Source organism: Poecilia reticulata, chromosome 3 (genome assembly GCF_904066995.2).
Source record: "Poecilia reticulata chromosome 3, P_reticulata-male-v2, whole genome shotgun sequence".
Classification (NCBI taxonomy): domain Eukaryota; kingdom Metazoa; phylum Chordata; class Actinopteri; order Cyprinodontiformes; family Poeciliidae; genus Poecilia; species Poecilia reticulata.
In genome coordinates this window covers 14,004,759-14,148,937 of record NC_088832.1, presented here as the reverse complement: position 1 = coordinate 14,148,937, position 144,179 = coordinate 14,004,759, and the positions used below count along the sequence as shown (strand labels likewise).

The window sequence follows — 144,179 nt, the reverse complement described above, 5'->3', positions numbered from 1 at the left end:
ATGTTTTAATGCAATATTTTATATATAAAAAAGTTATTTATTATAAATGCTTAATGTTTATTTGCACAATCCAGCTGAAGCATTAAAATTTTCAATTATTTCTACTCAAGAACATTTTAAAATTCACCTTGCCTCTAATGTTCTATCTTGCCATTGTTCTGCCCATTGCTGCAATTTATTTTGCCACTATGCCATGGAATGACTCCTGCTAAACATTAATAGCTTTATTAAAATAAACCATGCTATTTTGATTCAAAATATTAATTACATTTTGTTCACTGCCAGTGCAGATTGGCCATTTATGAGACAAACGACACAAATGTTTTGCCTTCTTTCCAACGAGCTGACAGACACAAAATTCAGATATCATTAAACACTGTAAAAATCTACTGTGTACACATCCATTATAAAAACATAAGAAATTTAAAAACATAAGCATTTTATTAGATGAGTCTTGTTGACTATATAAATCATCTCCGTTATATAATAATTACCTTTTAAGCAAAACCTCTCTAGTCTCTCATGAACACAATTATAAAAGGTCAGCTAGACTACTTTACATTATGGCTCGCCATTTAGCTTCATCATTAAGCGAGAGATAACTGGACAATCTCATGTGTGTTTACTAAGTCAAATCAACATATTCTTCTGTGTTCCCTGGATGTTTTCGAAGAAAAGCTTCACAGGAAACCAGTTCCAACAAGAAAGGACATGTCATCCTGAGCCATTTTATTGAGGGCAAAGATCCCATTGGTTCTCACAGCAGTGAGAACCAATTTCAATACCTCAAAAAGGTCTTTGGTTGTAAATTATGCTGCTCACAACGGGAAAAAAAATTCCCAAGGTATACTTAGGAATAACAACAACCAATGAACCATCCATTTAGATAAATTGACTTACTAGTAAATTCCTCCCCACATAATTGTACTGGAACACTTATTGTTACACTGACTTGTTGAATAGGATTTAGCTTTGCCTCTGGAGATACCACTGATTTAAATGAACCCTGTTGAGTGCCTGTCTTCATTTGTTTTTAGACAGAGGTTGTTCTGATGCCAGGCCATTTTAACTTTCTTTTTTTCATAACATTCTGTGAACTAATGGCAGCTTAGTTTATTCAGATGTAGAGCTTCAGTGGGACTGATTTTACTGCTCAAGGCTAGCATGCAGGCTAAATAATTCATGAACTTAATTTGCAGCTCGGAAATGTTCACACACACTAATACCATCAGCCTTGTTTGGAGACATGAGACAGGATGCTTTTATTAAATCCACTCGAACTTTTTTTAGTTTCTTTCTTTACCTTTTTTTCCTGTTGTTTCACTTTGCAATGCCTGTTGCAAACTGATCTTTACTGGTTGATGTTTTCAACATGCAGACAAACATCAAAAGCGCTATAGGACTTTCTATAGTATAGGACTATAGAAAGTCCTATACAAAATTATAGGACTTTCTATAGTTTAGTTACAAAATAAAATTAAATCAAATTTTTTGTAATTTTCTAACCTGGGAAGTGATTTTTGTGAATATTTTGCTGGATGCAGAGATTAAGAGACAGACACAAAAGACAGAAAGAGGTTTGTAATATGCTTTATGTTGGTGTAAAAATGACAGTGAAAAGGGCTTCCCACAAATCATGCCACATGTACAGATCCAATAGTTTTTTAGCAACAAAGTAGACGTTTAAAATCTCAACCTCCACCTATCTTTTGACAAACTTACTCAGGTCATGGGGCATCAGCTTAAGCAAATGCAGAGCTCTTCCTAGCTACCAATTTCAGCTCATCAAGGGGAAACAAAATTCTCAATGGTTCTGCCTCTAGGCCTCCTCGCAGTTGGACATTTTGTAAACACTTCCCTAGAAAGGCCTCGAGAAGGCATTCTTACCAGATGCCACACACTGCCTCAAAAGATTCCAGAAAATTGGTTCCAGAACCCATGCTGTTTACACAAGTAGCCAAGCTATATCTAGCTGATGTCTCTTAACCTCCCGGACAAGCTCTTTCATCACCAGCAAGATAATGGCTCGCTTGTTTTGGCAACCAGGAATTAAACCTCCAAGGCTTCTGCCTCTGACTGCTGCTTCATCCAAAAGACATGTGTACCGGTTAGCTTAGATGTAAAGTGAAACCACAGTTTTAACAGTAACATCTATTGACACTATAGCTGAAGCAGCACCTTATTGATTTCATTTGAACAGGTCTAAGTTACTGTAACAGAGTGGATTCTTGTAGATTAAATTCAGTGTTTTACACCAGATGCATGGCGATGAACACAATCTTTGTTGTCGCTACAGAGGTTTAAAAAATTCCTGGTCTTTACCATTTTTTTTAAACTGCAGGCAAATTCCACCAGTGAGGTACAGAGTGTCACTGTGACTTGTAGTACAACCTCTGAACTTGTGTGGAAGGAAAAGAATACAAAGTTTTGGAATTATTTTTGAACAATAAATTCTTAAAAATATCAGACTTATCAGATCTGCCATTTGTTTCAGTTACTTCTGCAACAATTTTGTTTCACTTTGCAATTACACACTTTGTTTTAGTCTGGTCTTAATAAATCCTGGTATAAATAGTCATAGTACTTTTAATTCTTGACTATGATGTAATCAAAAAGCAAGCTCGTAGGGTACGGTTTTGCAAGACACTATGTATAGTTGCACGTCTGGAGTTCTTCAATCCTCATTATTATTACCATTGCTGCTGTGTTGGACTTAAGTAACCATGTGTGAGGAACCGCTTTGTCGAAGCTGAGTGCAGAAGAAACGCACCATGTGCTCTGAACTGCAGATTTCCCTCAGAATGCTTCAGTGTTCCACCGTTGTACGTTCCGGTCAGCCAGCTAACAAGAAAATCATATAATTTCTTTCAAGGCCACTTTCTATTTGTTGAGCAGTTGTCGTCATGCTTCACTGATTGGCATAACTATTTTAAAGTGATGATATCAGTGCTGTTGCTGGCTAAGAGGAAATTCATTAATCGCCAAACCATCTCATTTGTATTCTACTATGGGCAGCCCTTTTGCACGTTGCACAGCTGCACCCACGAGCTGTAAAATAACTGGTGCACTTAAAAATGCCCACACACTCCACCCTGGTGCACTTTACTGGGTTAAAAAGAGCCCTTTTAGTGTCGTCACACTGCATTTTTCAGCGTTTAATGTTAGTTTATTTATTGAAGAAATGCTGGTCGTCACTGAAGAATGCATTATTTTATTTCAAATAAAATGGTTACAGTTATCTGACTCTTAAATAGCTCAGCAATATATAAAAGTGTCTCAGGAAAAAATTGCTCAAAAAGACAGGAAGATGCTGTTGAAAATGGCTGAGAGTGATCAAAAAGGCCTTTTTATATATGAGCTCCTGCAAGAGCAAAAAAGAAAGGTAAATAATTATTTATACAGAGAACTGTAGGCCAGGTTAGTTACTAAATTATGACGTTTTTCAACATTTTCAAAACACATCTTGCTGATAATTACCAAAATGTACATACTTGCATGTAAAGTGCATCTGAACCCAATATTATTTCAACCTTCAGCTCTAACGCAGACCAAGAATTGTCTGGCAAAACTGTTGGATACAAGAATTTTAAAATAAAAAGAAATATGCAGACAGAAATAGAACTCGTTAGGTTTAGCAGAAGTACTTTGATTGACAGATTGACAGGAGATTTACATGTAAAACTAATGAAAACAATGACCATGTTTGACTGATAAAGACTAGAATTGGAAAACTGTAAATGCTGAATTTTATCATTGGACAAAAGGTTCTTAAAAAAGGAATAGTTCTTACTATTCCTTTTTGAATGGAACAACAAAAGAGTAATTTTCTGTGAGTGAGTGAATGGTATTAATGTAAAAAAAATCCATTGAATTAGTTCTACAACAAGAAAGCAGAAAGTATCCTGAATTAATTTAGTTCGTGTGCAAAGTAATTTTGATTTTATCATCAAACTGCCACTCAAATAAAGGCAGAACAAACAACACTATAGAACTGTCTGAGTCTCAAAGACGTCCTCGTGAAGTTCATGTCATCCATCCATCCATCCATCCATCCATCCATCCATCCATCCATCCATCCATCCATCCATCCATCCATCCATCCATCCATCCATCCATCCATCCATCCATCCATCCATCCATCCTCTTTACACCCTTGTCCCTTGGTAGGGTCGGGAGGGTTGCTGGTGCCCATCTCCAGCTAACGTTCCGGGCGAGAGGCGGGGTGTTCATGTTGTTAAAAGTTTATTAAATGGGCTTCATGGCAGTTTTTAGTGCAGGAGGACAATTTACTATTCAAAATTATAGATACAAAACGTGATTCGATGCAATAAAGTGTGATAAGCATACTTTTCAATAGCGCGGTGTCAACTAAAGTATTTAATTCCAGTAAATATCTTTTGAATGCCTTGTGGATGAGTTTGTCGAATTGTTTGTTGCTATGAGGTAATGCAGTAAAGGGAATTATTACAAAACAAAATCATTATAGCAATTTGGTGAACAAGATGCTGTTTTGCTGATGTTTTTTAGTTTTGCTATCAAAAAAGGAACAATATTGTAAGAGGCTTTCAAACATAGTGCTGCCTTGTAATGAGGACCATATAATATTCATTACACTCATGTTCCCTGTGTCCTTGTGACGCTTAAAGGTTCACTTAACATTTGCTCATGCAACACAAGTCCTGTTTAATCCAGCTCTTGTCTGTGATGTCCTAAATTACAGAACAAATCCTGTGTGCGTTTTATGTGATGCTTTGAGTAAGGGAACTAACATTTGTAGCACACATGGCCACAAACAGCCTAAGCAAGAGAACATGTGTAAGAATGATGGAAAAACTCTGAACCAGAGTGGGTTTACTTCTTTCTGTTGTTGTTGGGTTGTTTCATTAGACTCATAATTAGCTGTGTGATCAGACATATGTACATCTGTGACAAAATCTGGACAATGCCAAAACATACATCTCTTTAAGCTTGATAAATTTGAAATGCACTGAATAAAATACCGCAGTGTCTATCGATATTTATATTAGCTTATGACTATAATTTCTAGGCTTCCAATTAAATACCAGGGAAGCTTGATTTATAAATGAATATACATTTTTGGACAGAATAAAATGTCCAAAAATGTACAGTTACGGTTTATTTAGGAAGAGACAAACTGTAATATTCTGGATAATAGGAATTAGTTTTTTCTCAGTATATTGCAGTCAGTTTTATTAGATACCTTTTATATCTGACCCTGACAATTAGGAAAGTAAGTACATTTAACATCTGTAGTCATCTGTTATATAAAGATAACCTTTAGCTTTCACACACCAATTGATGGGGACCAAAAACGGTAATGAAAAGGTATTTAATATAGATATGCTTTAATACTTTATGCTTTAATGCCTCTTCATTGATTTGACAGCAAGATTTTTCCATAGTCATTGCATTGGGTAGTCGTAGTAAAAGTTTATATTCTTGCCGTAGGATAATTTCAAACAATATTTGCTCTCCACTCTTCAAAATGCTGTTCAAATAATGCAAATTTGGATTGTTTTGAAAGAACATGGCTGCAGGAAAACAACTATTCTGTCAAACTTGTCCATATTATAAGCCAGAGCAGTAATTTAATGCTTACAACACTTGGAACTGTGACAAACAAGGTTAGATGACCCATATTTTTCTTGGCACCAGCTACTGTATGGAGGCTGGTGAGGAAGATACAAATCTACAAAGCTCCAATGATTTTATTACTTCAATATATTTTAAGGATTTACGTTTACCTCTTTAGTCCATTCATACTGCAATCCTGGTGTTACTGTGACATTTGTATAATTTTTTTTGTATTTCTTTGTATTGCTGTAAATTGTGCAATGTTGCATTTACCAAAACTTCATTTTTTTGTGCCAAGTTGTTTCAGCAAATCAATTCACTTTATATGCAAAAATAACATGCTAAAAGCATTTATAAAAATACAATATGTAAGACCAAAATATTACATTAGATCTTAAAAAAACATTTTAATACAGAAATGTGGCCTACTACCTGCTATAAAAGTGCTATTTTCAAAAGGTGCCTTTAATCTGACAATCCAGCTTCTCCAGAATGCATATTCTAATTTATTAAATATCTCTGTATACGTTGACATACTGTCCTAACCCAAAGGGTACGTACAAATAAATTCCTGAAAACTTTAGCTAGCAATGTAATGATGACTGAGATTAGATTAATGGCGAAAAGCCATTAGAGACAAAATCTGCCTACTTCAACACTTTATCTGTGTGCTGTACTGTTACGGGCCAATAGTTTAAATGAAATACAATCTGCAATACATCAACTGTAACTTTCTTGGAATGATTTAATTTGAGCATTTTATTAGAGTGCAGAAACTCTTTAAAAAATATATTTAAATGTTAGAGCTTCCAGACAATTATTTGGCATAATCAATTTCTGCATTAATGGACACAAACAGTGCATTAACATTTCTATTTCTTTTTTTAAGGAATACACTAAAACTTTCATAAGCTTGTGGTAATGCTTTGCCAAAACCTTCCAGGGAACGCACTGTAGTTTGAGTTTTATGTCATAACTGAATGCTTGGAAGGAGCTGACTTCCTTTCAGTGGCGAAAGGGAAAAAGCATTCATTACCTTTATTTCAACGCAGATGCAATGATGAACCTATTGTCTCAGAGGCAAGTCATTTAACCTCCCCTTGCCCTTTCCCCGTAGTTTGTCATTGCACACTCATGAGACGGCTGCATTAGAGGATAGCTCGAGGGATGAATGTCAAATGAAAGTCAATGGACAGAAATGAATAAAGATAACAGTTCAAGATGAGTTTTCTACAATAGAGTTTGTGATTAGAAGGAATTATGAATCACATGACAATTGTGGACATAATCACATGGAAAATACAGGGAATGATGATGAAGAGAAAGGAGAGAGAAGACAAAAGACAAAAGAATGGAACATTTGCAGAGGAAAACTTTCTAGCTCATTATGACGTACCCTAAATGAGCAGATATTCTGAGCGCATAGCAGTAAACATTTAAAGGCTTTCACTCCATTGTTACATTATGACACTTTCATTCCCAGTTATCAGCTTTGATTAAGATGATGTTGAATTATGCTATCATGACAACAGGAAAAATTATATTCTTTACAAATGAAAGCAAGTTGAAACCCTAAGCAGGAAAGGTGAACCCAGAGGAAAGGTAGAGGATAATGTACTCTATGTAAAAAGAATATCTATATTGTTGAGTACATGTTGAGCTGTGGTGTTCTTTTACAACAGATATATTTTTATTGCAGAAAAAAAATCACACCAGCCGAGCTTGATCAAATGATCAAATTGTGTATGCTATAGTGTCAAGTGATTAGTAAACCAATGTTGGAGTATTAATATTCCTGTAATGTTACACCAAAACACAATAGCTTGATGGGGTTGGATTTTGTGTGTGTGTGTGTGCGTGTGCATGCGTGTGCGTGTGTGTGAGCAAAATATCACCTTTAAAAGAGGTGTTTTCTTTTAGATATAAATTTCTTGGTTATTTTCCTTTTTTCTTTAAGTCAAGTTGGTTTTTATCATTTAAATTGTACAACTTACCATGCTGTTTCAAGAAGGGCAGCATCAGCAACAAACAATTATCAGTCCACTCAGTGAAGAGAAGCTGTAGGAGAATGAACACATTAATCATTGTTATCCTGTCTCCAACTAGTATCAGTTCACAAGAGCATGTGGGCTGAATTAATGTGAGTAGTGCTGTGGGTGTACTGTATTTGTGGGAAGAGATCCACAATGTATTAAATAAGCAGTTTCAGAAGAGAAGAGGTGCAACTTTCTCGGCGTGCATTTAAAGATTATTTTGTTTATTCAGTATGTTATTTTGATAACTAGGCTTAACTTTAAAAAATGAGAAAAAGATAGTTTTGGGAGGTTGTTAAATGAAAACAAACTTGTGAATTATTCATCATCATCACAGCAATGATGCAATAGGATCATGCAAAGGAAAATACCCTTGGTTAGAATCTCAGCCCCCTCACATCTCACATCCTGGTGTATCAGAAAACTGGAATGGGATCAGTAGCTACCCAAAAGAGTTGAGGAGAAGCCTGAGGCTATACTTTTAAGAGAAACCAAAGTGTTGTCTGAAACCACTCCAACAGGCACAGCCTTTGATATTTAATGTTTTGAGTTTCTTTATTTTTCTATCATCCATCTTGCATCATTGTTATTTTTTTTCTCATAGAATTCTGATTTTTACAAAAAAAATTTATGCCTGGTGATGTCTTACTTCTGGATTACTCAGACCTCAGACTTGGCAGTATCAGACTTAGCAAGCAAGTGCATAAATCAGCAATTTCATCACAATCATAACCAAATTTTACAAAAAGGTCATCTCAAATTTTGCCATCATGTATTGTGTCAAAGAAATGACAAACATTTCTAGCACATCTTGATGTTTGATCACTTGAGTTTTGGTATGTGAATTGTCTTATCATAAATATTAAGAAGAAGATGTAGAAGTGAACATCCATCCATTATGTATACCTGCTTATCTTTTCAGAGTTGTGAGGGGGATAGTGCACATATTGGTTATTGGGAGAGAGATAGGCTTTTATCAAAAGCATACTTATGACATGCCTTTGTAAAAAACATGTCAGACTTAAACAGTAAGGTGTAAATACTAATCTTCAGATATGTTTTCTGATGTTTGGATGCGTAGTGATACACTTAATCCCTCTGTCCTTTGAAGCATTTTAGTCTTTAAAGATATTTGTACACCTGTAATTTCACTCTGATCAAATAAAAGAGCACCGAGTGAACTATTTACCACATTTCTGGAAAACTAACAAATACCACTCACCAAAACGATTTTAATCTCCAAATGTGGATTTCTTCTGTAGCTCAGTCATGAACAGTGGTTTAAAAAAATCCACCTTTCGGAAACAATGTTTTTATGTAAGAAAAAAAAATTGATAGGACACAAATAGAAACTATCCATTAGTTGTACTCAAGAAAAGTTGATATTGTTCGTAATTTGTCACGGGAAGCATGGGAACTATAAACTATATAAATACAAAAGACAAATTGTTATTAATGGGAGCAGGGGCGCTGCCAGGAATGTGCAACTACACATAAAGCAATCCAGACTTCTCAAAAATGCTATGTAGTTGCATTTTATTCAAGCTGCAGTACATAACTTTAATAAAAAATATATTTTCTCCATATTTGTTAAGCCCGAGGTACCCACGGGTGGGTACAACTGCCACGTGACCTCAGCTCGCTCTGTAAACAAAGGCTCCGCGTGCCTTTAAATTTTTTTTTTTTTATTATCCGCTAAAAGAGGCTTTAATCTTTCAAAAACTATTCCGCATAAAGGTTTTGCCCAAAATGTTAAGATTTTAGAGCTATTTAAAAACAGCTGATGAGATTTAAAGGTCCTCGGGCGATGACGCAACTGCCTGGAAAACACCCGATCAGCTGATCATCACGGCCATTTTATGGCTTCACGTGAGAGTGGAAAGACTCTCAGAGTATGGCACAAGATGTCGGCTACGCAAAATCATGACGTATTTTCCGGAACCCCATCTAAATGAATGCGTAATTCATGCGCTCTCCATGCGCTCTCCGTGCGTAAGTAGGTGTGGTATACGGGAGTCTGAGCACGTGGAGTTATCTCGGTTCCGTGAGTTCAGTTTTGATTTATTTATGATAAATCGATCATAGCAGCAGAAACTTGACGATTTAGAGGCTTTTGAAGGCTTTTGAACAACAACGGTTTTTCGATTTGCTACGAGTGGAGCTAAATCTTGGAAAAATTCTCTCAATGGCGCGGAGGAAAATGTCCGATGTGGAGGCGCTGGAAGAACTATTTCGGAGCGATTTTGAGCTGGAAGATTCTTCTGATAGCTGGTGGGATTCGGACGAGGAGGAAAAGGAAGGGCAGGACACAGCAGACAGACTTGATCTCGGTGTTGTGTAAGTTTTCCGCCGCAATTTCACACAATATATTTGATGTTTTGGTTCTATTTATTTATTTATTTCAGTGATTATATGCTTGTAATAACGGCAGGAAGTAAAACCATGTGGTTATTTGTTTATTTATGTTTTACTAAAATATGTTTTATTTTACTAGTAAGGATTTCATGTTTACTTTGGTTCATTACTTTGTAATAAACCTCTAATTCTTCAAATACTTTATTTTTATTTATAGTCAAGTGGAAGCCGAACCATCAAGCTCAGGTGGAGCTGAACCTCCCACCTCTCATGATTCTTCATCTTCTTTGAGGTAAGATGTCCATTTTTTTGGTGGTGATGGTGGTGGTGGATTTTCAAAATTGTTTATTTGCTCTTTTAAATTATTCAAAAAGTATTTTTGACTGTTTTATCTTGTTTCAATAAAAGTTTTCTATTTGGAGTCAAAGAAAGAGCTTTCAGGTCATCATTATTATACATATTACACTGTGCACAATGGTACATTTTGCATATAAATGGGGTAAATGTCATGACCAATGGTTATATTATATGTAGAAAGTGTCATTAGATGGTAATAAGCTATTTAATTTTAACAAACCCCCAGTATTGATGTAAAAAACACATTTGGCACAGTTTGGTGACATTTTGGATAAATGTGCCAAAATGGCCTCTCCGCCTAAGAAATTTCTCACTAATACCATTCTAAAATAAATATGATTCATCTGATTGAGTCCAAATTTGGTATACTTTTACACAACATTTAGATTTAAAAGTCTGTACTACTTTTTTGTGCTACAAATACTATTTTGGTAGTGTTTTCAATGTTTATTTCAAAGAAAATTTTGGCGAGGTTAAAAAAAAAGCAAAATATTTTGTATTTTGTCCCTAATATTTCAGGCAGGGTCAAAGCTACAATGGTGCTGACACCAGAAAACCATTCTATGACATCTTACCTTTACAGAGGTACCAAAAGTTTCTTATTAGATCTAATAGCTGTGAGGCTATAAGTGATTTACTTTTGTGTGTTTTTGTCAGGCGGAAATGTATTTATACCCCCTTAGGGGATAAGAGGCTAAAGCTGTCACTATGTCGTAGCAGGTTGTTATGAAACAGATAATCTGTGAAAACAATCAATCTCCTCCATCTCCTTCCTGAATTACTATTACTGGTTAAAGTAATGCACCGTTCTGACCAAAACAACCAATCAGAACTAGTAGGACGCTCTTAGCGCTGTCAATTAGCCTCATTCACTCACTGCTAAATGTGCTATTGGTGAAGAAACAACTTATCATTATAAGAAGCCGTTTATCTGCCGTCAATGGTAGCTATGCTAACTGTATGCTGACTGTACCAGTTACTATGCTGCTAAGAAAAGTTATAGAATCAAGTTTTCAAAAACAAAATAGAGAGAGGAAGAGAGAAAAAGGCAAGAGTGTTAATTTATAACCCAGTTTTTCTTCAAGAGAGGTGAGTATACTGTGAGATGATCAACCATTTAGCATAGTTAGCTTAGCTACAAACTACTGTTTGCCTCTATTTCACTAGCATTTAATGAATTAAGGAACAAAATTACCAACATATTCATATATTTAACTTGCCCCTTGTACCTTTCACCACACTTAAAAGATGAGACAGCAGCAGCTCTGACCTGCCCTCTCCTAAGCTAAATAAAGCTGCTGTATTTTAAATATTTTTTCACATATTTTTTAAAATTGTCATTATGTTGTGACAGTATGGTATGAGAGGTGATCTGCGAAAAATCTATTTCCTCTGCCTTCTCCCAGTGCTAGAAACAACCAGTCAGAGGCAGGAGAGTTTTAGTGCTGTCAATCACAATCTCATGTGGTGCTGCTCATCCTTCCTCCTCCTCTATTTGTGCCGTGCTGCAGCTAGCAGCACAGAGCTGTGCAGATTAAAACTGTGAATGCTCAGTTTAGTTAGCATAGCTACCATTGACGGCAGATAAACGGTTTCTTGCTATGATAAGTTGTTTCTCCACCTTTAACATATTTAGCAGTGAGTGAATGAAGTTGATTGACAGTGCTAAGAGCGTCCTACTAGTTCTGATTGGTTGTTTTGGTCAGAATAGTAATTCAGGAAGGAGATGAAGGAGATTGATTGTTTTCACAGATTATCTGTCTCCTAACAAACTGCTACAACATTGTGACAGCTTTAACAAATATGGAAAAAACATTTTTTTTATTAAAGTTACATACTGCAGCTTGAATAAAATTCAACTACATAGCATTTTTTGAGAAGTCTGGATTGCTTTATGTGTATTTTGCACGTTGCTTTTGACTGTTGCTTGTTGGTAGACATATTTCAGTAATCTAAAACTAATAGAAAAAATGTAAGCAACCTACTTGCATGCTGGATGTGGACTGTTGTATGTTAAATTCATGAGCAGTAAATATTGTGCTATTTATCAGAATTGAATCAAAGAAAACAAGGCAGATGCAAGCCTTTAAAATTGTGACAATTTTTATGGGTCAAATAGACTCAAAAAATTGTAACAGCAGCTGCACAGGGGGGCCCAAACTAATTTTTTTTCAGGGGGCCCACGATTCCTGGCAGCGCCCCTGGATAGGTGTCACATAAAATGTGATGGAATATATGCTGTATACATGTATTTAATTGTATGAACCCACATTACCTTCAAGGTCTTTGCTGCTTTATGTAGTAGTCTGTATTCAAAAGCTCACAATGGCTCTAAGATACAGATTCAGCATTTATTGTGTCATTAAAATGTATATGCTATGGGCAAGGTCACTTGTTTTTAAATATTGCTTCAAAGAGGTCATGAAAAACCCTCAGTCAGGGTCATTAAAATTTAATCAAGTCCCAATTCTTACAGGCACCACAAAAATGTAATTAACCCCTACGTACAGCCACATAAATAGCCACAACACAAATGTGATACCGTTATGAATCTTTTCATTTGAGTTGTTTGCGATGGGAGATTCCTGCCTTAGGTAAGTTGTGGTCATGACCATGGGCTTGAGGTAAATACGTGTCCTAATATTCAGACTGTTATTGCCAGAATAAAATATGTTGGCCATTTTTATTGTTTATCAGACTCTTAATGAAAACGTCCACGATCAAATCAGCTCCAGATAATTACTATTGTATGTGTGTGTTATTTTTGTTTGTTTGTTTTCTTTTTTTTTTTTTTTCTTTTTCCTGCGACAGACTGGCGACCTGTCCAAGGTGTACCCCGCCTCTCGCCTGGAACGTTAGCTGGAGACAGGCACCAGCACCTCTCCCAACCCCATTAAGGGACAAGAGTGTTAGAAAATGAATGGATGGACGGACGGACGGACGGATGGACAGATGGATGTTTTCTTTTTTTACTGACATTTCTTTAATTTTGACCCAAAAAAAGATATTATAATAAACATTTGTGCAGATAGAGGATTTACTCATCACATTCACACTTCAGGTCAATCCGTCTAGTTTCAATTAGGTCTAAAAATGAAGAATGCTGTGGCAAGGTGTGGGAGGGAAACAAGTACTGCTCTGAAAGTCTTCTATGGCCTGCTGATCATGTTCACACTCATCATCTATGGAAACTCCTACCTCCAAAGCTTCACTCCCATATTCAAACATGTGCACTGAATAATTTCATGTTGAGATAGGATTGCTTGGATTTGTGAAACAATAACAACCTAAAATGTTGGGTTTTTTTCCCCTATAGATAATGAACTGTGGGGATAAGTCATCAGAAAGTGACTAAACCCCACATAATTTTGTTTACCTGTAGTTATTTTTATCACTCATTTCTTTCTCTATTTGTTGTTGTTTTGACCCCTATTAGGACTAGAATATAATAGACTAGGAAACCTGATTAAACAACAAAAACCAAAAAACAAACTCTCAGTGACTGCCTGCCCATAAATAGTATTTAAAGGAGTCACATGAAGAAATGTTCTTACAAGAAACTACTACTACCACTGGACAATTACTTTCCAGTGTTCAAAGCCAATAAATGTTTGGTACAAAATGTCCGGTGGCAACCAGCTATAAACTATATAAACTAACTATAAAAGTACAAAGTGGTGAAGGAGCAAAATGAACAACACCCAAAACTGAATCCCTTCCCCATGGAGTTTTAGAAAATCATCAGCATCATCAGCAGCCACTAATCTCTAAAACCCTAATCTCACAAATATACTTGATCTGAGAATAATCTTTAACTGCTACTGTTAAACCAGTGTTTTGAACCTCCTCAAATCTTCTTTTGTCCAGCTGCATTTTAGGAATTAGGACATTCAAAGATGATCCCTAAAACTAAGGCTGCTTCACTAACACTGAGTAGGTGCCTCTGTTAGATGCAAAACAACTTTGAGGTGTCAGACCTTAGAAAGGGGTCTCTAATAGACAATGTTGGCCCTGTGATTTGTGGGACAGGATCTGTTTTGTTTGGGTTTGATACCTACAAAAACAATCTGATTAGTGACAAGGGGACTTTCCCCATTGTCTTAAAATTATTAGGATTTGTTTGTTGTTGCATTTGTATTCTGTATGTTTTTATCTTGTAACTGACCCATGCCATTTTTGCCCAGTTCCTGTTACTGCATTTCTGCAGATGTTACTCTGTGTTCTTTTGTGAGCTCCTGAATGGGTCTTTGGTGTACTTTTAGAATAATGTGTCTAGGAGCAGCCTTGGAAGGTTCTCCACTGTTCCATTTCACCTCAAGTTTTGAATAAAAGTTCTCACTAATATATTTCTAAGACTTTTTTTCATAATCTGTTCTTGATTATTCTTTTAGATCAGCACATAATATGTTGCCTTAAGACTTTTTAGGCCACTTCAGATTGCCTGACTCTTTCAATTTAGGTGATCTATTGATTCCAATGGACTGGCAATGGTCAGACCTTGGTGTGACTAATGGAACAAATGGAAGAAAAAAACAAAAAAACATTGCTTGATCACAGTTTAGTCACGATTTACGAATGGAGGCAAACAATGCTTTAACACATAGGGCCAAGTCGGATTTTTAATTATTTTTTTTTAAATTACAGAATGGATTATAGAATAAATGTTAAAGAGAACCTTACGTCTGTCTTGGAACTACACTCTGTCATATTTCTTGAACTGATACCAATAACACTTATGTAACGTTTACCATGCTTTTATTGTTATGATTTGAACTAGAGGTGTTCCTCGAGACTTTGCAGTTTCGGCGACTAAAGTATTCTCCCTTTACTTGAGTGCAACTCCCTTTGGTACAAACATTTGATTTTAAATGTGTGACATTTTCCCTCTCACCTTTCAAAGCAACTTCTGGGAAAGCCAACAATAAAAGAAAATGACATAAATATTCACTGCTTGCACATACACTAATTTTGTTTAGCTTTGGGCTACTCATTTAAATCTATTAGATTATCCTAACACTGACTGATGCAGCAGTTTGTTTTGTTGCAGTGACTCACCAACTAGGGAATTCTCTTTCATGACTCAGGTGCAGGCGATGCTTCTAAGCACTCAGCGCCATGTCCTCTCATCGCTGTGTCTTACCCGTGTCCAACTGTGATATGTGGTTGGGCCTGTTAACCATGCTGCGCAGAAATGCTCTTTTGATGAAGGCAATGCCCTCATTAACCTTTTTTTTTCCCCCAAGGTGTGATGTTGTGATGTTTTCACCTGCAGGCCACCAGATGATGTTCAATCAGGTAGGTCCACCTTTTTTAGGAATTAGTCCTATTGTCTAATCTATGCATATCTTATCTGTGTTTTTTCTTTTAAATTTTGTCTATGTGTTTTGCATTTTTTGTCTTATGGGTTGCTTTACTTCGGATCATTGCTTATATGTTTTCCTTTATTTGGCTTGTTGTTTTTTTGGTTTTGTTTTTAATTGTCTCAAATTAGCAAATAAACTTTTCCTGCACCTTTTCAAACTTGATATGACAGTTTTGTTTTTATGTTTGATTATCATTTCAATCTGGAGAAATTCACACAGAGAAAAGACATAAGTTAGAAAGATTTATTAGACTGTGATCTTTTTGGCGCTCGGGCCCGGCTGAGGATGTTTGTGCTGAGCATCAAGCGATTTGATGATCGGCTCGGGCCGGAGCTCAGGGTAGTCTTCTCCCTCGGGCCCGGACACTGGTGGTGGAGAAGAGCCTAGAAAGGAGGGAGTTCGAAGATGCTCGTCAGGAGGAGGGTGGAGATGGAGGTGGGTCAAAGCGCGGATGAAAAGCTGAAGGGCCCAGCTGTGTTGGTACTTTTGAAGGAACTCCTGCGAGGTGATTGGGTGGAGAGGCTGCGCTCTGGTGCTTGTTGATTGAAGCGTAGGCGTGGTAATAGAAGAGGCTGGCGAGCCAATTGGAGTCTTCCCAGCTTGAGTTTACGCTTAAAGCTTCCATTATGGTTTTTTGTTTTGTTTTCTTCTTCTTTATTTTTTTTTCTGTCAGTTTAAATGTTCCAGTTAAAAAATATATTTCAATTTACCCAACATGAAAACAAGGAAACATTTAGTCTGATTTCATGTCAGTGCCAAATTGTCCCAGAAAAGCACATTCTTCCTTTTTATAGATTACATATATATCAGGTCTAATACATGCACACATCTGTGTTGGTATGCCAAGTAAAATCACAATAAAATGCGTTTAAAATTTTGGTTCTAAATTCATATTGTAAAAAACCTACAAAGCATAGTAATACTTTCACAAGTCACTTAAAACATAATGTGGGCATTTTAGAACGCAGTAGTTATGAACTGCTTTGGGGTACTTTCTGTACTTTCTGTTAAAAAAAAATGCTCAGATAAGCAAGTAAGACAAAATTGAGCTAACAAACCAGAAAAACTGCGTACTGACACTATCACAAGCCTGCCTATTTTTTTCTACGCAAGTGACTCAACACATTGATTTCATCAAAACAAGATGGCAAGCGAGTACATTCTGAGCCTGAATTGGTTCGCGGAGCGTCGCCAGACAAATTTGTCAGTGTGCAGGAATCTGTACATGCTCATGCAACCAAATCCAGGGGAAAGAGAGAGAGTGATGCGTGGCCTCGCTCAGTCTCTATTGATCTTCTCCCTAGATGAGGGCAAGGTGAAGGACACAGTCATCAAATGGATATCAGGAAGACGGCTGGAAGTGGTGGAGGATGATGACAGATAGGGGTAAAGTGTTGCAGGAGGTAAAGCAAGTGGTGATTGTGCAAAATAACAGAGGGAGATGTGAAACCGTGTATGCAGAGGGAAAATAGTCATCTTAAAATAAAACATCACAATCCTAGATGAAATGTGACAGGAAAGTGTTTTAGTTAAATGTCCATGTTCACCACTGGTTTAAGTTATAAAGGTTCCTAACTTTGTTTAAGCCCAAACAGGTATTATTAAACCCACCAACGAAAGTGGACTTTATTGATGGTAAAGGCTCATCTCTACACTCCAGAGTGTCGGGGCATCAATGAAAATACATCACAGAAAGGAAGCAGTCAACTTCAGCCTCCACATTGACAATAAATCTAAGGGCGAGGGGGCCTTGTAGGATATGTGAAAAAACCTTGTTCTCGCTGATGAGAAAGGTACGTGACGCAAAAAGACACTCCATCTAAAACAGGCTTCTGTCAATACAGAATTGGAAGAGATGGAGCAGCAGGAGAAGGGAGAGGAGGAGAGGATATGAGAAGAACAGATGAGCAGTTGTCTTCACAGCAGAATTATTTTCTGTAAAGACTTGGAGAACACAGTTGGGCCTAAAGAAGGGATTTAAAAAGGTATGGGGAGCTGTACAATTGAGAAACAGGTCAAGGTGTAGAAAAAGAAAATTTTAAGAAATGAGTAACTGCAGGAGAAATCACTCCTTCTATTGCAGATATAACAAGATAGAAAGGGTGCTGGGAATAACCTGTGCAATGAATTTCTTTTGGTTTGAGCTCTGCAGGCAATCCAAGACTTTCGTGACCTCTTCATGTCTTACCTGACTATTGTATTTGTTATAGTGTTTTAAGCCACTGCTACTAGCTGTTTCTCTTCGCCAAAGCCTGGCAAACATATCTCAAAAGCACACTGTTGATAAATTCTGTAATATTTACACTTTGCTCAGTAATTTGATAATTAAACAGCCATGGGTGAGGTTACAGAAAGATGAGTCTAGAAGCAAAGTAAATGTTACAATAAACATTCAGCAAGGCAAAATTGTCAGATTTTCTATTTTGAGAAAAAAAAATTAAATCTAATTAAATTTAAATGTTTTATGTAGCAAAAAATAAAGAAATGCAACAAAATACCATCAAATATATTTCTCTAATTAGTCCAAAGCACTCACTTGTCAATGCTTGTTAATTATAAGGATTGTGACCATTTTTACTTTCTTCTTATTTTTCTTATATTTTTGAAGCAGTATTGTTTGCAAGAAACACAAGTTCAAATGAAGCAGTGAGTTTTGGGTCAATATAGCAGTCACTAAATATTTGTTGTAGTCAAGATGTTTCTTTAAATATTTGCCCTGTGCACTACATTTTTTATCAAAAACTTTGTAGACCTTTTGCACCAAAATGCAACCAACATGTCAAAGGATAGTTTTATTGTGCCTGAGATATTTCAATAGTTATTGTAAATTATGATACTGTTTTACTCCAAATGCAAATCATCTGTTGATATGTGTTTTGTCTTATGACTTTTTTTAATACTGATCAACAGAAATAAAGGAACTACAACATATACACCAAACAGCAGGATTCTTATCTAAATTGTAAGTAGTTAAAATAATTACCTCAAAGGACATGGGAAGTTGTTTATAAATTAAACTTCAGTCAAAAACTCTCCAAAGTACTCCTTTTTGTGAACCTTTCCAGGAGAAAGATGGTGAGAAGCGGATTCTCCACCTTGGAGCCATTTTGCAGCAGTCGTGTCACAAAGCTCCCTGGGCATCCTGTGATTTGTAATTTGTAATTACAAGGATTGATTAAAATGACCCTAGTGGGTTACCGTTTATAAAAAAACCTGAAATCCAATTACTAAACTGTTGATGCCTTTACTGTCACATTGTGAATCTGCAATAAATATCTGGGAGAAGACACACAACAATTTATTCCAGAGGTAAGAGGTGAACAAAACATGGTTCATTTCTATGCATCTTCAAAATCATCATGTATGCACTCAAAATACACAGTAATAGTGCCTGGATCTTGATTTGTTGAGTTTGTTTTGGGTTTTGTTATTTGTGTTCCTTAGTTTCTTATATTTATTAATTATGCCCTGTTGATCCTTTAACTTTTTATCACATCCTGCACTACATGCAGTTTCAACAGCCTCTCAGTTTGGTGTCAGGCTGACTTGCCCTAATTTATATAATGAACCCTTTTCCTCTGTTAGTATAGCTAATACATCCACATTAAAATTTACATATCACCATTAAGGACTAAATTAATTGTGGAGCTTTTACGCCACAGATTTAATTTTCAAAAGATGTGTGTTTTGTTAGTTGATGCTATCTTTCTTAGTCTTGAGGAGTAATTAGATTATCACTCAACTGATGGGGTTCCATCACATTACTTCACATTTACTGAACCACAGCAAACACACACACACACACACATACAGTATGTTTTTCTATACTTACTGGGACTTTGCATTGACTTCAATTCATTTTATTATTAATTTCTATAGCCTTACCCTGAACCTTGACTCTAAACCTGAGATTTGTATGTATTAAACATACTATGTATTAGGAAAATGGACCTCACAATGTATGAAAAGCAATCCTTCCCATATCCCAACCCACATCACCACACATACACACACACACACACACACACACACACAAAGCCTCTACATTTTTCTTAAGTAAAAATTGCATTCAGAAGCTGCAGGACAAAATGACCAACAGCCAAATCAAGCCACATAAATCTTTATTTGTCTGTAAAAAGACTCATTAAGAGATCCGCAAGAGGTTATGTTGCCAACGCTGTTCAATTTATTTGATAATTATTTAAAATCTTACAAAGAAGCCCTTAGTTGTGCTCAGTTTGATGCTTTGAGCAAGCAGGAACAAAAGAATGCCAGAAACAGAAAAAGAACATTTATAACAGAGCGACATATTCTGTTAGTTTAAGACGACAGAACCATATGTTGATGAGTCACTCTAACCTCCAGGTTTATATGATATAAAGTTTAACAACTAGGTGAAACCATTAAATAAGGAATGATTGTAACTGTTATATATTTATATTTTCGACAGCATATTTTAAAAGTAAATCTAGTCAGAATCACAGAGCTAAAGACTCCTTTTGTGTCCACGAATGAAACAAAGATCTTCCACACACTGAACGTAGAGTTCTGTGCCAAGACAATGTCTGTGCCAAGACATTTCTGTCCTTTGTATTTTTCATATGTTTCAACCTAGAGATCAGTGATTTTCATCAGGTTCTCATGTGAGATCTTCCCCCGGTCAGTCAGTTTAGGTTATGAAGCCTAGGCGTAAATTCAACCTGTGAGACTATTCTCCTTAACCGGCATCATCTATCACCACGCCTTCGCTGCAGCCAACCAGGACCCTCCGCCGCTCCGCTTCGGTCCAATCATCCAGAAAGAGCTCCTTTAAAAGGCGAAGCAGCCACAGCTCCACCCACTTCAGTTGTGCTTGTGCTTCAAGATGGTTTCAGTCATGCTTCCACCCACCTCCTCCCCATCTCCACCATCAGCCTCCTGGACGCCTCGGGTCCTATCAAGACTCCCCTCCAAGCTCCACCGCCAGTGACTGGGCCCAGGGGGAAGACTTACCTGAGCTTTGCTCAAGCCGATCACCCAAACTCGCAGCGAGTCTCAGCTTGCACGTCTTCTGCGGGTGTCCGAGGGCCAAATTCTCGGTCTAATAAAAGTGAATAACTGCTGTTTCTCTCTCCGTGTCAGTCTCTACAGATTGAAATACCGCCAAAAAATTGCACTACTTTGTGCTGGTCTGTGAAAAAGTCTTGTTAAAATATCATTGTCATCATCATTATGATGATGATAACCATTTATTCCAGTCACATAAGAAGGTCCATGTGCTTTATGGAAAATATATTTCAGTTTGTTTTATAATGTGATAAGACGTGAAAAAGGATGAAGGGAGCTGAGAACTTTTGCATGGCACTTACTAAATATTTCTGCATTCAAAATTCTGCTTAAGAGAGAAACCATGTTGGAAATGTCAATCTCCCTTTTACATGATTGTATCAAAAGATTATCTAAAGCTGTCTAGGGAATATTCAGTAAAGATTTTACATTTACGTCAGGAAACACTGAGGTCACTGAGACGATAATGAAGAGCCATAATGCAAGAAGAAAGATCTTTGGTCAAAAGGCCGTTGCTTGGAGATAAAACTTTAAAGCAAGATTGTATTTGAAGCAAAGAAAAGAAGGAACACTCGTGATCAAGAAACTATAATCTGATCTCTTTAGAAGCAGAGGAGAATCAGGGATTGAACCACATTTTTCTTTGCCAAGCTTTAGGGTCTGATCCGAGTATGTAACTTATTCAGGACATCATCCCTGCTTCACAGCTGGCTTCCAAAACAATCTATCTTCAAACATCCGTCATTCTCTCACGCCTTTTCATGCTATTCTGCACAAACAAGTGAAAGGAAAAGCTGTGGAGGGGGGGAGTAACACATTAGAAAGAGAGATTAGGAAGATGTTATCTACATCTGTGCATAGCCCTATCCAAACTATTAATCAAAGTTTCATTTTCTCCTTCATCATGAGGACTGCTAAGTCCTTTAGGAGATGAGAGAATTACTACGTCCTTACCTCTGTAAGCTCTTCATTTCTGCAGATTTAAAGCGGCATTGTGTCAAAGCTCACAACGGGCCGGCAGCCTCACTTTGTTCTAAAAGCATTAGTCTCCTAATCTCTTCGTTTTTGTGTGTGGTAACAGGAACGTTGAAACAAAGCCACAATCGCTCAAAGTTGAAATGGTGAATAAATCAAATCTGCTCAAGCAGATTATACGTGTGGCAAGATTAGGGCAAACGACATATCAGTAAGGGTCCACTTTTGCTTGTTTCTCAAAAGCGTGTGACAGAGTTGTGTTTTATTGTAATTTTCTTTGAACTTCCCAAACAACGCTTGGTGTTCCTGGGCAGTGGGTGCTGTTGGTACAATGATAAACAGGTGCTGCTTCCATTCCCTTCCCACTTTTTACACAGAACAAATCCACAGAGGCTGTTTTCAGTTTAATTATTCAACCCATCTTAGCTGGAGTGAATCTATAAACCTGCTGTGTTATTTCTACAATGCAGCGCTTTTGTTAACGACGTTTGCACCATTCTGTGTGCTGAGCCGATAATTGCCAATAGCAGTAGTGCTGGTTGGGAGCACCTTGAAAGTGATTGTTTTAGTTACAAAGTGTGATATGACTCTGTTTACATGTCAGTTCCACAGACAAGGACAATTACTTCTATTGTCAGGGTCCATATGGGGCAGTTAGTCGACCAATTACAAACGAGCGCCTCTGTCCTAGATCTTGAAGGATAATAGAGACAGTAATTATGATGTGTTCATTTTAATGTGCTTTTATTGACAAGCATAGTAGAAGTCCAGCCTTTTCCCCCCACCCTCCCCACTCCCAATTGTAACTGCTTATGAAAGCAGCTTTGCAACTCAATTAGCTTTGACATTGTATTTGACTCTAACAGATCCAGGTAAAAGTCAAGGAATACTACGCAGTGTAACAGTTTTAAATAGACCACACTGAATAAAAGAATAATAGCATTTCTATGTTTGTGTTATTGATTGATGCTTCATATTGTTTTACATTTGTGAGACATTCATGAGCTTCGGTCAATGAAGAATTATAATATTAATCCAAGATCTGGAGCCAAGTGTCTTTTCATTTACCTTTTCCCCTCCTTGCTTATGCTTCCTATTAACCTCTTTATTGAGACTATTATTGATCTGAAACTCTCTTTATCACTGCACTTCACTCTGGACAGTAAGTCTTTAACTATCCTTTTATAATGCATTTTTTTCTTCTCTGTCCTTTTCTTGTCCTTTAGATCTTTTTAGTTTTATTACTCAGTCTTTATACTAGGGATGTCTTTCTCCTCTCACTTCCATCCTTTTTCTTTCCCCTCTCTTCCTCTGACACTTTAGGTCGTGGTCGGCCTTTATAACCATGTGCCTTAAATGCTGTTTAACCTTATCTCTGCCCATTTTATGGGTTCTTTATGAATGATGACATAAAACCCTCAGCACTCTTCCTGCAGCTCCTGCAACAAAGCAGCTCAGTTTTTTTTTTTCTGACTCTGCTTCCTCTTCTAAAAGGTGCACTTGGCATGCAGTACATCATGTAGCAACCCCACTTCTCAACACACAGGTACGCACATTACAGCCGAGTTGCTGACAAATAGAGACAAGGATGGCCAGTCACATGACTCAGCCAGCCCACGTCCCGTGTGCTCCCTCTCAAAGGACACTGACGTCATGTGCAGAACCAGAGCTGGTGCAATGACTGTGTCAATGTCACCTTATGTTCTGCTTAGCTGTTAGCATCGTGTGATACTGCTCTCACCGTCACTAGCCCCACCGCCCAGAGTGTGGCAAGGTGGAGGCAGCAGAGTGGGTGACAACTCATCCTAAACCACCACTGCTGGAGCTAACGGTGTGTATCTTAAAGTGGCATGAGTGTTGGTCTATTTGTGTGCGTCTATTCATATGTTGAGTGCTTGTGCGCCGTTGCCTCTGTGGGTGTCGTTTCTAATGTGTTTTCATTTAGTCTGGCAGTAAAGACATTGTCCATTAACCTCTTAATACAATTCTAATCTATTTTAACCCATTGGTAAAGGTGAGATCTAAAGAATAACCTAAATAATGTACAAATAATGTTGTTTAGCATGTGCTTCTTAATCCATTGTGTGAATGCCATCTATTTGGTACTGTCATATTAGAGAGCCTGTTCAAAATTCTTTAGCTGAAAGGAGAAGGATCTATGTATGTTCAGGGACAGCTATGACTTTATGGATATTATCAGTGTGTCTTAAATTAGAAAATCTACATATTTCCAGTTCATTTCTGGGAAAGACGCAAATTATGACTCATTACTCTCTGGGCTTCATACATTTTAGAGTATGGAAACACATGGACTGCATCCACAAAAGCATAAGGTCTATTGCAGCTTATGTTTTTAAGTCAAGAACATTATAAACATAAGCTCATTATGTATCAAAATATGATTTACCTATCATATCAAACATGTTTCTTTCTTAACTCACTGCTTTTAAGTTTGGGCAAAAACATGTAAAACTATGAAAATTCCTCTCTTTAAATAGAAAAGACTGACTACAGTTCTTCCACCAAAAACTTAAGTTTCAACCATTTTAGGTTAGTCTGATGCTTTTTGTTTGTTTTATGTTGATGTCAGCACTTCAGACTCATTGTGACTTTGTAACTCCATATACTTTACACTGACAACACACATTTTTTTGTTCTATAAATGCCTGGTGTGTCGAATCAGTTTGAAAAAAAAACAAATAAATAAATGAAATGGGCGAATCATCAGCCTGTAGCTTTTTAGTCACTTTGGGTTTGTTTTTTTATATTTGCACAGTTTTGTTTATTTTTCTATTTATTTTTGCTGTTGTATTATTGGAAATGACCAAAACGGTTTAATAAAAAAAATAAAAAAATAAATAATAATAATAATCATGTGCTTACATATAATTATTTAAATTTATTCTATGTATTTTTTTAAATTTTTTACTTCTAACACAGCAAGAGCCAACTGCTGATAAAAATAAAAATAAAGTGTTATATGCACTTCATTGACAAGAGCACATCTTACATCAAAAAGCAACCGATTTCCTTGCTAGCGTCACACTGTGGCATAACAATGCTTTTGGGAATATTGTTAAGTGATCATATGTTTGCTCAACTCCATGAGCACAGGCGAGAGAGGAAGAAATAAGTAGTGCCTGTACTAACACTTTACTGTTGTGGAAATACCAAATAGCATCAGCGAAAAACCTTCGAGCCACTGTCAAAATTATATTTCGCAGCGAGTCTTCATAGCGTGGTAGGGTGGTGTGAACAGCCTGTGGGCTGGACTCTCAGTGGTAGCTCTGCTTGGAACTTCGACAAATCGTCTCATCACAAAGTTGCAAAATTGCTACGGTGCAGATGCTGAATAAATAAGTACATCAACAGCATCAAAGTAAAAAATAAATAAATAAATGTTCTGGCACAGTGCCTAAGCTTCTTTTTCCTTGTGTCTCTTTATTTATGGATTGTCATATGCAGTTGCCAGGATACGACTCCTGTAGTACACGGTCCTAATTGTTTTGACTGAGTAACAAGCTGTTTATTATAGGCACCTTGTTCAGTGTTGTTATTCAAGTCATGCAAAAGCCCGGTGGATTAATTTGAGTGTGTATGTGTGTGTTTCGCTTGGGCTTTTTTTGTGGGTGGGGGTTTAAGGGGGGCCAAAGGGGTTTGTGATGTCGAGATGAATGCCAAACTATGGTGACAGAGAGCATTTATTCTAATTTATTCCAGTTTATGCCTCTTAACTTCTATCAGCCATTGTTGAATTTACAAAAGAATGTAGAATATATGTGTCTAAGTAGAGTAATTTTTTGGTATATATATATATATATATATATAATTTAACATTTATTTTTACACAATATTTAAGATGTCTGAAGTCTTAACATGCAAATTCTTACAAATATTCATGATGAAAGTTATGTTGGAGTTAATTCTGGCAATGCAATGTGCCAAATATTTAGTTATTTTACACAATCTGCAGGGCGAATCAGATGAAACCATTATATTTTTAACGTTTACATAATGTAGTTGAAGATATGGCAAGTATGTTACAGCAGCAGTCCTGGTAATTTGATATACTGCAATTGAAAGTGCTTGTCAATGACAACAAATGAACTCTTAACCACCATTATAATTAACAGCGGAGTGTAAAGTTTAAGTACAGTATTACTGCCGGAGATGAAACATGACAACCAGGCTACTCAAAAGGTTACTACCCAGGGAAAAGTCTTTCCTGTGAACTTTAAAGGAACCTTAGAGAAGAGATACCCTTTTCTATAAAGTCTAAATGCAAAAGGACTAGTGCCTTTCTCTGACATTCATTGGGGGTGAAATTGTAAATGGTCTGTACTTGTGTAATGCTTTATCAAGTCCAGACGACCCCAAAGCGCTTCACCCATTCACACACACATTTACACATTGATGACGGTAAGCTACTCCATTATACCTGGCCTAGGGCAGTCTGACAGAAGCAAGGCTGCCAGGCCCTGGCACCACCAGGTCCTCTGATGGTGGTCAGAGGCCCTGGTCTCTTTATTGACAGAAAGAGACCAGACCTCTTTCTCACCAGAGACAAGGTGAGTGAAGTGCCTTGGCCAAGGACACAACAACTAGTACAGATGGAGGACAGGTTTGACCTGCAACCTGTTACTTGTAGGAAGAACGTCCACCAACTGAGCCAGCGTTGTGAAGTTTGGTTCACCCTGGACATTTGGGTCCATAATCATTTTGTACTTTTTTGTATTTTGAAAACTTTAACATTAACATTGAAAACTGAGGACGTATAGTCTGAGCCTGTAGCTTTGTTTTTCAGGCCAGCCTAGTTCCTGGGGTGTCCACAATCAGTCCTCAATAGTCAGTATCCTGCATGTTTTAGTTCTCTCCCTGGTTCAACACACCTGGATCAAATGATGGCTCCTCTGCAGAACATTGACATGTTGAGGAGATGGTAACTACCACCAGGGAGAGAACCAAGACCTGCAGGATATGCTGGTGTCTAAGTATTGCATGATCTCCCAACAGATAGAAAATATTTATCATTCTGCACTCACTGCTTTTCAAATTGTTCCCATTTTTTTATTTACTCTTTGCAGAGTCATGGCCTGTACATGTTTTTAAGGTCTCTTTATTAGTTAATCAAGCTTAGTGTCACCAACAGCAACTGGATGTTTCTTGCCCTTTCAATTCGCATTGAATTAGACATAAAAAGATAGTTAGCTCTTCATTGTAACCACATTTTAAAAAATTATTTTTAACTAAATACAGATGGATTCAAGCATTCTTGTAAAGTCTGATGAAAATCAAGTGTCTTCATCAAGGTCTTAACTCAAGGCATGTAAAAGAATAAATCTCCAACAGGATTTACTTAACTTTTTATTGTCATATTAAATATATTTCTTTGACAAATTTATTAGCAGATTCATTTGTTAAAATTATAATCTTTTGACAGCCTTTATTTATAGTCTTTTTAATTAACCTACAGGCTACCAGTAATTATAGCAATAGTATCATCATTAAATTGCCATTATATTAATTTGCTTCTATTAAGCTCAGTTCAGATAATCACTAAAGAAAAAAAAAAAAAAAGAGCGACTTTTTATGGCCCTGCAACACTTGTAATAATGATCACGGTGTTTCTCAAACCCTGGAAATAACACAAGAGGTTTGCTTACAGAGGCAGATTATTATCTGGTCACAATTCAAAATTAATGACTGTGGGAGGGTCCGGTTCTGCATCCAAGATTTCCAAACTGCACTGATATTCATCCACAGGCACAACCAGATCATTTTAATAATGACCAAATCAGTCTGCCAGGAGAAGCACAGATTAGAAAAGAGTCACAAACAAATGGACATGTTCATAATCAGGAGTCTGTAATACAAACAAGACACAGCTGTTACTCATTGCAATAACAATAACACGGGTCACAAAAGTACGAACCCGATTCACCCTGCGCCTTTGGGTCTGTTTTGTGAAATAACTTCTGAATTCGCCAATTTGTTTTTCAAAGGTTTTTAATGTTCTAAGATCTAATTTTATATACAACTCCCTCCATACTTACTAGCTCTTTTGCAAAGGATGTGCTAAAAGCTCTAAAACAAATGTATCTTTAATTGCCGTGGTGTTACCCTGAAAGTTGTTGAAAAATTCTTCCATTTAGTTTGAGTAAATGGAATTGAGAGGATGAGAAACATGCACAAAAAGAAATGGTGTTGTATTTTTTTAAAATAAAATCACAAATACAACATTTTATGACAACAACTTATACAATATGTTTAAAGGTCAAGGGTCAGTAGCCTTCAGAATAGAAATAACCACCGTTAGACTGCACACCTGTAGACTCTACCTCACCCTTAAAATGAAAAGAAAAATAGGATTTATCATATTTATATCTTTAAAAAAAATGTTATTTTCCAATGTTAGAGAACTCCTATTTATGTTTTATCTAATTTATAATTTTAGAATAAAATAAATATAAATCCACATTGAAGGAAAAAATACACATATTAAAATCGAATTAGGGCAATCTATCACTTTAACTTCTAAACCAGTCTTCCCTGCTTACTCTTCATATAAATAGTATCTATTGCTCTGTCATTAATCAGTTATTAAGTGTCACAGTGGACAAGCTAAAAAGTTACAGGTTGCAAACCCCTGGCACAGGCCTTAAGCTTTCTCCCATAATATTTCACAAAGTTTGAGCATTCAGAATCAATTCTTCTCAGCAAAATTGCAGGTGTAAAGAGTTCAGAGCGCTGATCCTCTCTTATGCACTCCACTGTTTTTTGTAGGATTTAGGTAAAGGGGAACTAAGACAGATATCAAAGAAGATTCATTTTCTGTCTAGTGAACCATTCCTTCATTGATTTAATTGTATATCTTGGGTCATTGTTCCACTAAAATAAGTAATTATGACCTACTTTCAATTTCTTTAAAATGTGAAGTGTTCATGATACCATAACAAGCTTCCAAGGGGCTTTGGAAGAGACACAGTCTGTTATTAAAGATCCTCTGTCATAAGAGCATAATAGCAGGTTTGATTTGTTTTTTTATTCAACCCATGTTTCATACACACCCAGCTAGAGAGCCAGCTGCTGTAAAACCCAATGGTCTCATCTGATCAAAGCCCATAGTTTATGTTTGTAATGGTTGGAAATAAAATGTAACTCCTATGCTTTTCCCTAACATGCTAATGACTTTGGCATGCTGATAGCAACAACCTTAATAGGTTGTCATAAAAACTTTGTGACCCCTAAGCATCACTGTTTTCTGTGCCGATGTTACAAATAAATGTGAAACATCAGTAAAATGCAGAATGGAGGAGTTAGATGAATCCACACAAAACAAGGGAAAAGTCTAAAAATTAAAGGATTCATATTTTATATAATTCAAGAATGAGACACAATTTCACAATTTTCTTGTTATTGCTGACATGTGTTCAGAGATTAACAGTGCAGTTGTACCAACTCATCATTGTGTTTAACCATTGTTTTATCACGAGAGCAAGCACAGTGTAAAATGGTTTAATTGACATACAAAAAAAAGAGCCTTTTCCAGCCTCTGTGGAAAAAAAAAATCATTAAACCCAAAAGACAAACCAAAAGAATTGAAAAACACGAAGTTCAAATTGATGGTGTAATTGTAACAAATCTCCCAACATACTGTAATACAGTCTTGACTTTGTGGAAAAAGTAAAGTTGGAAGTAACTCAGCTAACGATGAAGAGGATTAGACAAAGAATGAGTGAAAAACTAGATTCTATGTACTACAAAGAACAGAGCAGACAAAGACAAAATCTAAGTAAATTAAATCTACCATGCATCAGGTTTTGTGCTAAGTAACTCAGTGCTGAAGCTTGTGAAAACATAATTAGCTATACAGGATAAAAAAAAAAGCCACCAACTGTTAGAGCTTACCAGAACTGCGAGAGAATTATAATGTTCTCTCTTCGACACTGAATGATGAAAAATGAACAAAAACTCATAGATAAAACGAAAGACATGAGCTGACAGGAGCTACATGTTCCTTATTTTTTGTCACACACAGTCAGGAATTAATTTTTTAAAACTCAAATGTGCCAAATGTCGATTATAGTCATATTTTGAATTTAGAAATCATTCTGCATCCACTTTATGATTTTTTTTCTACATACAACATTCAAGACGCATCTGCTTTAAATTTCTGCTGCTGTACTGAAGCTCTGGTCAAAATATTTGGAAATATTTCATTTTTATAATTTTGTTGCTGTTTTTCCTGTACTTTGCCGGTGCCCACCAAATGCACAAATCACAGAGGTAAAAAAAAATGCTTAAGGTGATGTTTTACAATGAATTGTTTTAGAACAAGCTACTGGAAATGTTTCCAGTAGCTTTGTTTTGCATATTTCAAAACAAGTGAAATATGCAAGTTATTTCACTTGTTTATTTGTGGTATATCCATTTTAAATTCGCCTCTAAATAAAACATCTTAACTTGAAGAATGTTGATTTCTTTTTTCCCTCTACTGAAGAAAATTATGATTCATAAAACATGACCCCATCAACAGTTTCTGCTACCTGCTTCACATCTCTTTAAGTTTAGCTCCTATCTAAGCTTGGGAAATTAACAAAGTGGATTATTTTAATTAAATAAAGTATTTTCCATTCTAAGGGTCACTGCAAATACTGGGACAAAACAAGGTAGATTATAATTGTGGAGCAATTATCATCTACATGGTAGATACATGGTAGATGTATTACATGGTTTTCAGTTTTTTTCTTTAGGTTCCCTAAAAAGCTATGGAGCAACTTCAGAAGTCTCTAAGTTGGAGTCCACCTGTGTGTATGTTTTTGTTTTCAGAATTTCTAATTTTATAATTAACTCACCGAAAATTATTCTGATGCTTAAGGTAATAAAACATTAGATCATAAAATTGTTTTGACTGGCCAGTGATCCTGGTTTTCTAAAGCCCTTCAGACTGGATGATGGGGCAACAAAGCCACTTCAGTCAGCATGCATACATTTCAGGATTCCTCTCTCATCTCGCTCTCAAAATTAAAACTCTAAGTAATGACATTCATTGCTGTGGGCTACTTAAAGACATTGAAGTCACAGAGGAGATTGAAACAACTTTACATACATTGTTGTGCCAATAGAAAATTACTTCCTGTTTATACTTGTCAGTCAATTTGAGCATGAAGGAGGCAAGTGTGAGTTTTGCATGCAAATATCTCTGCCTGGGCTCCAGGAAAGCATCCAGTTTATTTAGAATGCAACTCAGACTCAGTGGAATGTACACAAACATGAACTTATTGTTGATGAGCTGAGCACTGTCCTTCAATTGAATCCGAGCCAGCCAGCATGTGACAGGATTACCAACTTTGCCCTTTGCGAAGCTGTTCCCTTTTTATGTCTTTCTAAAATATTTTCATGAAGGCAGAGCAAATGTAAAAAAGGAAAAAAACAAGCCTGTTAAAAAGACAGTGATGAATGATTTTTTTTTTTTCCAGATTTAAAGAGACAAATTAAATCATCTGCACAATTGAACTGAAAATAATAAATACATAAGTATATATTTAAAACTGACACAATGTGCACACTCCTAAGGTATTACTTTGCTAAAGTAGTAGTTCAGTATCCCACATCTTGACAACATTTCTCTATTCTACGCTGCAGAAGTTCACCTTTCAGATTGCGAAGAGATCTCTTGTGAACAACTCTTCTCAGGTAAATGTTCCCTTTTTTCAGATATGCCCTTATTGTTTCCTATCAGAAACAAACTTTTGAGTTAAATATAATCTGCCATGTAAATCAATTATTTTCTGCTTATTTGTATAAACCAAGGAAATTTTGAACTGTTTATTTATTTGTTGTTATTTGCCTGGAATGTTCAGGCAAATGAAGAGGACATTCCAGAAGTAAAAAAAAATGCCTCTGGATCACTAGCGGTCACTAGTTTGACCGCTAGTGTTGGTCAAACACACTAGTGTCATGTATCTCATGTTTCAACAAGTTTTTGTCTTAGCCAGTACGGTTGTATATGACACTCCGCCCAAACTGACGCCACATCTATTGAGAAGTTAAGGTCCTGGAGTCGGGACTTGGCTTCTGTAGGGTTGAGTGTTGTAATCTTGATGGACAGAGATTAGTCCACAAGGGTTGAGAGATGTCATTTCAATTGATGGCAGAATCCACAAACCTACAGCAGCTTTATTATTTTTTACATTTGTCTGTCTCACTTTCTCTTTCAGATGACATATACATGATGTGTTTTGGTAGAAAAAGTTCAGGAATTATTTGTCTTTTTTTTTTTTTTTTTAACATCACACACCCCTGGGAATCTATAAAGGGCAAGTAAACTTTTAATATCCACAACAGTTTTCTTCCACTGATGCTTGAAATATTAAGAATCCAGTTACACAGACATTAATTTGTTTTTAGGGAATAAACCTGAACATTAAGTTTTTAATTAAAAAGACTAAAACTTTAATCAAATGTATCTTTGTTAAAGAGTTGTATTATAAAAATGCAATTGATTTGTCACAAATTTGTAAATGTATCCAGCTAAATGATTGTAGGATTGTTTATGAGTGAAATTTTTGCTTTGCAGCAATGAGTAAAAATTCTCTTTTTTTCTCTCTTTCTTTCCAAGGTCCGTAGACCTTTTGTTCATGACACATGGTTTCAGAGCCTTTGTTAAATTCAGCCTTGAGCCAGTGGCAACATAATTTTCAATAATACAGTTTTCAATGTATCTTTCCAATGACTAAATTTCTCCACGAACTTGTGATTCGTGATCATTTTATGATTGAAAAGAAATTACCTTGTTTTTATTTGTTTGGAAATGAGTTAAATACTGTTCATTGCTAGAGTGTTAATTTGGCACATGAAGACTGCAGATTTCTTGTTTATATTTTTCAAAGGCTTGCTTCAATGTTTTCCTCTTGCCACTTTTGAGTTTTCATTATGGTAGGGTTTGGTCTCTAGCGTTAAAATGTAACCTTATTTCATAGGAAGCCATGAGCACGCTGGAAAAATTATTTCTTCTAAAATTGCTCTACATTTTTCTCTTCTGTCTTAGCCATTATATCAGCTCCACTCCCTATTCTGAATGCTGAAATACATCCCCACACAATAATGCTGCCATCTTCAAATTTGACTGTAGGGATGCTATTAATGAGCTGATCCCCAGTGTCTGGTTTCTTGCACACATGCTGTTGGGAACTTTGGCTAAGTAGCTCAGTAATTGTTTCACCAGACCAGGGGACGTTACTTCTCACAGTCGATGAGTCATTAGTAATCCTGGCAAGTTGTCAGCACCGTTTCTTGTTACTGTGAATCCCAAATTTGATAGGATTTTTGAAAAATTCAAGCATGGGCTAAATAACTATTGTAATTGGAAGAGGTAGTTGACAAGTCGTGATTCTTGGTGCTACAGTTTAGATCGAAATCAAAAAAGAGCCCAACAGATGTGCATAGATGCTTGACTAAAACTGAATTGTCACACAGTTGTTGAAATTTGGTACAAGAGCTGAAAAAAAGGGAAAAGATTGATCAGTTTTTTTATTTCAACATTCACAGTGCAGTTCCAACATATAATTTTTGCTTCTTTAAATTCACTCAGATTTGTAGGATTAGTGACAACTATTAAAGCTCTGCACTGCAAATTGTGTATTGTGTATAGGTTATGCTATAATTTGTGAAACATGGAAATTTAAATGTGAGTCATATTTTTAAGTATCAACATGTAGTTTACTGCAGGAAGATCTTGTTTACTTTATAAACATCGTTTACTGTAAAGTTTCTGCAACAGTTCCTTGGAATCGCTTGAGTTCTATTTTACAAGATCTTTCAGGCTTCTTCTGCATTTGAGCATATTTTGCTTTAAGAAGCTTGTACCAAATGATGAATTTTAAAATCAATCGCAGCCATCCATCAATCTATTTAGTAGCTTTATTGTCTGTGATTAGGTCACAGCAGTAACAGATTCATGATGGAAATCCATGGAGTCTCACTGGCAACACTTTCTAACTTATTCTGAGGGATCAAGATGTTCCCAGGCCAGAAGGTTAGTCCTTCCAACGTGCCTGCTATGGGGTTTCCTCCTCCCAGAACTGAAAAACCTCCAAAGAGAGGTGCTCATGCTGATCAGATGCTCTTTTGATGTGGATATATAGGGACTTTACTCCAAGCCTCCCCTGGATGAAGGAACCGCTTCACTATATTTCCAAGGCTAAGCTCGGCCAGCCTACAGAGGACATTCATTTCGCCTGCTTGTATACAGGAACTCATATCAGTCGTAATTCATATCTCATCACAGTAGGTGAGGGTTGGAATCTAGACAGACAGTAAATTGATAACTTTGTTTTTTTTTTCTAAGATTTATTTTTTTTTATCATCACAACAGGCTGGAGCCCCGTCAGTCTGTCTCCTGTTCCATTCTACCATCACTCATAAAAGTCAGGATACTTGAAGTGCTTTATGTCACTCCAACATGTTTTAGTTGAGAACAATGGCCCGGCTACAAACCGAGCGTTTACTCCGAAGTAGAGCGGAGCTGAGCCGGGCTGCTGAAGTAGAGCCGGTGGAAAAAGGGGGCAATAGTAAAATCTACTTGCTACTCATTTGCTTCAGTGTCAAATGGAGGTCATGAGCAGAAGATTCAACCACGTCATCTGCAAAATATATGACCATGAGGTTCCCAAACCAGACAAATTCAGCTGCATGACTTTGAACCGCAAACAGGATCTGGACGGCGCTTACTGGAAATATATCGTAAAATATTTAAATTTATGTTATCTCCTCTGTTGATTTTAGTCTGTCCTTTACACCTAAAGTACATGTGGAAACGTAGAACTATACAAGACAAAGAAATATTGATTTTTAAGTTTGCTTTATGACAAAGAATAAAAACAACACCAAACAAAACTCTGCATAATACCAAACTTTTTCGAAGCGAAGGGTAATCCAGTGAGAGCCGAGATGAGCTAAAGAACATCCTTGCAGCAGGCCACTTCTGCCTTTGAAAGCGACATGGAGATTATAGCAATCCAAACACCTGCCCTCTCAATGTGGGGAGGGACCAACATAAATCAGCGGAGGTCTTTTTTTAAGATGCTTTTTTTTCCAGTTCTACAATAAACAACCATTTTTAATGGCGTGAAACCAAAGAGTGTGTATTTGTGCTCTCCAGTTTCTTTTGTTGTAAGCCCTCTAAACCTTCCGAAAATGTGGTGGTTGAAGAAGAGTTTTGCAGTGTAAACAAAAAAGGAGGGAGCAATGAATGACAGCTGGTGGGGGTCTGTCACAGCAGACTAAAGCTTGACCACTTGTGCGCTCAGGATTTATGTGGGTTCTTCTAGGATTCAAACCCCTCACCGAGCAGCTCCAGATAATCACATCAGGATGAGAAATTTCTAAAATGGGTTATGTTGATGTGTATGCAGTATTACATCACTGGCCAGATTTATAAATGCAGTGTGGCAATGGTTCGATAGTTGGCGTTTAAGTGGTTTGTAAATAATTTTTGAAACACATGATAGAATTTAGTAGACTTAGGCTTGGTTTTTGATGGACCAACGTGTTGTACTTTGAGCAATTATATTTTTCTGTTGCCTTCCTCAAATTCTTGAGGCTTGTCAGTCGTTGCTTTTTAAGATCAGTGGTGCACTGTATTTATATTAATTCATTTTTCTGCTATCTGTAAATCAACTTTCAGACAGCTGCCCCAAAGGGAAAACCTAAATATTTGTTTAAATTAATACAAGTTTCAGAAATAAAACCTTCTACTTTTTTCAGTGGCTGTATGGCCTAATCTAACTTTTTCTAAATATGTTGTAGGCCAGCGATTCTACATTAAACCATCCGGGAGCAAGCTGGGAGAAGGCTTAACGAATAAAGTGTTGGACTAAAAATTTCCCTGACTCATACCAATTGGAGCTGGCCTTTACTGAGAAGTTCTAGTGTTTGTAAGTGGTTGTGTCAAGAAAGGAAAAAGCAGATTGGAAAGTCAGTGGTTATGGCTGTTCACCTCTCTGGGCTTTGTTCTTCATCACCATTGTCGTATACAGTGCTAATGGTCCAGTCCGCATTATTCTCAGACATCAAAGACGAGACTCATTTTCTGACTCTTTAGCGGAAAACCTGATGAAACAGAAGCTGAAGAGGAACATGTGCCTTTTTTGAGTGAGAGAGGGAATGAGGTTGTTGAGGGATAATGTGTTTTTTGTTGCTAAGGAACTGTCTGCAAACCAGAAGGAGAGAAAATGATCAACATTAAAACACTATAGGATCTTGTACAATTGGAAATTATTCTTAGAGAACTTTGTAGAACTAAGTTATGCATGAATGAATGAAATAAAGGTTGCGATCACTTTGAAACATAAATTGTTAAAATGAAAAAGAGATTGCTGTTGGGTTCAGCTGAAAAAGAAAAAAAAAAACTTTTGTTTTGGTTATCATTTTGTCTTAGATACATTTGTAAAAATATTTGCATTGCCTTTAATCAATAACAAAAGGAAAATCATTCGTTTTAGTCTGGATTTCTTATTTATTATGTTATGTTTTTATCATCTAAAACTGTTTGAATTGCCTTGTTGCTGGAATGTGCTAGACAAATAAACTTGATGATGACAATGACTTATGATGATGATGATGATTATGATGAAGATGTCACTGATTGACTTTTATATTCTTTTCAGAACAAATGAGATCAGTCTGACTGAGTGCCATGCATATAAGGATGGCAGCATCAGGTGACATTGTAGAAATGAACACAGTTCTAAAACAACGTACGTCTGAAGATTCGGTGCAGACACACAAACTATTCTGTAGGCGAGCGACTGGACTTACATTTGAGCAGCCATATGAAGTTCAGTGAATAATAGAGCGACTTGTGTCCTTTTTGGTTAATCAAACACCAAATACTCTTTTCCAGTTTTTTTTTTATTTATTTATTTTTTTTGAGAATTTACAGCAGATAGTGACAGACCTTAGGAACTATGGCATTAACTGAGGATCCAAAATATCAACAAATTAGCAAAAATGAAAATATGCTGCATGGAAAGTTTGTTGTAATATATTGTGTGAAGGCAGGCATGATAGTACCACTCTGACTGCATATTCATTTTGTTCTGACGGGGGAAAAAGACTAGGACAGAATTTGAGTGGCTAATCTTGCACCAAGATTAGCCACATTATATATTATGGCAGTTCATAAAAAGTCATTCGACTTGTTTTTTTTTTTTGTTGTTTTTTTTTGTTTTTTTGAGACGGGAGATAGGGGGCGTCTGTTTCAGTGACATCAAAGCCAAAGCAAAGGAATATTCTTTCATTCTGGTCACCAGAGGGCCATCTCCTATAATTAAGAAATTAAAATGGATGGTTAACTCTGATTCAATTAATTACTGTTAACAATATCATTGTCTTTCTCTATTAATCTTTAAGGCAGTTCTATAGATAAAGTCTGCTATGATTTAGTAACTCCAAAAACATCAATAAAACATATCTGCCATATAAGGAACATTAATGAGGAAACAAGAGAAACCAAATATTTACATGCAATCTGAATCAGAAATATAAAACACACAGTACCTTTTATTTCTTTCATTGTTTGTAATTAAATCGGACAAAATGTTTAATTTCTTAGGTCAGCCAGGCTTGCCTAAATTATTCTTATTTGCAATATGATAGAATAATAGGGGACATATTTTCATGGGCTATTTTGTAACTATATTCCAACTCAAAAGATGACCTTATCCATTATCCATCCACAAAACTCTCCCAAATGTTTGTGGATATTTTGACTAGTTACTTGGAAAGAAGAGGAGGCTTACAACTCTTTTGCTCAAACACATCTTTTATGTTCTGTCCACAAATTTATGTGGAGCTGAGATAATGAGACTTATGACAGAAATCCCAAGACACTGATTTTGCTGACATCTTAGACTGGCTATTGCCTTCCTACACTCCTCTGCTCGGTTCAAATCCCACTTAACGCACAGTCAGTTTAAGATTGGGCTTAAAGCGCAACCGGAGAGAGACTTGGACTCTCTGCGGTGGAATTCCTACCAGGTCGATCAGCGAACAGAAGGAGAAGTTGTGAACGGTATTGATTTTCTTTGCTGTTTTACAATTGTAGTTTCAGCAATGGCAGCAAAGCTGTTCAGTCCGTGTTGGTCACGCTTCCAAATACTGAATTAACATTAGCAGCCGCCTCGATCAGATTGGCACTTCCCTTTTTTGAATTGACAGATAGTTGTTTACAGTGCAGGCGATTTCTGGTAAGCTTCATAGCGTCAATGTGGCACATTAGATACGTCATGGGCAAACATTAGCGGCTATAATTTCAACCTCAACAGAGTTCACGGTCCCAGGAAGAAATTGTTTCTTGATAGTCGAGAACCCAGGCCCTCTGTACTACACAAAGTGTAGAAAAGTGACTTGATTACTGATTATTCCTTAAAAATGTAACTTAGTTATTTAACTGACTACTAGGTCTTAAAAGCAATCAAGTTACATTACAAGTTACTTTATTAGCCCCAACACCGCATCATAAAAAGGACAATCAGGGCAAGACAACTGGATTCAAGGGCAGCACTTCTTCTATTTCTTTCTGTCTGACTAACTTCTTCAATTATTCTCCAGTTACTGGTTGTGTACTGAAAATCAGGTTTTGTTGTTTGGGTGGATGGGGTCCTTCTGCATTTTAGTCCCAGCTCTGCTTCAGTGGGACTTGCTCTGTCAGTGTGACTGTGCCATGCTGAGACTCCAGGTGCTTCTTCAAATTTGATGAAATATTTTTGAAGTCAGATAGTTTGATAGGTTGGAAGGCTATTATTGAAGGACAAAAAAAGATTCTGTGCAGGTTTTACAAATTGATTTCACACAGTAAAAAAAAAAAATAACAAAAAAATAATTGTAATAAAAAAAGGTTTACAATAAATATCAATCTATGTTAGCTGAAAAACCTTAAGACATAGTAAAATATAATACATTTGTTGAAAAGCTATTTTTTCACATAATAATGTAAATTGCCATTTTATTAAACTACAGAAAAATCACTCCTTTTTCTGTTTTCTGTATTTTTAAGAGTGCAACAATTGCTCTTTGTTACCAGCAAATAGGGAACAACAAACCTTAATATTGTCACGATTAGCTGACACAAACTAAAATAGATGCTTGTATTTCCAGCTAAAAAACTTTTATGTCTCTCCTCCCTCCATTGTTTGTGTTTATGGCCAACACCCCCCCCCCAAAAAAAACAAAAAAAAAAACACATATGATGCTGCCACTGATACTTCAAAGTTCTGATAATGTTCCCAAACTTACAAGCTTCCCCCCTCCAAATGCAATGATGGTCACTTTGATCAAACACTTCAGTTTTAGTTTCAGCAGCCCACAGGACACCCCTCTAAAATGAAGGTTTATCTCTCTGAGAGCCTTTGTAAGCTGGCAGTTAACTTTTTTTATGTTGCTTTTGGAGTAATGACTTCTTCCCCTCTGAGAGGCCTGTCAGATGTAGGTACAGGACATGTTTCACCGGGGAAAATAACACTTTTTTGTTTTGTTTTAAGGTTTTGGTTGTTTCACACCAAAACATTTCTTCTGTATCTCAGATACTGTTCATATCCATCCATCCATCCATCCATCCATCCATCCATCCATCCATCCATCCATCCATCCATCCATCCATCCATCCATCCATCCATCCATCCATCCATCCATCCATCCATCCATCCATCCATCCATCCATCCATCCATCCATCCAATCACAGGAGTTACAGAACCCCTTCTTCCAATAATACTGTGACGGTATATTTTGTATATTCTTAAACAGATGAATATGGCACATGCAGTATGCTTGTGGTGTTACCTGAAAACACACCCACAGTTGTGTGTCCATTTAACTCAAATGCCGTGAATGAACTTATCAACATCTTACAAACCCTGCCAAAGCTTTCCTAAATAGGCTGAAGGCATAATAATTTTACTGTATGCAAATCTCTAACTTTGAAGAAAGTAATACAATATTCTCTGAAAAAATATTTACTGTAATTTAGCAAAACATTATATAGAAAACATTATGATAATTCTAAGCCTGAAGGAGATTCCATGGTTATATCCGAGGTCATTGAGTTAGCTAAAGGAATCTCCAATAGGGCAGAGCACCAGGTGTGAATAAGATTCGCATCAGATGCTGAAGGCTCTGGACAAGGTTGGCTCTTGGCATGGACCACATAGGCGGCTGGTTACACAAAAGGGTAACCTGAGTTACAGCAACTCCAACACTAGCACACACAAAATGCTATATTTTTGAAGAACAAGTTGTCGATATGTGTTCCAGTTGTTGCCTTCTTGTAGTTGTGATGCCAACTTTGCAGTAAATTATTTTATAGCTGTACATTATTTATTGATTTAACTGTTATCTAAAATTATGACTGGCTCTTGACTGTATGATGTAGTACTCATGTCCCAGAATGTGGGTCTCCCGCTGTGAAAAAGAAGGGAAAAAAGAGCTACTAATGTTCAATTAAAGACCAATCTGTGCTATATTATTGAAAAACTGCTAAATATTCAGTGTAAAATCATTATGGGTCTTTCCAAAAGCCAATTAAAAAATGCAATGACTACATAATTCCTAAATGGTGGTTTAACTTCAGTTAAAAAGGCTGAATGTGGATGTTCAGTATTTGATGTGGCAGTCTTCCTAGAATTGCTTGTCTCGGTATTCTCAAATTATTAAAAACATATCTGAATACACACAGTTATAAATACACCGAGACCCTATCTACAGTACTCCTTAATAGAAAGGTTCCCTCTCTCTTTCCTTCAACCATTTTATTAAATTTGGTTACAATGACAAGCTGGGGAAAAAAGAATGATTGGGGTCAGCACTGTCGCCAACAGATTCGGTAATTATAATGCTGAAATTTTGTCCGCTGCCGTTTTCCAGCTTTAACAGACACAAACCGAATTTTAACACAGGCCTTGCAAATGGAATTACCCTTCCATTTAAGCAAACACCTACGTTGTCATGACAAACACAAATTGGGAGTTTTTTGCAAACCACAGGCAAAGACTCTCTAGCATGCATGGATGTTTGCACTGATGTCATGGTCCATAACTTTCAGGAGCAAAACTTAACAGTCTTCACATGCTCGGTTAAATGGTAGATCTTCTTTTTCGTGAACATCGTGAGCTGGCATTTTCACAAAGGTAAAAAGATGTGTTTTTTTCTTAGATGACACATTTGAAGATGATTGCAGGAACACTGTAGAAGTGCATATATAATTTAGTTGACATTCAGATTTTTTTTAATTATTATTATACTTACTAGCTGGAGTTTGAATTTTTCCCTAATTAAGATACTTGATCTGTAGGGCATAATGACACTATGTCTGAATAAATGTTTTAATTATTATCTAAAAAGTTAATGGTGACAGACAGATTTTACAATAAACATTTAAAACCTAAGGTACTGAAAATCTCTTTTAAACTCGCCACTAGATGGTGCTAATGTGTTTGTCACCCCATTCGTCTTAACACACAGGTGCCTCTTGTGACACTGACAAAAACTCATAAAATAGGGTTAACAGTTTTCGAAATCAAGCTTAAATAAAAGCAGATTCCAGTAAACAAATCAAATTAGCATATTGTCTGGAACTGTGAATCCGTGTATGCCATCAAGACGCAGTAAGGGAGACACAGTGCCTGTGGTTGCCATGGACAACACACTGTTTAAATAAAGGTGCAAGCGGAATAGTGTTATTTCCTACTCTGTTTTAGTTGCTTTTATTTGTGTGGATTTACACACTGCTAGAAATAATTAGTTGGAGAAATAGGAATGGGGAAAGCAAACAACACAAATTGAGAACACCTTATCACAACAAACTTGTATTAGTTTATAAATAAGAAACCCCAAAACAACATTTCAAAAACATGAAAAAAAAAATAATACAATGGATGGTGCCTATGGAAAATGCACACAGAGTGTAAAATCTGCAGTTTATGTTATGTTGTGTGTGTGTGTGCAACAAGACTTAAGTGTTCTCCGCAGGGTTTCTATATAGAGTCAGAACGTTGTTTCTGTCTGTTGTGTACATCTAATCATGATGAGCACGACCCTTATGCATAGTTCAAGGCCCTTGGAGTGTACAAAGTCTTGCATCAGTTCTGAGGGAATCAGTTGCTGCACTTTTGCAGTGATACACATTTGAGCACCGGCACCACACTGCTCTACAGGGATGGCTTGAAGTCTTTGTTTTGCCATCAACTCCTTTGATATTTCTTTGTGGGAAGGCACCTACTTGCAAAGGTGTTTGCAAGTAGGTGAAAGCGAAAAACACAAAGATGAGGAAAAGGAAAGAAAGGAAGACAAGACAGGAGGTTGGGTCAATCATGGTTAATGGGAACTAAAATAATAATAAAAAAAATCTTCCTTGTTTTGCCTCTGCTGTCCCAGGGCCACAATGGGCTGTACAGCACATGTGTTAGCCTGCTATTATTTATACTCTGCAGGAAACAATAGACGGTGACATCATGAATGAAAAGGAGATACAGTCTCATATCTCCCTGTTACTGTAAAAATAGAACATTGAACTCCACTAGCGAGACCACATTATAAACCTCAAGAGCTTGTAATTGCATCTAGTGACATTTAATCCTAATTCCTGCGCCAGAGGTGTGTTCTCTGCTACACCGTTTCAGTTTCAGTGTACAGTGGATGTTTTTCAGGGCACTTAAAATCAATATATATCTTGTATTAAAAATGTTTCAAATGTCTGTGTAAATTAAAATTGGTTTCTTGGGTTAGTGTGGCACTGAAAATACAATCGTAGCTCTGTGATCCAATCATGCAGTGTTTCAGCAAATCTTTTTTCAGCAACTCTTTGTTTCAATACCACTGCGATTTCTCTGTTTTCAATTTCACAAACATTTTACTTCAATCACTGTTCACACAAGGCTCTAAATTAATAAATAGCTTGTTAAAACAAAAAAAAAAAACTTATTTTCCTCAGGATTTCCAAAAAGTCTGTCTGAGAGTCAATATTTAATTTTTTGTCTGAGTCACAGTGGATTTTCCAAATCATTTGAAAAATGTGGGCTCCATATGTATTCATCCACCCCAACCTCCTCATTAATACTACAAAGTTGACTTGTTGATAGCCAATTCCACCTGAGCTGTAAATCATTGCAGTCCTTCCAAAGTCACCATAAGCCCCTTGTGTTCCTTGCCTTGCCTGTTAGTGCAGATGGACAGTCATATTGTGGTGATTTTCTAGTTGTGTCGTTCACTATCCATTTCCGATGGTAAATTATGCTTCTCCACATCAAAAACTCTCCCCTGTCTGCTGTGGTCCTAAGTCCTCTTGATGACTTAGGTTTATGTTCTTTAACAAAACCATCACAGAACAGCTATGCTAATATACAGACTCCATTTTACAATCTGAAATGTAGCTACACTGGATGTTATTTAGGGGTATCAGATTAAAGAGGGGTACAATTCTCCAATTTTTATTTATGAAAGCATTTGAAAACCATGTAAATTTCTCCCTCCAGTTCACAATTATGTCCTTCTTTACTATTTTTTAATTTAAAAAAATGCTTAGTGAGGCTCAAAATTTACCAGATACATTAACATTGTTGGAACAATTTTTTTATAATTTTGATTAAACAAAACAAAACCTTTATTGCTGTCCTTACTGACAGTAGTAGATATGACAGGAAATATTTTGGAATATTTATTCAATACAGAGAATACAAAAATTTTACATTTAGTTCATATTTTCAGTGTCTGCTTAATCTAATTGCAGGGTTGTGTGTGTGTGTGGGGGGGGGGGGGGCGTGAGGGGTCAGAAGTAAAAAGGTGGTAGATGCTGAACAGGTCCTGATGTAAATGCAACGTTGATGTTGTGAGTTAATGTGGGATCATGATGGATGCTGTTATCTCCCAATCACATAGTATTTACCCAAAGAGGTGAATGTTATGCTCAGTCATTCCCCATTAATCTCCACATGACTTAATTAGAAATATAAAGCCATGCTGAACTCGGTGTAACCTCCCTAACTTTTATAGAAAATAGGGAAGGTTAAACTCTATTTAGACGCTTGTCTGCAGTTTTACTCCCTGACATGCGAGAGGACCAGAGTGACCGTGGACCAGATGGACCCTGATGGGGATGGCTTGATCAAGTGGAGCGTTATCAGACCACCCACTCCAGCTGACATAAGCTGTGAGAGCTAAGCGTATTAGGAGGCAGGGGGTCCATGGGGACCATGGAGCCACTTCAGAGTAATATACTCATCAGGAGAGAGACAGATACACCTGTTCACTACAGGGTGACTGAAACAGAGGTCACAGAGAGGGAAAAAAGAGAAGGAGTGGCTGGTGGAGGGAATGAAGAAAATAGCTATTGAGGAGGTGGGGTGAAGTGGGAAGTGTAAAGAGAAAAAGACAGGCATGTTAAGCAACAGAGGGGTAGTCCGTGACCATCTCCTGAGTCAAAATTGCTATTGACAACTAAGCTGCTCCAGTTGAGGCCAAGTAAAGCAAAACAACACTGAAGGAGAATCTTCAAATCCAAAGAATGCAGCAGTTCTCCAAACTTTACATAGAGATGTTTTCAAGAATATCGGTTGGAAAGGATCTGTTGAGATGTTTCCACAACTTCATCATACTTTATAAATAACTATACTCAAAGTGTAATTCAACATTGACAAAACATGCATTGCCAGCCTAGAGTGAACTGCTGCAGAGAACAGAGGTGATAAAGGCCAGTTAAACCGAGATTGGATTGGAAATAGTAGGAAGGACAAATCTATTCCTTCCACATACAATAAACCCAGCGCAAGACAAATATAGACACTCTACTGGGTCAACTATATAAAATTGGTTGGTAATTTTCGACAGTCCTACAACACTCATTCTTACTGAATTGCCAGAAATAATGCAGTGACCCATGTGATTCTACCTCCTCTGTAGAAAATCACTTTGACCTACTTTGATGTAAAGTAGTCCATGTTCTTATTTTTGTCCTTTATCATATAAAAAGGAAGGAGCAGACAAGGTACTGAACCAGGTCTGGACAAAGCCTTGCATGGGATTGGATGTTTTTGTGCAATTCATGCAATAAAGTGGGAAACTGACCACAAATAGAAAGCAATTATGCTTAAACTGTCCTGAATCATGTTATGGGTGAACTAAATTTTAGGGGTCTTTTGTGATTTTTAACAAAGGTTTATTTTTTGAATCTTGGGGAAAAAAGATAGCTTTTCAGCCTGTTTACTTGTTCATAGCTTACAAGTTATTTTATTTTTAATTGATGCCAGAGTTATGATTTTTGTTTGGCTTTATTTACCCCCATAAAAGAAAAGCTCATTCATGGTATTTGTGGTGCAGACAAAGAGCAAAATATTAGAATGTATAAAGTTTTTCTTTTACATATTTTCCTCCAGCAAAATCTCCTAACCTAGAATCTAACACCTGTGTTAGATTTTTTGATAACTGATTTTGTTTTGTGTACAATTTTTATGAATCTTTTTAAAAAAAAAGTAAAACAAAAAATCATATATTCAATTTCACCTCATAAATGTTCTTTTTTCAGTTTTCCTTTTGTGTTGGCTGACTTTCTGCAGCTGTAAGTGCCTTGGGGTACACACAGACATTAGCCCTCCTTGGTCTATTAAACTTTCATAAAGGTAATTTCAAATCAATAATTTGAAATTTTGGTTTTCCTAAATGAGACAAATCAATTATTCAAATCAATAATTTTGACACAAATCCTGAATGAGTCATTTTCTTTTGTAATTTTCTTACATTGATTTCATGAGACTGAGGATACAGTTATCTTGTTCTCCAATAGTTATTCATATATAAATATATAAACATTTTCATTGGCTTCTCAATCATAATTATGCCTGGACATTGACATTCGTTAGAACAGATCTGAGAACTTAGAGTAGATCTGTTGGGTGGTCAATTCAGTCTTTTTCATTGTTGTGAGGTGAGACCTTTCAGTAAAAACAAGAAAAATAGACATAAATCTGCAGTGGGAGTAGAAAGGAAATGTATAGTCTCATTTTCACTTCTAAGGAGACGATTTTTATGTCAAGACTACGGATCTCCAAACTGCGCTTGATGGGCAAATTTTAATGGGTAACTGTTTGTTGGTGTCATTTGATGTTGGGCTAGCATTTAAAAGCAGGCCCATACCAAAGAGCTCAGTTGGTCTCATCTCCTCGTCTCAGCATGGTTCCTGGCTCTGCAAGGAGAAGTAATTATTTGCACCTCAGGGTGAATAAAAATCATTCCATCGGGCGAGCCTCACATTGCTCCACCAATATTCTGTGTCCAGCCTCAGCTGACCGAATGCGATTAAAATCTTTGTGGGCAAGACTTGATGCTTAGAAACTGTGGGGGATAATTACAATTAATGTGCCTTGCGTGTTCTCTTAGAAGACAGGAAAATTATTCTACTAAAAGCAATCCAGAGGCTTTATTATATGCATCAAATAGGACTTTTAGTTAAAAGATTTAGAGAAGCACTTTTCTGTGTTCATGTCTACCTACGGAAAAAAAAATGAAACCAATTAATCTCATCTTTGCTGCCACAAACAACAACCCATAAACATCTAAACATCTAGCGCAGCTGATAAAAGGCTTCTTTGATGAGAGGCAGAACCTGCTACAACGCAATCACTGACTGACTTCTTGGAATGTGCAAACCATTAATGTGGTTGGAAAAAAAAATATTCACAGGAAAACAGGTTCAAAGAGATTCAAATAGAGCTTGACCCTTAAGCTTGTCCTTTTCCTAAACTCTCTGATAGAAGCATACATTACCTGGAGCCTTTGTGAAGACAAATTAGAAATCAACATATTGACATTACACACTGTCCTGACACATACATTAGACAAAAACAGACACAGAGTGACACATTCGCAATGCACAGTACATTTGGGCAAGCATGTTGTCTGTCAAGCCATTTAAAGAAAAATTGTCTTGAGACTTCCTTTTGGCATGTGCAAACCCAGGACAGGATCTGTTTCTGTTGCAAACAGATACTGCACAGAGAGCATATACAGAAGTATACATTGATAGATCCCCATGGTGAAAACTGTTGTTAAATGGGTTAAAGCAGCGCTGGGAGTATTTCTGAATCGATCAGTGCATTGACATCTGGCCTGCCATCAAAACTCTCCTCACCTGACTGTGAAAGGGGTTACGGCACAAGCTCTTCTTTGTCGTCAGAGATGAAAAAGGCATAAATGTAAGTAATGTAAACTTTCACACAATGTAGCTTTTGTTTTTTTGCTTTTTCCTCTCTTTCAGTGGCTTTCTATGAGGACGGACTTTGTTAATGTCTGTGCTGTTTAGCCATTTGCATATAGGATGAATTTAAAATATTTCATGGCTTTCTAGGCAGTGACTTCTACCTTAAACTACGATTAAATAGCAATGAAATCAACAGGCAACACATCTACTTTTACTGAAATCAGATCATCTGAAGGTTAGCTGCAGCAAACGGCGTCTCAGAGCAGGGAGACTGTTGCTACTCAACGTATACTAGAAGCATCTGTTACCATCTCTGGGAACATAGAAGTCTGACACTAGACCATTTTAATTCAAGAACTTCAGGAACACTGTGACATGGTTTTGTACAGGGCAGACTTCTTGTCCATTCACCAGTGGAGCTAAAAACTGAGCAACACTGAATGTAAGTAAAGTGGAAGTGCCAAAGAATTGTGGAAAACATTGTGTGTGACTCATCTCAAACTAACAATCCTTTGTGTGAGAGTCTGCAGACTGCTGCTTTCCTCCTAACAAGCAATTTGCCGGAGTGAAGAGTGTCAGTCTTCACTTCATCAAGTAGCAGCAGCACATACCAAAAAGTTTAACTGTGTGCCATCACACAGTGAAAAGTAAGCTGCGACTCATAGGGAAAGTGAACGAAGACAACTCACAGTGTATGCTTTAGTATTTATTTCAGGGGTACCAGCTTTAGTGGGGAGCTTAGAGTGAGATTAAGGATTCGAGCGGCATCAGTATAAAAAAATTTGAATCAAGGTATGTCAGTTTTGCATTCAGTGTCACACAAAAGAAGATAAAGCTAGTGTTTGTCACATTTGACTTTTGGCATGACCCATGCTGTAAGAAACAGGAACAAAACTATCAGTTATACTTAAATTTCACTCAAAAAGACACATAAACACAGCAAGCAACTATTTATATAAGTATTTAGATATTGTGGTTACCATGGAATTATTACACTCAAACTCATATCTGATCAAACATTGGTACATTATTTCCAGTTTGATATCCTTGAAGAACTGTATTGGTACTGTGATGAAGAAATATCAAAAACTTGTAAGAAGTTCTAATCAGATTAAAACAAGTGCAGCCATCAAGTTGTGGTAATATGTTGATGTTTGCAGTGGCATATTATGCTAATTTTGCACTATGGTTATGTTAAAAGTTGTATGATATGAATGTTCAAATATGCAAGTTGTAATTTCCCCCTTTTTTAGAGCAACGAATCACAAATAGCAACGTGGGGAATAATGGTTTCAATGTATGGACTTTCCTTGGAGCAATACGTTTTCCTGGCAGGGCAGTTCAGTGAAATATAGAAAAATTATGAAAGAGTAACAGTTAGAAACTTTGCTCTATTTTGAAATGACATATTGTTGAAATTGGGGTTATTGTAAGGTGCTTTTGCACTAAAACAGTTTGATCTGCTGTCACACCTGCCCAAAAAGGCCAACTGGTTCACTTGAAACAAGTGAGTCTGTTTTCTGCACCACTTAATTATCTGGCATTCTAACTGTTCACTTACAGTTAGAATGCAAGCAGACTATACAGCAGACCAAATATAGGAAGGGAAACAAAGATAAGAGGTTGATGCATGATTTCTAGACATATTGTAATTCATACCCCCTTATAGATTTATTAGATTCCCCAATATGTTTCCTATTTAATAAAAGTGACATTAATGTTTTACACTCAGCCGGAGTCTCAAAGTGAATCTGGTGAAAAATCTGTGGAGGATGCTAAAGATTAGAGCGATGTGATGGAGGCCTTCCAACCTCAAGGGTTGGAACTCATCGCCAAAAATAAATCCTCAAAATAGCAGTGAAATTATGCAAAAAGCTGGTCAGCAATTTTAAGAAGGGTTTGTTTGCTGTAATGCAAATAAAGGCTTTTGTACTGAATATGGAGAAGAGTATTCAAGTTTTTTGATGAATTGATTGTTAAGATGTCCATAGAATCTGATATCTTTTTTGAAAATTAATTAAAAGTAAGTAATTTATAGCCTATTTACATTACTCTGTTATTTGATACCATGTATGTCTGTGTCCTTTTTAATCTCCTGTTTCTTTCTGTACTGCTGAATCTCAGGTGCACAGAACTACATGCTGGATAGCTTGATGCCACATCTGCTGCTCTTCGTGGGCAGCCTCTTCTGATACTGCCTCAGGTGAGCAGCTGTTATGGACTACATGATGTTTTGAATGAAGTTTCAAAAGTGTTGTCTGACAGTGAAATAAACTGAATGAAAACTGCACATATTTGTGCATTCTCTGACCATTCAAACTGAGTAGTCCTTCTGACCTTTTTGGTGTGCAACAGCCTTAAACTTTAAAACTAAAATGCAGCATTTTGGTAATTCACTCCAACAATGTGCTGCCTTAAGAAATGTTCTTAGCACAGCCTTCCAATATGCCGATTCATCTTATACCAGAAAAAGTACCGATAGGTACACAATGTGCCAAATATTCTCTCTATAAAACACAGCAAAGAATTGAACACCGAGAAGAAAACACAAGAGGACAGATTCTGATGGGAACATGATACAAAAAAAAAAAAAATATGAACGTGTGAAGCCAACCACTGTCAAGTAAAAAGTCACTATGAAAGAGGCAAAAGTGTGTTGCAGGAAAATTTCTCCATGTGTAAAAGTCTGCTCTCATTTCAATTTCCTTTCCTTTAGAGAAGTAGCAAAGGGGGGGGGAAAAATCACACCTAGTCTTCATTCTGTTGGCTCAAATTTCTATCTAGTGGAAGAGTTGGATATTTTTTAAGCTGTGTGAACAAAAGAAATCTGGATGCCACAAAATGGGGACGGGAAATTTAGAAATAGGTTAAATAGTGCAGGCAGGAATAGGCCTCCTCTCTCTTATTACCACCTGAAGAAAGGCCATTGCCATTAGATTGAAATTTAATTTACGAAATAGGGTTTTAATGCAGCTGTTCGCCAGCAGCCCATTCCAAATACACTTTCTGTCAGTGCATTTCCTGGGGGCCATTTAATTGGGCTAATGAAGAAAGCTGCTAATGGCTGGCTTTATCTCTGGAAGCACTGGTGACATTTCATCAAAGCAGGTGATTTTCCAGGCATTGTTTTGGCTCAGTGCATTTCATAGTGAAAAAGAAAAAGGAAAAAAAAAAATGCAAGCGTGTTACTTGGGCAAATTATGGAAAATGGTGCAGGTAACAATGTGGTCCCGGGGACAACGGTTAATTCACCTTTATTTGAAAGGAGAATGAATAATTTTCTTTAATTAGCCACACATTTTGTAATGTTTTACTTGTTCATTTCAAACTCTTTAATTTTGGAACCGAGGGCAAAGACATTATGAATAAGCAAAATGTGCAGCACGTAGACACACGCCGATAGTACAGATAGAGACAGTGATGTGACATTTACCTTCATCAGTTATCAACATCTTGACATTAGTACATCAAACCTGCTGTTTGATAATGAGCTTTGGTCGCCATCTGACTGAACGAATCTGACACTGTTGTCATTCGCTGCTGTCAGAGGGAAAGGTCAACACGAAAGTCAAAGAGGTTGAGACCCATGTTTATAGATGATTGTACTGAACTATGCTGACATGCCAAAACAGAAAGCCTGAATAAAAGGCTTTGTTAAATCTTGCAACAAAAAAGAGACAAAGCTCTAACAGGCAAAGTGATAACATTTTTCTGGAAATGATCAGTTTTAAATAACTACTGTGCAAGCTATGGCTATGGTTACTTTTGATTAGGATACATCCTTCTTCATACCTGACAATGTAGGACATCCTTCTTCATATCCTGACAAAATTAACTTTAAATGTCTCTATATGTTAGTCAGCATCATGGAGGAATTAAGCTTCTTTCATTGTCAAAAAAGTACACCCTTCCTAAAATATGGGAGGTAGGGAGAGGGCTGTACGGGAACAGTGGTGAGACCCAGTTTGATATACTCTAGTCCTTTAGAAGCTTTGTCAAACATTTTTTAAGTAATAAATGAAGCAATAAGCATCATTTGATTGATGACTGAATTAATTAATAGATATGCTTGGACTTAAACAGGCACATCACATGTAGAATTACTTATTTTGTCTCTAAATACTGCTGCAGTACTCGTAGCCAATGTTAGCTCTGACTTTCACACTTGTAGCAAAATGCATGTGACTATGAATGGTCAAATTGCTCATCACAGTTCACCAAACTATTCCTACATTCAGTGCATTAATGTAGTTCATGACAAAATTAAAAATAACACAGAGTAAAGCTTGTCTGAAAGGAGAAATCAAAAATAATAATGCAAAAGGTAACTAACACCTTTCTTTTATCAAAATTCAGAAGAGCGAAGACCGTTGTCAGCAGGTTTATTAACAATCAAAAGGGTGAAACTGAAAAAAGACAAAAAAAATAATACAATAAATATATGAATATGTGCAGAATAAATTGAACTTTTATACTGAATTTATGCCGAACATCTATATGTATAGATCTAGGCTACCGACGCCATATTAAGTAATTTCTCAACTCGCGGTTAAATTACACATAAAAGAAAACTTATTTTGCAGTCAAATAGCACATTAGGAAGCTACACCTAGCACAGAAACAATCCCACATAATTACTCGTGCAGTACATACCAGCAATGCAACCACGAACGAAAGATGTCTGCAGATTTTCACTCAAACCGGACATCACAGAATGGATGCGGAAGCCATACTGTCTCCTTGACTGCTACTGCTGTTCAATAAAGTTTTGTTTAAAAAACAATAAAAGATTGCTAAGTTGCAGTTCCTAAAAAGAACAGATGAGGCAGGCTTTCCCCCGTTTTGACCAACATAAATTAACTCAATTACTGAAAATATATAAAACTTAGTAACAGAACAAAGGGTGATTATTTGGGCTTGTATTGCAGGAAAGACCAGATTCTCTGACCAAATAAAAGTCCAGATCTCAATCCATCAAAAATATTGTAGCTTTTCTCTAGTCAGAATAGCAGTGTAAAGGCAGGTGGACTAAAATTTGTCATAACAGTGTATGAACCCAGTAAACAAAGAAAATTACTTTAAATTATTGCAGCCAATGCTTGTCCAGCAAGTTATTGAACAATGATGCATTATTGGATTTTCTTGTGCTTTCTATTTAAATACATGACAGTGTATAATACATTGTATTTACAGTGGACCCTGGAAGGAGAATGGACTTTTTTTTTTTTTACCATTATTACATGCTGAAAATTCATGTGGGGATGATATCAGTACTCATCACAACAGAGACATGGGGAGCTGCATCTGTCATTACCAACATGCTGTAAATATACAACTGCATTTTTTTTTTCTGCTGCACAGGTTTCTCCATCATGTTGTGCTCTCTGTGTGCTACCCCACAGCACCAGCCTGCAGAGTATTCTGTTGTGAGAACGCCTCCCCAGTGGAGAATGTCCCGCTGTGAAGTGAATGTGTGAACAACACCTTTGGTGAAACTCTACCTAATTCCATGCATACATTCTCCAGGCATTCTTGAGTTCATGTAGGAAAATGCCTTATATATGAGCACACTGCCAAAATATAGTCCATGCAATATTCCAAACACTTTTTTTTCAAACTGTTTTTTTTTTTTTTTTTACTTTTTTTCTCACACCTTAAACACTTCTTTTTGCAGCAGTTTCAGGAAATGCCTAAAGACTACTGACGTTACCATGTGTTCTTGTGTTATATACAGAAAAAAAAGTGTGTAATGCCAGTCATTAGTTACAGTGCCTTGCAAAAGTGTTGATGCCCTTTGAACCTTTCCAGATGTCATCAAATTAAACTTCTATGTATTTTAGCGTGATTTCATGTGACAGACTTATGGAAAGAAAAATACCCATGGCTTTCTATTTAAAAAATAAATAAAAATCTGAAAAGTTTGACACACATCTGTATTCAGTCTCTGCTTCTGGGAAAGTTATATTCAGCACAAACAGCTGCGTTTAGAATTGAGCTAATTAGTAAATACAGTATATATAAATATAAAGAGTCTAATCTCAGTATAAATCAAGCAATAGAGGTGTTGTGTGGAGGACTCAGGGTTTTGGCTTCATGATGACAAAGAAGGGCACCAATAAAGTCACTAATAAAGTTGTCCAATCTATTCTCTGCAAATGAAAAATAAAATATGGAAAAGATTCACAGTGCAAATAAAAAATGCATTCCATAAATCTGGCATTTATGGAAGAGTGGCAGGAAGAAAGCCATTATTCAAAAAAAAAAAAAATTATTATTATTTACATTTTGCCACAAGACATTCAGGGGGCACAACAAGCATGATCGGATGACACCATAACTTAATTTTTTGTCCTATGGCAGAAAAGTAAATTGGCACATCACCCTGAAGTAGAGATGGAAAATCTGACGTCTTTCAGAGACCTGGTTCTTATGACTCGGCTCCTAAAGAAGGGCCACTCCCAAATGGCTCTTTTCTTTTATTATCATCTGCCCCATATTTTAGCAAGAATTGGCAATAGGAACATTTAGCACGATAAATCATTTTGCTTTCAATATGATTTATTGTTGATACTTGATTCATATTAAGTATTTGTTCTGTTACAAAAGCAGACGTTCTTACTTTTGTACAATATTTAATCAACATTTAAATTTTTAACAAAATCCACTCTTCCGAACAGACCCATAATAATTTATTATTATATAAGATCACTAATCTTCAAATGCTGCTTCTCTTGCAGATGTCGGTTATATTTATACATTTTTGCGACAGTCTTGTCCTCAGCACTGCCTATTGACTGAAAGTATGGCCTCACCTGACTGTTGTGTCTGTCCCCTCTTTGTTTTTACATAATGACATAATCCCACATCATCACACATGGTTGGTCACAAGGCTGCCATTCTAATCAAAGCAAAGTTTGGCCTTGAGCAGAGCGCTTGCAGTGAGAGTGAGAACTGAGCAGCGAAAGGGAGAAAAAATAGACTTTTTTTCACTGTAGATCCAGCCCTATTGTACTCCGGCTCTGGTCATTTTGCATTGAGTGGAGTATGACTTCGAAAGTGGGCGGACCGTCACATCAATCAAATTCCTGCTAAAGCTGCTGAGGCCATCTCCCAAGAGACAGCAGAATAGTTTCGTTCTTGGTTATCCCGTCTAGCTCCTTCTGTATGCGCTTGTCAGCGAAGAAGCTGAGGAAAATAATTATCTCAGCGTTACATTTAACTAAAATAAAAATTCTCATCTAAGTGTTCTCTCAGAACTGAACTCACATTTGGTACTGCTGAACTACCACTAAGGCTTGTGTGATTTCCCAGCCAGATGTGGAATATCCCCTCATTCACAGTCTTGGTGACTTCTTTCTGATCAGTTCAATTGGAGAAATGTTATTTACATTTACCATTAAAATCTGTGACTGTGCTACACTGGCATTACCAGCGCCTTTTCAGAGCCCAGATTCATCCTCCAGATCAACTTGAAAACCTTGAGATATTTGATTGTGTACAACTGATGCAGACTAGGAAGTTGTGAGATTATACCAGGCGAGGGAGCAGGGTGGGACCGGGCCGGCTGTGCGGTGCAAAAGGGGCGAAACTGTGGAGATGGCTCAGTCCCCTTCTCTCTCTCTCTCTCTCTCTCTCTCATATCTAATTGGTATAACCTGCCAATTGAAATAAAAATATGAATACTAACATCGGATTCAGCACAATAGGAATTAAATTGTAATCCAAATGAAAGTGATGGCTTGTAATGACTGATAATGTAATGACTGATATTCAAACGATATTCAAAAGTGTGCATGTACACACTTGTTCTGTTGATGTCTTTCTGATTGTGGCAAACTGACTTGACTGCGCATGTCTCGGCTATGTCAACTAGTGGGAAAGCAAAACTGGTCTAAAACTGACCTGCTATGGTTAAAACTTTAAAGGATGTTAATTGCCTCCCATTCTCTCGTCCTGTGACACTGGAAGACCATAAGCATGTGCTTAGCCTGTAGCTTAATTAGTGAGTGCAGTAAAGTCTTAACCTTTTTATGGTTCACGTCCATTTTGGGCACTCAGAAAACACAAAACAAACACAAGTGCTTCTGCGTTTGTCTTTATGCTCTGCGCAGACATGCATGCTTCTGTTTTGAGTAAGTCCTGGGGCACATAAACACATCAGGATCAATTTAAATGAAATTGTTCCCATATAAATGATACATTTGCATTATTTAAACCAAATACATTCAATCCAATTAATGCATTTTGTGCACCAAAATATCACTATTGTGTGACACATGGTGGTGGCAACATCATGCTGAAATTAAGTTTTTTCTGGAGCAGAGAGAGGGAGACTGATCAGAATTGATTGGAAGATGGAGGAACCTAAATACAAGGCAAACCTGAAGGACAACCTGTTAGAGGCTGCAAAACTCTCAAAGATGTTAACCATTCAGGAGAAAATGACCTAAAATAAATAGTCAGAGAAATGGCTTAATGGCTTAGAAATCAAACCACACCCATGTGTTGCAAAGAAAGTGAAAGTTCAAACCAAAATCAAATTGAAAATGTTTCAAGACTAAAAATAAATGAATAAAAAAATCTGCTGTTCACAAATGGAACCCTTTCAGTTTGCTCCACATTTGTTTTTCTAATACCAAGGGGTGAAACATTCTGCTGTATATTGAGAAGGGGAATGCAAATGCACACCGCACTTTTCAGATTTCTTAAAAAGTCTACATCTTTATGCTCTATTACATAAAATCCAGACATATTACACTTTCTGATTGTACAAAATAGGATAACTTTAAAAGCTATAAATACTTTTGTATGTACAAAAAAACCCCAACAGCATCCGTTTGTTTGTATTTAAATTACAATGTTTTTTTGTTTTTTTTTTCAAACTATGCCACTAATTTAAAAAAAAAAAGGAGACGTGGCTATGATTTATTCAGTTAGCGGGGAAGTGAATTCACTGGTCTGTTTCTTTTCCTCCCAGTCTAACTGAAATTTCAAACCACTTGGGCTTGGCCTGGGCACATCCGTTGGTGACCGTACTCAACGCACCGTTTCCTTTATTGTAGCCCCGCACAACAATGAAGTGTGATATTTGAAAAAAGACAGATCCGCCACCGGTGAACTAAGACCCACCAATCATTTGTAGTCTGTACCCACGGCGGCTTTTGAATCCCTCCTTCTCTTCCCACCTCTTCAAATTCATTGGCTGCCACTGGAGTAGCGACAATGTTTAATGCACCATGCGGTGTCCGGAGTCCAGTCAGTGAGAGGAAGCGCTTGCTGTGCTTAGGGCTGTGTTACGTGCTGAAAATAGTAAGTGATGACTTGGCTTCAGTAGTTTAAAAAAAAAAAACTAAATACATTTTTTTTTTCTGACAGCAGCATGGAGACTTATCCTAAAATGCGGCATTGTTGCTGACCACTTCCACAGCAGCTGTCTGTCTGTGTTTTGCGCACTTTGACGGGGGGGACGACGCACAAGGACAAAATGCCACTACGGGAATCAGTAACTCTGAGCTGTCTCGGACGTGGGGAGAGAACACCGATCGCCCTTTAAATGTCCACTGTGGATATCGGCTACCTTTTCACACATCTGGATTCTTCTTCTTTTTTTTCTTTCTTCCACACAGTAATTTTGACAACAGTTTTCCATTCTGAAGAACAGTGACTCACTGCAGGCATAAGGCGAGCCGCTGCATCCTAATCAGGCAGGAGAGAGGACTTCAGCTCATTGACATTACAGTCATACTTTGGAGCACTTTTTTTTTTATTATTTCTACTGCGCTGTACTGTAGAGTGCGTGTGCATCGGAGGCTTGTGGCTTTCCTACTTCACCGAGGAGAAGAAGGATACGGGTGGTACCTTTAGTGAAGTGGAAATTAAACAAATCTCTTCATCGCGCTGGAATTGACTGTTTTGATTTTTTTTTTACTGTTACCCTTTTGAACTAGCGGAACAGTTTCTCCCGTGGTAAGATTGTTTTTTTTTTTTTTTTTAAATATTCTTTGTGTCTTATCCGCTTTCGTGATTTTCCACCTGAAGCTCTCACTGTTGCTCATTTTCAAACCGGTGTTATTCCATAACCTTTTCCTGTACATGCGGACGCAACAGCTTCTCTCAAGGACTGTTGAGCGTTAGAGAGAAGCAGAGTTGAGGAAACGGAGAGCAGCAGTGGAGAGAATTAAACGGCTGTGCTGAAATGTTGGCAGCTCATTTCTGACTTTTTATAAGGGTCATTTTAAATATCCGGATTATGCGGATTTGTTAATGCGCGTAAGACGATCATTTTGTATTCACTCCTTCAAATAGCCCTTACAATAGGCCATCCTCAGTTTTACGCCTGCGGCGTTACCGCATTATTAAAGTTACCCTGTTACACTTCAGTCAGCACCCTCAACAAATGCATGGGTCATTATCTCTCCGGGGTCAGATGATGCATGCACACCACATATAGATGTGAAACTGCCTGCAGAATCTTGGATTTTGTTATGTATAGGCTGCAGGAGGATACTTGCTGCCCGTGTATTTATGGGGCTGAGCGCCTTCCAAGGTTAACCAATTAACAATCTTCTCTCATAATTGTGTAGATGAATTACACATGAGCTGTGTCTCATTTTTGGCTTGGCAGTGAATCTGATTTCATCTGATTTCTCTCTGGCAGGGTGGCTTGTAGCTCATTTTGTTTTTATTCAATTTACTAATTGATTTTCACATAACATGTTTTTTTTTCTTTTCTCCTTTTCCTTTTCTTAGGTGATATGAGTGAACACTTACAATGACTATTCTGTTGGAGTCTGGATCTCGATTATTGTTAAGATGAGTCTGGGTGCTCAGCTGAATATAAATTAGGCGTTCAGTACCACAGATTGCTTGCTGAGGAGAGAAAGCAACAAAGCAAAGACAATCTACAGCGACAAATGTCAAGACATCACATGATGAACTGGACTCTTTTCTTTATCCGTCGTGATAGAAGTATCAAATCTGAACAGAATATCAACAGGTCACAGGTAGAATAATCACTGCACCGATTTAAGCAGCTTTTACTGAGTGGAGATGCATCTTTCTATTTTCTTTTTCCTCCTGTTGTGGGCTCAAGCCTTGACATTGAAAAACTTGAATTACTCTGTCCCAGAGGAACAGGGACCAGGAACAGTGATTGGGAATATTGCCAAAGATGCCAGGCTTGGACTCGAACAGATCGGGCAGGGAGGACAGGGTAAGAAAGCCAACTTTAGGGTGTTGGAGAACTCAGCCCCACATCTTATCGACGTGGACCCCCAGAGCGGACTGCTGTACACAAAGCAGCGCATTGACAGGGAAACATTGTGTAAGAGAAACCCCAAGTGCCAACTCTCCATGGAGGTGTTTGCCAATGACAAGGAGATATGCATGATAAAAATAGATATTCAGGACATCAATGACAACTCGCCCGTTTTTCCTTCTGATCAAATTGACATCGACATTTCTGAAAATGCATTGCCAGGGACACGCTTTCCTCTGACCAGCGCACATGACCCTGATGCAGGGGAAAATGGCCTAAAAACGTATCAAATAACTCGCGATGACTACAATCTCTTTTCGTTGGAGGTAAAATCCCGAGGGGATGGGACCAAATTTCCAGAATTAGTCATTCAGCGTCCACTGGACAGAGAAGAACGAAGCCATCACACTCTCATTTTGTCAGCCACTGATGGTGGAGAATATCCTAGATCAGGTACAATGCAGATAAATGTTAAAGTTATAGATTCCAACGATAACAGTCCAGTATTTGATCAATCTTCATACGTTGTAGAAATTCCTGAAAATTCACCTCCTGGAAAAGTCTTAATTGATTTAAATGCTACAGACCCTGATGAGGGAAACAATGGTCAAGTAGTCTATTCGTTTAGTGGCTATGCCCCTGAGAGAATCCGTGAGCTATTCTCGATAGATTCTAGAACAGGGGTTATAAAGATTCAGGGGGAAATTGACTATGAAGAGAGCTCAGTTATCGAGATTGACGTCCAGGCAAAAGATCTAGGTCCCAATCCAATCCCAGGCCACTGTAAAGTCACCGTTAAAGTGCTTGACAGGAATGATAACTGGCCATCTATAGGCTTTGTGTCTGTGAGACAGGGAGCCATCAGTGAAGCAGCACCCCCAGGCACTGTCATTGCTCTGGTCCGTGTCACAGACAAGGACTCTGGAAGAAATGGGCAGCTCCAGTGCAGGGTGTTGGGTAATGTCCCCTTTAAACTCGAGGAGAACTATGATAACTTCTACACAGTGGTCACAGACAGGCCCCTGGACAGAGAGATGCAGGATGAATACAACGTTACTATTGTAGCCAAAGACAATGGCATTCCTCCTTTAAACTCCACAAAATCTTTTACGGTGAAGATTCTCGACGAGAACGATAATGTTCCTCGCTTCACCAAGTCAGTCTACCTACTTCAAATTCCTGAGAACAACATCCCTGGGGAGTACCTAGGTTCAGTTCTTGCACACGACCCAGATCTAGGCCAGAATGGCACTGTGTACTACAGTATTATCTACTCCAATGTGAGTGGGGGTGATGTCAACACCTATGTTAATGTAAATGCCGCTAATGGAGCCATCTATGCTGTAAGATCTTTTAACTATGAGCAAATAAAGTATTTTGATTTCAAAGTTCTTGCTAAAGACGCAGGATCTCCACACTTAGAGAGCAACGCTACTGTGCGCATTAGTGTCTTGGACGTCAACGACAACATCCCTGTCATAGTTTTGCCGCTTCTCCAGAATGACACAGCTGAAATCCACGTTCCACGAAATGTTGGAGTTGGCTACATTGTTACCACAGTGAGAGCAGTAGATAACGACTATGGCGAGAGTGGAAGGCTCACCTATGAAATTTCAGATGGCAACGAAGAACACCTCTTTGAGATTGATCCTGTAACTGGGGAAGTACGAACCGCTCACCCTTTCTGGGATGATGTAAGTCCCATTGTTGAGTTGATCATTCGTGTATCAGACCACGGCAAGCCAACTCTAACTGCCGCTGCCAGACTCATCGTCAAGGCTTCCAATGGGCGTCCTCCAGATGGACTTCCACACATGAAAGACAATCAAAACTGGGACATGTCACTGCCTCTTATTGTGACTCTGAGCATCATATCTATCATGCTTCTAGCTGCCATGGTGACCATAGCAATCAAGTGCAAGCGGGAGAACAAGGAAATTCGTACTTATAATTGTCGCATTGCAGAGTACTCGCACCCACAGCTGGGTAAAGGCAAGAAGAAGAAGATCAACAAGAACGACATCATGCTGGTGCAAAGCGAAGTGGAGGAGCGGGATGCCATGAATGTGATGAATGTGGTAAGCAGCCCTTCCCTGGCCACCTCTCCCATGTACTTTGACTATCAGACACGCCTGCCACTCAGCTCACCAAGGTCAGAGGTCATGTACCTAAAACCCACTGCCAATAACCTCAGCGTGCCCCAAAGCCACGTGGGATGCCACACCAGCTTCACAGGCCCAGTCACCAGCACTACAGACACACCTACTAACCGCATGTCCATCATACAGGTAAGAGAAATTGCATTCTTCTCCTTCACTGTGGTTCCATCGTTTTTACATCACAAGCTGCACAAAGCTCCCATTTCCCACATCAACACTTACTTTTGTTTCTTTAAATGAAAAAAAAAAGAAAAGACAAGGACAGACAGTGGCAGAGCGACCCAGGAGCAGTGATAGAAAAAAAAGATGCAAGGGAGGGGTGAGCATTAGAAGGATTAAACTGCCATTCTGGTGCTCACATAGAACAGAGCCGATGACATCAACGCAAATCTGTTGTGCCAGAAAAATGTGACAACTTTTATTTATTTATTTTTTTCAGATCAGTCTCTGTGCAGTTGTTTTTATTTCATTTTAAGTTTTCTGTTCTTGTAGGAGAAAGCTATTTATCCCAGAAACTAAAATATTATATTACCCTATAATTGTTATGTGGCTATAAAACAGGCATTACCCCTATTTCTTAGGCCTAATGCCAATTTAAATTACTAAAGAATTATCTACAAAAAACACAACTATGTATTTAGTATGCAATGCATTTAGTTGGTTAAAACAACAGCTTATATGAAAAGGAAACTATTTCTAAACAGTAACTATTTAGTATGTCGTGATATTCTACAGTTTCTTTCATGCTTATTCTAGTGGTTTTAATTCCTGGCGATAAGGAGATTGTACTTATTTTCTTGACTACTTTATACGTCTTTGTGCCAAGTAGTAGGGTACATAAGCCTCCAACGTGATAAGTTCTCAGAGTCTTTGGCCTTAAGCCCATTAAAGGTCTGTCGTGGTCGACAAGGATTAAACCCAGCTTAAGCCAGTGGTGTATTCTATGGCACCTAATGGGCAGTCACAGTAACGTTAACCAGTGTCTTGTTTTCTTACTGTTGTTCCAGTTTTGGTTGATATCTTCCCTTCTAAATGTAGTTTTGATGGGTGTTGTTTCTATTATCTGGGTTAATTATTTTGCTATTTGATAAAGGCCTTGATTTATATTCTCCAAACATAGCATAAATTTATTCCCCATATTTATTATGTTCATCTACTTCTTATTCAGAACAGATGTAATCTTAGAGCACTATATATAGAAAAAATAAACAGGTGCAATTTAAAAACCAGTTATGCTCATTATCTCCACTTATCCTCTGGGACTTCAACCATCATAGTCTAGGTTATGCTGTTTGCTCATTCCCAGATGGAGTTTGGGACGATGATTGCGATCAGAAGTGACATATTTCCACCAGGCAAAGAAGGCAAATGTCTGTTGTTCTGTCTCGCATTCTTTGCCCTCCTCCTATTATGAACTGGCTATGAAGGCCAGAGGTCAGCACAAAGACCGTTAATGCTTCCTATTATGAAGAACAAAATAATTGCTGGTCCATTCCACAGACAGTTTCCCTGCTAATCTACTCGTGATGAATTGGACTGCATTAGGCTGTCTTACACCCGTTTATGAGTGTTTGTCTCCTTAACTGTTAAAGGCAAAAATAAAACAACAAAAAAACAAGAGGGATCAACACATTCTATGGTGCCTTGTTTACGGAAGGACCCTTCAACGCATGGGTGCTTTATTGTATTATTCAATAGAAACCTGTGTTGAGGGAGATGGCCTGAGGCATTAAGTTTCTTCAGAAGCTGTACAGAAAGGTATCAATTTCTTCCCTCCTCCTTCCTCCTACCTTCACTCCATTCGCATGGACAGTAAGTAACCTGAGTCAGGAAAGTGTCTATGGTAAAAATGTCAGGAAACAAAGACAGAATTCCCCTTCTATCGATCCAAGGCCTCTCGGCCCATCTGTCACTATGGTTGCCACAGTGCTGTGGCTGCGTAGGAAAAACAAATGAATAGATGAATAAACTGGATGAACATATCACCTCTTCACAAGGGCACCTTTGTGGTGCTGGCTTCGTCTGTGTATTGTGGAGCAACATTAACTGCCCGCAATGTGTGGTCTTCATCTGTAGAGCTGGTTTACACAAATAATATTTTATAGTGGTGCACTAGGAGAGGGGCTGAGATGGTGTTTAGCTTGAATACAAATGATATAAAGAATTCAGCAAAGCTCCACTTTCCTTATTATCCTCATCACCATGCAAGGACATTACATAGTGGAGAATGTTGTCATTCGTAAACAGAATTCCCGAGAAGAGATGGATGATATACAGCGAAGCCTAATTCCGCTTTAGGCGTAAAAGGAAATTACTCTGTATGGAATCAATAATAAAACCAGTCTGTAGCAAAGTTCCTCGGGGTTCAGGATGAATGGACTGTAATATTTTTGCTTAACAGAGCCTGCGCTAAAAGTGACTGGAAATGGATTCAGATTCACCAAACTGGAAGTCACTTACTGACTTGTTTAGAGGCTCTCCTTTTTAAGTCTTTATTGTGACCAAATTTTAAAACTCTGCTTTGTCAAACAGAAGATGCGGCACTGATATAAGTTGTGTATTATTTCTTGAATAAAAAAAAAACTTAATGTTATGTCTGTGAGACATAACTCTTGTTAATAAGATATGAGTGGCTCTGTAAAAAAGGCTGTAAAAGCTGCCTGTAGGTGGTGGTATTCTGCCTTTTGTGGGGTAGCATTGACATGAGAGTGGCAAGAAAAGCAGGGCTCCAGTATCTACTGACTTGTCACTCGTCAGTTAGTTAAAAGAGTTCTGCTTTATCAAGAAAGGATATTTGTGGAATCATCAGCTATAACAGGTTTTTCAAAAGCAGCCTCTCTTACAGCATTCTTCTGCTGCAGGTCTGATTGACATTCACTGAACTTGTGACAGTGAATCCATGATATTGATGGTTCATTTAGGAATACATGTTGCTAGAATTAAAAAAAAATCACTATCTGCTATATATATATATATATATATATATATATATATATATATATATATATATATATATATATATATATATATATATAATTTTTTTTCTTTCTTTTTAAAGTGTTAAAGGAATTTCCTCTGAAATTGGAGTAATAAAGCCAGTCTGTAGCAAAATTCCTCAGGGTTCAGGAATCATGGACTGCAATATTTACACATAAATATTTGTTATTTGTCCCCACATACACACATATGTGTATGTGTGGCAGGAAAAGGAACTTTTGAGTGATGTGATTGTGACCATTAAAGTTGCGTATTTACTCTGCCTGGGATTTTTTACTCTTTTGATCTGTTTAGGTTGAGGATATGCATGCCATCATTTTAACTGGAGCAGATGTTGAGAATGGATGCTTCGAGGGATGGTCTTACTCTGCATAATTTAGGGAGATTGTGTGTGTTCGTGTGTGGGTGTAGTGTCATTGTGTATTCCAGGCATGTGATTTAAGCCTTTAGCTGGCAGGCTCCGTGACAGAGCCCCTCTCTTTTATGAGCGTGACAATGTTGCGTTTGTCCGAACCTTGAAACACCCTTCCTCCAAGAGACACACACACACACACACACGTAGGTCTGTTTTTAAGGATTCAACCAAAAAGTCTTATCCAAGCCTCAGTGGTATATTGTATTGAAATTGCTCCCACACTTCAGTAGCCACTGAGCCAATGAATAGAAAAGCACTCTTTATTTCATTTTTTTCTCCTTTCATCTTTCGATAACTCCTTTGGTCTGGAGCTTCCTGCAGGGTAAGTTTGGTAAACATGTATATATTCAAACCTGCTGTCAGGTTTTGCAGTATAACAACAAAATGTGTAGGCAGTTATAGTAAATGAGAAACACTTTGAGAAACCTTTTGCAATTTGTGTTTATTTGTCACCTTGTGGGCCTGCTAAGTCTCTAAGACAGATCTGTTTTATTTGAGCTTGCCTGTACATAAAGAAATATTATCTTGCCTTGGGGTTTATTTTTGTATTTCTTCAAATAAACCTGCCCCTACTGTACATAACACACCACGATGAAGTATTAAATTATTAATAAGCACTTTTATGTCTCTTCATGCTACCCAAAGCTGATATGATAGATACAACTGGGAGGAAGTGCAGTCAAACCAAAGAGTGTTGCTCTGGGGAATAACTCCAAGTAATTTTATCTATTTTCCCAGAACACACAAGTTTGGGTAATATGTATATTTTTATTTTATTTGCAACCATCGCTAGCGTTTAATCGTCATCGTTGAGAAAGGGCTTGTTTCCGTGTAGATGCCTTCACAGTGGTTAGACGCGGCAGCGGCTGTGCACAGCAGAGTATAAAGCTATATTTGCATCCTTGTTCATTAATAAATCATGATGTTTAACAAATCAGAGCTAAAGCAGAAGATGTCACAATAAACATCAGAGGTCTCGGGCTACTTGTTTTTGAACCGGAGGAAATGAGGATAGCTGAACTCAGAGAAAGTGGGGAACCAGAAGATGCTCGCTGGCTGATATCCTCCTGAGAACCAAAGAAAAAAAGTGTCTTCTAATTTCTGTTTTTTTGTGATTTCCTAGCTATTTAGGCCAAAATGAACACCTTAGCATTTTATTTATTTTTTAATATATTTTTTTTAATTAAAATTTTACAGCATGTGCATTGTAGTGGACATCAGGACTATTTCAGTCTAAATTATGACAGAATTAAAAAAAATTGAAAAATGTGCAGATTATTGTTTAATGAATCACATTAACCCAACAAGAGGTCAAATTTGAAAAATATTTTTAATACTCAGAAGTTATCCATTTCTGGTTGCAGTCTATTGCTTGTTACTTGAAATAAAAACCAAAAATGTCTGCAAACTACAAGGGTGTCGCTAAACACTATTGCCCAAGAAATGAAGACTTTATTTATTTTTACTTAATTCATTGTTTATTTTCTATTTATTTTGAACATGGTAGAAATATAAAATACATGAACAAGGACTTTCTTCAGAATATCAGCACACATGGCCTATCTTGGCTTTCCCAGAGTCAAAATCTTCTGGACTAAAAAAATCAAAAGTGCCAGTTATTAGCAGGAAAATGATGAGGAATAATTTGTTGGAAGACCAGTTGCTAGTCTTCCAGCAACTGGATCCATTATGATGAACCAAAGAATACCAAAGCCACACCAATTACCAGAAGATGGGCCACTGTGAACAGAAGGGAGCATCTTAGCTGACTGTCACAAAGTGATTTGACCTGTGGTGATGGCCTCCACCATTTATGGGAAAGACTTAAGCGATATTTGCAGTTGATGGTCAAACAAAGAAAAAAACTTGAGTCCATGATCTTTAGGACCAAATGTTGAGCTTTCATCGAATGTTGACCAGAACCAAGAAATGGACATTCCCATCACAGATGCCTGGCCCTAGACAAACATACAAATTAATCCTGGCCCACCTCGCACAGTGACTTTCCTGCTCTCTCTCTGGCTCTAATGGCGCGTTCACACCAAACGTGTTTTGAACGTCAGGCCCATCTTGTTTACATTCAAAGTCTGTGTGGAGATGTGTTGAGGGCCATGGAGGAGCGTTCTGAGCACCTAACGCGGTGAACTGTTTGGACCATTTTTATGACGTTCCACATAGACTGTGAATGTAAACCAGACGCACCTGATGCTCAAAACGATTTTGGTAGGAATGCACCAAAAGTGCACACGTGTCAAATTTGAAGTATCAAGTACGTTTTTGACATGCGTAATGCGTTTGGTGAGAACGCACCATGAGTCTGTCTCCATCAGATTGTCCTGGATCTGATGAAGTTCCCTACCAGAGGCTGATATTCATTATCCTCATCGTCATCTGACAACTCCAGATCTGAATCTCCTTCTACTATCTTGTGGAGAATCCAGTTTCACGTCTTTCTCCTACAACAATGTGTAGTCATTAAATACACTGAAATAGTCCTGATGTCCATTATAATTGACATTCAGAAAAGATCTGTTATTTCTAAACAGAAATTATTAAATTGTTTTTACTGGTCAAAATATTATTATTGGTATTTAATTAACAAGAATATAAATAATTATGACAAAAATAACTAAAGAAAAAAATATTTGACTCGTCTACCCTCTTTCCATAAAATGTGGTTTCTTGCAGGTAGGCCATTTTGATTTAGGAAAAAAAGGGACTTCCCGGTATGCAAACCTCTCAGATGACACATCCCTGGAAAACCCAGGATGTCCTCTAATAACTCAAAGTATGAACAAAAAATAAGCTTCAGCAAAATGTCCATTACATTGGACATAGGTTTATAGGCTGGTTCTCGGGCAGAATTTGAGTGCTTATTTGAGACATTATGAGACAGTGAGAGAAGAAGAGAGAGGGACAGAGGGCAGTGTAGTAGCCTCTCAAATAGCCAATCAGTTTCCACTCTCCTATGTGGGAATTGTATTTAAGTTTTATGAAAGATGGAAAGCAGAAAATTAGGTCCAATTGCAATGTGCATCACCCGTGTCTTTTATCTTCCCACATTCATTACATAAACAGATATTATAAGCAGACTGAAAGTTTGTTTGAGATTTAACGCAGCTTTAGAAAGGAATGTTTTATTTATTTCCCGTTTTCAAAAATCCCAGTAACCATGCTAAATAATTTATCCGTTGGCTCCATACTTCGCTTACCACTATTTACGAGTTCCCCTTGTAACTAAAAACAAACTTCACATGCTGTAGACAGATATGGACTGGTTTGTTGGTGACCCACTGGATACAGAGGAAGCGCTCTCCATATGAACTCCGCACTTAGCTATGCTGCATAATTTCATTAGTTTAACAGACCTCCCAACCTGGCAATGCAGGCTAACAAAGGAATTTTTATTTTTTTTTGGTAGCGTAATGAAAGACACAGGAAATGAGCACACAAGTCACCCTTCATGATAGCCAGATTGACCGGACACATTAACCAATTTTCTTGGCTCAATAGGAAACAGCCAATTGGAGATGACATGAGCTTGATAATAAAACTGTGGCTTGTCATGAATGCTTGCTCTGTTATTGTGTGCTGGTGTATGCCTAGCTGTGTTAGAGACAGAGGGGAAGAGGACAATGAAGATTTTTATGCCTAATTCAGCACCGTTTTGCTTGACGTGCATTTAACTGAGAGACTGGGAAAGTTTTATGCAACTATTTACTATTCCATGATGCCAAGCACACTTCTTTCTTTATTTCTGAATGCTGTCTTGTCCAGCACTCTCTTGTTTGCCAGACCTTGTTGATACCGTATTTCTGTTATGCTGCAGGTGCACTCCCACACAGGATACATCTCAGCGTTTTGTACCTGAGAATACATCCACTGTAATGTTTGTATTTTTTTATTGTTTTGCATAATTTAAGATGTTTTCTGAGAAAAAAATAAGATTTTGTCAAAAAAAAAAAAAAATCCACATGCTACCACTCAGTTTGTTGCTGCTGGCATTGTGCTGCCAGCAAGTTGGGCAAAAGAAACCAATCTTTGATTACGAGAGGCTGTAGAGACGAGAGAACAAAACATAACCTTCACAGCAAAGGAATCTGTGATTCAACTGCCACGCGTCTACCTGTATTTCTGCGCGGACACGCGTGTGTGTGCGCACAACCTCGCACCTGTGCTACCACCAGCAGAGCTCTGAAGCACAGGTCTTGCTGGTTTCCCCAGAGCGAAATGGTCTTCGCTGTTGGGGCCGCCTGTCCCCCGTAGGCTCTGGATCCCTGCCGGCATCCTCACACTCGGCTTTTTAAGTCACAGGTGGGCCTTAGATGGAACTGAAGACAGACTCAGATAGGAATGACCACACATTAACGTGCAACAAAATGCACGACACACAAGGGGTCGCCTAGGTGTACAGAGCATGGTGATGTATTCTTTGAACTGCCAACAACTGGGTCTCCTTGCTGTAAATCAAACGCTCTCAAAGTCAAACAAAGTAGAGCCCGCTCTGCTGTGCCTTGGCTCCGGTCCAGCCTGAGAGAGCTTTTATTTCTGCCACATCTTCTTTCACTGTGCCCCCCAGGCATGTGCTGTAGAAACAACACGTAGCTCAAAGAATGAGTTATGTGAAACTGTTCTCACCTTCTATCTCATTAGTATAAGAGAAATGATTTATCCCCCTCTGCCTGAATCTCTCGCTCTCTCTCCTTGTCCTTGCCTTTTACAGTTCAGCTCTTCTTCAGCTTCATCAGTAATGTGATTAATTGTTCGGAGGCATATATCATGCATACCATCTCATTTGCTATAATTTAACCTAACTGCATGTCAAAACAAGCTGTTATAAAATGACTCCCTCTCCCTCGTGCAATCACAGGAGTACATTACTGGCCGGTTACAAATAGGAAATTACGATTTCCCTCGCAATTTGCGTGCAATCCTATCTGAGTTTATGCGCGGTGTGTGTGAGAGATTGTGAAACTGAAATGAGAGCGATCCTCCCATTCTCTTCTGTTGCTGCCTATGTCTATCGCGCAGCTTGAAATCTGACCCCTGTGTCTATAGCACTGAGTGTGCATGAGAGGAATCAAGAAGCTGCTGTGTATTGGAGTGTTGATGGAAATAGAGGCGAATGGTCCCGCACTCTTAGATGCTATTGCCTAAACAAAGAGCCACTAAGTGGTGGGAGCACAAGATTTGTTGTCAAACCTTGACGGTCTCTGTTCTTAGTGGTAGCAGTGGCAAGGCTAAGTGCTAATGGCATATTGAAATTTTTTTTTATTTCACCAGTCTTATCTTTGTCTGTTGTATCACACAGATGTACTGAATTGGCCCCTTGCTGCGTTTATGTCTTAGCAAGAAATCTTTTTGGGTCCTTTAGCATTCAGATCAATGGCCGGTTTGCTCCGTTTCTTATTGATTTTTGCTCTGTTTGGTACTGACTTACTGTTTTTCATTATCTAGCGCTCTTAGCATTGTTAAGTAAAAAAAGACCCAGAGCTCTTGGTCTTTGCCTTCATTTTTAGGATTTCTTTTCTTTCTCTCAGCCCTTGTCATCTCAGATAAGCATAGCAATTGCTCATGTTACAGACGACCCAAGCCAAATTTATAATGATGAGATTATGTTGTCAACAGTACAGGGTGTATATGTCTCCTGTATTGATCTGTGCAAAGTCCTAATAAATGAAGTACCACAATGGAAGCGTTGGCTCAGTAATAACTCCGAACAGATCTTGCTATTTATATACTCTCAACACTGCTTAGATGATGGATGGATCTTTTTCCGTTTTCCTCTTGTCTTTTTTTGTATGGCCTGTCTCAATTAATCCCTCCTCTTCCTCTTTTCTCCTCTCCTGTTTGAGGTCATAGCAACATGCTTGACCGAAATGCTTGCAGGTGGAGAGACATGAGTGCTGCCAATCAGACAGGATCCAAGGGCGGTAGAGCAGGGCAAAGACAAGTTAGCAACGCCTTTGTGCATGTGTGTTTGCCTGTGTGTGCGTATGTGTGTGCGTGTGTCTTAAAAAGGCAGAGGTTTGAAGCAGGGTCTATCTATGTATTTGAAGAGAAGGTCAGCAGGATTTAGAGGCTCAGATTATGTGTGATTGTTTCTTCAGTAGGCTAGCTGATTAACGCCAAAGCTGCTCTGCCAGATCCTTGACTCTCCATAGAGACACTTAAAAGAAACAGAGAGAAACTTACATCCAACACTCTGACAATGGAGCATTATCCTAAAGCTTGTTTTTTCTGCTTTTCCCCAGGACCAAGAATAGCTCCCACCCTGTCTTCCATTGTCTCTTATTCAGGCTCAACCTTTTACCAAAATATTACACCCCCTATTGACCCTATAAGTCACCTTGTTATAAAAGTACCTCAATGTATTTTGTGTCTGTTTGCATATTCATTGAGAGGGAGTGAGGACGAGAGGGCCTTTATGTGTGTCCATGTGCATTGGTGTATGTATTAATGTGAGACCCATGCATTCAGTCTGTGTCAATATTTGTGTGTTTCTTTGTCTGTGTCTGGCCTTGGTATTGGGCTTTTGGGAAGCCTCTAAAAAGCCCTTTCATCCACAGAATGGCACAACCCCCCCTCCTCCATTCAATTGGAATAATTGTATTCTTTATTGTTTTGTTCACAAGCTCTCAGCTTCTGTCTTGTTTGTCAGCAGAGGAGCCAATAATTTTTGGATTATTTCTTTGCAGGAGAAAAACTAAATAAATCTGCAAAATAAGAGGACTTAATGAAATCAGTTTACAAGTGTAATTATTGTATGCTGAAGCTAAACACTGGGTCACAATATATTTATTGAACAATTATTCCTAACACAGAATCATGCAGCTGTTTATTGACTTCGTCCTAAAGATGATTCTTTCTACTCTGGTCTCTTTGTTGTGAAAAAATATAACAATTTCGGATTACTCACACAAACTGCCCATTTTCTGAGAAGGGAAATAATTCAGATAATGCCAAAGAATTAGACACATTTTCTTTATACTTAGCTTTGAGTAATAATTGCTGCGTTTCTTGGAATAAAATTACTTAAGTATTTACTAATGTCTCGTTTTGATTGAGCACAGCAAAACATACGCTCGATCCTGTCTGTCTTTTTATAAGACCTTTTGAAAAAAGAAAAAATAATTAACTGGCTCTTTTCTTTAGACTGGAATTAACTACTTTTGGGAGAAAGTAAGAACCATGGCATCGGTTAAATAAATATAAGGGCAACAGAGAATAATGAAAACATGCTCATTTGAAAAGCTTCATGTTGCAAACATTCCAGAAAAAAAAGATCATAGTTCATGTTCAAAGGTCCAAATTTAATTTCCTGATAGATTCCTGATAGATTAGAAAATCAATTTTGTAAATTTGTGTACATCTTGAAAATAAATTAAACTTTATGCCTTCACTTAGTTGTCTGTCAGCCTAAACCCCTTAATTTTGGACATTAAAACAGAACGAACTGCCTAATTTTATTAGAAAGTAGAACTTAAACATAATTAATTCTATTACTTTCCGTGCCTCGAAGAAGAAAATGTGTGTTTTTGTTTTTGTGGCTCCTTTCTTCAGAAATCAAGTTCTTTGTTTTGGATGGCCCATTTTTTACACATGGTGTTATGGCAGCATACTGTGGTGGGTTTAAGTCTTCTGTTGAGCTAGCAGAACATGCCAAGCAGTAAGTCGTGCACTCTGTCCAGATTGGCTTGCTGTTTGGTCTGAGCTCTGATCAGTTTTGTTTTGTGAATAGCTCATTTTAGCCTGTCTTTTTTTCTTGTTTAGAAATTTACATATTTTCACCCAGTGGTGTGAATTATATTAAATCATTTTATCAGTGAGAAGTATCTTTAGTGTTTCTGCATCCTTTATTCATAACTTCATTGATAAACAAACAAACAAAAAAAAAAACAAACACAAGTCATAGTAGATAAACAATGGGGAGAAACACTTATCTATGTCCATCAACTGCATAAAGTTAAGTTCCAAGTCTGAATCTTAAGGCAGCAATTGTAAAACTTAGTTCTATGTTAGTAAGAAAAATCCCAAGGTATCAGACTGCACACCAGCACATCCTAACCTGAAAATGTATGATTTTATTAATCTACATCTATCTAAATACAAAGAAGGCTCTAAAGCAAAGCAGCAGATGTCCTGACTGAAATAAATAAACAGGTGGTGTAGCTGAGTTTTTTTACTACAGGTTTCATTTTCTTTGTGTAGATACCAAAGTGGTTTCACTATTCTGAAAAGTTTCAGAAACAAAGTGAATACGCCCGTATTTACCTCGAAGAGAATTGTGTAAAGGGGTAACTCCCTGTTTACTTATTGCAGTAAATATACATTATGCATGTTTCTCTTTGTGGCTAAGCACAATGTCTTTTTGTATGATGACAATATATTACCTCAAGCTGGACCTTCTCAGCTGAGTTTGCTTTGGAATAATGAGGGTTTAGCAGGATCAGTGTGGATTCTAGGCTTTAGATAACTTCAGTTCAAACAGTTGTCACTATTAATGAGCAAGTAATAGAGGATTAGTAGCCCTGGCTCTAAAATTTCATACTGTGCTCTCACTTTTTTGTGTTCTCTAGATAATTTTTAACGCCACTGATGAATGTGGCATCAAGGGAAATCCTCTGTCTCTCATTTCTCTCATGTTTTCTTCGATGTTTCATATTTTTCTTCATTAATAATCAAAAGACTGGTTCTAAGCAACTCAGAAAAGCTGGTAAAATCTGCCTGTATACAAATGTCTCATGTAGTAGAGGAGAACAGTAGTACTACTTTAGAGCACAAACAAAGCTTTGTGTTGCTCTTTTTTGTTTTATTATTTCATTTACATTTCTTGTGCAGTAATGAATAACTATCTATTTGAAAATTCATAAGCAAGTTATGTCTATTGTACAGATAGAAGTGTATATGTGCATTGTCTCATTTGTCTTTCCTCTCGGCAGAATATAGTTTTCTCTAAAATAGTTCAGTACATAGTTTACAGGTTCAGTCTTAACCAAAAATTACCTCACACTTAAGGCGAGAGCTATTACCATGAAATATAATCATTAAATATTTTTGTTTACTTGCCTTTTTTCCTATGGTCTGGCAGGTCCACACAATAGGACTGAGTAAACAGCTTTTGGTCCCAACATTATGAATAACAGAAGTGCACACGCAGAAGCACGCAGTCACACAAACACAGACTAACGTAGAATCATGCACAGATTTGCTCACACATGTAGACACCAACTCCCTGGTCTGGTAGAAGAGGATTATGACTTCTCACTCAGCCCCCAAAACCCTAGGGTCAGTCATATGAATTCACTCAATTTGAATTTAGTTTGCAGCTTGTTAGGCTATGAATTGTGCCAGTGCCACCCAGATGAAACTAGAATTAATTTTTCTGCTTGAATATCCCACTCACATGGCTTTTTGGTGATCCCACAGTCTGCTTGCCCGAAGACAAATGTACAACAGCTTGTGAGGCAGTGGATTTTTGCAATTTTCTACACTTATGACTTGTTTGTCATGCAAACCACAAACTAACAGAATTAAATTGATGTTGATTTTTGCTTTACAAAACAAGAATCATTTGCTTAAATTAAATCTAAAATTAGGGGAAACACTTGGGTTTCATTTGATGCACACAGAAGGAACTATTTGCTCCTGTGAGCTGTAACCCACTCAGTTCTGTTCTGATTGAGAATAAACAGCAAAAATGGGATTTGGGATTTTTAAAAACACTTATTTATACTGAAGGCAAAAAATGCAAAAGGCTTAACGCATGTCTGTGTCTATGCATGCATCGGATCCATTACACTGTAGTCTCAACAGCACTGTAGGCTGAATCTATTATGATTCTTGAATAGTAAAATAGTCTTTATTTTGTTCAAATGTTAATTGAGATATATGATGTCACTGATTTAAAATGTGCCAATTACTTATATGTTTTCATGCCATCTCCTCCACAACATGCCACCCTGGGCAGTTGCCTTTATCACCCATATCAGAAACAACCACTGCTAGTGACATTAAAAATGATCCTGGACAGAGAGTAAGGTGCCTGTAATTGTTTCTCAGCCCATTACTATCTTCTGCAAGGCCCTCTTTCCTCTGCATTGCTGTACAGTTCCATACTGAGACATCAACCACAATTCTGTAGAATGTTGTGAAAATGTAAATGAGGGTCCAGCTGTAAATGTAAAAATAAATCTGAGGTGTATTCTTTAATTAGATGAGGTCATCACCAGACACCTGTCTTTCAATAAAATTTACTCAATTAATTTCTATACAGCAAAGGTGCTGATGCTAATTGATGTGCAATCAGGTTGTGATTTTTGTAAGATGATGATTATCTTCTCCTCCATGTTGTCTACATTGAGCACCAGCTTGTTGTTTATGCTTTTCTCTGTTCAGCCCTTAGATACGTCCCACTACTGCAGTGTCATCTGCATATTTTTGATCAGATTTTCCACATTGTGAATTCCACTCAGAAGAATTGAACTAAGTTGAACTAAGGCACAGGTTATCGCTGGTTCAAATTTGGTTAAAGTTGACTTATTAGCAATAAAGCTCTGTAATAAGTTAATTAAGAATGGGCATATAATAAACAGCCTGATCCATCATTAAACATTTTCCTTTTCTGTCTTATACATTTTGTATAGACATCTAAACATTATGGTAATGAGAAAAACTATATTGCAATTTTTTTATATGCCAGCTTTTCCTCTGTGGTGCATAATCCTTAAATGAGTTTTATCTTTCTAAGCCACTAGCAGCGAACATTCAGATGTTTTGTTTTTATGTACAGTTCAACATGTGTCTACATGACTTGTGATTTAAATTATATGCAAGTCTTACAAAGTCAGGTAAGTTACTGAGGTGATAATTCAAACATACAACTATGAATCTAAGGTTTCTCAGCTTTGTGTGGAAAGGATTGTGTTCTCAAAAGGCCTTGAGATTTTTAATGGCACAAGCCTTTCTTCTAGTCTGAAGAAAGATTAGAAGAATTTGGTTAGCGTTGGACAAATACTTTTATCATCTTTTAAAGGTGTCTGTCTCCTCCCTCTATTCTTGAATGTATTCATTCAATATCATAAACTATTTAATCAGATTAGCTTCACAGTAGTGTGCCGGTAAGCATCACCCCCGCGGTTCTCATGTGTTCTCCTTTTGAATCCACTTTGGTCTCCTCCCACAGTCTTATCTGAAGTTAATCTCAGGTTTGAGTGCAGAGTTAGTTGTTTCCCATTATTGTATACTGATGACAAACTAGGATTCATTTTTGGCATGAATTGTATAAAATAGGGACCAGACAAACAATCTCGCTTCAATTTTAGAAAAAAATCAACATTGTGTGTTTGTGACTCATGGTGTTTTTCCAATTTTGCAGCTTATTGTAATCTTTACCCAAGGGGATGCTGGTCCACATCATGATTTATGGGTAATGATGTGCTTTATAGTTAGATAGGGAGAATCCATTAAATACCTGCTTAATCATCCTATTAATGAATCAATTGCATGCAAAAGAGTTAAAAGAAAAATTTTAAATATATTTTTGTTATCCAAAGATATTATTTTGTATTTTCCTTGATTGTAAGGAGAACACATTGTTCTGAAGTTTATTCTCCTGATGATGATAAGATCAAGTTAAATTTTAACAGTTCTTTAGTGAGAGTCTGTCAGACACAGGAGTGTTTATCCACCAGTGTCCTTTCCTTGCTCTTTAAAACTAATTTAGTTTTCAAGATTAAATGACAAACTTTATTACAAATGGATGAAGTGCTTTACAAAGAAAAGCTCTTAAAACTGATGAACCCTCATAAACTGTTACCATCAAAGGCAAATGCAGCTATTCGGATTGTGCCGAAAACTACCTCAAATGAGACTAAGGCAGTTATTGGGAGCCAGAAGTGAAAAGTATATGTGCATGTTTGCTCAGGCTCCACTTCAAATGGAATAATAGATTATCAGTAACTGCAAGAACTATCCTGTTTGTTTTTCACTTGTCAGTTTAGATAGGTTAAAAAAAAAAACTTTCCTCCACTGCTTCTTCCACTTTATATTTGTTTATAGTTCAAATGAAGTCCTTTCTTAATAATGGCAGCTGTGCCACTAAGCATGCACGATGAATTCTACTTGTTTGTTATCTACCAGGATGTTAAAAGGGAACCCTAATGATACTTTGTGGTCATTGAAAGTGGCTCCATATTAATCATGAATACTGAGTCGAGGAGTTAATCAGCAAGCAAGAAGTCACGTTCTTTATATAGTTTAATAAAAAAGTCACTGGAGTGCTTCTTAGCCCAATTTAATAAAGGAAAAGGTACCACTCCCAACACGTGAAAAGAAAAACAAAAAGATACAAATCTCTTCAAATGATGAGACAATGATTTACAAGGTATGAGTGCCGAGTTAGATTGAATTTGCCAGCTTTATAATAAAGGAGCTTCTTACAAATAGCCCCGAGGTAGTTCTATAATAAACACAGATGATACTTCAACACCACAGCAGCGCTAACAGATGATTATTTGTTTGTCTTTATTTACTTTGACTTGTGTTAGATTCGTTGTGATGTCAGGTTCACTGCAGCTCGTGATGAGCAGCAGATAAGAGATTGTAAGAAGGAATTGTTTTAATGACTCATTTCTTTGGGGGGAACAAATAATCAATATTTTCTGTTTCGGTCTCAAGTGATGTTTTATCATTACATCGGTGCTAGTTTCACATCATTTTTCTCTTGCTATACTGAGAAGTTCTTTTCATAATTTGCTGGTATTGCAGAGAAAAATCTGGGAAACATGAATGTAGCTGTCGAATGCCAATTGGAAAAATGAACATTTCTATAATAGATGCATACAAAGGATTCATTAATGTACACATACCAAGTCTGCTACAATGGAGTTTACATCAAGTTTTCTTGGCCTCATTTGTTTTCATTAGTGTTACAGTAACTTGCCACATATCACAAACATTGTGATAGAAAGTAAGGCACGTTAGTTATTTTAAGCACTACAGCATGTCATTCTGCAGCTGCACATATCTGTACATAAACCTCACTGACATCAACAATGTCAAGCTAGACCTGAAACAAATCATATTATTTTTATTTTAAAAAGTTCTCTGCTGCTACATTGCTTTAAAGAACACACATTTGAAGATTTTCCAGGTTTTCTGAAGGACCCATGTGATTTAGATGACTAAACCTACAAACTAACCGTTTTATTATAGCTGTACTCAAAAGCTTGCTGAGCATGCATACTCGATTTTAGCTCTGCCTCGTGTCATTTATGTAGCCGCACTTGTTCGCTCTTGGGAATTACCAGTTGAAGTGCTATTTTGGACCTTTGTCAACAACACAACTCTCCCAGGCATCTTAGAATTATGCTTGAGGTTGTGTTTGAGGGTTGCTGACATATAATGGAATTGAAACCAGGAGAGAATATTGGAGCACATTCAGTTTGTTTCTTCATAGTAACACTTGTTACTTGTTTTGCAATTGTTTAAAGTAGGAGTTTTCAAAATGTGGGAGAGCCAGCCCCCTCTGCATTACTGCTACAATGTCTTCAAACTTTTGGCTGTTGCTATATTTGATGTTCCATTCATACATGTTTCACTGGTGTTGTGGGGTTTACTTGCTTTATCGATGTGTAGCACCACATGATATGAGGCTTTTGTTGCTCTGTCATTTACTGTGCCACAAGTATGAACCACTTTCTGCTGTAGTCAAAGTTTGTTTAGCCTCCTGTAGCAAAAACCCCCAAGGCAACACATTGGCAGTGGAGCATCTTCATATCCAGCTCATCATCATCATCATCATCATCATCATCATCATCATCATCATCATCATCATCATCATCATCATCATCATCATACTGTTTTGCTTGACCCAGACTCTACCTCCTTATTCAACATAGCTTTAGGTTGTAGCAACCCATCAATTTTATCTATGGTATAGGCTTGGTGAAGTTGACTGAATGTTTGCATGTTTGCTGTTACTTTTTCTGGGTAATTTGCTTTTGAAACGCACACTGACATCCTAGGGCTAAACAGCATGTGAAAGACTTGTAATGATCTCCTCAGAGCTGTATCAGTGTAATGAATTTAAAGCCACTTTCAGACATTCCCTGCTTTCCATCAAATGTGACAACAAGCAAATGTGTTGGTTTTATGTCTGAGTGAGCCCTCAAGTGCTTTTCCACATCAGTGAACAATGGCAACTTTACTAGTTTAAATTAAATGCAATTTATTATGTTTAATGTTTTGTAAATGTGACCTGCATGCATGGACATTTACTGAGAGGCATGCATAATAGTTGATGCATTTTTTTTTAAAGATTTTATTGACTAATGCTCTTTATTTGAGACAGTGGGAAATGAAAGAGGGGGAAGACATTGTGGGACACTGACCCACACTTAATGGACTAAGGCTTCCACATATGGGTTGTGTTTATGTGTTCAAAAATAAATTTTCATTAATTTATATTGTCTCATTGAAAAAAAAAAAAAGAAACTACAAACGAACTAGTAAAGGGTTTCAATTTAACATTTATCCTGCATGTCAGAGAAATCTGATGTTCAAAATGACTAACTTTAAGACAAACTCTTTAAACAAACAAAACAACCAGCCATTCTTTCCAACCATATTTTATAATTCAGTCTATCAGCAGCTCTCCTATATGTTGTTTCTTCTCTATCTGCTTCCTCTTGGTCCCATACTATCAACTTTTAAGGATATTTCCCATCACTGCTTTGAGGATGACTTCCAGTTCCAAATTAAGTTTTGATACTACACATTTTACTAAGATTTCTGGATTCCCTTAAAAGCTGGATGAGTGAAAGTTTTTTTTTTCTTTAAGTTGAATGAAGAAATCCCCTTTGAGCCACAAAACGTATCGGTAAAGATAAAGCAGATCCTTGGGCCATCGTCTGTTTGAAACATTGGAATAACCTCCAACTCAGATTTTAAGCTGGAAAATATTTTAAAAGTTTTGGTTCGATCCTGTTTCTATCACGTACGAAATAATGCCAAACTTAACCCTATTGTCTCTCATCCTTAGATGGACCATAGACCCTAGAGCAGCTGCAGTCTGTACTGAATGTTGCTGCTAACTGCATCTTTAAAGTTTTGTCACTCCCAATGACAAAACATTAGTTTCTGTTCGTTATTGATTGCAATTTAAGATTCTGGTTTTGACTTGGAGAGTTTCGCATGGATAGGAACCGGTCTACACCGAGACGTACTGATTTCCTCCCAAATAGAACAGAAAACTATAAGAAACGGAGCGTTCTCTGGAACTCTCTCCCTCTGACTCTGCGATCAGCAGAATCAATGGCTTCCTTTGAAGGACAGCTAAAAATGTACCTTATTAAGTCTGCTAATGTTTAATTTTGCACTGTATATTTTTTATTTAAAGCACTTTGCATTTTTTTTTATCTTGAAAGGTTCTTTGTAAATAATGTTTTACTTAATTAGTTACTCCTGTCCGTCATGACTGCTTAGTGTTGTGTTTTGTGTTTACTGGCATCATTAGGACACCTTTACTTGTCAAAAATTCAACTGGATCACTTTTGTCCTGAGTTATTTAGAAGATAAAGCAAGATGTTTATCAGGCAGCGTGTTGGCCTTAAGTTCACTTACGACCATCGATTTGATGGTCTCTTATCTCCAGTAAGATGTTTAAATGCTAATCAGATCTGATCACTTAAAGTTGCTCCTCAACCACTAGATGCTCTATGTGGTCCAGTGTATTGTTTCTACACCCCTCTTTTCTTAATTCTTTTAGCGTCCTTGCTTTTTACTGTTTTACCCCAATTAATTCTTTTATAACCCATTTTTTGTGCCATTCATTTTCTTATTGTTTTTTCCTGGTCTCAGTAAATTTTTCATTTTGTCCTTTATTTCTGTCTGACTGGTGCTGATTTACTCTACAACCTTTATTTTTGCACAGCAGAAAAACACTTTTTTTTCCCAATGTGTAGCTGATGCATACATTTTTTTCATGTTGCTACTACAACTATGGTGCCTTCCAGCATCCATGACATCTTGTTAGTCACTATTTAAATAGGAAAGACTCAATAACATGCAATGCAAGTAAGGGACTTACTTGCATTTGAGTTTCAAGTCACAAAATGACAGCAAGAAAATACCTAACCGTCTTAATTTGACAATTAAGTCAACAAAGAACAAGTATTGAAAGTCTCTTTCTGCATGCTCTGACCTTGTGTATTGTTACAGGAGAAAACTATTTTTTACTGCTGTCTTTTACTCTCAGCTGGATCTATGTCTTCATACTAAACACTGGATTTTTCAATGTTTTTATGTGTGGTTACGGTGTGCAATAAAAAAATAATAATTCCTTCCTTACGGTTTTTACATATTTCCGAAAGGAAGGAATTGGCACCCACTTGTCTTTACAAGTGGGTGCCAATACATGTGGAGGTCACTGTATGTTTTCCAGGAAGACAGCAAAGGAGAAATGCATGAATCATACCTCTCAGAATAGGTGAAAGGGGTGTACTCTTGTTCGTTTGAATAAAAGTGAGCGGCCCAACGGTGTGTGAAAAAGAAGCTGCAATTTGTCCTCGCTCACCGTCCCTGTGTAGGATATCAAATGCGCACTGAAAAGGTAGCAATACACAAATGTAACCACACAGAAGCAAACAGTAGCCCAGAATTCACCACTATGCCCCGAGAGGAGAACAGCACTCCAATATTCTCGTCCCATTTGTCTCAATCGGCCTGCTGTCTGGGCGGTCAGTCTTAGGGGCCTCAATGGGAATACAGAATAGAGTGCAGCTTTTTACACTTACTCAGCCTGGCCGTGTTCAGTATCCCTGTGACCTTTGTGACCTTGCGCCCTGAACTAGATACAACACATCATTTACTGCACTTCAGCAACACATGCCTTCGGAAAATTCATCCACACCACAAAACAAGAAGACCCTTTCCTGATACGTGAACAATGTGAGTAGAGGTGGATTTGCTGGATTCATCTTTTATTGAACAGGTTCTTCACTTCTTTAGATCTTTACGGTAATGACTCAGATCTTCAGTCAATAAGGAAGGGAAATCATGAAGCAAGTTTTGGCTATTCAGTTTTCGGTGCATGTAGCATTGAAAGTAATGATACCTATAATGCAAAGGGAATTTATGCAGTGTACAATGCAGTTTATCAGCCTGCCTCAAATTATCCAGTATTTATTGTGGGCTCTGACTTTCTCAGCGGAAAGCAGTTCATGCTGCCTGTTATCGACCCATTAATTGGAAAGTGGCCCATTGTAGTGAAAGGGCTGGGTGGTATGGTCAGACAGGAAGAGATGGAGGCTTAAGATCACCCAGAACTCTTTAATTGGCAGGAAAGAGGTTTCCATGAAGTGGTGTAATGTGTTTTTTATTGGCTTGTGTGCAGTGAACGGCATGTACTTTAAGTAGAAGCATTTTTTTTTTTTGTCTGTTAAGAAAAACTACAGGTGTGAACAACATTCGTTGAGACTACATGTTTGGATCCAAATCAACTGTAACTGGACTATTTTATTCAGTACCCGAAAAGTTTTTTTTTTTTTTTTTTTTTTTCTGTTGTGATGGAGAAATCACAGCATGGCAATTACAAAAAAACATCTTTGAGTAATTCCCTTTTCTTGCGATGACCTTCATGGAGCAGAATTGTTTGAAACGTATGTCCAAGGTTAGTTGTATAGTCAAAATAAGTACAGATGGGACACATCACACATCTTTCCAATTTTATTTCAATTTATTTCATTTTATTATTTTTTTCAAACTCTTTTCAGCCGCTCTTATCATTTCATTGCCAAACGATTTCAAACATTCCTTCTTCTCTTGCTTTATGGTCAGATTCCAGTCTTTGATATATTCCGTGGGTGTTTTCTTTTAACATTGGCAAAGGCTGAAGTGGAATAAAATGTTGAGGAGATAAAGGTGTTTGCAAAAGCATGGAAGGTCAGAGTACTGAGGTGGCCTGTCTGACCTTCACACACCCTTTTTTCATACTGAGCCACTGCAGCGCACCGATGACATTGAAATACTCTATCGACCGTGAGTCAAGCTGTGCATGTGAAAAAGCCTGGCACAACGACGCATTACTCACCAAACATGACATTTCGCCGCTATGAATTCTAGACAGAGAGTTGTGCACAACATAGTGTAATTATTTGTGTTGCTGTGATGAATGCAGCCACAAGAGCATGAAAGCATTTTCTCTTTAAGACATTTTCTTCAATCATTCCTACCACTACACAAGAGGAAATTGATTATTCCCTTGCAATAATCAGAGCTAAAAATATGCTGGTTAAGAAAATTTATTCATAAAAAAGATCCTAAGTCTTTTAATAATGGGCCTATAGTTTTGGCAAATGCCAGTAAGCACATTGCAATGTTTTTAACCTTTTAACTCCTTAACATGATTAAAAAACTCCAATTCATTGTGGCTTGGTATAATTATTAAGCCAGTGAGACGCACTGGGAGTAACATAGAGTGCTTTGTTGCCGATGTGATTGATCCAGTCCGTAAGGCGGTGCTTCGTACTGTTCCAAAGATTAGGCATTTGTGCCATTTATGCAGAGTGCCTTGTACCAGAATTACATTACAGTGCTGCACTTTGTCACACATAAAATGCCTCCTAATGTGACTGTATAGGACATGTAAAGTCTTTTCCTCATTATCTGACATTAAAATCAGACTGAAGTTTTATTATTGTGTTAGTTTGGTATATATAAATCATTCCTATTGGCCATACAAAATTGATAGTAGTAATAATCAACTGTAATATTTTTTTACAGCTTTTACCAGATTTGTCTGTTCAAACAATTATGCCCAAGTATAAATAGATATCCTGCTATCATATTGTTCAAGAAGGAGATGGATTCTTTGTGTAGCAAAAAATGCCTTATCAACTAAAGAACAAAACCTGGGTAAAAAATAAACCGCGACCAAGATGGGGACAAACACTTTAATGTTTAGAGACAATGGAATCAAGAGTAAAGAGTTTGGCCAATTTTGGAAACAATAGCATTACATGTTAACATATATGTTAAGACGTTAAAGCAAAAGTGGATTTTCTAAATGGAGAATTATCCTAAGCATACCACCAGCTTATTTAGAAAGTGACCATCACAGATTACTGGTCTTAGTTATATATAGTGTGTTTCCATTGAAAGAACTGTCATTCATTTGGTTTGTTTCGATCTCATGGATAAACTCTGTCAGATCTTTTGAACACAGCTTGAACTACATTTTCTAGATATTCTGTGTTCTTATAACACCATAAAGCTCTAACTATCTGACATTTCCCACCCAATTCCTCATCCATCCATCTTCTTGTGATCGCAAGTAGTCGACATGAAATGCAAGAAAGTCATTGCAGATCTAAGAATGGACTGTCTAATAGTCAACTAATCGTCCCTACTATACAAAGTCTTTTTATTTTCGAATATACTCGTGAGTGAAGAATGAGAAAGAATATGTTGAATTTAAGAGTTAGTTGTTCTCTAACAGGAACAAGGCGGAAATTACATTCTTATTCCTGCACAATTTGTACAGTAATCTAGCTAATAGATGTCTAGCCAACGGCTCGACACGGCAATTGCAAAGATTTCTATTTTCATCAAGACAATTGTCCTTGGAGTCATTGATTATCTGATGTCTGCCAGACCTGATGTTTAACTGTGTGGTTTACTCTCCAATGGCTAATTAGCCCGTTTCATACGGTTAGTGAAATGCTTAAACCTTGGCAAAGCAGAGTGCGCACTTTCATTTCATTTCAACTAATCTGTCCTGCACCTCACAGTTCTGCATAATTAATCATATGTCTTTAGGAATTCTTGGTTTTACAACAGAAAATGTTGCTCTTACTAACACTGCACACTTTATTCTCACTTTTCCACAGACGGACAATTTCCCCACTGAACCTAATTATATGGGTAGCAGACAACAGTTTGTTCAAAGGTAAGAGCTCGAATCTATAAGGTAACTGTTTCCAAGTCATTACTAGTTACCAAAAAGCATTATAGCGTATGCATATGTCAATTAGTTCTAAAAGTGCTCACACTGATGCATCCAAATCTTTTGTTTTTTTGTTGTTGTTTAGTAGTTCAACATTCAAAGATCCAGAGCGAGCCAGCCTCAGAGACAGCGGCCACGGTGACAGCGACCAGGCCGACAGCGACCAGGACACCAACAAAGGCTCCTGCTGTGATATGTCTGCAAAAGAAGCCCTCAAACTGAAGGCTGCAGGTGTGAAACCACCACCTTTGGAACAAGGTGAGCCCTCCCTGGCAAATCTAAGCAGACGGGAGAAGAAACAGCCGAAAAAGTATAATTAAAGACATATTTCTTTTGTACTTGCCTAAACACTCATTGTATGACATCGCATTGGTCTCCTTTATCCACGCCCCACTTTTTTCACTGCACTCTGCATACAGTATGCCTGGACTGGAGGGTGTGACTATGTGTGCATGCTACACACATCCTCAGTTTATCAAAGCAGACAAGCCCATTATGTTTTTATAAGCTCAACTACTTCTGCTTCTGCATTTAGTCCCCTTTCTCTGAGCTTCCATCTCTGAAACTTTGATAATGGAACACGGAAAATGACTTAGCGAGTGGCAGGCGATGTAGCCTCGTAGTTTGGTGATTAAATATGAATAATTATTCTAAGCACTGTGGGTCGGGCAGATTACATATGACATGTGTAGAACAATAACTCCCCAGATATGAGTTGTTGCAGTCACCCCCCGCAACCTCGCAAGATTAGTGCATGCATGGTCACAGAGAGGCAAGAAATTTAAGATTATGCATAGAGTAGAAAGAGAGAGGAAATGGGAAAGGAGATACAGTGAATTTCTCTTTGCAGCTTTAACCGGAGATTTGCTTTGGTGCGCACAATTACCCGCTTAACATAATGGAAATACTCCAGGAAACACAAATTTGCTAAAACATCTACACTAAAAAAGTTTGTATCTTGCTGACAGAATCCTGAAGAATGGTCTTGTGTACTGAACATGGATTCTCTGTAATGGTGCTATTAATCCTGGGAACAGAAGGGCTGCTTTACTCCGTACGGAAGGACAATGAAAATTTGAGCAACACTCTGTGCTGCAATATGCGAGTCTGACAAGATAGCATTTTTTTCCTTTTCATTGATTTTAGAATTAAAAAAAGCCACACATGTTGGCAAGAGAAATTGGCCAATTAAAAAGCTCCATATGTTTCTCATTTTGAAAATGTTCTCATTTAATTGTCCATGAGGGACCAAAGGATCACATTTATAAACACAAAAGCACGTGACTTAAGACTAAGTATGCAATTTTTAGGTGTTTGGAAGCTGTTTGAGCTCTGGTAGATGCAGCATGTTTATACTCTTCTCTGTGTGCGGTCTTTGAGCAATACAATTTAGTTCTTGAACAAAACAAAATGTGCTCACACGTCTACGCGTGCAGTTGTGCACAAATACACGCACGCACCCCCCGCCCCCACACACGCACACATGCACTCACAGACCACAAGTCCGGAGGTGATGGTAACTTATTGAGGGTGTAATCTGTGTTTAAGGGGTTTCCCCCCCCTCCTCCTCCTCCATGAGTCCTGTTCCACTTCTCCCCCTCTCCTTGTTTGGGGAAATCGATTGATGTGAGATTAGACAGTTAACCGACAGCAGCCGGCTGTGTTTTGCCAATAACATAGGGGTTTAGCTAAGCTGTGGGGGAGGAAAGGGGCTGTGGGCCAATGCTGAAGTTACTCTGGTACTACACTGGCACATCTTTATCAACTTCCAAAACCACTTGTTGAATGCTCAATTATGTTTTTTTTTTATCTTAAGGAAAATAAATATCATCATATGTCCTGTATTCAAGCTATGTCTTGTAGACAAAGAAAATTAGACTTGTCTATGCATGCATAAGTAATTTGTAGTATGATCACTTAAATCTGAGGCTGTCAGAAGAAAAAAAAAAGTTAATGCACTGGGCTTTGTTTAACCCACTTGAGATAAACCTACACTGGTGTGGATACAGCATATTGTTCATGAAACAACTCTCCAGTTTGTTTCCTCACATGAAAATAGGTTTAAAAAAAAAAAAAAAAAAGCTTGACACCGGCCAGTGTCCCTGAGGTTCCTGAGGTTGTTTTCTTACAGGATTTTTCTATACATCTAATCACTTAGTGTATAGTTCATGGGTCTTTACAGCTGCCTCTCCCACCTTCACCCTCCCCCAACTTTCATCCTTTATCCCATCTTAAGACCAGTTTCCCTCTAAGCGTAGCCCTCTCAATTACTCTGCTCTCTTTGCTTTTCCGTCACAACACTGTGGCCTCTTTCACAGGTTCAGTATAAACAGGACTTGCAGTGCATAGAGCATGTAGTTCAAGTCCCAATTAATCCCCCACCTCAATTTCAGTTCTTATCCTTAAAGAAACCAAGTTTTTCTTTATTTTCACCCTAATTTTGCCATCCTGTTTAGGAGGTTTGTTCTTTAATAACTGGATTTGTGCTGCCCTCCAGTAACAGTAGGTTGAGTTCAACAATCTCCTTCCCTTATGGAATAGGTTTCTTCTAGACAATATAATCTAGATATCTTAGCACTGCAGCTCAGTCTCAAATTGATTAATTAGTCTCGCAAAATTGGTTGCAATGTATTAATTAAGCTTAAGTATATCAAATGCATTTTTGCCAGTTTTAAACAGCGATTAATTGATGCTCCAGCGCGCCTGCAGCAGACATTAATACGGTCTTGTCTGGCTCGCCGGAGAGGTTGGCAGCACATCGCTCGCCTCTGTGGAGATGACTGCCACAGTCGCTATCACGAACAGACAGTCGGCAGTGGTGTTGGGAGATGTTACCCACTGATAGGGCTGTCCGAGCAAATGGAGAGGGAGCAAGAAGAACAGCGGGGGATGAGGGCGGGGGGTTGGAGCACAGAGAGAAACGGACAGTGTTTGAGTGTACCACCTGACCTTTCCTAATTATCTGCAACTGGATTATGATAATCAAACCGCCTCCTGCTTTGTTTCAGAAACGGGAGGGATGAGTGGGACAGGGAGGGGACGGGGGTGTGGGAGGATAATGTGATACTACAAGGACAGTGTGGATACTGTGAGGAGACAGCATGAGATGTGTTCCTATGACAGCACTGTGGAAGGTGATGAAATTGAGTTTCTCAGTTATTTGTGGCTTGGTAATAGAAATATCCACCTGCACATTTTCCACCAGCTTATGAATTGATTAAGTAAGGGAAATGCCATGATTGGTCAGTTGTTCTCACGCACGCGAGTGCTCCCTTACAATGATGTCTATGAAAACACACACATATAATGTAACTCATAAAAAGATAATGATGATGGCATTATATTCAGCTCTTGCTTGCAAAACCTACATTTCAGTTTGCTTGCTTTTTTTTTGTAAATGCTTAGTAATTTATCATACTGAGAATGAACATGTAAATTAGAGTTATATAAAAATGTACAATTCTTTTTACTTCTGTGTTAACAGATTAAACACACATTTTTGCAGTGCATTTTTAAAGTTTTATAGAATACATCATTGCTTTATGCGCAAACTTAAAGATATACAAAAAATAAAATCAGACATTTTATCTTAGATGGATCCTATAGGCTGTCTTGTGCTTTGTTTTTGAATCTGAGATGTAATTGCAAAGATGGATCTTAAGAAAACAGCATAATACTGAGCTGGCAATATTTTATTTCAATGTACTTCTGCGGGTGATGTGTGAATTTCCATTTATCCCTTTACACATCAGTGTTTCTAATTTTATCAGCAGCATTTTCAGCTGAATGTAGTAGCCCAAAGCAACAAGCACTCTTTGATAGGCTGCAGAAAAGTTAGCAGCCTATCAAAGAGGATTTCATGCAGTGGATTTTCCAGACCTTATTTTGGCATTAGGATGTTTTCAAGCTAAAGAAGGGCTCAACTCTGTGTTCTTCTGAAAAACTATGAATAAAATTGAGTCCACATAATTTAGTGTGCTTAATTAAACATTTTCTCTTTTAGTCCTCGCAAAGACAAAGTAAAAGAAATATTCTGACTTAAATTCATCTAAAATATTAATCCCATCTTCCCTTGAGGCAGCTTAATCTTAAGACGTTAGCACTACAGTACCTTTCCTGATTCCTCACAATCTCAGTTTTCCTTTTTTATGTTCAAAGCAATTAATTTTGAATTATAGGTGAACCTTTGATTAAAAAAAATGCAGTTGCAAGATTAATTGACTGGTCAGAAGTCAAATCAGATGCCCTTTTCAACCGTGTAGCCATGGCAACCCCTTTCCTACTCACCATGGCCTTCAATAAACCTTTATCTGACTGTTGGAAAAGTGGATTCCGTTGAATATCATTCATATTTCATGGTCAGATAGTGCATTTGTTGTATGAATGCTTTTGGATCTGTATTAAAAAGGCGTCCCAGACAGCATTTTATGACTTCATTATTGACATGTACCATTTTGACACAAATACAGTCCTCAGGACAGTACACATTACAGTAGTGGGTGAAATCAATAATGCATACTATTTTGATGTATTTATGTTTAGAATTCCTCTTAATGTGCTGGTAGAAAATGCTTTCATTTTCAAACTAACTCAAAGAAAACCGAGTGGAAATTTTACACATCTATTAGCCCCATTAGAGAAATATCTGTGTTTATATTTGCATAAACATTGTCAGCTGCTCCATTTGAGATGTGTCAATAATGGTTTTGGACAAGCAAGTTCTTATCGTTCCAATTTATTTCATCTGGGTTCCCTTTTAGGGATAAAGCGTGGTTCACAGCGAATGTTTCGTCGAGAGAGAGAGAGGAGGAGAGAGGCAAGCTGAAAAGGAAAAGGAAAAAAGAAACAGTTCAGACGCTGCACAAGTGAATTCTGAAAACAACAAATGAACAAAGCAACACGCAATCTGGCTGCTGAATGACAGGCTGCTTGAAGACGCACATCTTCTGAAACACTTCCAGTAAGCTTTGAATCCAAAGTGGCGTGATCGAACCATGGCGCCACCAGGATGTGACTCATCATATCATCCGGACAGGGAGGATGACTTTTGGACATTTACTCATCTGATGAAAACTTGAAAAGCAACAGTTGCCTCCTTTGTGAGGGTCCCTAAAGTGACGGCTCACTGACACATAATAATTCCTTTCTTATTGCAGTTATTACATCCATCATATATTTCATGATTTTATTCAATATATGTGACACTGTGATCCATCACATTCAAGATTTTCTTCCTTTTTTATTTATTTATTTTTTGCATTTTGTTAAAGAAAACCCGTTGATAGAAACCTGAGAGGGAAGATTCATGATTCACTTCTGCAGCTGTCTTGCACCCAGTGCCTACTTTTGTTTCCTTACTGGATTTATGAAGCAGGTTGCGCTAAATACCTGAAGATGGGTGCTGGTAATGGAAGAAATCTGCAAATATCAACGGGTCACGGTAATACTTTATCCAGGCACAAACACACCTGGAGCTGGAGTGATCAAAGAGATTGAAAAGATAGTTTCTCGTTTTGTTATTAAAATTTCAGCTAATGAGGAACAGATAATTCACCTGAAAAAGGAAGACAAACATTTTAAAGACAAATTGTGCTCAGAAATATTATGCAAGAATAGCCTGAATCAATAAGTGATGCTGCAGATTGTAAAAAAAAAAAAAAAGTGGAATGATGCATTCATTTACCTGAACCAGTTGGAGATAAATAGAGAGGGAGAGGCTATTTGCTCTGTTTGGTTATTTTAGATCCAGATCTGCCTTTGTGTCCCAGTTTATAATCAGTCACCCAGTTTAAGGTTTGATCATGTTTAACACCTAATACATCCTTCGTGAATTTGCTCCCGAGTTGTTTGTCACTTAAACATCGATAGCAACATCAGCAATAATTTCTCAATGAATTGAGTTAGAAAAGGCAACAGTCAACAAAATTAACCTTCATGTTCAATGACCAGCCGGCTTTTCAATGCCAAAAGCAAAAACATTGTTTATTTTCTCTTTTGCAATTAGAGCAGTGTTGATGTGTGCTGGTTCCCATGCTAAAATAACTGTTCCACAGGTTAATGGACAAACAGCTGTTAAGAGATAGGCTTCATCTGAGAGCGCTGTAATTAGTCAGCTTACAAATATTGCTCCAAACAGGTAGCATATGGAGGAGTCATGGTTTCATGTGATGCCATCGCGTCCGTCTGTTTAAACATGATTAATTTAGGCCATCGGGGTGTGTTTACACCCGTTGTTCCAACCAGATATGAAAGTGCGTCATTCCAGTGATCCTCCTCATACCAGCACAAGCACAACTCGGAGCGCTCCTGTTTTCCTGTTTGCACTTTTCTTCAGAAATCATTAATGTAAAAATTTGAATTGTTTTTAGCTTCATCTAATGAAGTATCCATTGTGATTTACCACAAAGCCACTAAAAGATGGTTGTAAAGGTCTGCAGCGTGGCCTTGGGGAGTAGATTAAAGAAACAAGCATCATCCAAAAACAGCAACCAGCAGCTTGTGCTTCTTCTAACTGTTTGCGCGAGCCATTGGGCAGGGACGATTTGTCTCTGAGACTTTCATCTCTCCCTGTCCCTCTTTTCCTCAGCTTTCTGCGGTCTGTCCCTGGCCGGGCCGATAGCTTGATTCATTGCACCCTCACCAACTTACTTTTCCTGGTGGGGAATATAAAAGCCATCAACAGTCTGGAGTTCTCTAGGATGCATCACTCAAAGTCAAATAAGATTTGTGAGTGTTTTTGTGCCATACACATGTGCCAGATCACCCCTATTCTTAGAGGATGTGGTGGTATCGCACAGCAGTGAGACGATTTGCGGCTAAGCTATTGGAATCCTGCGGAAAGCCTAAAATCTTATGGGGTGAAGGGAGGGGAACTATCACAGTCTGAGGATTTCTTCCCTCTCATTACGGAAGATTTAAAGGGATTAGTCTATTTTCTTTACCACACAAAGTTTTATTAAATCCTATTCTTATGATTGTGGTTTATAAAGGGTAATGTCCATTCTTGTGTCCTTCCTCTTGTGCTTCGTGGGAAGCTATTTCAGGCCGGGCCGGCTGTTGGGTGTGATATCCACCTCTAAATCTCAGCCCGACTGCATGGCGGATCACTCGCAATCCTCATTCAGCCAGTGTAGCCTATCTCCAAGTCTCTAGTGCTGGAGAGGATTGATGAATATCTGACTCTTACCACTTAGGCTGTAAATCTGTGACATTATCCCTTTACTCTGGTAGCAGTAGCAAATAATTACACCATGTTTATGGAAGCAGTGAGCGAGAACACCTCTTATTTCTTCCTAAGTGCCCTCATAACCTCTCTACACAGCATGGCTGGACTTTTCACCTTTAAAAGTCTGCCTTCTATCCCTCTGAGAATGGTTTTCACCTACACCTGAAGCTACAACTGCTTACCAAAATCAGACAGTCCTCAGAAACTGCAAAGTATTATTCCAAGAGTCTCACACTACACGGAAAAAAGAAAACGCACATCCAGTAGAACGCAATAAAAATGTTATTCAAAGGTTACTGAAAAATATATGTCTGCTAAGGACGAGAATTAGTCCGGAGTCCTGGCGATTTAAGGGTTATCACTCTTCACCCATATTGTTAAAGCCTTCATCCAGCATCAGGACCAGTAAAGCTCCAGTGTTATTGTGTAATCATTTATTTACTTGCTTTTCTTGTCAGTCATAACTCTTACGACTTGCAGGACCATGAATAAATATGGATCCCGGTGCTTTTCTCGAGCTACAGATTCACCATCATTGTTCTTATCTGAGGCCCTGCCCCGTGCACAAATTTGCATGTGTTTGTTTTAATGCCTTGTCTGTGCGCAATAGAGCTCGGAAAGTGAGGCATGGTGGTTTGATTAGTTTGCATATTTTATGTTTACAGTTTATACATGCTGGCTGACTTGTTTGCTGTAAACACGCTAGTAACCCACATTATCATGCAGAGAATATGATTCAACTCTGCTGAGTTGACTGGAAAAGGAAAACAACTCTTCCAAACTTGTTTCTACGCAGATATAAAATCTCCCTATGGAGTTGTAAGAGAGAAAATCCAGTGTTTATCAGCTCCATCATCATGATAGACATGTTTCTGTTCCCAGTTGTTCCGTTTGTAATCACATGATCAACAGCCTCCTAGATGGGGTGTCTGTGCTATAAATGAAATTAATTAATACTATGTAGCTGAGCCCCATGGCAATGCAGCCTCCATGTCTTTTCTTTTTTTCTCCAGGAATTAATTTCTGGATGCAAAGCTTTGTTAATTTTGTGAATTCAACTCAGTCAATTAAAGTGTTATCATAGCTTTTAAATAGAAGTGCTTAAAAGACAGCAACTATCGCAACTCAGAATGTGTAGATGTTGTGTTACAGTTTTTCGGAGTAGCTCTATGAACAGCGAAGAAGCCCATTGAACAGTCAAAAACTGTGCCTTGCAAGGTTGAACTTGCTTTTATGTGTGTAACTGAATCAAAGCAATAGCTACTGCAAGCAAGTTGGGTTTGAGAAAGCCTGAGGGTTAGAGCACACATTGTTTTGCATTTTAAGAAATGCTAAATGATATCAGGAAAAGTGTGACTGCAATACTATTATTGAAAATTGTAATGGCTTGTTTTTAGATACACTTTACACTGGGCTTGGTACTCAGACAAACCTCTGAGAACCACACTGGAAACAAAAAGAAGAATATTGTGATAGCTATATTGACTATACCTACATTTAACTCTTTTTTTTCTTTTCCTTCATTGTAATGTCTCCACTACTCTTTGAGCTCTAGCATCTGCCCCACCACACTCCATTGGTAAAAACAGGATGGGGAGGGAAATAAATGAAAAAAAAAATATGTAAGACAACATTATGAGAAAATATAAAAAAATTAATAAATTAAACTGTATGTTTAATTTATATTTATAATATATATGTAGATTTAAGCATTTTAAGCAAATTTTACTCCATAATTTATCAAAAATACAACTAACAAGATAAACGAAACAATATGCAATACGTTAAGTTCACGGATATTAATTGGAAGTAGTAAACGAGCGATGCATAGGTATCGAATGTTGGAAACGCCAAATGTAAGTTTGTTTTTGCAAGCGTCTGAGTGTATGTGTTGGAGAACAGCAGTAGAATTGTTCCAGTGTCTGCTCTCAGTGGGTGAAACATGTTGTCCTGCACAGCAGTAGGGAGGATACTACGGAGCAGATTATAATGATACAGAACATCGTCACTCCCTGGATCAGAGCCACTCCGAAGCCATCTGTCCTCTGTCCACGGACAGCCGGGCATTTCTGCATTTGTATTTGTGTGTACGCGTGCGTGTTTGCGCGTGTGTGTGCGTATGTGCATGAGTGCGAGAAGTAATTCTAGACATTACCCGTGCTGTTTTACATATGCTTTGAAAGCCTCTTTTACTTGCTCCCTATCGCTGTCCAGCCATATACATGATCATTACCATTTCGTTTAGTACCCAGTTTTTCAGCCAAGTTAAAAATATCTAGTTTTGTTTTGTTAAAACTGACTCTCTCTTATAACCAGAGAAACTCTTCTTTTCATTTTCTCCACATTGCCTTACATTATACAAAAAAAGCTAGAAATTAATTAGGAAATTAGGACATGACAACTCTCTAGCACTTCGTTAAAGAGCTCTGAGTATATTTAGAGAACAACCTTACACTGGTGCTACAGCCGCTCGGTGACCTGTCAGATTCTTTGACCTATAGCAGTGCCTTCAGGTAATGTTAAGTGCTTTGAGCATATACTGAATATTAAAGTGGAATTATTATATTTTCTGCTGTTTTACTTAACCTATGAAATATTAGAGGCTAAAGTAGAACTACAAGCTCTGCCCCACAGAGAGGAACAAGCTATTGTCCTTTGCAAAAAAAAAAAAAAAAAGAAAAGCAAATGCATAATAAGGACAGTTAATGATACAATCATAGGACAGTGATAAATTAGGTAATGAAGCCAACTCACTATGGAGTCTTTTTAAAACAGATAATAAAATATGAGACAAAAGAGTTATGTTTATACTTTAATCTCAGACTCATAAAACTACATGAGGGATTTAAATTTCACAATATCTATCTCGGTCCAAATTATTTTAATAAATTTTTTTTATGTTATGGGATTGAAATGAAGATTTTGCCATTTCTACAATCTGTAGGTAATGTGTTTTAACATGTTCTTGTGTGCAGTAAAATGGTGAGAACTTGGACTCGTACTTTGGGTTTAGAGTTTCAGAGAAGTTTAGAGAACCAGACTAATTACAGCAGTATCACAGTAGTGTGTGCTGTTATACTCTGAGTAGAACGACTTCAGAGCCTGGTTGCTAATAATAAGGTCATGGGCAGGTTGAAGAACTTTCTGTGTCCTCTAGGTTCACGTTTGAAACAGAACTCAGCCACTAAGATCTTAAAGCTTGTTAGTAGGAAAAGAAATAAGTGACAAAAATTCAGGTCAGTCAGATATTCTGATGAATGCAATCTTAGGAAGAGAATTGTTTTGGACTCTCAAGAACAAAACAAGAAATTTAATAACACATGGAGACGTCTTGAAAAGAGGGAATTTTCATTAATTGTGCAATTATGTAAAATCAACTTTTTTCCCAGCTTTATATCATGTCATTCTCTCATCAAAGACATCCCCAGAGTGTTGCTTTGATTCTTTCATGCATGTTTGAGAAATCCTTGAGTCTCCCGTGGCAACCATTCATGGTGCCTAAGCGTTGCTCAGACAAAGCGGCACCTATTTCCCGAAAGCTCCGCCTTGGATCATCTTAAAGTGACAAAGGCCAATTTTGAAAAAGTGAGATATGGTCACATTTCTTTAAAGTTAGTGTTGATGTTTTGATATCATTTTCACAACAACTGTAAGTAACATACTTTATTGTTGTATGAAATGGAACTGTAAAATACATGACAGCAACCTTTTAAATACTCAGTTTTAAAGACTTTTTAACTAGTGCCCAATATTTCAGTCCATGACTTGTTCATATATTGTTCCCTATGATGGCTGAAGTCTGCATCCTTGCTTTAACACAGATATATTTTTGATACTCTGCACCAACAAAGATATTTTTCAAAGACTAGACCCACAAATTACATGGCAATAACACTCCTCTTTGTAATAACACCATTATGTTAAAAAAGAAACGGTTTTGAAATGATGAAAAATATAGTCTGGCCTTTCAGGTAGTAGTGAAAAGGAAACATGATCTACAATAAAACTACCTCATAACTTCAGTAGCACAAATATCTTTTGCTAATTGCCAAACATCTGAGGAAACTTTCAGATGCTCTGTGTGCAAGACTTGCAGGAGCTTTTTTTGCTGGAAAAGTTGGCTCCGATAACTTTTATGTGTGTGTGTTTATTTACTATGCTGATCTGTGAAACTTTACCTCTAAAAGAAAATCAGTTGAAGCACCTACAGAATTACACTGAACAAAATTACACTTGCTCTGAAATCAACTTGAAGAAGAATAGATTATTTATTTTCCTCTCAAGGTCATTTCAGTTTGCAGATTACCACACAGAAACGTCTTTGCTTCAAAACGCATATCTAGACCCAGTTTAGAGGTCCCATCTGTTAATATCCTGCTATAATTAGACGGTTTTGTATGGATTTGCTGGAGCAGCCACATGCTGATTGCTGTAGTTCTGCTCACGATATTATGTGCCGGGTTCCCCCTATATTGAATTCCTCAACGTTATTAATTACAATAGTAAAAATGACAGATTGCTTGATCAATTCTGTGCAGTCAGCTACAAAGTGGAGAAATTGTTCAGCTTTGATTATGTGAAAATGAACTGCCGGATGAAAATTTCCCGAGACAATGAATTCAGCACAACTTCAATCACTAAGATGCAATTGGAAGGCCCCTCCGTCTGCACTGTTTCCACGCCTGATGCGAGTGAATATTTGTGATGCCCCGGGGCATTGTTTCCCCGTGTTACACTGCATCAGGAACCAGAGAGACAAATGGCCCGGGCCTGTCCAAGGCATCAGGACTTCTTCTCAGTTCAACCATAACTAGTAATGTCCTTTCATCCACTGCCTGCAGTGCAGTAGATAATGGAGTTTTTGAAAAAGAAGAGATGCTAAAACAAAGGGGAGGAGGGAGGGTGAACTTAATGAAATGACAGTGGACGGGATGATCACAGAAGAAAATATTTAGGTATTTTGTAAATCTGAATGATTGAGACTTATATACATAAAAAGCACCCGACCCCTAATTAGGTTTTAAAATATGATATGTGAATAAAAAGGTCAGTACGGATGAGTATGACACCAGGCTAGCTTAATTAGAGATAGATTTAATGGCATCTGGCACCCAGCCTTTACAAAGACACCAGTTCCAACCCATATGAAAAAGACAACACATTCCCTGGTAAGACCTACTTTGATGTTGTCTCAATCAGGGATATACCTGTATGGATTGTCAAAAAACCTGCCTTGATGTCAGAATTACACAACAGAATAAACTTGTGCTAAAGTATGGTATTTTATGGCACTGACACATAAAGCAGTCAGTGGCAACATAATAAATTTCATTAAATATATCTATTTCATTGAAGCTTTGCTACACTGACAAAGACTGAGAGCATGTACATGTGAGTATACGAGTATGGCAACTTGGAGTGTTTTTCCCCGATAACCTCAGTTTGTTACTTTTTGATCCTGCTAAATTAAGATAACGGGCTTGGTTAATTAAACTGTCACATGGCAATACCTTGAGGAATTGCAAGGCCAACACAGCTTTAATTGGGTGGCTGCTATTGTCCCTGTATTGCCTCCCTTATGCGGGAATCAACCCCACACAGGGGAAAAAAACCAAAAAAAAATCCACTTTCATTGCCTCTGGTGAAGGACAGAAGAACTGAAGAACGATGCATATGATGTAGAAAAAATTTGAGACAAGTTCAGAGTAATTGGTAACTTAAGTTTGTGGAAAAAGAGCTTTGCGATTCAATCTAAATATTTAAAAATCACTTAACACGTTTTAAAACCAAAATGTAATTCCTGTAGTTGCCCTGTGAAGCTATGAACACCAGATTAGGCCCACCACGACTTCCTATCGCTTCTTAAGTTTTACGTTTATGAGAGTCAGTGTAATTTTCAGTGCATTGTAGTTGTTCCTGCTTTGAATTAGTTGATAGAGCCTGCAAAGCCCCACGGATGATGTCAGCAAGCTTAGGATGCATCTGTAATTACTAGCAGCCAATAAACAGCTGACCTCACCATCTCACCTCAAAACACAACAAAGATCTATTACGGAGATTTGGAGGGTTTATAGTGTAAACAACTGGGAGTGATGGGTATTTTCTCCTTTTACACCAACAACATTAAAGTAAATTCATGGATGTGGTGCATGTATTCAGATTTTTTTTTTTTGTTTTAACACCACCGATTTCATCAACTTACTCCTAATGACCCGCTCAAGATGTACTGATATTTTATTGCTTCTTAATTAGAATGTGAATTTTTAATCAGACCTAATTTATTAAACGTTTTTAAAAGTATATTCTTGGAGCATTTCAGTTGAACGCAAAAGTCATTGAGATGACTGAAATGCATTTCAGGGAATAAACACCTCTGACACTATGCCAGGATTTTGGCAACATTTGTACAAGACGGCTTGACCGCTTCATGTCTCTTCTGCTGTGGTGTTTATGAATCTATTGTCCATCTGTCCCTGAAGGTGATCAAAATCTGCCGTGATTAGCAAGTGCGAAGTCTGGGTAATGGTCCCCCTTCCATGCTGCCTCTTATCCCCTCCCAAGTGCGGATCAAAGAGGATGAAGTTTTGAGCCTGGGGATAATCTAGTCCCTTAGATTGTGATAATGCTTCTCAGGGTGATCATGTGGATGAGAGCGGGTCTGAGCGTGCTCACGGTAATGTTTTTTTCTTTCTTTTTTTTGATCCTCATGAGGTACTTGTCAGCGTGTTGGTGCTCAAAAGAGAAATGGCAGACAATAGCAGAGTGAGGCAGCGAATTAGTACATGTAGGGAGATGGAAAACACACTTTTGCTGAAGGTGTATCCAGGCAACCACATCAGAATTGATAACATTTTGCATTCATGACAGATGATTGCTGCTGTCTTCTTTTTCTGGCTTTACAGTGATGAAATATAGCATATTCTAGCTTAGTGTGAATTCAAATATGTTGTGAGACTTTAATTTTAATAAATACTGTTATAACTGGAAATGTTTTTACTATATTTTTGGTGGCTATGATGAAGTTACAATCCCTGAAATATTGTGGGGTACATGGAAAATCTTACACAACAATGTACTTGTAAAGGAAAAAAAAAACATAATATGTCCATGTGTAAAATATCAAAAAAGTTACAAAAAAGAATTTTGCATGATTATTCTCTAGTTTGGAACAAAAAAATGACCTCTCCCGTACCCCCTTCATGTAAAATTCCTTTAGTTACAAGATTTATAAAGGTTTGCTTTGCTCTCACTACTGCAACATTTCAACATGACTCAAGTCTGGCCTGTAGCTCGACTTTCCATAACTCTTCCCGTTTGGTCTTTTTTGAGTCATTCCTTGGTGGATTTGCTAGTGTGCGGAGCATCATTATCCTGTTGAAAGGTCCACTTCCAGTTCCAATTTTGACTGTTGGCCAGATTGCCTCACATTATCTTCCAGAAACTCTTTGATATGATGCAGAATTCATGGTTGGATCAGTGGCTTCAAGCTGCCCTGTCCCGGGGGCAGTGAAACAACCTCAAACCAGAACACTTCTTCCACGCTTTACGCTTGGCGTGAGGTTCCGCTCCCGAAAAGCCATCTGTGACCTCTGCCTCGTGTCTGTCGCTGTGGCCACACAGCCTTTATCTTTGCTTTTCTTCTTGGCAGGTTATTTCAAGAGGTCATTCATTCATTTATTTATTCATTTATGTGTTTCAAGCATAAATGTTCACCACTTAGTTTTAATATTCCTTTTTGAACCATCTATGCATTCGCCTTAACACCACTAGCTGCAGTATTTACCTGCAGAATCTGCTTGGAGACTTCCAGACTCCTTTTTGCATTAAATAGTCTCTTCTCTTTAGCCATTTTTGCTGAGGCCGCCATTCCATAAATTGGCAACCATTTCAAATGCGTGCCACTTGTAGATGATCTCCTTTACTTGAGGATGATCTCTTTTTTTTCAATAATTTGAAGGTCTTTTTAAATTCCTTCATAAAATACAGACATCTGGAACTTTTTTTGAAGGTGTTAGAGAGCTCTTTACATCTTGGCATGATGAGATGATACACTGGAGCACCAAAGAGAGCAGCAGGTCATACATGTCAGGGGTTTATGGATTTAAGAGTATGATAAATATTAGAGAGCAGTTATGTTTGAGTGTTTGCTTGGGAACATATGAGAAGAATCTCCGTTCTAGAAATATACAGGGTTTTCTGTGTAGATATTGATTTACAATTGTCCTTGATATCAGACCTGCTAATTCCAGTTGTGACAGAATTTTTATTCTTTTTATTTAACAAAAAATTAGTAACAGAAAATGGTGGAATTTCAGGATCACTCAAATGAATGCATCGTTGCTTTTTAAGCTCATTAAAATATCGGTGTTGGTAGATTTGCTTATTGACTGAACGTGGTGGAAGTTCTTAGTTGTGATTGATTTAATGAATTAGAGAAAAATATCAGATTTTTTAGCATTTGACCAATCAATCACCAATCGGAGACAATGGGGAAATGGTCAAAGGTCCATTCCTGTCTTTGGCAGGTTGATTGGTCCGCCTCTCCTCATTTCAGTATGTACAGCTTGTACACCGTGTTTACTTCAAACTATTTGTTTGAGGAATATTAAAAAAAAAAAACAGATTTAGTTTTGCTTGTGTTCTTTTGTTTTTCTTTCGCCCTGTTGACTCAGTCTGTGAAATGACAGTGAGCTTAAGCTTTGCTCAATCTCATTTTGGTCTTAAGTTTCCTGTTGTTCCGCATGATCTCTTCCCACCCTGATCTGTGTCTGGTGTTGGTGTCCAGCTGTTCTGTCAGCACGACAAGTGGTTCAGGGAACTCCCTCATTGCTCACTGACCAATCGCAAGCACACCAGAATGCTGTCAACGAGAATTTTCCACCCAGTGGTTTGCATTTGTGTGCACCTGTGGTTTCAGCCCCGAGGACAGGGGAGGGAAGAAGGAGGCGGGAGAATGGTAGCGAAGCAGGGCACCGGGGTGGAAAGGCAGTCGGAGTTGGGATTAGGCTATCCCTCTGTCTGTAAAGATTAAAGGAAATAGATTCACAGTGTGCCTCCTCCCTCCCCCGTTTTGTTGTGTTTTCTTCAAAATGCATCACGGGACAGCTGAGGCTTTACCGCCACTATTTGCATATTTATAATTTGCATGAAGTCATTGGAGCTTGGAGGCAACTTACGGTCGTATGTGCACGTTTGCATGCAGGCATGATTGCATGTGCTTTGCAATTCGACAAGAGAAATCAAAACCTTGTCCAAGGAATCAAATAAACAGGCCTGGAAAAGCCTGCACCAAATCCGTGGACATCTTAAATTACCCGGACATTTCAAATGCTTGTTACCCAAAATTTAATGGAATGTAAAAAAAAAATAAATTACCCTGAAAACCTTTTGCTAAGGTGTAAGTACAATGTATCATACTGCAGTAGAGAGCCTACTGTGGAGAGTTACTAGAAAAGATACTCTTTCTGCACTGCAGTGCTTTGCTAACCGAGTTGTGAATCTTAGGCAGAGTTGTGGGGGATTTTGTTTGCGTGTACGAGTGTGCGTATGTGTGTGTAGGCGCTTGTGTGTGTGTGTGTCCAGGCCCCTCTGGAGTCCATTAATCCCAAATCTAACAGACATACTGCAGAAGCAGCCTTTGATGTGTGCTGAATCCCTCGCTGGAATATTGGATGCAACTTCTCTTCCCTGTTTTTTTTTTTTTTTTTTGCTCTCTCATCGGCAGTGCATTGTTTTGCTTTCCCCCCATGATGCCGGTGCTGTCCAGCAGGACAGGTGGCAGCCGTGTTAGGAGTTTGTTTACGATTCAGGTGTGTTCTCGCCAGTTCTCTGATCTGTAATTTTACATCTCTGAGCTCTTTTAATCCCATTCTTATCTTGTGTAAGCCTTCTAATCTTTGACCCTAATCTTAAACCGCTGAATAGAATGGGGCAGTGTGGATTGAGGCGAGTTGTTTCTCTCACCTTCAAATTCAATGCATAGATTTGTCACAGGGAGCCTGGGCGCTCCAGTCTTTTGGGGTTTTTTGCCTCTCAAGCTGAGTTTGAAATGTGCCTATAGCTCGATATTTATATTTATTTATTTATGTTTTATTGCCAGAGCCTGGACTTGAACCCTGTGATTTTTAAAGCGCTTTGTTCATAACTCACCAATCTCAAGAGTAAAGAAGATGGAGAGGCAAAGAAAATATAAATGAGATAGTGAGATGGAAAATGCATTTCTGTTTGAAATGATTATACACCCCCCCCCCCTTAACGGGTGCACTAATAAACTGTTATTGCATTTCCGTCAGTTTCTTTTAATCTAATCATGCATATAAACAGATGAGTGATAGCATTACTGTTTGCGTATGTTTATCCATAACAGAGGCATAGGCGGCCATTGTCTAGACGGCAAACACTAATTTGGCTGGGACACAGAGGAACGTCAATGCTAAAGCAATGGTGCTGAAACACTAGGCATGTGCTTTGGCTTTGCACGGAAGGGGAGATTGCAGTGGCAGACAGACGGCGATAGGAGGAAAAGGCGGTGCAGCAGAAGTAGTGGAAAGGTTGGCAGAGCTCACCGTGGCTAATACATCCAAAGTGTGTCAGTTAGCTCTTTAAATGTGTTAGGCCCTGGGGCTGAGAAAGCCAACACCATCGACTCAGCCCACCTCACTCCACCTTTCCACTTAGCCTCTGTTCAACACCCGCCAATATCCTTAGGGGAGTTACACTGCTGTTCATTGGCAAAATTGATCAAATGCCTTCATGCTTAAGTGTACATTTTTCTTATTGCACTTATTAGTCTCACAAGTCCATGTTCTGGAGGATGAATTTAGAGAATTGAATGCCATGTATTGTGATGCATGGCATGCAACTATAGAAATGTTTTGACTTCACACTGAGCTCCATGCTGTGACCTCTCCATTACCCTGTTTAACAGGCAGTAAGAATAGGTGATGGACTATATATGCCATTCATATGCACCTGCGTCAGTCTCATCTCTGGCAAGGTGTCAAACTCTAGTCCTTGAGGACTTCCATTCAGCAGTTTTTAGACGTCTCAGTTGAGCAACACACATGAATCAAATGAAGATTCTTCTTCTTCTTGTTGTGTTTTGTGGTGGTTGGCAGACCAACTATGATGTTCCATTATCACCTCATAAAGTAATGTTCATCAGATTTCCACTCATGATGTAATTTTTTTGATTCAGGTGGCTCTTTAGGACTGGAGTTGGGCATCTTCTAAGTACTTTATTTAAACCTCATCATGCAATGCACTCATGACATGATCAACAAATAGTTGGAATTTCATAGAAAGTGTAGAATCCATAAATAAAATATGAGATAAAGTAACTTTCAAAAGCATTTGTGCATGCTTTGTCTTTCAGATCAGACACTTTCGAAATATCTGATTTGTATCATTTGCTTAAACTCTTGATTTTTCTGTGGCTGCATTATTGGCCAAAATTATCCATACCATTACGTCATGAGTAGGACTCTGAAGAAGATTGCTTCATGTGGTGAGTTTCTCACGTTAAGCCTTGTACTCACTAACTCTCTTTTAACTTTACCAACATCTTTCTTAAGAGTAAAAGTAAAATTAAGCCTTTGGGGAGGCCAAACTGTCCTGACTTGACTGATAGAGAATCTGTGAAGGGAGATAAAGGTTAGTAGGATGGCGAGGACAGATCACCAAAGATAAATTGTCAAACTACAGGTGGAAACCTGAAAAGCAGTTAAACTATTATGAGAATTTGACAGCTGTGATTCCTATAAAGTTGTCGGGTTTTTTCCACTGAATATTTAAACAGGTATTATATTCAATATATATTTTTTATATATATATAAATAAAATCTATGAATGTTTTTTTCCCAAAAATGTTGTCAAATAGCAGTCAAGAAAGATTTGTACTGCTGATGCAAAAAGGAAACTAATGTGTTTTCTAGTCTGTAAAAGAGCACCATCAATGACTAATTTCTTCTTATGCTGCTTTTTCCACCTTTCGGATTACATTAGGCTTGATTGGCAAGCTTACCAACATGCATCATCAGCCACCTTATCTATATTTTAGTTTGAGATGTTTTAGTCACTAAGCCGAAGGTACAGGTTGTGTCTGTAAGCTGTCAAATATTCATTTTATTATCATTTCTAATGCAGATTTTTCTGCCAGAAAAAAATGCTAAAATATGCTAAAATATTGAAGATAATTTGAAACAAACTGTGCAATGCAGTGACAATTAGGCACGAGGAGTTATCATGCAGTCAAAAGGTCAGTAGCTCAGTACCATTTCCTCTCTGGAAGATACATTGGCCTAAAATTAAATCCCACAATTACCTCGGATCTTCTGATCTGTGGTCAGACACAGAAACATGACTGAATCGCGTGTGTGTATGTGTGAAGCATGAATAAGGTCAAAACGAACAACATTGGTGAAAACCGTTCAATCTTCGTTTGCTATGTGCAAAGGGTTGTGTTGAGATTGAGAATCAGAAGCACTTTCCCTAATCCTGCTAAAGCGGCACACGTGGGAATGGTTCCTGCACAAAGCCGCAACACCCTGAGTCGCTCAAATCCATTTGTTCAAAACTGAGCAACAAGCAGAGAGAGGGAGACAATAAAGAAGTAATCTAATTCAGTAAACGTGACAGTATTAAATTTATGGCGGATTATATTATTGTATGGACTGTATCTATGAAGCGCCCATGCTTCATCTCGCTCACCAGTCACCCTGTTGCTTCGGGCCAGTTATCGCGACAGGGCTCTAAATTCAGTTCGAGATGCTCCCTCAGCTCCGGAAATGGCTGCAAATGGCATCATTAAAGCACCATGGTTAAAATGTGAAAATTTGGTGAAGTGAACCGCTTCTAAAGACGTCCCTCTCTGAATTAGCAACAATAGATTCCCTCTCATTCTTTCTTTAATAAGCTCTTTAAACCTGTTTTCTCCTTGGATAGAAACAGGATTTTTGTAATGAGCTGGTGACTCAGATTCGCTTGCCTTAATTTTTTTAAATTCCTCTCCTCCTTCCATTTTCTTTTCTGTCTCTTTTTCTCACTTCAAGTCTTGTGCTCGCTATCTCTCTAAATGGGCCTAGGCAACTTTCTTTGCCATCTACAGGGGCGAGGAAGTAGATAAAGGCTATTAACTGGCAGACGGCTGCTGATCATCCTCCCTGGTCTCTGATCTAATGCCTCAAACATATCGTGAACCTCTTTTCAGCTGAGGCTCTTCTGCAGCCTTCAAATACAATTCTGTCGTCTGCTTGGTGAACATTTGTGGCTCACCAAACAGTTGCTTGATAGAAACAGGCACGCAAATATGACCAGCCATGATCGTAATGCTGCCATGGAGCAAAGAAAGCAGCACACAAAAAAAAAAAAACAAGTGAGAAGTGAGCAAAAGTAAAACATGGTGCGAGCCCGCTGTGTCTGTTTGTGTTGCTCATGAGCGAACAAGCTGAGATACACACACACACACAAACAGGAAAGACAAGGAGCACACAAGCATACTATATTTAGATGACAAAGTGCCACAAACCCAGAGTAAAGGGGGGAAAGTAAACAAAGGAGAAAGCAGAGAGGAAAAAAAAACAAGGCGGTCCAGAAGCATCCCCTGTTATGGTGCAATCCCCCATGTCCTAATTACACAGGCTTAGAGGAAACGGAGGATTAGCCACCAATTCACCACGCTTCTCGCCTCATCTTCTAATAAGTCCTCTTCTTGTTTCCTTGCCACCCTTTGTGCAACCCCGCGTGTCTCTCTTCAGTTACAGGTAGAAGGATACTGTTGTCCCAAGTCTGTCTTTCTTTCTTTCTTTGCCCGTTCTTGCCAACATTTACACTCCAGACAACAAAGACTAAATCCTTTGTAAAAGTAGGTTGTGTGGCAGATCTGTCTGTTCGCGGTCCTCGACGTCACAGGTTCAGCATTTCTGTACAATTCAGAACCCTAGTCTCGTCTGTATCTCCCCTGTTTCTCTCTGTGAATGAACTCCTCAAGTTTGTTTATTCATTTTTTTTAAATTAAACTGAAGCACTTTGTTTGCAGCAAAACAATTTTACTCTCAGTGCTGCTTCATTGTAGTCACTTTAAATGCTGAGACTCATATCCGCTGTGCAGCCCCATCAGGCGTTCATCTAATTGGTCCCAAATTCAATCTGCACCATACAATGACCCCAATCACACAGCGAGAGTCGCACAGATTCATCTTCAGCAGTGAGAAGAACAAGGAAGCCTGCACCAGATGCCGTGGACCCACACAGCTTAGATCTCAGTGTCACTACATCAACCAGGGAATACATGAAACGATGGAAACAAGTTCAACATGAGGCTTGGGACAAATTCATTACATCTAACCCCGTTTTTGAAAAACATTCTTAAAGTTTTATTACACAGAGACCTACTTGCTTTTATGGGTTAAATTCTGGTTATAGCTTACTGGGTGTTGATAAATATTAAATCCTTTAAAACATGGAATCATCTTGAAGTGCTCTGAAAAAAATTATTCATAGTCCTAGAACGCTTTTACATTTGATCACATTACAACCGTCAACTGCAGTTTATTTTATTCAGTTTATTTTGTGGATATATACATATCCTGTATATAAATATATATGCAGGATATGTGCCTCCACATAATATAAAAAGCTTGGCATTTTTATTCATCTGAACTCAATTCTTGTACAACTAATCTTTTTTAGCACGTCTCTGCCAGCTTTAAACATTTAATGATTTACATTTTTGTCCTTTAGACTTTGGAAAACACCTCAAGCTCAGTCCCCTGGATGATGAGCATATGTTTCACGTCTGGCCACAGATGATCGATTAATTTAAGTCTGATTATTGTGATCCTCTACCTATGATTATGATTTGATCAAATTATTTACAAGTATTTATTTTTTGCTCAGTGTTCCTTTGTTTTGCCAAATGGATCTAAGTCACCAAGTAAGCTTCAAGTAGATTTCAACCTCTGAACATGTTGTCTTTCTAAATGTATCATCTGTGTTTAACTTTAACATCTTTCACAGCATGATGCTGCCATCCTCATGTTTCAAGTGTTAGTTTTACAATGAATATAGGATTTTCCCCAAAGCCTTAACAATTAAATTTTTTTTGCTCATATAGCCAGAGCACCTTCTTCCACATCTGTATGGCCAGCCGTATTTTGTTATTTTTACAGTTGTTTTAAACCCTGACATGTCAAGTGTTTATTTGCTTTTCATGTTGCAGTTTGATCACTGATGTTCTCTGACAAACTGCTAAGATTTTACCAGAAGCAAACAGTAACTCCTGAAAGATACTGATTGCACTGGATTTTATTTGGGGGATCAGAGGAAAGAGGGCTGAGCATAACAGCATGTCACACATTCCTGATTTGTATTTCTAAAAAATTTTAAATTGTATATCCTTTTTTTTCCTATTCACAATTATATACTCTTTCACAAATACTATACTTCTATTTGTGTTTGTTTACAACTTAAAGTCAATGAAATTACATTTACAAGGTATCTGTCTGTCGGTGTGTTTATATGTAAATACTGTGTAGTGTTTAATACATTCATAGGATACCATGCGTTGCTCAACTAGGTTATTTATATTTTTCAGAGTTTTTTAATTAGAATAAACAGCTTGATCACTGCAGGAATGATGTAAGGCTTGTTCTTCTCAGTCATCTATATCTAATAGCTTGCCTGTGGCGTCTCTCTTTCAAAAGCTACAACATTAAAAGACTTTGAAGCAAAAGCAGGGGCGATCTATATCTAGAGGAAATGTGAATTATAGAAGGTCTAAAGTCACAGCGTTGGAGAAGAGGCTCAGGTATTTCGATAGGCTAAGGGAAGGTTCTTCCTTGACTGACCTTGCAATATTTATTGAGTGCCTCTGACTGCTGTCAGAAGTGAAGGCTCAAAGCTGCTCTATTCACAACAACAACAAAAATGTGTGGTTTTCTTTTTATTTGTTTATTCTGGTAGGTGATGGAAGATGAAAATACATCAGAAAAGAACAAGACAGAGAAGTTCACTAAAGTTGTTGAAACAGCAGTTTGAATATTGTAACACAAAACATGGTTACTGTTAAACACTGGTTTGCCTTTACTCAGCATGTTCTGGCCTTGGATGGGCTTTCATAGCTGTTCATTACCGTTGAACTTGTTTGTGAGGATTGCCAGCAGATAAAGAAAAGAAAAAACAAAAACACAAAAAACGTTGAGATCCCTTTCTCCCACAGATATTTCCAGGTTGACCTTTACTAACAGTTAAAGCTGGCAGACATCTTTCATTAATAATATAACACCAGGCAGCTCTTGGCGCAGCTGGGGAAATCTAAAGCATGTGGGAAAACATGCCAGGAAAAGCAGATCCTATTTGATTAGATTCACTAAAAATAAAACTGATACGCGCTCACATTGCAGATAAACTGACACTGGGGGGAGGGGGGAGGGTGCACAATTCATTCAGACACAGACAGGCTAACTGGTACACACACTCACATGCACAAGCTCTTATGTGGCCATGCAACATTTTCTTTTTAAGGACAACCTCACATATTCCAGGGCACTTTGTTGCTGCTTTGTGCCAGTAGGAGAGTGCTGTTTGAGAACACAATTCTGGCAGCCCAGATGCCCCGTATTTCCACAGCCCTGCAGACCCCTTTTTTTTCCTCCCACACCCCCTGGCTCTGCTTGCTCATCATTGATTAAGCTTTGCGTGTTTGTTTTTGTTTGAATATGAGCTTATGCTGCTCCTAGGATTTTTTTATCCTCCTCTCCACTGTGCATAAACACTTTCTCCTCAGTGTGTTCTTTGAGCAACTTAGCCAAGCATTAGCCAACTGAGAGGCCTGCGGTTTTGCGGCAGAATGCCTAAAGAGAGGACGTGTTTGATCCTTAGATAGGTGTTCTTGATTTAGTCTGTGCATTGCCAGCCAACGGTTTTTCCCCACGGCTGCTGCCGAGCACTTCCTGCTCTGCATCAGTATTCTCCTGCCTCTAGCTGTGATGCGATCTATTACACCAAAGATAATTATTCTTTTCATTCTGTTAAGCCGTTCACTCCACAAGACAATCTAGGCACACAATATTAAATCACGTTTATACAACCAGTAGTTTGAATTTCCTGACCAATAATTAGTATTTTTGCTACAGTCTTCATGAAAAAAATGTAAAAATGTCAGATAAACATGATTATACATTAGCTCTCAAAAATACACACAAACTTGTAATAATACAATGTCTGGTTCTTGTGATTTAAAAAAAAACCTTCATTATCATTTCACAGCTCTTTTAATGTCATAGATATTTCCTGTCAAGTTTAAGTGAAAACTGGAGGAAAAAAATACTTCAAAATGAAAATCTTCAGTAAATTGGATGGCACAACCTGCACAAGCTTTTATCTAAACCTTTTCAGCAGTTTAAGCATTCAGTCTTCTTGAGTTTACACCTGCCGCAGGTTAGAGAATCTAATTATAAAGATGTCGTAATAGGAATGTCTTGACATTGCTCAATTGCATACTGTATGTTAGCTGAAGTCATTGTTTGCTAAAGTCGGTAAAATGGTATCAAAAACCCATCATTGCTTTTTATGTTTATGGGCACAGTAAAGGCAGTGAGCAAAAAAAAAAATTCAGAACATTTTGGAAAAACAAGAACATTGCAAAAACTTGTCAGTAATGCTCACAAATATACTAAAGAACCTCCTGGTTAGGAACTCCTGTGCTGTTCATACATCTGGACTTTAAAGTAGAGATGAAAGAACAATTTTTTTTTTTTCTTTTGCTTAAAAGGTTTGGGAAATATTTAAAATTCTTTTGAAAACATGTTTTCATCCAAAGATAACACACTTACAATTTTGGACCTTTTGAAACAAGTTTACAGTTTCAAAACTGTAAACTTGTTTACAGTTTACAGTGTGCAGGTACAATTTGCTCCAAAGTGTCATAAAATGACATGACAAGGTTTTGATGTTTTTCCGGTTTCAAGTAGAGTCGTAGGCCCTCACAAATGCTCGTCCCACATCAAGCTGTGATGAGTACACAAGAACTGCAGTTTGATGCTCTTTGATATAATGCTGGCATAACAACCAGCTAACTGTAGAGGACAAGCGACATTCCCAGCACAGCTCTGTGAGTGTGGAAAAGAATGGAAAACAACAATCATCCAACTCGATCCAATTTGCTGTTTGTAAATAAATCTGTGTAGACTGGGTTTCATTCAGTTTAATCTTAGGGAAAATTTAAGAAGGTTTCTTAAATAATTCAAAATGAAAAAAAAAATGAAAAAAAGTAGAGCTTTATGCATGATCATAATATTGTCTGTTTAGGGGGATTCTAGGTTATGTCCGTTGATACCCAAAGCTTGAGATTTTGTCCCTAAAAAAAAACCTCAAGATGTTTGCTGAACATTAGACCCCGTCAAATTAGAGGCTCTTTCATCGGCTCAGTTCAGGTATTTAGTTAACCTGATTGGCTGAGAGAGCCAGGGGTGTTGGGGAAGAGGAGGCACATGGTTCAGCTGGGCTGGATAGCAGTAGGTGAGGAGATTAAAAACACAATAATGCACACGCAAACACACACTGTGAGCTCCCTCAGGTGAACAGGTGCAGTCATGGTTTGTCACAGATGCCCCGCTCAATTCGTCAGCTGCCACTCCTCCTGTCCACCTCGGGTGGGTTAACACAACACAACCTCTACACAAAGATACATACACACACACCCCCACACACACACACACTCTTTACCTTGGCTCATTCTCTAGTCCTGTAGTCCACTTCAGCAGATCATTTTGCTCTGTGTAGTGGCTCCGATGCATGCACGACAGCGGAATGATTCACTGCCACTGTTATCGGTTTGCCGTCTTTTACCTCATTTTTAAACTTAAGGAACGCATTACCTCTCCATTGTTTTATCCAGTGTTCAGCTTAATGCTGATGGTTTGCTAGCATTAGCCTGTGAGTGCAGCTCTCATCCCTTCCTCTTTGGGAACCACAGCATGTGACAGAGGGACATTAATCACCGGCCTGGGTAATAAAGCGAGAAGGGACGGGCTTGTAGGGCCAGAGGGCAGGTGTCTCGGGGAAGAAAAGGGTGTTTAGGGAAATCACACCATGTTTTATGATGCACACTGATACACAAGAGGACTTTTGCATTCACAAGTTTCAGTGTGCACAATTGCACATCACGTCAAACCCCAGTCATTTGTAGCAAGCCTTATCTGAGCTAGCAAGATGTTAATATCTAATTGCTGGTAGGAATGTCTCCACAAGCACACAGAGTTTAATTAAACCTTTTTGTTGACACCAGAGGTGTAATATTTAATTCCAATCAGGGATCGAGGTCAAGTGTCTTCAGTAGAGTTGCCAAGATAGAATAGTCGATAGTTCTTGACTCCCGATCAGGGGATTCAATCAGAGTTTAGTGACACTTGCCTTAAAGCAAAGCACTTTTGGGGTTTCTGATTACACTTTGGAAAAGAGTTCTGTCCTTTCTGAGGAACTTTAAACCAAATTGTAGCCAGCTAAAGTCAGCACCTGTCATTTCAGTTTGAATAAAGAAAAAACATGGGAAGACCCATGTATCAGGCAGTTATATGCAGGACACAAATAGACAAACTCCAATGAACCTTTTGAATATTTCCATTATTATTTTTTACTGCTTGCCATTCCTCTCTCAGCAGTTACCTTTGTGCTTAAGTTCCCCTGGTTGTTACCAGCTTAGTGGATTTTCTTTTTCTTTACAGCCTCCTTTAAAAGAACCGGGGGGAAAGAGGGGGGCTGTGACAAATGTAGTGAAACATCTCTCTGCTGTTACTCTGTACAGTCGAAGGCAGACAGGAGAGGATGACATTATCAAGCTCTTTGCACATGCACCTTGTTGTTTTTATGTTTTGTTACCCAGACGGCAACTGTGCACTCGATGAAAAAAGTGAATAAGAAATGGCCATAACACTTATTCGTTTGACATGTTAACAAAGAGTTCCTTTTTAACAGTAAGTCCACAGCATGGAAGGTAATGGAGCTCTTGTAATGTTACTGTTTTTATTAATCATCTGCAGGAAATTAAAATTAAAGAACGAGCCAAATAATTTGTCTGAGTAACCAGTGCCCTAAACCAGATTATTGGCAGAGAGTTGTATTAAGTTTGGGCAAATGATGGCATGTTTTAGAGTATCTGTCAGAGTAATTTATCTTGCACCACTGAAGTGCATTTGAAGTGCATGTGTAAGTGCAGAGGAACTAAAGAGAAAGAAACAGCACATGCCCCCACTAGCCAAATCATCATAAGCAAATGTGTCCTTGGTGGAGGCCTTTGCTGCCCATCCTAGAGAGCTGGTTGAGCCAGAGTGAGCAAAACAGAGAGAGAGAGGGAAGAAGAAAGAGAGAGAGAGGGAGATGAATGTCACCCCTGTTCTCATATGTCATATTGTTAGCCATAGATATGAGGAGAGTGCCTCAAGGTTGTACGTGCAGCAGAGACATGAATAATCTATCAGAGGTTTTCTCCAACTAAATAGAGAGAAATATGTCTGCATGGATTATTTATGCTTTAATATGCTGAATGGACAATCACCTCGGAGAGCATGAAGACATCGTAGGGGCAAAGTTAATTGTTTGTGTGTTTTTGAGTGGGTGGGTGAAAGGCAGCAGTTGTCAACAGATACGCATTGTTAGATGCTGGCTCTGTTTTTTTTTTTTTTGTTTGTTTTGGGTTTTTTAACCCTGCTGATGGATTACAGTCATTGTGTTGTGTTGTTTGAAAATAATATTCAAGTTTGTATTTTTATGTGCAGTCTTTTGACTAAATCAGTGATGTCTGCGCTTTGCTATCTCGCTTACATCTTGAATCGCTTCCTTAAAACCTCAGACATGCATCACTCTCAGTCGGCGTGTGTAGATGTATTCGCTCGTCATCGACACCATTTACATGTTGTCTATTTTGTATTGGTCTAGTCTCGCTTTTCCAGCTCACCTTATTTTCTCTGCAGATGACTGCCTTGACACGGGAAATGTCAGGCTCTCCCTGGCAGCGCTTTTTGGCTTCTTCAAACATTTGTGAAGTGTTAAGCTCATCTCCACAGCTTAGGAAGGGCAGTCTCTCGGGAATCTGTGCTGCTGACCCGCAACACGGCAAAGACGGCCAAGCCAAGTGCACTCAAGCACATCCACTCTGCTTGCTCATTCGCGTCAACGAAAGATTGTATTAGTCCCAGGTTTGTGGTCTTTAAAGCAGCACTTTCGCTGTGCTGTAGAGCCTTGTGCATTGCATAATGGAGCTGATGGGGTAGCTTTCCAGTTCCTAACAGCAATTCTGTCCTTCAGGAGTCAGTTGAGAATAGTAGCTCAAACGCTGCACGGTTCTAACTAGCCTTGTTGTTACTCCAATAAAAGGTAACCTTTTGTTTTTACATTTGCAAGAACAAATTGTAGCCTTGTGTTGATAAGTTCTTCAGAATTTAAAACCTCTGATTTTTACTATAAAAAATACATCAAAAATGATGGAGCGCATTTGTCAAATTGAGGTGTACAAGGATAAAAATGTATCCTCAGTCTTATTTAAGAAAAGTAAAGTAGGTGGAAATTAACTGGTATAACTTGGATGATAAACACAGGAAGAAAGAGGCAGGCACCTGTGTTTGACACAAGGTTGACACCATCTCAACTAGGGCGAGATTCACACTGCTATCATCTTGACGGGTGTGTGTTTATAGGGCGCAGCAGCAACAATTAATGCAAGTCAGCTTCTTTCATTGACCATTATTACCAGAGTTTATTATCGTTTTGAGCATTTTACTGTGTTATTGAAATTGTGCTCTGTGTGCCAAGTTTAACATTTAGTTGAAAGCTGTTTTTGATTGCTATTTTTCTGAATTTTTAAGCAAATTTTGTAATTTGGTAAATGGCCTGTATTTTATTAAGTCCAGAGGATCCTGCACATTCTGTCATTCACCCCTGCACGTTCTGATGGTGATGAGCTACTCTGTTGTAGCCACAGCCATTCTGTCATCATCAGGTCCTCTGACCGCAAGCAAATCAGGTTAAGTGCCTTGAAAACACAGACACAGAAAGATGGTGAAAGGACGAACTCCTACCACTGCTGTCACCTTTGTTCCAAATTTTCTGTAAAAATATGAGTAACAATTTTCTTACTTGTAAGTATGGAACATAATAAAATACTCAGGTAGCAGGCTAACTTCTTGCCAGTAAATGTTTAGCTTGAGGAGACACCATGGATTTTGTCGCTTTTTACTTTGACAAACAACTTCCATGTAACTAAAGTTTTGTTGGCGGACTGAACTGCTGATCTGCCCAATCGCCTGATTGGAAATCTGCTGCCATAGTTTCCAAACAGCTACGAGACCTGGAAAAGCAAAAAAGACAGAAACGCACCATCTGCAGTGCAGTTGCACAAATGACAGCCTGTTGCAAAATTCAAACATTTGCTCCACTCTTGGTGGACTTGGAGCAGATTGAAGAGTCGCGGCCTTCGACGTAACGTCCATGCAGTAATGTGGAAGTTATTTAGGAGAGAACATAGAGAAAAGCTTAACAATATCCTGTAAAAATGTACATATTTTGTATCTACTAATATAACACATACAGAAATATTCTTAAACTGACTTGTTTGAAAAAGCTAAAATCAACTAGCACCGACTGTTAGCTGTTTTGCCGCTATGAAGATGTTTTTCTAACATGTTTACAGTGACATCACATCTGTCTACTAGATTGATTGGTAACATTACAGAAACTCACTATGACATCCATTAAGACCCCTCTTAATATCTTTCCAATTTGTCACTTTATAGTGGTTTAATTGTCTGGATGTCTAATTTTTGTTAGAAATAAGACATAAGCTTCAGTAATTTCATTTCACATTGTTTTGTATGACTCGTGTCTCTGTATCCAACATACAACAAAAACCTTTTGTGCCACACAATGTTTCCTCCTCTCTTCCATCAGGAGCAAAAAAAAAAAAAAAAAAAAAACTTTTTATTTTTTTTATTTTTTAGCCAAGTTTTGGATCCACTTTACACAGGCACAAACAGTCCCATAATCAGCCAAAGTGTGCTTCCTTCTGAATAGAGATGAAAGAGAGAAACACACACTTCTATGCACACATATGCACACGAGAGGCAACAACAAGGCACGCACAAATAAACAGGCAGAAACACACAGGGAAGAAGCACAAGCCATTTGGCACAGGCTCACTATCTAGGGAGGGCTTCAAAGCCCACTGACATGAATTTATGATAACGCCACTGTGCCTATGCCAAACCTGAACCGTTGTTGTTTTTCTCTCACTACCTTCCCATCTTTTCTGTATGCTCTGCCATCCCCTTGATCAGAGCTTTGGAAAATGCAAGCAGGTGTCCCCCAGTTCCCTTGGAAAGCCGTGTGCCTTTATGTGTGCTTTAGTGCACATGTGCCAGTGTTTATATGTGTGCGCTAAGAATGGGACATCCTTTGCTGGCTTTCCTCTTTTTTTTGGGATTTCTTTGGGATTTTTGTTCTAGTTCTCTACCTTTAAATCCTTCTCAAGTTTACTTTGGGTTTTAATGCCAGTAGGATTTAAGTGCCATCTCGTTGTGCGTTTTAATTCCGTTTTATATAAATGTTTGACATTAACGTTGCTTTCTTCTCCATCCATCCCCTCCCTTTGTTTTTGTCTGCAGATGAGGATTGTTTAAATTGCACAGAGGAGTGCAGAGTACTGGGTCATTCTGACCGTTGCTGGATGCCTCAGTTCCCTGCAGGCGGAAACCAGGCAGAAGGTGTTGACTACCGCAACAATATGTTTGTGCCGGCCGGGATGGAGGCAGTTGCCGAGACAGAAACCTATGAGACCGTCAACCCCAATGGCAAGAAAACATTCTGTACATTCGGCAAGGAGAGACGCGACCACACCATCCTTGTCGCCAATGTCAAGCCCTACCTAAAAGCAAAACGTGCCCTCAGCCCCCTGCTGCAAGAGGTACCCTCAGCCTCCAGCAGTCCAACCAAGGGTTGCTCCACAATGCCTCCCTGCTCCGCTGTAAAAGGCCCAGCAGATGGGGCTGAGGGCAAACCTCCCCCAGCCAGCTGCTCCGTCCACTACGGACCACCCGATGGTCAATACCTGTCACCTACTAAACAAACAAGAGACCAAGGGGTGTACCCATCGTTGCCTCCCTCAGACCCAGTGGCCAAGGTGCTCGCAGAGGCACGCTCCAGGATCAGTCAGGAGGCAGCAGGTGAAATGGAGTGTGTCCTGGAGCAGGCGGAACCAGATTCAAGCCGCGACGGGATGGACGCTGACCAGGTGGTGAGAGACATCGATAAACTGTTGCAGGACTGCAGAGAAAGTGAGGCCACTGGCACACTGAGAAAGTGACTCAAACGACTGCAGCATAGGAATTGTGAAGATAAAAAGTCGGGGTTTGTTGCTATTCTAACGACTCTCATGCCAAAACTGTCACCAAAACAAATCGAAAAGGTTAAACCTCTCTGGTCCCCAGAGCGTTTTTCACTGTATTTGTTGTAGAAAACTTACAGACACTGGACTTTTATTACGTCAGTCACATGGCGACCAACAAAATAAGGAACTGACATCTGACTTTTTCTGAATTTCTAAACTTTTTTTGGATTCTTAAGAAAATCGCAGGGGTTTAAGCCTCTGGCACCTCGCAAGCTCCTATCTAAGTGCCCACCAGCTCATCCGTGTGTTGTTCATGGTCTATCGTGAAATCCTACATATCTTTTTAAGTGTGCGTAGGTGGATTTCTGTTTTGTGTGTTGGACATTGAAACTGAATGACGAAAGGACTACTTATGGTCAGACCTGACAATCGATGTGGAAAAAGAGAAACAAAAGCCGATCTGTTCGGACAGTGAAAGAAAGGAACACAACTTTACCTGTTTCTTTTGTTTGTTTGTTTGGTTTTTTTTTTATTAAGTGATAAACAAAAAGTGTAGCGTGTGATGGACCAGATCTGTACCTGAAGAGATTTCCTTTTAGAGGGGGGTTGCTATGGACCAGTCGGATCTATTTCAGTCGGATTTATTAACAGTGTAACCATGTCTCACCCGTCATTTTGTAACTACATGTGTAAGCTGTGTCTGTCTCACACCTCTATTTAAATGTTCATGTTGCTCAGCAATGTAGTCGCACGCACCAACGTCACCACATGTGCACTACCACTCTGCATACACACACGGCAGTACATTGACACGCGCTGATGCTGCACCACACGCAAACAAATGAATGCTCACACACGACTGCCCATCTGTGGATTTGTCTTATACATGTACACCATCAGCTTTTAGTCCCCTGTGTACAGTGAATTATCATGTGTGTGACTATGCCTTAAGGCAATCAAGTTGTATAAAAAGGGACATTTCTTTCCTCAGCTGTGAAAAGATAATATCTATATGGTTATATAGATGGCTGTATGTATGAATCCATGTATAGTGTCCGAATATCAGCAAAATATTTATACATTTTATAAGGAGAGAGAAAAAAAAGGAATTTGAAGTGAATAGTGTCCTGGAGCTGAGGTCAGGTGCGAAGCATTTCAGGAAAGAACTGCAAAGGACACTGCCATTGTTTCAAAGACAAATATCCAAAAATATGACAAAACAAGAAAATGTCCCTTCACATTATCACTATACATAATATCATTATATGTGTATATGTATCCAATTTAGATGTGTTTACATCAGAAAAACTGACATATTTTTTATTGATTTTACTGCAATTTCTGTGCATTTGAGCCAAATTGTTATGTGTACAAAAGCTATATTGTGTATTTTATTAAATTAATATATTGTTGTGTTGCAATATACATGGGCTTATATTGTATTTGGCAAAAGTTGCCTTAGTAGCTGTCGAACTCTGTGAGTTTGCTTTAGTTTGGGTTTCTGTTGGTGTTTCCTTTTTTTTCCATCTCTATTCTGCATCTTTGCAGGCAGACTGGCCTCAGTGCTTTTGAGATGTCGCCTCTTTTTACCCTGAGATCCAGCTGGATCAAATACAATAACTGTTAGAAGCTTAATGAGCCAGCTGATCTGGAAGACGATTCAAACCAACATCAACAAAAAAAGCAACAACAAGGAGACAGTTTAACTATTTTTACTGAGCAAATTTTTATAAGGCAGCTATTTTCTTTAACAATAACAAGTCTGCATATTTTCTGTTTATTCTGTTTCTACTTTCTTTCAAAGAAAAAAAAGAGAGAGAAAAGAAACCCGCCATATGGAAAGTGGAGTGGTTTCCTTGGTGATCATGAAACTGCCTTACTGTCTCTGCAGAGAGCTTGTTGTATCTGTGGAGCTTTGTGACTGCTTCTTAAGCCCTGGTCCACCAAAATGTGCATTTCCTATAAAGGACCAAAATAGGTTCTTTTTCAACAGTCTGCGTTGTTTATGTATGTACTTCTTCTTCAAACACATGTTGGAAATCTCATACTTTGCAGAGAGACTTGACATCTGAAATTCTATCTGAAGTTACTTTGGAACATCTTCGCTGTTTGGGTACGTGGTTTGTGTAACCAGGTGTCTTTGCATTCAGGATTTCTTAAAATAAAAAAAGAAGAAAAACATTTATTTTTGAGAATTTTGGCACGTTTCGGCCAGTCTGAAATACTAATGCAGGGTGCTTTTTCAAAAAAAACAAAAAAAACAACAAATCCCTTACAGTAAAGTAGACAGAACAATAGGCTACTTGTGTTATGGAAAATGTGACCACAATCATAAAATGTATATAACCTGCAGCCATGAGAGGAAACAGTGACTTATTGTGGCATCTAGATATGTTGGAAGCAGAATTTCAGCTGTTATCATACAGGCAAATCACACCCATGTTTTTTGGGATTTCCTTTGTTTGGGCATTCTATCATTCTTCTGTTCTGCATCATTTTGACTTCTTTGCATTTTGCTATTCATTCACTGACATCTCTCCCTTTTTGACTGTTTGTTTTCTCTCCTTAGAGGGGCAAAGCAACTGCTACCTTTTCTCCCCTCTTTCATCTGAAACGTATTTGGTTTAGGTTTACCCTTGCTCTTTTTTTGCAGGAGAAAAGCAGAATGCTGACTTTTAGACAGAGCTTAGAGGCTTTGACAGAGGAGCACAAATATTTACGCTTCTCTTTCTTTCTCAGAGGAGATTTTGTTCTTCTGTTTTAATTTAAATATCTGGATAAATCAAGCAAGCCTCAGATTCACATGATACAGGCAGCACAAACAGTTCCCATTTGCAGCTCGCACTGGAACTTTGATCCAGCCAGGAATGCCATCACACGCACTCAAAAACACCAGTGCATTTAAGTGACATAATGCTTAAATGCACTGGTGCATTTGTTCATTTCATTTTCATAAGCACTGAAAATGAAATAAATACTTAAAGAGAGGGATAAAAACATTACAAAGTTGATTTTGAGTCTTCCTTATGTACTCAAGTGATTTTTTTTGCGTTGAGCAACTTTGTCTGCCTCTTAGCTAGAGCCAGCAATCTGTCTTTTTGTTGCGGGCATGTTTGCTTGATTTCTGTACATATTGTGTCCATTTCCCTTCTTTCTCCACCTTAAACTTCATTTTGATGTCCTTCCTTTCTTTTCCTTATTCAAAGCAGGTATGTAGAGGACATTCCAGGTTTCATTGTTTTCACTGTCGCTGTCACAATTCAAGGTACTGTCCCCTCTGATGGTGTTCCCTCGCCCTGGCCACTGTCTGCACATATAGAAGCCGAAGGTGAAGAAATTTGCACGGTCCAGTTGTGGAAAGGAATTCTCTAAAGCCATGGCCCCCTTTTCTCAGGCTATTTGCTATTTAATAGAGCAGAGGCTGCTGTTCAGGGCCAACGCATAGTTTGGCCTCAGAAGTTTAGAGATTGAGCGTTATGTGAGGTCTCTCATTATTGTCTAATTACACACTGGCATCTTGCACTGTTGGCAGTGCATTACTCAAGCCTAGAGTGTGAGATTTTTTGCCCACTTGAGACTTGTTGGCTTTACCAAGCGATTAGGGAAGGGCCTTGTTGAATGTGGCTAACCACCTCTGGTTTATTGCTCACACTGATGCAAGTGCACACAGACTCAGACAGTCACTGCTTCACAAACACAGACACATATCAGAAAATATGCCTTTTTGGTTTGTTAAATTAAGCACCCGATGATGTTGGTGTTGTTCCCTCACCCACAGGGCCTGCACTGATAGCATAGGGCTCCACTTTACCATGAGCAGCTGGTGAAAAGACTAGAGACATTTTTATTTGTATGGATTATTTCTGCTATTGTCTAAAGGCTGTGTTCATTGTGATCTATCTGAAGTTAAAAAAAGAAAAACAGTTAAAAGCGCAAATAAAAAGGAAATAACCAAAATGTTTTTTTTCTCTTGTCCTTGTTTGACTTGGTTAAGGAATGATTAGTCACGGCTCTGATTTAATTTCTCTTTTCCCAGGCGAAGACCTTGCAAACCCGATACTTCTTTGCTCTCAACAATCTTTACATGGCCAGTATTTCAATGTCAACTTGAATTGCAAATTGCATTGTTTTGTGAGTAAGTGCCAGCTTACTTTAAAACGGAGTTGCAATTCTTTTTTTTTATTTTTATTATTGAAACTGCTAACATATGGCAGTTCACAGTTGTGTGTTTACAAAATAAGAAAACATAAAAATACAACTAATCAGTAATGAAAATACACAAAAAACTTTGTAAATACTTTGTGTTGCATCCAAATATAAAAAGTTAAATGTTTAATTGGATTTATACAAATACACTGAATTGAATGTAATTAAACATATGCCAGGACCACAAACACATACATACTTCTCTCTTCACATCTTTTAGTGACAGCCAACATGCTTCGCATTTGCTAATGTTGCTTAGATAACACATCATTTATGCCTGTTAAAGGCAATGGATGCTGAACAAAGGAGCATATTCAAAGTGTGACCTTCTTTGAAATGTTTAGCTTCCCAAGAGGAAAAGTTTATTTTTGTTGCTTTTGAATGGGTTTTTAATCACCTGTGCTGCCCAAGACAAAATGAAACAGCGAAGACGACAACATGCTATAGTTCTGCACTTGCAATAGGGAACCATCATCCATCAACTTGGTTTGATTACACAAGCATATGGCTGTTTTCCTGTTATTCTGCTGTTAGAAGAGTAAAGTTTGTAACTTTTTAGCTTGTAGTCTTGTAAACATTTACAATATCCTAACATTTTCAGGAACCTGGTGGTTCTCTAAAGGCATAGTCATTGATTTTTAAAAATTAAGTTCTGTTAAAGGGTTCTCAACTGTAATATCTTACCTCTTGTCATCTTAATTTAACAAAAATCACTCTACCTTGCACTCTATCTTAGGCCTTCTTCACACAAACCTGATAAACCGACAAGATTTTTATGCCAATTGATCTTTCATCCATATGCAACCTCTTTAATAGCTCTAAAAAAACACTATAAACAAAACCTCCGGCCAAAATGAAGCTTTGCATTGTCCTTTTTGCATGCATGTGGATGATGGAAACCAGAGCTTTAGAAGTAAATGCAAGACGGGCAACAACTAATGCAGCGCCGACATCTCTCACATGTGACCTTTGTTATTGTTTGGCCTTGCATTGAAGGAAAGGTGACTTCTTTGACTGAGGTGGACTTGTTCATAAACCCTTCTTGTTTTTTTTATAAGCCCAATTGCACCAATATGTTGAGTTGCAAAGAAGAAAGTGCACTTGGAGGTCAGCTGTCTTACAACAGGTATCTGTCCCAAACTACACACAATCCTGTGCAACCTGCACGTGTCCACATACTTGCTTTAACATGATTCCCAGGCCACATTGTGTTTTATTGACTTTATTTTGTAACACTGTATTTAAAAGTAGTTTTACCTTTCTGTCTGTCCACACAAATGTTTAATTCCTAAAGGAAAGTCGTAGTTATTTTGAAGGATTGAGATTGGTTGGTACAGCTCTTAGCTTTGCCCCACACTGCCTCCTATGGGTTTGGCTATTTGGCTATATTTGGTTTTAAAACAATGCTTTGTAGTGTAATTCAGTTGGTTTGTGCGTATGAACACTTTTCTTAAACCGATCAACTGTGGACAAAAGAAACAAATATCTTCACAACATCATTTTAAAAAGACCCAGCAACATGTGAACAAGACCTTAAAACAACTCCAATCACAAAAAACACTCATTTATTTATGTGAGCACTATTTCATGAATCTGCGAGCTATTTTCCCATTTGTATTCTACAATTACTCAAATGCCAATGTACACAGAAAACAGAGGTGGGACTCACTGCACTGCCAACAACCACTTACTGAGGATGCCATTGCAACTCCTCAGTAAAAGTAAAAGTAAAGTAGATATTGGTTTTCTTTGTAGTAACTGAAATTTTATAATCAACTAATTTGCATAATAGGCCGCCTGCATGTGATTCTAATAAAAACTGCAGGGGAACATAATGAGAGAGACAAAAAAATAGGTTCAGTACTAAAACCCTATTTTGTTAATGTCAAAATTCTAGCCCCCCTCTTTTTCTGGTCCTGAGACCTGGAAGTGATCCAAAATAGAAAGTATGTTTTTTTATTCATCTTACTCTTTGTTTTATTTATTTATTTATGTTTGCTTTTTTTTGTTTATTTGTTTTACTGTAGTTTACTCTTCTAAAGTCTGGTTTGGTTTTTAACCTTATGGTCCCGTTGGAAATCTATAATCATATTCAGCGAAACACAAATATTTTTAACCACAATATTTACAGGATCTTTATACAATCCACATAAATTAAACCAAAAACTGGTAATGGAAATCTAGTGCTTTTCTATCTCTGACTTGCTATGGGCTCAACCAGCAGCAGCTTTTCCGGTGTCTTTGCAGCGTGAACGTGAAGAGGCTCTAATTTCAGCTGTGAAAACTTTGGGAAGGTGATGAGATTCGTGGTAGTATCTGGTGCTTGTTGAGAAAAGTAAAAATAATAATATTTAAAAATATATATTTTTATTTTAAGATCTCTGATAAAGTCAGAAAAGACTGCTACAATTGTTGCTAGAGTGGCTTGAACTAATTAAATGAAGCAAGGTGGCAACATTAGGCAGAACACACAAAGTGCTGCTAATCAGAATAACTACAAAACATAAAAATGGGGCAGTATAAAACCAATAAAATTACTCAAGGAAACAAAACTTTGCTCACATAAAGCTCTATGACAAACTGAATTTAGAAGTTTATTTGAAGGTGGCTAAATCCCTCTTTGATTGTGCTCCCTCTCAACCTGGGCATAAGCTTTGAGCTGCAATGTTCAATTACTAATATTTATTAAAAAAGTGGTTTTAAAAAACTGAAATTAGCTGCAGCAGCTAAGTTAATTGTTTATGTCTATAAAATTCAATGCCAAAAGAATTCATTCAGCTACATCAAGGCAAATTATTCATGGAATAATTTATTATTTGAAGAAGACTCAATCAAATTAATTTTTATTTTGACCAGAGAGGGAATGTTTCACCCCTTGCTGGATTAACAGTCCATTCGTATGCGTCAAGCGTTTTTTTTCCCTCTTTTTTTTTTTTTTTCTGTTTGTATCTAACTAGTCGCCTCAAGGCAGATATTAATTAAAAAGATAGCCGAGGCACTCCTACATAAAAACACCACTTCTAGCACTGCAGCAGGTTCATGCTTGACTGGCTCGTTCTGGCCGGTAGTCAGAGTTTTCAAAAACCCACAGCATACCTTGGAGCAAATATCAGGCTTTCTTGTACGTGTTCTTCACCTTCAACCAAAAACTTTACAGATCACACCACTCATTAAGGAAACCGCATGAAGGTGTGAAATATTAATGACATGGTGCAGAGCCTGGTTCGTAGCAGCTAGGAATGCATAGTGAGGTAAATGCAACCCAAAGATGAGAAGATATGCATTTCAGCCCCACATGTCCGCAGCGCACTCCATTCCAGAGTGACTCAGAGTCATGAAACTGAAACTTCAACCACAACGACAACGTCGCATACAGACGGTTATGTTTATTCATGAAACACTAAACTCGGCATACAGTTTTAGGGTATGATGTACTAAATGAATCTACCGCCCCGTTTAGTTGTTTAATCTCTGGCGAGCTCAGGTTGAGATTTCAGCTTAACAGTAGATGGGAAAACATATTTCTGCATTTTAATCAAGGTCCTTGATCCAAATAGCAGTGCTGATGGGATTTAATCAAGCACTGTTCAGTATTGAGCTGACTAAAAGGGCAGCTGGGGAGAAGATCATTTCAACATTAAGAGGAGAAGGTATTCATCATACTTTATTGTAAAAGGACATGAATTGTCCTTTCATTTGTGACAGTGTTCAGGAAGGTACAGAAAATTAGAATATGTGACGCCTCTCTATGAGAGGAAGACTATGTCTGTGTGAGAAAAAAGCCCATCAGAAAATGTGAAAGAAAGCCTCTCATAGAACTGAATAGCTGGCAAATAAAATGCAGGACATTCAAAGGACAGACTGGAGTTAAATCCAGACAAGAACACTTTGGGCCAGGTAAGAAAAGTTCTTAGCTTTGATCAAAACTAAACTCATTGTGGCCTCCTGATCCATTATTTGGGATAATAAACCAGAGTATAGTCTTAACCATTTAAAAAAAGCAACTGTATTTAATTAGAGGATCATAGGGTGAGCAGTGGGGTGCATCTTGACAGGTCATTAGTCCTTAACAAGGCAATATGGAGAGACGCATCACAAACAACCATACATGTATGCAGTCAAACCTAATGACAGAAATTTTTTTTGGACTGGGGAAGGAAGTCAGGGTATCTGAAGAGAACTTACTCATTCACAGAGACAACATACAAACTTTCTGCAGCAAGACACCAGGCCAGTAACCAAACGTAGGAGTTTCCTGCTGCAAGAGAGTAGAACCACTGTGCATCCTTGAAATCAGGCAGTTTACAATATTGATTACTAAGGAATACTATGTGTTAAAAGCAACTTTCTAGACTGCAATTTTCATGAACTAAAAATTAAGTATTGAAAGTAAAAAGAAGAAAACAAATATTGAACCTCTAAAATTTTTTCACTATAAATACCCTTCTAATGAGGTTACTGACAATTTACTGAATTGCATTTCCGACTTTGTAGAACAACCTTTGTTGGTAATGACAATTGAAAAATATTTCTATTGTTCAGCAGTGATGTGCAGACAGGACAGACAGTTGTCATGGCAAGTAAAATAGGTTCTAACAAGGATAAAACAAAATCAATTTGTCCACTTGACTGTTCAATAAATATGTTTACATATGATTTCAACTATTTTATGGCCAAAATTACAGAATTTATGCATTGCCAGTTTAAATACATGGGAGCAGTGCAGGATGATGAGCTTCACCTCTGGTGTCACACAGTGAATGGAGCAGGCAGTTGGCACATGGCCGTTGCTGTCTCTCTGTCTCAATAGACATGTTTGATTACACATGTGCTACACATGTTGACGTTCCGCAGCCTGCATAGCAAATTTAGCAAATGTGACATAATTAATCTACGTGATCAGCCATAAATGTGCAGTGAAAATGTGACCGGCCTCCACAATACTTGGCCCAAATCTTCCCAGGAGTGTTTTGAGTTATTTACAGCTTCTGAAAGTGTGAATTCTAAGCTTTCTAATGATGTCAAACAGAAAAAAAACAAGACATGACCATTTGAATGTTTGAAAACGTCAAAGATTATTGAGAAAACAGGCCTCAAAGTTTGAGAAGAATTGTCCCCATACCTGTCGAGCTACCTGCGAATGTCTGTTCATTTACATCACTTTGCAATAATCTAACCCACCTTTTTCCAATAAGGATGTGAGCTTCCACCATGAGCCTTTATCATGGAGATGTTTGTGAACCTTGATCAGTAGTAAAATATGTCAAGAAGTGGGTTTGAGGTGGTGAGGAGAGACACAGGCTGAACCCAGGTTGTAGTGAAAATGATGAATTTAATGATGAAAGCTCAAACAGTCCAATACAGGTGGCACGGCAGAGAGTATAGCACACAGCTAAATACCGGTAGCAACTGACAAAAAAGACTGAAAAGAGAGCTAAGCACACCAGGACTTAGTGCGACTGGAGGGAGAGGGCATGGGCATGGGCATGGGCATGAGCATGAGCATGAGCATGAGCATGAGCATGAGCATGAGCATGAGCATGAGCATGAACATGAACATGAGCATGAACATGAACATGAACATGAACATGTGACAGTAGACGCTAGACGAGGACCCGACAACAACAGGTGGGACTAAATACACTGGGAGGATAATGAAAGAGACGAGACACAGCTGGGAACAATTAACAGGGAAGACACAGAAAAACCTCAAAATAAATACACAGAAAACACAGATCACAACAAAATGAAACCACGCCTAAATACAACATGTTCAACAATGTTTTGTTATACCGAAGAAAGCCCAACATAGATAATTATTTTATTTTATGTGTTACCTCTACTATGCAGTGCACACTACTGTGGATGCAAGATCTGGTTTGAAATTCATAACAAAGGAATTATACTGTAATAAATGTTGATGCATATTTTCCTAAAAAGCATTGTTTTAATAGATATACTATTCTGCAAAACAGCTAAAACCTGGTATAAAGTAATTTTTACCTCCAAAGCTCCAAGCCACCATCAAGCCCAGAACAAAAGTATTCAGCAAACATTCAAAACTTTGAATGTTTTGTGGTGGCTCCAAAACGGCTGAGTATCCACCTTAAGATCAGAGTTCAGACAACTTCCTTAAAGTTTTGTCTTTGTCCCCTGCTATAACTCTAGGTCCCTCTGCTTGTGCTTATTCTTTGCTGCTCTCATGTTGTTGTCTTTGAATTTGCTGTAGGAGGGAGGAGGTTCAACTCTGCTTCCCTAACTATGAGTGTCCCTTCCCTACTCCCTCAGAGTGGGAAGGAGTGTGTCCCCATTTCCTCTTCTTCCTGGTGCAGGATTTTTAAAAATGTGTTTACAGTTGCCACAACCACCCACATCCCCTCCACACCTAGTTTTATTTAACAGAAATAATAACTATAAAATATGTTTAAAATTGATGTATTAAAGTTTAGTCTTAGAATAAGCATAATATAAAAAAGAATACTTTATTGACGGACACTGACAAAATTTCAATGCTAGAACAATTCACTTCTGCTTTAATGAAGTATGCAGATATTTTTATGCAACTGGAATATATTTTAATTGTTTTTAATGTAAAAATCTTAATTTAAAAAAACACGATTTTCTTCCTGCCAATGTGTTCAGATGCTTTAAGATAAACCTGAAAGAAAAAACAAAACAGGAGTGCATTAGGTAACTATAGCAACAGTATTTAAGACTCTTGCCTTCATCAAACAAGAGGCAAAATTGCCTTTCTTTGTTCTTTTTTGAAATAAAAGTATGTTGTCAGCTATTTGGACCAAACGTCAATTAATATAGAATACATGTCAAATCAAATATTGAGTATGTTTGCTTCTCTAGCATTTTCACCTGAGGTATCGCTCAACTAAAAATTAACAGTGGTGGAGAAACTTGCAAAAAGTTGTGAATGTTTCATGATATATACAATCTAAGCAGAAAATGGACAGAATGTTGTTTATTTTCCCCAGACTGCCTACTGCAAGTCCTCATTCACTTTTAAAGCCCTTTTCACCATTGAGTTAAGTGTTCGAGTGTTTTTCACCTGAAGCAAAATTGAAAGCAACCAAATAATGGCTCCAGACAGCTTCTGTGAAGGGACCAGTTCACATCAGTAGAGGGAAAATGCTAGATGAAAAGGTCAATAAGCAGCACGGGAAACTTAATATGAAGTAGACATATGAATTCTATCACATGGATTAGTGCCGCTGGCAAAGTGCAGGACTGACTGACACTGCTGAATCAATTCATAAATATCCAATGTCTTCTGAGTGAGACACTTGAGTACTAAGGGGACCTTCCACTAAATGCCACCAGGACGTTTAGAACTATTCCATTCAACTATTTTGTCCCTTGTATTTGGTCCTTTTTTTTTCTTTTTTTTTTGCTTGTGATGATTTATGCATGTGAGCTGTCAGCATTCTTATATTTCAGTAAGATGTATGTCTTTATTGGTTATGTTTTCAACATTGTTTTGGCCATTAAAAAGCTGCTTTCAAATGTTCTTGTCTTTCTTCACATGAAACAGGAAATTATCAAGGAATATTTATGAGGACGCTTTTGTTTCTTGAAAACTGATTCTGGCTCTGTAAGAATGTTTTTTTTATCTGTGGAAAAAACAAACAATCAATACAAGTGATTTATAAGTTAGCTTTTGTTGATATATCATCAGAGACCAATGGGGAACGGATGTATTGGATGAAAGAAAAGACAGATACCTAACTGACTGGACTATAACACCAGGATGTGCTTTGAACCAAATGGGACGGGGGGACAGCAAGGTCAATATTACAGTAACAGAATATGACTTTGGGGACAAAGTTCTTATGACCAAACCTATTGTGCTTTGGCAGCACCACACCTTTGATCCATTGCTCCAATATCAATTAGCCATAGAATCGTTAAATGAGCTTTTAGTCGCAATGTCATTTTGAGAGCGTTCTTTGGGAAATATCTTGTGCTATACATACACACTGAAGTGAAGGAGGGGCACATACAGACGGGTACCCCCCACGCTCACCAATTACTTTTGCTGCATGATAAATCATGGTGATAGGAAAAATAAATTAGTGGAACAAATTATTACATTTATCGTAATAGCTTTTGCTCTTTATCTACCATATTTGCTTACTTTGTTATAATAAGAACACAAATGACATTTCCAAGCAATTATGTGATTTAGTGCTGCCGTCCTGGCTGTCTGTCTGGTTCATCAAGCAGTGCTGCCACCTTCAACAACCTCACTGCTCACTGTGGTAAAGTCAAACATATCACACTGTCCACACAAACCCACAATTTTCAATAAGTGTAGATTTATAGATTTTGTTTATATAGATTTAAAATTACAAAGGGGAGGAGAAATAGGATTTTCTGACTTGTAATGACAACAACACCATGAAGTTTATATTCTTTTTGACTTGGAATAAAATTAGTCTTGCAGCTTTATTCTGATCAAAGATTTTGATCAGAGTATTTTTTTTAGTCTGATCAACGTGTGACTTCTGACTGAAAGAAACATTAATGCCTTAGAGTGGACCAGTCAGTGTCCCAGTTTGAACCTGATAGAGAATCTAGGGAGGTAACGATTGGGGTGATCATCAAAACTGATCAGCAATTACAATTGTTGTAATTGCTGAACAAGAATTTCAGATTCTAGTCTGCTAAGGGTATAGATATATTTTTTCCTAATTGTAAACCTGTACATTTTCTCTTTTGGTTCATGGTAGACATGGTTTGGCAGAATGACAAATTCTCCTACCCTTCTTTTTCTGCACTGAGACTGATCTGACCAGTCACAACCCAGGAAACATTTATCTTCTGCTACTGCTTCCATTTAACCATTCTGGAAAATGTTTTGTGTTTAGCATGATATAGTATGTGTAATGATGGAAACTGGAAACCTACAGTGAGTTCAAAGCTCCATCCCCCTGCCTGCCTCCCTTTGATTTTAAAGTTCATGGATCTCCCGTATGAACACAGCAACAGATATCATGCAGGGACATCGGCCTCACTTTGAACTCAAAACCATGGTTCACAAAGGCGATTAAAGCCTGTGACAGCTTGCCTGCATATGATTAGACAATCCTTCTGAGCTTTAAACCTCCACAGCCACCCCCCAAGTATTCCCCAAACTTATCAAATGAAACACGAGAGTTAAAATGAACTCCGTATCAATGACAAGTGAGAAACGGAACCATCAAATATGAATTGGCAAGAGAAAAGCAAACAGTGAGTTGCTAAACAGACAGAGTAACAGACAGGGGTCTTCTCTCAGCTAATGGCTACTGCAAATAAAATGGGCCTTGAGGGATTTAAAGGGCTGCAGCTGACAGTTAAAGCAGTCTCAGGCAGATCTACAACAAAGTGAGAATGCGATGCCTCTACATGGCAACAACCCAGGACGGATAAGAGGGTGTAAATAACAGACAGTCCCTAGAGATGTGGGCCACATACCATCAAGATCCACTTGTTTGAGGGTTTGATTTGTCTAAATGTTATCTGACATTTGTATAACCACTTACCAGGAAAATTACCTTCAAGACTTTAACACTTACGATGTTAGCAGCTTCCATCTTCCTTTTTTTTATTTGCAATGCCACAGCACCAACACTTCACTGTATTATCCGAAATCAAGATATGGGGGCACAATACGCATTATTCACTGCAAGCATTTTGTCCATATTTGTGCTGTAATGTATCTTTTTATTGTAAGCAGACCACATTCTGAAGTACTGCCTCAAGATAAGCATTTGAAGTCACCATTAAATCATCGCAGCCTGAGGTTATTCAGGAAATAGAAAAAGAAAAATAATAATAATAAACTGCCATACATTTCCATTTAAGTCACTTTCTGCTCTTATCTGGTCAAACATCTCTGCCATCATATCTCCTTTACCTTAATGGAAAACATTAAAAATGCCCTTCTGCTGTTTCACCCTTTAGATATACTGCTGTTTTTCTCCCTCCCTTTGTCTTCCACCAGACCACCCGGGTATTGGCGTGTGACGTGAGTGAGTGAGTAACTGTGCGTGTGTCGCGCATCTGCGCTCGTATTACAGCTTAGATCACAGCCCAGTGAACATCCGAACACCCTGCTTTCAAGTATCCGTTGAGTGGCAGAAGGACGATGACTTGCTGTCTCACATCCACTGTGTTGCACAATGTACCTGTCACTGGCTTACAATAACGTGTCACATTGTACATAGAAGGGTATGTTCTCGGGCAAATTATTCCAGTTAAATTACCTATTTTGTCCTAAAATTCATGCTGTGACAGGGAGATGCATCATTTATCTGACCAATCAACTGTTTAACAGATTATGCTATTGATACGACCATTGATTTCATTATACACAAGCTTTCTATGACCAAGGTTTCAATCTCACTTTAGCCACTGAGAAACATCAATATTTCATTGACAAAGGACAGGCCTTTGGATTCATTAAAAATGAGAGACCAAAAACAATGGGAGCATAGGAAATGAGCAGAGTGACATTGTTATTCTGTGCCTGTGTTTCTGATAAACCAAGTATCCAATGAACTCTACCAACGTGAGCAATTCCATAAACTCTCAACTACCAGAAGTATGAGGGTTTGTAGCACTGAAGAGGCATCAAACAATAGACTTTTTCTGCTCTCAGTGCCTCCAAATCGTAAATTAGAAACACACTTAATCTCTTACAGCGGTAGCGTCTCTCTCACAGGTTTCTCATGACACAGAGATGATGCAGCACTGACAAAATATCTCTCAGACAGATGAGGAATGGATTTTTTTTTTTTAATCAGGACACACGGACTGCAGTTAGCATACAGTTAGCATCTCACCTGATGCACTTGTTTAGTAATAAACATTTCCTGAGTTTGGGATTAGCTCAGTCTTATGAACATCAGCTAATATTAAACTAAACTTGTCAAGTTATACTTTTAATGTAGATGTAAGATGTGTATTAAAACAACACTTTTATTCCAAATATACAAATCAACGTTATTTTCAGCTGAAGACACCAATAAAGTATTTTTGCAACATAACAGCAGCCTCCATATATTTTGTCATCACAGTAATGAATGTTAAACTGTAGCTCTGTTAACTAGTAAGCAAACGGTTAAGTCTTATCCAGCATGCATTTTCTGTTTTGAAACATGTAATTTTAATGTCTAGTTGTTAACTAACTAGTCAAAATCTGCTGTGTGCGACATCGGTGTGTGTTTAAAATGTTTAACGTGAAATTAACATATACAAACTTTAATATATTCCGATGGTTTATTGTTCTTTTATTGGAGATGCCAAATATGCTAAAATGACCGAAAAACATAAAATAAAAATTGTTATAGATACAATTAATTCTTCCTGCTTTGGTCACATCTTAAATAATTTAGGCAGATGTAATACTCTGCATTTGGTGAAAACATTTTGTTCTCTTCATAGCTTTACATGTTGAATCACAGCATAGGCCAGTGGTATTTTTACTCAAGGTTATCATACTATTAGAACCCTGTTGCCATACCCCTGGTGTATAACATAGCACTGAAAAAACAGGAATAATGTATGTTGCAACTATACCATCTACCCAAATGTCATAAAATATAAATGGAAAACAGAGCATGTTTTTGCAGTCATCAGATTCCCCATGCATCACCTCCCGAGTCATTTTGACATGCAAAACTGATATAAAGGGCCAGATGGTTCAGCCCTGACGTACATGAACCGTTAAATTTCAAAGGTTGAGATGGTGCCACGGGTGGCAAAGCTGCATCTGGCACAGTATTGAGGCGCATGTGTGGTATGTAGACCACATCCATTCCTGATGGCATCATTCAGCACCAGAGGGCCACTGATGCCCAATGACAACTGAAAGGCTAAACTGCAAAAACTATCTGATGCCCTCAAAACATCAGAAGACGAAAGGATTATCCTTTAAAATAAGCAAAACACAGCAAGATGTGTTTTTTGAAACTGCTTTTGCTTGCTTCATTTTATGGAAATAATAATAGTGTTGTGGTATTGTGCATATAAATCTATCAGAATGAGACACACGGTGAATGAAATTATTTACTCTGTCTGCAAAGTCATGGTGGACTTAAATTTTTTAGAAGTAAACGTTCACTGCTTTCGGCAGAACAGAATTTTACAGACCTCTACTGTAATGGGTTGGCAGCATAATTCTCACTGGCAGAGACCTCCAAGCTTGGCACATATAACCCAAACTATTTGCATGGCCAGATTTAAAAGGGGAGGAATTATGTTTATTTTTGATGCAGGTGAACGGATGTTGGTGTACCCGTTATTGTGCACCTGCATGCCAACGAATCGTTTGCTCGGCACATTAAACAGACTACAAGAACTCTCCCTTGGGGAGCAGACTGCTCAGCAGACAATTGCTTGTTGTCACACGGAGGTTATGTAGGGCAGGATATGTAGGATGGTGAGTACAAAGGAGAGCACTCAGCACCACCCTCTAAAAACTGTTCATAAATACTGCAGGGTGACGCTTTGTCTTTCTGCAGCACTGAACCCAACCTCACTTACAAGACAGCTGTGCTTTGGCGATGTGCTATCCAGCCAAACACAAAGGATACAAGCTGACAGCACCCATACATTCTGATGTATTGTTGTTAATGTTTAAATGCTTTTACCGCTGTGCAATACAAAGCGCAGTAATGTACTTCCTCACGTGGATGAGAGGTAGAAATGGAAAAATAAGGTGCGTCGAACTTTTGGAGTTAGAAAGTGACTAATCAGACTTCACAGCTCAACAAATCTGACGTTTTCATGTGTGGAGCTTTCAGCCTTTTTACAAGCGTTATTTATCTAGTTTGCACAGCTGACAGCATAAAGCTGTGGGTATACATTAAGACTGTTAGGAGAAAGTTGTGATGTTGCGCTAAGCTGTTTAAGGTCACGGCAGATTTAAATACAGAAGGAGAATTGCACACCAGACACTGAATAAAATAAGGTAAACCTCTCAGAAGTGGATTTTTTTTTTTTAGTTAGAAGAGATATAATTTGAAATTAAAAAATTTCTGATCTTGACAACCAAACATTGGGGAGGTTTCAAAATGAAGCCTGACACTTGTTTACTTCATAAACTCAAACCTGTCCGGCTTACAACCCGATGTACCTACTTACTTGGATGAAAAGCACCTCATAAAAAATGCGCATTTGCATAAAACCTTTGATTTAGCACAGATGAATGCACGGGAGAAAGCAACAGCCGCTTTGTTGAGATTAGAAGAGTTTATTTGTCACATTAGTCAGAATTACGTATGTTGGTGTCAGCTGTGTGCAATTGGAGCGGTGCAGGAGGCATTAAGAGAGGAAAGGTGAAAAGAGAAGCACAGTAAGGGAGGAAGTGCCGGGTAGATACAAAGAAGCAGAAAGAAAGAAAAGGAAGAAAGAGATGCATTCATTCGACACCTCATTGCCTCATAAGGTGCTCTTTCACCTCCCTCTGCTGATAATAACTATCTTTGCACACTGTGAGCCATGGGAGAGAGGGAAAGCTCCCTTTGCTCCTGCTTCCTACCTCCTAGGAGGGCTTGATGCTGCAGATGTACCCTAGCAGCTCAGTTGGACTGAACTCTTCTCCTCTCAGTGTGGTGGCTGAAAGGATGTCTGCTGTGACAGCTGGTGGTCTGTTGTGATGAAGGAGGATATAGAGTTAGATAAACTACCTGCTGATGTTGGCTTTAGAAGGCGCTGTTGATACAGGCACCCATGCAAAAGGCCTGAACTCGACTGAGAGAGGAGAGGAGATTAAAGAGGATGAGATGTGTGACAGGATCATGTCGGCCATATGTTGTCTTGCTTTCTGGTGCAACCTCTGAGTTTCCCCTTGGATTAAACATCTGACCATTTACTGTGCCACAATTATAGAGGTCATTTCAAACCCGCCACGAAAACAAATTGGAGAGGTAGGGCACATAATCAACAAGTCTGCTTCACAAATCCTAATTCTTGTTTTCACTCTGCTGTTTTGTCCAAGAACAGATGCAGGGACAGATGAAAAACATGACATTGAAAAGGGTCAAGCCACTTCGGCTCTTCAGCAAAATTGGAAATAACTTTTTTTAACTAGCACGGCTAGCAACCAATGGGGTGATTACTGAAAAATATTTGTACATTTGCTGTGTCCTTTCTTTTATGTAAGAAGAAGACGAAAATTCTCCTGACGTTAACCTGGACTAAACCAGTCTTTTGTGCCAAAGAACTCCAATTTTCCCTACCTGGCACTCACTGCTGTGTCAGTCATTATTTTTCATTTCCTGCAGACAGACCTTTTTCCAGGAACCTTGTTATGTTCACCTGCTCTTTCCATCAGTTTCAACTGGTTGTCCAAGGTCTGTCTAAATAATGATAAAAGTTTCAAGAGCATTTTCCATGTCCACTTGTTCTTACCATGGTTTTGTTTGTGCTTGTGCAGACAGTTGGCTGTTAAATCTGAAGTCCAGCCACCCATTGATCATATTCCGCTTATCTGAAGGAGTAAGAGCTGTGGGAGGAGAAACTCACACATTTCTCTTCACAGCAAGACTTTTCAACTCATCCAGGGGTATTCTAAGATCTTCACAGTCCACAAGCGAAACGTAGTCCTTCCAGTTTGTTCTGAGTCTTTCCTGGGTCTCCTCTTTGAGCAGGGGTGTCTATTGTCACATGTCTCAGGATCAGTAACCAGTATTGACCAGAGTTCTGCAGAGCTGAACCTAAGGAGTGCTTAATTAAAAGGCCTTTACAGACCTTGATCAGATGCTGAGAAGGTAAACCATGTATTTGAATCAGATGTGTTGTAGCAAGGACAAATCTCAGACATGCAGGAGACTTGAGAATTAGAGTTTAACATACCTCTCTTACATGGGCATGCCCAGAAAGGAGAACCACACTGAAGACATCCTAGTCATATGGCCAACTTATTCTACATTGAGCTTTTCATCCAGTTGCTCAGGGTAATCACAGCCACTAAATTTCTCAGTAATTAAGAACAGAAGAAATACGTTTTTCTTGCTCAGCTCATTCTTTACCTTGATAGAGAGAACCAACTTCTTCATTACCACAAACATGGCAGAAATCCATTTGTCTATCTCACACCCCATCCTACCATCACTTGACCATACCCCTTCAGTACACCCTAAAGGTAAAGACACCAACAGAACAAATTTATCTGCAAAATGCAAAACCATACCCGAAAGAATCACCCTCCTTTATATGACAATACCTTGAAATTATGCCGATGAAGACCACAAAAAGGATCGGTGACATGGGATAGTCCCTCATTGACTGCATGGACTGCACTGGGAACAAGCCCAACTTTGTCCCAATAATGCAAGCACAGCTCTTACTATGAGTACGGTTGAGAATAAATAATTCTGTGTTTTTCTTCTATTTCTTTTAGCTATTTTCTAAGCTAAAGCTAAAGCTAAAGGAAATGGCATGTTAGGAAATGAAAATGAGAGCTAGGGTTAGAGGAAATGACACACTAGTCAACACCCTCTTTAGGGCGTAGCTTAGATAGAGGCTAACAATCACAAACCTTTCTTGGGGCCCATTTTGTCCTGCTAGCTCCTAAAGGTAGCATGTGAAATGGACCAGCTATATTATGGTATTAATACATGGAATTCATAAATTTAACTCACTGGCTCTTCTTCAACCTCATACATTAAGAACTTAGCATGGAGAACGGCTAATTCTCCACAGTACACAAGAACTGGATAGCCCTAAAAATCAACCCAAGTGCCTTACACTCTGCTAGCCACCCCAGGCACCCACAAACTACCTCAAAGGGTAAAACTCTTCTGCTGTTCCACATGTAAAGTACAGAAAAGCAAACAAGAGTACACTGACAAGGTGATGAATTACACTATTGATAAGTCAACCTCCTTCTACTTTGCTGCATTTTCATTATTTTCTGTCTGTTCTTTTCTCAACCTGAAACGCTTTTTCTAACATTCCTCTTGTCTCTCAACTCTCCCTGTTCTTTTCTGTCTCCTCCTCAAACAATTTTCAAACTGTAAGTTCCAATGCTTCATGAATTGCAATGGTTTTCTGAAATTAGAGTCACATGTTGTCTCTTATCCAAATATAGGTATCTAGCAGGCCTCACATTTAGGTGTCAGTCAAAACTGCAAGCCGCCAGTCATTCCCATATCATAGGTGTTGATGAGAAAAAGACTGTAACCTCTATTCTTGTTCGTGTACGCCACAGAATCTCAGGAGCCCCATCAATCCCGCCTCCATCAGCCTGACAGAGCCATAATAACACAAATCGCTGGGACTTTCCAAATGCAAAAGGAAGGGAAATCAGGAGTCAGCTCACATCCCCTGCCATTCATAGTATAATACAAAACAAGAATGAAGAGAGGTGATGTGAATAACAAAATGTGCTTTTATGGTTAGTGTTCACTTTCAATAATAGGCCAGGATTTATTTGATTGTTGTTGTTGATTTTTTAAGATTTTCTATTACTGACCTGAACAAAAGCCCCCAACTTGTTTGAAAATGCTAGAGTTTAACACCTGCCCAGGAATTATCATTCTTACTTCAGTTCTGCCATTATGTTTTTCTGTACCTGCCTAGCTCTTCTCAACTGCACTTTGAAAGCAACATCTTAAGGAAAGACTTGAATTTATGAAGAGTAAATTTGTGCAGTACTGCAATATCTGACAGATATGCAATCAGAATACTGATGCATTAACTATAAATAGGGGAAGTGTAAATGAATATCCAAACAGTTCAAAGATCTTTCATAAAAGTTTTCATTTTGTTCAGTGGCTGCTTTCTGAATATTAGATTTGGTTGTCTGTTCGTAAGGTCAACCCTTCTAAAATACAAATCTTCACAAGGAGCATTGTATTAAATTTGTTTAATTTGTGTTTTTCTGTCTACCTCATTTTTATTGCAGCATTATGTCAGGCACATTTTTTTTTTTGCTTTAACTTAGTAACATTTCCTTTGTACATGCCAGCAACAGTTTGCATTGGCTTCCTCATCACTCTAGAATGTGTGTTTAAGCATGTGCTTGACAAATCCAGCCCGAGGGCTGTCTTTCGGTTAGTTTATTATTAGTGATTATCATAAGCTGCCTGTCAGTTCAAAGGAAGCAGAAAGAAGCTGATGATGTTCTGGAGGAACTGAACACAGATACCTCTGTTAATATTAACTGTGCATGTGTGAAGTATTAGGTATTACAAAAAAATTCCCACCCTCATTGAAAACAAAATTACAGTTCCTCTGTGATTTTATTTGCAATTGATAAAATCATTGCAAATAAATTATTTTATTTACAAAAAAAAAAAAAAAAAAAAAAAAATATATATATATATATGTCACTGACCAAATGCAAATCACATTAAAACAGCATGTAATGTTTTTTAATACAGTTCTTGTATTTAAAATATTACTGACTGCAGAGGAAATATGCAGTCACAATATTTTATCAGCTAAGATCAAACGTCTTTTGCCTTTTGAATTTTTATTTTTTTTCTTTCTCTACTTTGTTGAATGGTTATTATGCTCTCTTTTTAACTTCATCTTTAGGTTTACATTTTTTAGGGTTTTATTACTTTTTACAAATTCATTGCCATTCAGACACTTCTGTCTGAATAAAATTGGTTTGGTTTTCTCCAGGTGGCTCCTTTTTATTTTTTATCCCTCAACTTTATGATATAAGTCCTTTCTTTAACTGACTAGTGCCCAGTTACACGACTTATTTAATAGACAGGAAGACCCAATACATTAAAATATCATTAATTGTATGTTTACTAGATTCAGAAGGTATCCCATGTCTTTGTTTCACAATTAAAATTTTTTGAAACCACATGGGTAAGCAAACATTTAGATTTTGTGATTTCTTTCCCTTTTTAAAAATAAATAATTAAATCGTCCTCCATTTTCTGTTACAGGCAAGCAAAAATGCCAAGAGCACAGGGAAATTGTGCTCTTGGCAGCTTTCAGTTAATTTCTTTCTCATGTTTTAGATAGCATGACGTGGAATATTCTAAATTAGCGAACTGAAACAAAAAAATTAAACATGTTTTAAAAACTCAAAAGACTAGAAAAAGTAGTGCGTGAATGTATTCAACCGCTTTGCTATGATGCCCCGAATTATGATCCTATGCAGAGACATTTACCTTCAAAAATACTGTTTGTTCCAGTAATTCCAGTTGTGTGCAGTCTCAGGTCTCAGTTACATAATACTAGCTTCTTGTGAAAAATTAAATGGCACCATAGTGTGTGCTGTTGGAAAACAAAATTGCCCAGTTTGGATCTTAGATGTGGTATTCATGCGTGGGCTTTGATTCATGCTCCCAGGAATCAAAGCCCAATGTATATGGGAAATAAAAGGGAATCTGTCTATGAATAATCTCCAAAATAGTCACACAATAAGAACCAAGAATCTCTAATTAATGTCATGTAAACAGATAAAATATATAAGTACATTTTTAAGAGCTTAGTGCAGTTAAGAAACAGACGTTTTCCTTTGTTGGATCTACTTTGCCTTCTAATTTAATATTAATTAATTTCGACACATATGAGACACATTGTCTCTGCATGGTGGACAGTATTTTGCATCTACAGTAGGTTGTCCTCCTTTTTCTTGCATTAATTTCTTAAAAGATAACCAACTTGTGCCACAATATTTGACAGCTGTTTACTGAATAAAAGTAAGAAACATAGGTATGACTAATGCTGGCATTGTAAAGAAAATGTTGCAATTTCTTTTTCATTTATTTTAAATAAAGATGCAATAAGTTATGTTTCAAACAAAACACAAAGAGAAACAAAAGTTAGGGGCAAAATTTTGACTATAATTTTTACATCATGTAAACTAAATCTATTCTACCTTTAATTTATATAATTTGCTCATTTGTGTCAATCTTGAGGATTTTTAGAATGAAATTTAGTGCCTGGATTTAAGCTTGAGGAAGAGATAAGATTCAGACCAACTAGTATGTCGGTTCTCTGACACTGAACAGATATACCAACGGGCCAAAAAAAACCCTTGCTCATCAGGTTACATGTGGTCTCAGTAGCAACTTGCAATTACCTTAACAGGCAGGCTTGTATAACCTGCCACAACCTCAAATTAACAGGGTTAACAAAAACATGCAGTATATACACTAAAGAAAACATCAACAATATCTACAAAACCCAGATTCTTCATTAATAAATTATTATCTAACACTGGGAAATGTCTAAAAACAGGTTTTGGTTTCTGTATTACGGTCTACAACATTAAATTCTAGTGGAAAAAGTATATATTTCTTCATGAGTTGTTCTAGTTAGGGGCCAACAACCAGGAAGCGAAGAACGCTGTTGCATGCAGATAATGTTAGGTATGAACATGCCGAGTTGGGGGTCGTAGCCAGAAGCACTTTATTTGGTTGTAAAGTAACAAAAGGCCCTAAAACAGCTAACTCTGAAAGGAACTCAAAATAGGCAGAACTGAGCAGGTGAGACCATTATCATCATTAGTTTATAACAGAGTATGCATCATAGTGTGCCACAAATATATAAAAGAAGCAATTACCAAACATCTCTTTTGGAGCAGACATCCATATGTGCAAATTGATTTTTTTTTAGTTCTTTTTTTTAAACCCAATTAAAATTTAAAAGACTTTGTAAAGCAGCACTTAAGAGACTAACTGCTTGAGTTAGTTCCTGTCAAATAACCACATCCAGAGTTGTTTCACTTTAGTTACAGATGTTATTTAAAATTGTTTTAGAAACATATTATTTTTAAAATGTCACAGTCCAATCAGTTTTGCAGAAGGTATTTTATTCTGTTGGCCAAGCAGGTAAACAGCTGATGGGAATCCAGGCCAATTTTATGAAGTCACTTCTTTGAAAACACTATTTCCCCCTGGCTTTAGATGGGCTGTTGATGTCGACAGGGTGCTTTTGCCAAACTCTTGAGAAAGAACAGCTGTAAGCAGTTTCCAAGTAATGGGCTTTTGGCTATGGATGTGTAAAGCAGCATATGGTGCAGGTACATTTTCAAATGAATTCCTTTCATATCTAAATATTAAAAGTACCGCAAGACAAAGCCAGATTGCTATGAACTGTCAAAACGTAAAATCTCAGATTAAATTGTCCGTACAGTCTATTTTATTTGTACTCTACTGACTCACTCTTTTTTTTTTTTTCAAACAGTATGAATTCACTAAACCAACAAATAAAAAAAAAATCATTGGGATACTTTTGCTTCTGAAAGCAATTGAAGATTAAATAAAATAAATTTTCAAACTAATGAGGATCAGGTTGTAACACGTTTTCTAACTACTAAGGTACTATAACTTTTTAACTATATTAAGATGACTAAACTGCATATTTATGTTGAGGTGAAGTATAATATTTACATGTCATTCATCCGTTGACTCAGAGCATACCTGTATTTACGGTGCTGATTGTCTGGTGTCTGGTGAATAAATTGTTCAATCACGCACTTGGCTGTGCATTGATTGAAGCATGGACATATCTAATTTTAAAATATGTAAATAACAGGAGGAATATGGAATAAAAGAATGTACTCAAGTGAAAGAACGGTCCACTCAACAATCCATACATTATTACATACTTATATACACTTATTTGAGTCCAGGTCAAAACAGCAACAGCTTTAGAGGTGATCCACAGATCCCTATTGTCAACTACCACCATCAGCTGGAACTCAGATTCAGATTCTTTCACATGCAAGCTGTGAGGTGTGAAATGTCCTTCTTTACTGAGTCCAAAGTCTTTCCTGGGGCTCATTTTGGTTTCATGCCTGAAACTCCTTCCTTGGAAGGTTTTCAGAAGGTTTCCTTTCCAACCTTCCTTTCCAAATGGCCAAACCACCTTAACTGTACTCCCCTGTAATATGGAGAAGCAATAGCTCTACTTTGAGCTCCTTTTACATTTCAGGACTGATCTTCCTGTCACTACCTTTGAGTCCAGCCACCCTGCAGTTTCAGCTACTTGTTTATATATCAAATTTGCTGTCTTATTCTTTCTATCATTACTTACTACTTATGACTATTGGTGAGGATTTGGACATAGATCATAGGTATATTGGAGCTTGTCATTAAACTGGCACAATGTCTACATCACTACCAATGCTGTCTCAAAATGTGTATTGATTTCTTGCTCTTCTTTAAAAGCTGGCAAAAAAGCAGCTCTTGTTGGAATGTAGCCAAGTAACCTGACCTAAACGGACAGCAGTTAGAGTTATCCTCCAATTCATTTATCCTCATTACAGGAAAATGCTTTTTATTTTCCAGCATGGTTTTATCCTGAGACTAAGAAGTTGAGAGGAAGCTTTATCAAAGTTCAAAACCTGCTAGCAGTTGGAAAACAGCTTGATGTTACACACCTACAGTTGGGTTTAAAATTAAAGTAGCATGATTTTGAAGGGAAGTACATTGAGAACACTCAAAATGTAAATATAATATTAAATTTGTTACCGCTTTACAGAACTGATAATGCAAAAAATTTAATACAGAAAAAGGAGTTTCCCTTAGTGTACTGTCATGATTAGTTACCAAGCAGAGAGCTGTGATTTTCACTTGAAAAGCGCTGCATAAATTCTCTCAAGAATGACAACAGCGTCTATTCAGATATGTTTTAACTAGGCAGAGTCACTAACTTCTGATACTTAGGTTATCACAAATTTTCTCACTGGGAAAATGGGGACCAAGATTTCTGGCTCAGTAATGGGATGCTAACAAAGATCTTCAAAACCTTGAATTTCCCCTCTACGTTCATTTTATCAAAGTATAATATTCTGTTGAAAGTCTGAATCAATCCACCTTATTCTGATTTTCAGAGAGGACTGCACCATAATACCCATGAACTGAACTTCACACTATTATTTTGGGAATGCCTCTTTGAATTAATGATTTTAAACATAACTGCGTGTCATCATTTGTTTATTTAAACTAAGTGAATTGGGTAAAAATAATACAAATCTCAAGATAGGTATAGTTTGACCAGTTGCTCCATATATTGTACTATTTTATACTATTGGTGTAAATAGTACTTGCAGAGTCATCAGATGTTCACCAAACTTGCAACTTTTTTTATTAATCAAACACCAAAACCATCTGAAAATATCAAACCACTATTCCAAGATTTATGTGTAAATGAATTAAGTGGGTGGACAATATGAGCCGAGGTTGTTTCACCACCAAGATATAAACAAATAAAACTAAAGAAAAGAGAATGTCAATTATTTTAACATGAACAGTGCTTGTAAAACAAGATAATGTGTTTGAAGCCCTGCAGAATTTTTTTTAATAACATTTCCCTATCTCCGTATAGTTCAGAGATTATCTGAGCATAGTATATGTGCAGGTATTCAATTGTACCTTTTGTGCCTTTTTACTTTCTACAATCAATACAAAGAGCAGAGCAATATACAAGGAATTGATCAGTGCGAAGCAAAGAAAAAAAATAAAACAACTCAGTCTTTTTCTTTTTTTTTACACACACACAAAAAACATTTAATTTAAAAATAGCTGCTTCAGAGCAGCACAGTGGGAAAATATAATGTTTGCCATACCCATTTGAGAAAATGGAGCAGTAAATCCTTACTTGAAAAATGGAAGATAAGAAAGCCCTGGTAGGGTTTAACATCATTCTTCACCAGCCTTTTGGGTCATCAGCCCAGATCACCTTAACAAGAACTTCCCCAGTTATCTAACAACAGTATACTCGTCTTGCCAAGCAATGGCCAATTTCCATGGACACAAGTGATATCATTAGTTTGGTTTAAATTATAGTAAGTGTGAAATATTAAATAATCCTTCCATCTGTTGTTTGAAAAACAGTTTAAGTGTTTCAGCCCTTAATGGGCTTCCCCCTACATTAACCATCCTCCCTCTGCCAACAGGCTGCATCCAGCATACAGTAGAGAACTTTCAAATCAACAAGCCATCTGCAAATAGACAGAAGGGAGGGATGTGGTGGAACAGCAGTAATTCTCCATTCCAGATGTGACCCTGCGCCAGGCCTGGCAGGATGGAGGCACTGATTCGGAGTAGGGAAGGGGGGGGAAAGGTTATGGAGATAGTAGGGTAGCTGGCCTTACACTGAATGGAGAAGAGCAGGCTTATTATGTGCGCATGACTGTCAAAAAGAGGGCATGGAAGCAAACAACGTCTGGCTGTGGGAGTGATGTGGCAACACAATGAGGGCTCAGAGGCAGCCAGTCGCTAGTTGGAAAAACAAACTTCGAAAGCTGAGGTGGGAAGGCAGATGGGGCAGGAACCAGGACCAGCCGAGGACAGCCATATGTGAGAGCCAGCTGATGTGTGAAGTATTATGCCCAGCAGTCGCCTTCTCTACGCACTGCTGTGTGTGAGGGCACCTTGGCCCCCTCAGAGCTACCCAGATAAACATGATCCAAACCTCCTCTTTTACGGCTTCTCATTAGTTAGAGTGGGGAGGAGGAGGAGGAAGAGGTAAAGCAATCCTGCTCGTAACCCCGGCACTCCCACACGATTGAAATGGTGTTTTATATTCTGTCGTCTTTTGAAGCAATATTTCTTTCTGTTTTGTAGACAAATTCAAAGGTTTTTTTAGACAGACTTTTGTGCACCATTTGGCCTTGTTATTCATCCTGAAAACTCTGTTCATGAACATTTTGCCGTTTGTCCTTTAGAAAAGTTACATTTTTATTATCAAAGTTTCTCGGAGGCCATTTAGGAAAGCTTATTCTTTAAGTGTCCATTTTTGTTACAAATTGAGTTGCTCTTAAAAGAGCACTTTAGCAGATTGTTTACGTCTACTTTGCCTGACCATAAGCTTGAAATATTCTCAATGTTCTTAGAAATTAACTCAAATATTTAGTCAGAAACCACATATAGGCCTCATACTGCCAGAATTATACATTTCTGGTTCTCTGGACAAGGTGTTATGTTGGTTAATACATGCGATTGTTTTCTTACTCCTCTCCTGATCAAAATTGTAAGACCAGTTGAGAAATGGCAAGAATTTACATTTTACACTGTATAATCTTATAAAGGTCCTAAGTAGAGCTTCTAAATGCAAAAAGAAGAAATGGGGTAAAACAGAAATAAAAATCAGAGTAAGCATTTTATTGCAAACAACCATTAAATTGAAATAGGCTGCCCATCTACCAATCAAGAGTTTCACACCATCTCTAAAAAAAAAAAAACTAAAGAAAAACAACCAACATAGAAAAAAGACTCAATAATGAATAGATGTGCCATTCTTGTTAATCAACAAAAATATTTATTTTGGGATGCTTCATGCATGTGATACATCCTAGGGAGAAAAGAAAAAAAAGTCATTCCTGGGTATAATTCCTAGATGCTTGAATTGGCCACTTTCATCTATTCAACCTATTATCAGTATAAACACCGTGGAAATGTCTGGCTATCAGATTTAACATGCTTTTGTATGAGCAAAAGACCATGTAAAGATAATTTTATAACCCACAATGAAACAAGTCCTGCACCAAACATGTGCTCAATTGCCATTTAGACAAGAAGACATCCCTCCAAAAGCAACATAAAAAAGCCTGAACCGGGTTGCAGGCGGCAAATGCAATCATATGCAAAAACCTTAT

At 37.9% G+C, this 144,179-nt stretch overlaps 1 protein-coding gene across 3 annotated transcripts; it reads left to right on the top strand.

Annotated features, from left to right (window-relative positions):
• The first annotated feature begins 55,896 nt into the window (after window positions 1–55,896).
• Window positions 55,897–119,356, top strand: pcdh17 (protocadherin 17). Of its 3 annotated transcripts, XM_008404403.3 has the most exons (6): window positions 55,898–56,277; window positions 56,344–56,934; window positions 57,718–60,513; window positions 83,686–83,744; window positions 83,887–84,059; window positions 114,678–119,356. In XM_008404403.3, the coding sequence occupies exons 3-6, from the start codon at window positions 58,018–58,020 to the stop codon at window positions 115,373–115,375; spliced, it is 3,426 nt and encodes a 1,141-aa protein (XP_008402625.2). In that variant the 5' UTR covers window positions 55,898–56,277; window positions 56,344–56,934; window positions 57,718–58,017; the 3' UTR covers window positions 115,376–119,356. The 3 variants fall into 3 exon arrangements, with proteins under 3 accessions (XP_008402628.2, XP_008402625.2, XP_081461247.1); XM_008404406.3 differs by having other exon boundaries at window positions 55,897–56,934; window positions 83,890–84,059; XM_081605121.1 differs by having other exon boundaries at window positions 55,898–56,934.
• The last annotated feature ends 24,823 nt before the right edge of the window (window positions 119,357–144,179 follow it).

What these genes read in the sequence shown, in the direction of transcription:
- pcdh17 (XM_008404403.3), top strand. Translation starts at nt 58,018, where the DNA reads ATGCATCTTTCTATTTTCTTTTTCCTCCTGTTGTGGGCTCAAGCCTTG. An exon ending in ACCGCATGTCCATCATACAG is followed by an intron (nt 60,514 to 83,685) that starts GTAAGAGAAATT and finishes ACTTTTCCACAG; the next exon opens with ACGGACAATTTCCCCACTGA. An exon ending in ACCACCACCTTTGGAACAAG is followed by an intron (nt 84,060 to 114,677) that starts GTGAGCCCTCCC and finishes TTTTGTCTGCAG; the next exon opens with ATGAGGATTGTTTAAATTGC.